General features: G+C 50.7%; 2 protein-coding genes across 4 annotated transcripts; one reads left to right on the forward strand and one right to left on the reverse strand.

The window, feature by feature from the left end:
- Positions 1–212: 212 nt before the first annotated feature.
- Positions 213–11,797, reverse strand: TRIM32 (tripartite motif containing 32). Of its 3 annotated transcripts, XM_032708048.1 has the most exons (3): positions 11,709–11,797; positions 5,803–7,493; positions 213–5,076 (listed from the first exon to the last, which is right to left on the reverse strand). In XM_032708048.1, exon 3 carries the CDS (start codon positions 5,007–5,009, stop codon positions 3,066–3,068), a length of 1,944 nt encoding a protein of 647 aa, XP_032563939.1. In that variant the 5' UTR covers positions 5,010–5,076; positions 5,803–7,493; positions 11,709–11,797; the 3' UTR covers positions 213–3,065. The 3 variants fall into 3 exon arrangements, with proteins under 3 accessions (XP_032563939.1, XP_032563938.1, XP_032563940.1); XM_032708047.1 differs by lacking the exons at positions 5,803–7,493; positions 11,709–11,797 and adding an exon at positions 7,922–7,962; XM_032708049.1 differs by lacking the exon at positions 11,709–11,797 and having other exon boundaries at positions 5,939–6,081.
- Positions 8,348–109,680, forward strand: LOC116796992 (astrotactin-2-like). Its single transcript, XM_032708050.1, has 8 exons — positions 8,348–8,465; positions 15,358–15,623; positions 26,583–26,716; positions 27,913–28,061; positions 79,455–79,596; positions 101,384–101,484; positions 102,712–102,895; positions 108,746–109,680. The coding sequence occupies exons 2-8, from the start codon at positions 15,396–15,398 to the stop codon at positions 108,981–108,983; spliced, it is 1,176 nt and encodes a 391-aa protein (XP_032563941.1). The 5' UTR covers positions 8,348–8,465; positions 15,358–15,395; the 3' UTR covers positions 108,984–109,680.
- Positions 109,681–110,111: the final 431 nt, after the last annotated feature.

Below are 110,111 nucleotides of genomic sequence, written 5' to 3' on the forward strand. Positions count from 1 at the left end.
ACCTGAGCATTTGTTTATGAGGTGGGTAGGGAAGTGTCAGGTAGAGTTCCCTGATCTCCTGCCGAGGAGATCAGATTTATCCTGTGCAACCTGAGAAGAGGGGTCCTGTAGCCATTGTGTTCCCAATCTAATCCCCACTGGCTGTAAAATCCAACCTACCACCAAAGGGAGGAGATGTAGTGTTTTAATAAGAAAATGAGCCGTTTGCAATGCACTTTTAATTGGATCAATTTTTCCTTTATTACACAATCTTTAAAAACCAAACACATACCTATGACCAGACAAGCTCTTTCTCCAGGTACAGGAGCCAACTATTTCAACACAATCCTTAATTACTCCTTGTTTGGCAGACGATCACAACACTGTGTGGGGGGCACGACAGCAAAAAAAACCAGAGCTCTGCAAAATCATCTCACAGTCACTGTTGAGAGTTTTGTCAGGGGACATGCAGACCCTGGGCAGGGACAGCAGGTTGCCTTTTTCCCTCTTCTGCCTGAAAGCCCAGACCAGAAGAGCTGCAGGAGAGACACAGCCCCAGGCACTGATTGCAGTGTCCTGGCCCACCAGTGCATCACAGGGTAGTGTTATTTTCCTTAATTCTCCGAGTGAGAAACAGATGACAGACGTTTTGTTTGAACTTTGTAACCAGGAACAGGCTGGGGTAACCAACTGCTCAGTTTGCTGGACCAGCTTTTTATGTCCCTTCAAGCACTCCAGGAAATGTTATTGCTAGTACAGTGTGCTGTTTATTGCAAAAAAAAATATCCATGGGAACAGAAAATGACAGAGGTACATATTATCACAGATAATATTGCTTCAGTTATTCAGGTCCACGGTAACTTCCTGCTTGGAGCAGTTCTTGGAAGCAGGAGAAATGTTTAAAAGACATCAGAAGGAGAGGAACTGCCATTGCCATAATATTGGAAAAATGCCTCCAGTTACAATGTCATTAACTGCAGCACGGCCCAGTAATGGTCCTCATCTCCCCAAAACACACATGCAAGGTGGGAAAGGCTCCCCAGATTGCTGTCACATGCCCCCTTCCCACCCAAAAAAGAGAAGCAGAGCGTGTAAATAGTGATGTGCAAGTTGGCAGCCTTGGCAAATGTAGGGAGCAGCTCAGGAAGGGAAGGGGGTTCAGTCCCCGGGGCTCCCTCAGCACCATCTACCACCTCCTGTCTCAGCTCCCTTCTCCACAAGCTTCTTCCAGTGCATTACAGCAAGAGGAATCAGAAGTTGCCCTGATTGGAGGGGCAGCTCCATCACACAGCTGTGTTTGTGTGCTGGCCCCTTCAGTGCTCTGGCTGAGCACAACAGGAAGAAGAAAAAAAAAAAACAAAAAATCCCACCAAAATCTGCTCCCAGCGCCTCCTTCTGCAAACCCTGCAACTGCCAAACACCCATCTGGAGCAGCAGCAGCTCAGAAAACCTGTTTCACTTTGCTGTTTCATTAGGGGAGAGTCTATGAGAGCTTAAAAAAAAAATCACCTGTTGCAAACATTGTAGGACAAGTAGCAAACAATTTGCTGGAGCACGGCAGCCACCATAAAATCAGCTTTTATATTGTCTGTCGTGGCCCCAAATTTGCAACTACGTTGTTGATAGCAACAAATAAATGCACTGCAGTGTAACTATTATCTGTGGCAGATTAACATGCTACCACTGTGCCCTATTTAAATGCATCTTTCCTTCAATAAACTATTCTGGGCGAGCAGCACCACACTGAGGTACACATTTATCAGCCAGGAGAGTAGCACTGTGGGGGCCTTGGTTCACACAGCTGCAGTTTTGTGCTTCATTTGGCCCAAAGCCGTGATGAACAGCAACTCTGGTGCCTGCTGGTGCTGTATTAAAAAAAAAAAAATAAAAAAAAAAAAATCTGAGGAATGTAGTGTTTTGCTGTGCAAGGGAAAAAAAAGGCAGTGCATCAATGGATGTGCTTCCAAGTATGAAAAAAATAGAAGTGAAATAGTCCCCCCCCCTCCCCATCCCTATCTCAGCAGTGAGTAACTTGCTCAGAGGAGGTGCAGATGAGTGGAAACCTATTGCTAAATGCAATGGTCTGGAATGCAGAGTAGTGAAGTGCAGGTGAACATACAACATGTTGTATTTAATCTCATTTTCTACAATCTCCCAGGCTCATTCCCCCACCCCTTCCCCTCTCCCCATGAAATTTTAGATACCAGGTACACCTTCCAAAGACAGTTTTGAGGATACATTTAATAATAAAACAGCAGTAAATAGCAACCTTAGGTTTCCCCTCAGGTTTTTTTTTCCTTCAGCCCCCTCCCTTTGTACCCCCTTCTACCTAGCAGGACTCTGAGTAGTAATAAAACCCCTCTTTTCTTACTACTCAGTAATAAAGAGGGCAATTTTCTGCCTCAGCTTGGTCTCCCACGATTGCACAGTACTCACTACACACGGAACAGACTCAGCTCACAAATGGCACGACAGGGTGATCTCCTGAACACCAGAAAAATGGGAGAGAGACAACTGTCCCTTGTCAGGGTGGGAGTAAAGCTCCATCTCCGTGTGGTTGATGAGGGCTGTTTCGTTTTATGCAATCCCAAATTGCTCTCTCTAGGAGTTGCCCAGACAACTGCTACCCAGTTCCTTGCGAGTACCACAGAGAGAGAGGAGGATTGCCTCGCCAGTTCTGTAAGGAAGGGTGATTTAGAGCAGTCACTCAGCTTTTATGGCACAAAGAAAGACACAATGGTTAAAAGTTGGGGGTGCAGGAGATGTGGCGTAAGGAGGTGAGAAGGTTTATGGAGTGACCAGTCACTTAGCAAGGAACCAATTCTCCAAGGGATGGATCCCTTCCCTTGGCGCTCGTTCTTATTCGTATGGATTTTATATAAAAAAGGAAGAAGAAAAAGCAGACCACCACCACCACCACCACAAAAGCTATTTTGTTTCTAAACACAAAACGTGATGGCCTCTATGCCAGATCCCCTTTGGTTATGGCACAGTCTTCCTGAAGGCTTGACACTTGTTCCTGTTGGATTGCAGGGAGGCTGGAAGAATGTCTGCTGCCAGGAGAGGCTTTGCTTACAGCCATGCCTTTAAGGGGTGGAGTATCTTCTCAGGTGGTAACTGTAGATCTTAATGCAATGATCCCAACAGTCCAGCACCAGGAGCTGCCCTTTGGGAGTGATGGCAATACCGACCGGGCAGGTGAGTCCTTCCCGGATCAGGATGTTATAGCCACCTCCCTTAGGGAAATGCAGGATTTCCTTACGGCTGCTGTCAGCAACAATGAGGTCTCCCCTGGCGTCGACACACATCCCAGCAATGCACCTGAAATCCTCGTTCTCCGAGAAGAAGTGGCTGATCTGCCGCCCCAGCTGCCCGTCGGGGCCGACGGAGCCGATGGAGAAGCCTCCTTCTAGATGGTGCTCGTACTGCCGGTTCTCCAGGTTGAGCCCCAGCCCCTGAGTGAAGTAAATGGTCCCTTCGGCGTCGCAGGTGACAAACTTGGGGCGCACCGCGCTACACAAGCAGCTGTACTTCACCACCCCCACGCCACGGTCCACCGTGAAGCACCAGAGCTTCCCCCCTTCCACGTCGGTGACCACGAACTGCCCCGAGGGCAGCGCGGCGATGCCCCAGGGCTTGCTCAGCTGGCTCCGGTGACAGGCCACGCAGTGCCCGTCCATGGTGTACACCTTGACAGAGTTATCATAGCTGTCTGTCACCCCGATCAGGCCGTGGCAGTTCATGGTGACAGAAAGGGGAGTCAAATTGGGCAAGTCTGCTCCGAGGAAACTCAGCACGAAGCTGTCGATCCCGCTGGGGCTCCGGCGGATCTCCTTCAGAAAGCCCTTGCGGGTAAAAACCTGGATTCGGAAGTTGCCCCGGTCTGCCACGAGCACCTCGCCTTGCGTGGTGACGTGCAGGCTGACGGGGAGGTTGAACATCCCTGGCAGGCTGCCCTTGGAGCCCATCTTCTTGATGAAGTGACACTGCTGGATGCTCGTGGCTGCTTCAGGAATCCTTGGCTTGGCTGGCGAGGAATGGGGTGTGCAGCTGGGCTCTTCCTGCACCAGGTCAGGCTCCCTAAATGACACCGACGAGGATGCTGCGGTTTCCGGGAGCGACTCCTCCACGTTAACAGACCGAGGTTTCTTCACCACCTGCCCGATCTGCAGTGGCCCCACGTGGCTCACCTTCAGGAGTTCCACCTCTTGCAGAGTCAGCTCCCTTGGGAGACTGTTTGTCAGTTCTGGTTCCTCCTCGTCTGCCGCCTCCTCCAGGAGAGCTATATCCCCCTGCTTTATCTTGGCAAGGAAATAGTCACAGCGGGACATTATCTGCACCTCTGCTAAGTTCAGCAGGTAGGCTTGCTCCTCCATTACCTGGTTATTTACCTTCTCCACTTCAGACAAAGAGGTGGTGAAGAACTTGCGTGACCTGGCCAGTTCCTCCTGGATCTTGCGCTCTTCTTTGCTGTACTCCTGCAGAACTGCTTTGTACCTGGATTGCAGGTCTCTCGAAACACCCTCCAGAGCAGCTTTTCTTTTCTGGAGATCACCCATGAGCTCCCTTAGCCTGGCAAGCCTCGTCCCAAATTCCCTCCTACGCTCTTCAGCAGCCTCCTTGATAGCAATGACTCTGTGCCCTTGGGGCAGGTGTGAAGCCTCCTTGCAGGGCTCACATAGAACCAAGCTGCAGCTCTTGCAAAAGTGCCTTGGCAACCTTCTCCCGCAGGCCTTGCACATGAGGAGCCCCACCACTTCCCCCAGCCCAGCGGTGTCGATGATCTTGAGCACAGTGAGGTTGTCAGTCAGCTGGGCCAGGCTCGTGATCCGCGTGATCTTGCTGCAGAACGGGCACCGTATCCCGTTGATGCTGTTTGCCAGGAGCTTCTCCAGGCACTGTTTGCAGATGGTGTGCCCGCAGTGCAGGAGCTTGGGCCTCAGGTGCTCCTCAGTGAAGGACTCCATGCAAATGGGGCACTCCAGGACCTCTCGGAGCGCATCCGAGTTGAGATGCGGGGCGGCAGCCATGGTGTTCCCGGGCAGCTTCAGCCGGCGCCGTGTCTTGTGCTCACATCTATTCCAAGGTGCTCCAATTCTGTCCAGAAAGCAAAAAAAAAAAAAAGAAAAGGAAATGTGATTTATGTCAGCACCAGCAGTTGCATATACATGCAATTTATTTCTGACTTTTATCACCCAACCCTGCAGAAAAGAAACCCAGTTAGCTTCTCCGCGTTTGGGAAGGATGGATTAGTCATAGCTAATCTCGGAGTGGGCAAATTTCAAAACTAACTTGCAGCTCCCAGTGCGATGAATTATTCACTTGCAACATTTGTAAGTAGCAACTGAAAGAAGTGTAATGGCAGCAATAAGGAAGCCCAATAGATATTGATGACTGAATCATCTCCTCATGGTGCCCATCTCCTGCTGCCAAGCCTCCGAGTTTACATAATTTACTGAAACCCAGGGAGATTAAACCAAGCATTCAAAATGTTGCGCATCAAAAGAGGAAGCAGATGGTGCGATGCTTTAGGACATTAATAGATCACCTCTGGAGACCTGCATTCAGATGTGACATCAGATACGAACGAAATAAATGTGGTTGGTTCGCTCTGCTTTGCTAGAAAGCCAAAATAAATGCTCAAGGTTTCATGCATTTGCCAGGAAGTGAAACTAGCAGGAATGCTTTGTCAGCTTCCACTCCTTGTGGGGGGTGACTGTGCACACTGAAAATACACAGAGAAGGTTTGATGCCAGTGCATTTCACTGACCTCTGCCATGCTCCACCATGTTTCAACATGCCAATTAAACACTTTGTGTTTACCTTGGACAGATAAGAGCAGTAATGGATTTAAAAGACAACTCCAAACATCTAAACTCCGAATGTACTACCAGTTAGTCCCTGAACTCAGCTTAACTGCATATAATTTCTCCTCATTTCACAGTCTTGCAGCGTTGACCTCATTCCTGTCTCCCGGTTCAGTTTTACACCACTCTGGTTGCTGTTCAGCTTCAATCCAGGTTTCTCCACCCTCCCATCCCTCCCAGCAGGGAGCAGATCCCAGCAGCTCTCCTGCCAAAGCAGCCATCCATTCAAAAGGAACAGAACAGGGCTCACATCATTAAGTTATTATTCAGTAGACTGGGTTTCAATACCTTTGCTATTGCATTGCCTTGCCACTAAAAAATAGGGAAGAAAACCTTTTTTCTAGGGGAGAGGAGGAGAAGGAAGTAGTTAGTCTTTGAAATGAAGAGAGGGTGGCAGAGAGATGTGAACAGACAGCTTTTTCTGAGTAATGGCTCAATGCACACAGCATTCTTGCTTCCCTGCTGGGTTTGCCTCCTTCCTCCTCGAGAAAGCTCCAGTGTATTTCAGTTTACCACTTTCTCACGTGCAAGAAAACAACTGCAACAAACAAAATTTCTTTATGTTCATACAGAGAAGGGAAAAAAAAAAAGTCATTTAAAATTATCAGCTGCATCCCTTCAAAGCCCATATTTCAGGGAGGGACTCAGTGGCGTGGCAGAATCTGCAAGCACCAAGCTGGGATCTGATCCTCAGTGGTGGCAGGATGAGTATCCCTGGCATCTGGGTGCAGGAGGACTCCAGGCACTTCCTGCCACTGGCACCGAGCACGCTTCCCTTTTTGTCTTAACACACATCACAGCTGGGGAGGCAGAAGCCTGGGCACTGCCGCGGAGAACAGAAACCTTCCTTTGAGGGATGAAAAAACCTGTATTTTAAAACGGTTTTTAAAAATGAAACACAGGATACCGGGCTCATTATTCCTACTTTCCTTGGAAACACGTCAAAAGGCTCGCTCAGGGAAGGACGAGGGAGCAGCACAGGCACCAGGTGCTGCGAGTTACATTGAAAGGTACCTTTAAAACAAGTATTTTCATTAAAGAACAATGGCGGAGGGGATTTTAAGTCAGGCTGGGCTTTTCAGACAGATGATTTGTACAATATTCTTCTCATACATAACCCCTTTTGTTGGAATGCCAGCGTGCCCTCGGTAACGTGACATTATTTCTCCCTTTATCTCCCTCTCGCACTCGGCTGTGCCTGCATGGAAGTTTCCTTAACAGCAAGTTGTTCTTGCGTATCGGTCCCTCCCAAGGCAGTTCCTCTGACGCAGAGCAGGGTATTACAGAAAGCCTCAGCTGAGGATCAAGCTATAAAGCTCGGTGAATTATGCCAGTTTGGTTTCCTTACACGCTCAAATGAAATTTCCTGCTGTGGTTTGGTAGTTTTTTAGCGAGCGCGTCTGCGGGCGAGGCAACCGGGCTTCACTCGCAGTTCAGATCCCGTGCCCTTAAACGAGTGAGAATAACGGGGTAACACTGCAAAATCCACGCTGCTGACAGCAGCTGTCACGACAACAACAACAGCAGCAACAACAAACCCCGCAGGACAGAGCCTGGGTGTGGGTTTTGCACAGACAATGCAAAGGTTTGGGTTGGAAGGGGCCGTAAAGATCACCCCGTTCCACCCCCTGCCATGGGCAGGGACACCTTCCCCATAGACCGGGTCGCTCCAAGCCTCGTCCAGCCTGGAACGGGGCACTCCCAGGGATGGCGCATCCATGGGATAACCCGTGCTGGTGTCTGACCACGCCGTCCTCGGGGCGCACGCCCAGGCTCTGTCTGGGCGCGATCCCATGGGATGATCAATGGGGGTCCGCTGCGAGCACCCTCCGGGTGCCCGAGGGGGGCTCGGCGGGGCGGACCCCGCTCTCCTTCCCTCTCTCCCTCTCTCCCTCCCTCCCAGCGCGGCCGGGAGCGCCCACCCGGCGGGGCCCATCCCGTCCCTGCCCTCCCATTCCCGTCCCGTCCATCCCATTCCCGTCCCATTCCCGCCCCGTCCCGTCCCGGGGGTCCCGCCGTGCCCGGCCCCGCCCGCAGGGGGCGCCGCGGCCCCGGGCGCGCGCCCCTGCCCTCACCTGCCGCCGCCCGGGCCGCGCCGCTCCCGGCGTGCCCCGCGCGCACGCGTGAGCGCCGCGCCCGCCGCCGCGGGGGCTGCTGGGAGGTGTAGTCCCGGGGCGGGGGGGAGACCGGGAATGGCGGCGTTTGGGGGGTATCGCGGGATGGGAGCCTGTACTGGGGCTCCTTCTGTCGGGGAAGGTTGACGTTAAAAAGAAGGCGAACGGAAACGTGTTTGCTTCGTTTTTCTCTGTTTAGCGTGTGCTGGTTTGGAACGCGCGGGTTGTGCGCTGCCCTTTGCCTGGTCAGGCAGTGCTGCTGCGGGAGCACTTCCCTTGTTCTTTTTCTTTTAATTTCCTTTCCCTATTCCTTTCTCCTTCTCTTTCCCATTCCCTTTTCGTTTTCCTTCACTTTTCCCTTCTTCTTTCATTCCCTTCCTTTCTTCTTTCTTTTCCCCTTTTCCCCCCTTTTCCCCTTTCTCCCTTTCCTTTTCCTTCCCTTTTCCCTTCCCTTCCCCCAGCAGAGTCTGAGCGTTTGATGCGTTCTGCATCACCTATTGAAAAGGTGTATTTTTCTCATTCCATACCCTGTGCTGGGGCAGCCCTTGGGCTCCAGGACAGAAAGGACTATTTTTGGGTTCAGAACAGCAGCTGTGAGCAGTTGACAAGGTGATGCTCTGGGGTATCCACACCTTGGCTGATTTTAATCATCTTCGTGGAGTCCTCCAGTTCTGCACCAGTTTGTGGAGAACCAGCCAGTTAAGGGGTTCACCCTTGATCACAAAAGAGCTTGTGTTGCCTGGTCATTCCACTCTCCTGCTCCCTCCTCGGAGGTACTAAAGGATTGCAGCTCCATTACACCTGCACAGGGCTCATCACCAGAGTCATTAATCATGGATTAGTCATTTCCCTCCTGCCTCATCTCTCTTTCTCCTCCTCATCCCTCCACCCTTTATTTCTGACCCCTCTGCCTGCATTGCAGGCTGGCAGTGGTAGCCAGAGGCAGGTTTTGGTCACTGGATCATGGCTGTGCTCTGCCTGGTGTTTCATAGAATCCTAAAATATGCTGAGTTGGAAGGGACCCTCCATGTCCTGGAGTCACTAACACCGATCCCATTCCAGCCACATTTTTGCTCAGCCATTGTGACCTGCTTTAGAGATGGCAGAGAGACAGCCCTTTTACTGTGACCCTGTGGGGCTGCACAGCAGGACAGAGAATGTCATGGCTTGGGGCTTCCTCTGTGGGAGCAGGGAGAACCCCAGGCAGGTGCAGGGGCACCGTGTCCTTCACACACCAGCAGCACCAGTGTTCCCAGTGGCATCCAGGCACTGTCCCGTGATCAGCCCAGGGCTGATGTGCAGGTGGAGGCCCCGACTCAGAGGAATTCACTGCCTGGAGAAGGAGGCAAATCCTTGGTTTAACCATTTCCCAAAAACCCTTCGTGTGGCCTCTCTGCCTGCAGCACTTTTCCACTGCTCACCTGCTCCAACCAGCGCTGAAGAAAGCAACTTGCATAATGCACCAAGTCTTGCCACCTTTTGTTCTTGGCAGGTTTTTTTACTTTATTTAGAATAGAATAGTTCAGTCTGAAGGGACCTACATCCCAACAGCAATGAGAAGCAGCAGGGATCAGCAAATGTGGGCAGGGGACATGCTCAGAGGCAGTGGAGCAGATGCAAAGCCTGACCAGGGTTGCAAAAGAAAATGAGTGAGATTTACAGTTCCCCTGTTTCAAGCACCAGTGGATCCCTGGAGGTGTTGCTGTGCCCAGGGAGAGGACACAGGGTTCACTCCTGACTTCTTGCCTCACCAGGAAAATGTTCTTTCAGCCCACAGTGTATTTTCCAGTGGAAAAAAAAAGGATGTAAACATTGAACCAGGGTGGTCTGGCAGATTTTTTGAGGCTACCCACACCTGAAAGTGAGCAGTGTGAGGAAAAAACAGTGGTAGGAATAGGAAGTAATCTTTCAGTGCATCCTGGGGAGAAAACAAAGAGCTCTCTGGACTTGATTAGAGGTGATAATGATGAGTCAGTGATGTTACTCAGCATGTGGGGATGTGGGGACCTTGTGCCATGACACTGAAGGATGGGAAGACCATCCAGCCTGGGACCCTGAGGGGGACCCTGAGGGGCTGCCTCACACCAACAGCCAGCCATCAAGCAGGCAGGCTTGGGAAGATCTCAGCCATCCCATGGGAAAGGGGCATGTGGATGTGTTGGAGCAAGGAGGGAACCAGCTGCCGTGGGGGGTGATTTGGGGGGTCATGGAGCCATCCTTGAGGGACTGTAGTGTCTCAGAGGCAATGGAGTGAGCACTGAGATGCTGCCAGAGGTCAGATGAGCAGGGCAGGGCTTGGGTTGCTCTTCCTGGGAGCCACTGCAGGCAGTGGAGGGGCAGTGGGGAAAGTGCGGGGTCAGCAGAGCCAGTTCCTCTGACAAAGCAATCTCATAGGGAATACCTGCACCACTCCCTTTTAGAGAGGTTTATCAGAGGTCTCTAGAAGCTCTTCTGGCATTTTTTTCTTAATACTTCAGGCTTGCAAGTGTGTAAATGTCTCATCTGAAGCCGAGGTGAGATCCTGCCTATCCAGCCTGTGGGGAGCCAGGATGATCTGCCTCCGGATGCTCCCTGCTGGTACCTTTGGGATCATCCCCAGGGCTGAGGGGCTGCACTGAAAGGCAGGAGGGATCATGGGAGCATTGTGGTGTGGCTCCTTGGCCAGTCCTTGATGTTGGGTGTCGGGGTGCAGCGTTCTGTGTTTAATTGAGTTTGGTTAATTGGCTGTGAGCTGTGGGCACAGCATCAGCAGGGAAAGGGGGTTGTGCAGCAGGGTGGGGGCAGGCTGGCAGTGTGGAGATGAGGGGGCTCTTCCTCAGGAGCTGTAGCGATAGAAAAAGGAGTAATGGGTACAAATTGAAAGAAGGGAAATTTAGGTTAGATATTAGGAAGAAATCCTTCCCTGTGAGGGTGGTGAAGCCCTGGCACAGGTTACCTGGAGAAGCTGTGGCTACCCCATCGCTGGAAGTGTTCAAGGACAGGTTGGATGAGGTTTGGAGCAACCTGGGCTAGTGAAAGGTGTCCCTGCCCATGGCAGGGGCGTTGGGACTTTAAGATGATCCTTAAAGTCCATATCAACCCCTTAACATCCTGTAAGCAGGAGATGAAAAGGGGTCACAAACCCTCACGCTCGGGAGGTTATCAAGTGTTGCGACTCAGGGACGTTACACGATCGGGCTGCCACACTCCTCTTCCCGAGGCGTGGGTGGATGGGATGAGGAGGGAAGGATGAGATCCCGAGGCGTTCCCGGCGGAGCGGCCGCGGGGCACGTGCGGCAGGGAAGCGATGCCGGGATGTGCCGCATCCCGGGATCTCAGCGCGGTCCTGCCGCGGTGCCACGAGAGGGCAGCAGGGCCTCACGGACCGCCACGGCCACAACTGTCCCGCCGTGACCGGGACCCCGCGTCCCCCCCCTCGGCGGAGGGTCCCACGGGCTGCGCATTGTGGGGTCCGCACTCGCAGCCTGCATCCCTCCGGCCACGCTGAACCCGTGCTTTCGCCCAGGGGATGTCATTCCCACGTGGGATGCCGTGCCACGGGATGGCTGCGTGTCCCAGAAGTTGGGTAGTGGTTCCTTGGGGAGCCCTTTCTTGCCCACATGTGAGCCCCGGGATGTGGGTGTTGGTGGCTGCTTGGAGGTCCCAGCAGCAGGGGCTGATGCTGTGCTTCAAGGAATCAGAGAGTGGTTTGGGATGGAAGGGACTTTAAAGCTCATCTCATTCCACTCCTTGTCATGGGCAGGGACACCTCCCACCAGCCCAGGTTGCTCCAAGCCCCATCCAACCTGGCCTTGGATGCTTCCACGGATGGGGCAGCCACAGCTTCTCTGGGCAACCTGTGCCAGGGCCTCCCCACCCTCACAGGGAAGGATTTCTTCCTAACATCTAATCTAAATCTGCCCTCTGTGAGCCATTCTCTCTTGTCCTGTGCTATCCTTCTCACACACGTGGGTACATGTGACAGAGAAGCACTGCTGACTGCCTCCTTTCTCCCAGCAGTGTTTGCCCATCACTAACAATGGGCAGCACTAAATCTGTCCGGGCTCTTCCCAGACCTGGTGGTGACCGCACTGACAATACTTCAGTGCAAGAGAAATTCTCAGGAAAACACATCTATTGATTTTCTTTCCAAGTCCCTTTCGATGGATTTGCCAACAAACATGGTATTATTCCACCAGGTGATAAACAGTGCATGTGTTCTGGCTGTAAGCCCCCACTACCCTGCCCGTGGTGGCACTGGGTCTGTCCAGGGGAGGGTGGGGTACAGGGAAGGTGGACCAGAATTCCCTCTTCCATAAAATGCAAACCCCAAGTCCTAAGTCAGCCTGACTGAGCAGCCCATTGGTATTGGTGGGGTTAACCTGGTGAGCCTGGAGGAACCCCTACCTGGGTCAGTTCCTGATGTTCCTTTTACAGCTTCAGCTGGAGAGTGTTCTCTCCTTGTTCCCAGCATTTCTGCTTTTGAAGAGCTACCACATCCTACCCCTGAGGTGGCTGCATTCTTGTGGGAAGTGGAGTGATTCCCAGTTTTGGAATGACTTGGGAATCTTTTGGAAGAGGTGCTGTATAAAATGCCAGACCACTAGCAAACCCAGTGTCTCCTGGGAGCTCTCAAGACCAAAGAGCACTGCAGTGCAAAGGAATTAGGTATTATGCTGTCGCTGTTGTTATAGCAGTGGTGTTATCATGCTGCCCTCTTGTCCAGGCACCAGGAGGTGCTGCTGGTAATGCTGGAAGTGTTTCCCACGTCAGCAACTGCTGCATCCTAAGCAGGGACCCCTGTGTGCAGTCAGTCACCTCGTGCTGTGGGATTATAAGATCCTGATGAAGCCCAGAGACAGAGCCAGACGCCCCAACGCGCAAATGCTACCTCTGCACACCCTGTGCTGCTCATCCTCCCTTTCTTACGCAAGGCCTGACGCCTGGCACAAGGCTGCTATTTAATATATTTTGTTGTGGTGTTGTTTTTTGGTGTTTTTTTTTTTCTCCCCAAATACATATTTGAGATAAACAAACTAATAACTCCCACAAGTTGCCGTGGTGTGTCTAACCACATCCGCGGCGCTCTGCTCCCAGGCAGATGTTGCCAGTGTTCAGCTGAGTTGCCAGCAGTGTTAGCAAAAGCATGTTCAGATTCAGGGGTTGATAAGGAATGCCTGTATCCTTCCTGCTGCAGCCCCTGCAGCTGAGCCTCCTCCTCCTGCCATAATGGGACCTTTGGAGCGCCCTCGCAGTGATCACCTGCAAAGCCCTTCCCCAGGAGCGAAGCTTTGCAGGAGTAATCAGAGTGCCCTGGGAGGTTATCCTGCTCTGTATAGGCAATAAAAGCCAAGCTGAGCCTCCAGGAACATGTGGTTTCCTCAGTTCACTGTCAGGTTTGCCATGGGGAGAGTGGGCTCCATCCTGAGCGTGCAGGTGGCTGAGGACATAACCAGAACTCATCTCAGAGGTAGGAGAGAGGGAGATAGAGGGACCTTAATCCCTTCTTCCCAGGCTTTAGTTGCAGTGGCAGGTCCAGGAATATGTTTTGGAGGCAAAATACCTCTCAGATCTGAGTAACTCCTCTGTGAGATGCCACGAGTGGTGGATGGTGTGGGTGGGACAAGACAGAAGCACCATCTCTGTTGAGGAAATCTTCAGCTTTCTAGGGATGAAACACCTTGAGCTGATGCTTTCCACCCCTTGAGCAAGGAAATGAGGGATAGTGGTCTTTAATTCTTTGCTATAGAGCCAATAATTCAGAAAAGAAGGCTTGATATCCTAGTGCCAATCATGAGATAACTGATTCCACTGTCTCTTCAGCTCTGTGTTCATGTCCTTCCTTAAAGCATGGCTCTAAAAATTCCTTCCCCATGGAGGGTCTCTGAAATCGCTGCTTCAGCTCTTGTGAAGAAGCTTTGCAGCCCAGAATTGTAATTAATATAGTTCTTTTGTACAGTACTGATGTTAAAAAAAATGTTGCTCTTGTGCAGAAGCGAGAAGAGGCTCGTGGTATCTCCCTGTAATTTCCTTCTTTGTGAGCCACTCAGTTTTTTAAGGTTTCAGGGCTTTCCCTTGTGACACTTGAAGTTGCCTGGAGCTGGTCTTCTAGAAAATAATCTCTCCATAACCAGCTCCAACTCCTATTTTCCATGTCTGTGCACACCAGTGTCTCCCTAGACGTTGAGACATCTCACAGCCTTGTTTTAATTTATCTTAGCAGCTGCCCCCCTTCTATTCCGCTAAAAGATGAGTTGGTTGGAATTTGCTCATTCTTCCTGTGACAGCTTTGATCCTGTGCACAGAAGTGTTCCCTGACAGCCAGACAACAGGGAAGGGCTGTCCCTACCCTGGAGGGCTCTGGGAGTCATGAATGAATATCGTGTTTATTTGTATTTCTAACTGACTAGTGCCTTGCCAGATCAGCTGCATGTCCCTGCAAGCACAGGGTGTTGAGACATCCCTTGTTCCTCTTCAGCTCCTTCTTGGGACTGAGAATTTGTTGTTAGAGGCAACAGCCATCCAGCTCATGGTGTTGGGCATGGGATGAAGAAAGGCTTTTCTTCTGTAGATGTGACACCAGGGTATGGAAGTTGGGCCTTCTTAGATCAACCCATCTGTAGACAAAGCATTTAAATTGTGGAGGGCAGAGATGGGAGTCGTGTCTCCTTCACTCAGGGTGTCACCAGGGGTGATACTTCCCTTGTCCTTAGCAAGTGTTTGGACAGACACAGAGCGAAGCAAAAGCTCTCCAGTTTTGTCTCCCTGTGGTGAAGACCACAGTGGGTGTCAAAGGCCTGATTGTTTCCTTGGGGCAGAGTATTGATAGTTTGGGTTTGGTAACGCCTTCATCTGTGTGGTGAATTTGTTCCCATACCTGCTTATCCCCCCTGCCAAAGGCTTCATCCCTCCATGCTCCCTCTTTGCAGCCTCTTTGGGTCCTTCCCAGCACCATGGATAGTGTGTCACTCGAAAGGGTGACCTAAGGACCACAGAGGCTAGAGGGGGCTGGCATTGGGGTGAGGGTGAAGGCACTCAGCTCTTCGGCCTGGTCCCTTTGGGAAGGTTTCTCTTTGGCAGTGAAGATAATACTGGGGTGGTTTTGTTTCATTTTGGAGCACATAAAGTGAACATGCAAGTTAGAAAAGGGAAGAGTGGGAACACAACTTAGAAGAAGAACACGATCAGTTCTGTCACTCTAGAAGTGTTCTAGAGTGGAAATGCTCACACGTCCAAGCAATGACATGAAAGTCCTGTTTTTCTCCTTCTCTCCTCATCCTTTCTGGTTTCCTGCTCCCACCTGGCCTAAACCTTCAGCAGCTGGATTTATCCTGACTGCAGCAAGGTTTGGGTTTGGGAAGAGGACCGTGCCGAGATCTATTTAATGTTGTTTGGTTTCTTCCCTCTCCCTAAACCAGAAACAACTGAGCTTGGGAACAAGAAGGAGCTGAAATCCATGCCCTTCATCACGTACCTGTCAGGCCTGCTGACGGCACAGATGCTGTCTGATGACCACCTCATCTCTGGTGTGGAGATTCACTGTGAGGAGAAAGGGCGCTGCCCCTCCACCTGCCACCTGTGCCGGCGCCCCGGGAAGGAGCAGCTCAGCCCCACACCGGTTCTGCTGGAGATCAACAGGGTGGTGCCTCTGTACGCCCTGATCCAGGAGAACGACACCAGGGAGGTGAGTGAGCCAGAGAGGGACCAGCCCCACCTCTGGGATCCTCTCAGCCCCCTCTCCAGTCGCTGCAGGAATGTTGGGTTCCCTGGGGTGAGGTGGTGTTTTGGTGTGTGTGTTGGGAGGGGAATGCAGCGGGATGGTGTCAGGGATGGAGCTGGCAGATCCTGCTGCCCACCACTCACAGCCCTCTCAGACCTGCATCTCCCTGCCTTTGCTATAGTGAAGGCAATGCCATAAGCAGCCAAGGCCACAGTCATTCCCAGTGTCCACCAGTGTGCAGGATGTGTCCTGTGGAGGGGTATCAGTCCTTCCCTCCTGGCTCTGAGATCTCGGATGTACCTGTGTGAGGGGTGGCCAAAGCCCTGCAGGGCTCAACCATGGCTTTTCAAAGCACCTGTGCAGAGAGAGGGAACAGCCAGCCCCCTGGGACAGTCCCACAGCCACAGGAGGTCACTGTTACTCCAGGAGAGGCCAGCCAGGCTGGAGGCCACCCTTCCCTGGGGCTGGACTTCTGCAAGAGCTTCAGTGTTAATCCTGGGGAGATTGATTTCCCTCTTTCTCGGTTCACTGCCACCCCCACCCCCCTCCACAGCCCTCTGACCCCAATCTCGAGTCCAAAAATGACAGACCTACTTAAAGTCACTTATTAGCACTGAACCTGCATTTGATTAGGATGCCTGGAGCGAGCCAGTGCTCAGCAGCTGTGGGTGGGATGCAGAGGGCTGCAGGTCAGGAAACAATCCTGGCACATGGAAGTGTGACCACCAGGAATGATGCTTCATCCTCTTCCCAGATCCACAGGCAGAAGAGCCCCCATACTTCTTCTGGCACCCAACTCTCTTATGGGCACTGTCCCTCCTTGTTTACCTCCTGATCTTCTTCCTGCTTTCCCATCCATCAGGCCACCTGGTTCTTCCATGCAACCTTGCCTGACTTCCATGCCTCAGTTCTCTTGTCTTTCTAGCTCTTTTCCCCCAAACTCCCTTTCTCTCACTATTTTTTCTTCCTGCATTCTTTCCCCACCCATGCCTGCTCTTCCCAGTGGGCAATCCTTGTGTAGACATTTGACCTGCTGTTATCAGCATGTCCAGGGCAGTGCTGGGATGAGGCATCACGGGTACAGGGAGAGCAGTGGGAAAGCTGGTTTCCTTCAAACAAGAAAGATGCGCTTCCCAGCAGCAATCTGCAGGAAGACATTCCTTTTGGGATACAAGAGGTAGGTTAGCCAGCGGGGAAGGGGTAACTGTGAAAGCAAGCAGGATCTGGAGGATCTCCATGGACCCTGTTCATCACCAGGTAGCAATGCTGTCCTGTCTCTCTGGTCCTGGCTGCACAAGGTCCCTCCTCCTCCTCCTCGTCTTCTTCACTTGTCCCCTCAGCCCTGCCAATGCTGCCGTGCTCACTTGGGGTACATCCTTGTCCTGGGGAGCTGGAGCCTGTGTTTCACCAGCAGCAGCCTCCCTCCCTCCCTCCCTCCCTGCTCCCCTGGCTCCTGCAGGGGCTGGCCCCTTCAGCTGCAGCTGGAGCACAGCCCGCATTGTGCTCTCTGCTGAGGCGCCGGGAAAACCGGCAAACAAACACGCAAACAAACACAACCCCAACGAGGCAGCAAACCAGAGACACCCCAGACATCTTCCAGGGGGCTGTGCTCCGTGCATCCCTCCTCCTCCTCCTCCTCTGCTTCCACCTGCTCACCCAGGGGTGGAGGGGCCTGTCTGCATAAGGGTGTGTGTGACTCTGCTCTCCCTTCACCCCAGGGAGCTGTTGATCAGCAGTGCTGGGGTTAGAGGTGACAGCACAAGGGCTTTGGGTGGCTGCAGGATGGAGGATGCTACCAGAGGGGATGCCCAGGGGACACTGGGAGCTGGCAGTGAGCAGCACGTGCCAGGTCAGATCACCTTTTCCATCCACAGCAGAGGGTTCTGGGGTGGATGGGTTCACACTGTCTTCTCTGACCACCACCCCCCAGCTGGACTGGGTCTTGTTTTGGCTGTGGGCTTCTCTTGACAGCAGGGCCTCTCATCCTCCTTCTCCCTACAACCCATCCGAGACCATCCAAATCCTTGCTGCAGCAGGACACAGGGAGTGCTTTTTGCCTTCCCTGGCCATTCCCATTCCCTTAGCATGAATCCCTTGTGCTGCATCAATTCCAGAACTTTCGTTTCCCTTCTTGTTCACTTCTCATCCACTGTCCTGCTCCCTCCATCCCTTCCTCCTCAACTTGCTTCTTGCCCTTCTCTCCACCAGCCTCTCTCCTGCAGGACTTTTATTCTCTCCCTCTCCACATGCTACCCTTGTCCCTGTGGGCAGGGATGAGTCCTGATGCCTGGGGGCTGTGTCACACCACTGCTGAGGAACTCACTGCCACCACGGCACAAACCTTGGCTCTTGGCACTGGAGGTTTTGCTGAGCTGGGCAGAACTGTGCCTGCCTCTCTGGAGGACGTGGAGCTGATGGGGGCCATGTCCCTGCCCTAGAGAGGGTGATTTGGTGTGGGGTTAGTGCTACCTGTATGAGAATATGTCCCCATCCTCTTGTGACATTGTGAGCTCAGTGACAAGGGGTTCCCACAGGGGCAGGAATGTGCCTTCCCCTCATCTTCCCCCACAGGTGTGAAGGCAGGGAGGGTGATCATGAAAGGGGAAGGGGTTTGGAGGTGTTGGGGAGCTGCAACCACCACGGGGCCATCACCCTGTCACCAAAACCCAGCAGTGTGTCCTGGTGCCCTGGAAAGCCACCAGTTTAACCATGACCTTGCTCTGCACTCCGGGAGAGGCTCCCTCAGGGTGGGTGCCATCAGGAGCATCTCAGGTACCATCTGGATGATGAAATGTCCTTTTTCAGCACCAAGTAGGAGGCCAGGGCGATCCCGGGCACTGCAGAGTGGTGTTCACCCATGGAATAAACATGATTTGCAGGTGCCTGGGCTAAACCAAGGCATCTCCAAGCACAGCCTCCACAGCAGAGCTGTCCCCTGCCTGCCTTTCACTGCTGGAGTGTTTGATCCTCAATCAATACAGCAAGTGCTGGCTTCCTGGGAACTGCAGGCACATTCCAATTCCCGTGTAGTATTAAAAAATTAATAATTGTAAACAGTGAAGCTCTTCCTCTCTGCATACATGTCCACATAGTTAATGCTGTTTGTGTACAGAGAGAAAGTGAGGTCATTAATGAGGCGGATATTAACTTCTGTAAACTTGGCTGAAAGTTTTTGCTGTATAAGCCCAGCAACAGATATGAGGCAAGACACAGGTAAAGACGTTTTGCCCTCTTCAGTATATGTATTTTTTTTTCAATAGGTTTGTCTTTTCATCTGCCTCAGAGCAGTGAGTTACGCACTTCCTAAAATTTACAGCTACCACCCCGTCCAAGGCCATGTTCTCGGTTGCTGATGACCTTGCCAGACTCTTAAGTGCTGGGGTTTAAGTTTCCACACTGGGTGTCTGCCTTGGGCTGATTTGTGATTTTTCTTTGTGTGCATGTTTGATTTCAGCTAAAACTGACCGTTTCCAAGGGAGAGATTAGGTGAAAATATATTACTTTGCCCACGTGAAATAAGTTGGAAAACTCTTTATTTCCATGTCATTGGGAATTGCTGTTTTCTTCTTGCTTTGAAGCAAGAACTTGAAATTTAAAGGACTTCAGGAGGTTTTTTGCTGCCCAGGGAGCATTTGTCTTGAGGCATTTGTACTGTGAGTTCAAGGAAACTCTCAGCTGTGTGTGATCTCCCAGCCCAGCTCCAGCACCACTCCTGCTCCCAGCAGTGGGGAGGAACAGTGTATCAGGGCCCTCTTTTCCTTCTTGGATGTGATGAAAACTACAGATTGAGCCCCTGCTGGGAATTTCTTTTGTTTCTCCCTGTGGTTTAATGTGTTGGTCAGAGAACTTGCCTGGTCACTGATAGCCTCAGCCTGGCTGGGGACTGTGGCAGTGCTGGGCAAAGAGTTTCCCAGGTTCAAGAAGATGCGTTTGAAGGTCCAAGCATCTTTGAAGGGTTTTGTTGAATGTCTTTTTTTCATAGTTCCTACAAATGATGTGTCTGTGGGTGGAAGGTTTCACAGCAAGGACTGCTTGCTGGAGCAGAGGCAGTGCTGGATTCTTCTCTGCACTGGTCCCCATCAGCTGGTGACATTCAGCTAGTCCAGATAAGTTTATAGCACCATTGCTGTTGTAGCTCTATTGCTCCTCAGTCTTGAATGCTCACACTGTGAGTTTAAAAGGTGTGAAGATCCAGGGAAGCTGTGACCTTGGCTTCACCTTCCAGGGTCTTCTCTGGATGTCTCTGGAACCTGCATCATGTTTTGATCTATGCCAGTGTCCCAACATCTCCCTTCTGCTTCCTTTGTGCTCTGCAGCAGTACAGGCCCTGCAGTGGTCCCTCTATTGCTATGTGCAGGTGAAGCTGGAGGAGATTCTCCACTGCAAGGCTGTGGAAGAAACCTCAACCAGTGTCAGTGGCTGGCCAGGACCAACAGCAAAGAGTTTCTATCTGTGGTGGGGCTTTCTGCTGGCAAAATGCCCCCCAACACCTCAAGGGTGGGATGTTGTTGAGAGAAAAGAGATGTGGTGACCTTGGGTGCTTTCCCTCTAGTGAACATCGTTGAGTCAAAGAAGAGGAGAGCTGCACATCACCCCAGTTAGAGTCCCAGGCTGTGGTGACCTTCCTCCTCTACCTTCAAATACTCCTCCTGCCCTCACCCCATGCCATGGAGTGGGCAACATCCTTCTTACTGCCCAGCACAGCCCTGGAGTCCACCCAGAGGCACAGGCTGAGACAGGGGGATCCCAGGTTTCTGCAAACCTCCTTGACCCTTGGCTGGGCTGCAGGAAGGCAAGAGGCCCTAGGAAGAGCAGGGATGCCCTGTTTCCCCATCCCTCCAAAGAGCACCTTTGACAGGGATGCTCATGTGCATGACTGGAGCCACAGGGCAGCTGTGGCCAGTGGAGGGGAGAAAAGGGAAGGCATGTTGAGCAGTGTGGTCCCTCCTGTTTGTGCTCTGTTTGTTTCCCCCCCCCCCAAAAAAACCCTGAAACAAGCACAAAGCTGCTCCCGTAGAACAGCTCCTCCAGCTGCAGAAGTGCTTAGAGGGTGGTGAGGGGAGTGTGGGGAAGGGAGGCAGGAGAGATCAATCTCACTCCTAGTGGGAAATGGGCTCAAACCCCTGTTGTGTGTATTTAAGGAGACAAATGGATGTGGAGCCTGGGTTTTTGGAAGACCCCTAGGACCTTGATTTAATTCGAAAATTGAGTAATCTCAGCATTTGCTGCAGCCACGGCCTCCTCGCAGCACACACGGCCCGGCCTTGGTGTGGGGGTTTGCTGAAGGGCATGTCCCTGTGCTGCTGGTCCCATTGGCCTTGGCAGGAGCTCAGAGTGTGGCTGGGACTCTGGCAGGGCTCTCAGGCTCCCAGTGAGAGCTTCTTTCCTGCCCGTGCATGGACCACAGTGTGTTTGTGCCAGCAGTGCCAGGGGGTCACTAGCTCAGGTGGCAACTGAGGTTGGAGCAAAATTCCCCGTCGTTCCTTCCCACCTCTTTTCTGTGACCGCCCCAAAGAGCCATCTCCTGCTGAGCAGAGCACGGCCACCACTGTCCTCTTTGGTGTCCCCAGGCTGGCAGGGTGGCCTTGGCCAGGGTGAAAGATGTCCCCAAGGCCATCGACTCACTTTGGTCCCCACGCAGCACCCGGTGGCAGAGCTGCTGGAGGACAACTGTCCTCCCTGTGCACACACAGCTTCCCCAAAGCAGCCCTTGAAGGCGTGGGGAGCCAGTGCCAGGGATTTCTTTTTCCACCACCAAAGCTGACAGGGAGCCCGGGAGAATGGGGACGGCATTTGTGTGGTTGAGGCAATTTTTTTGTTTGTTTGTTTGGTCTGGGGAGTTTTTCTTTTTACTTGTTGTTGCTTTGTTTTAATACCTGCTAATTGGCTCCTATTCTCCTCCTCGATCCCTTGAGCATCCTGCTGCAGCTCCAGCCCACATCCAGCTCGAGTTTCCAGGGGAAGAATGGCCGCATTGTAACGCCCGCACCGGGCCATAATGGGGAGCTTTGTGCCGAGGTGTGAAAGCGGAGCCGGCTCCCCGGGACGGGGCTCGCTGCAGCGTAAGGGCTTTTATTTCCCCTGCTGCCAGGTTTTACAGCGTCCTCTGCTGCTCCCTCGGACCCCATAAATAACAGAAACCAGGATGCTGCCCACCCTGGGTCCCTTCCAGCACCCTGACCTTTCCGGCAGACCGATGATGTGCCTTCCCAGGATGAAGTGCTGCTGATCCTGCTCCCGGGGGAGAGGCAGCGGAGGCAGGGAGGGTGTGAGCAGCACAGGATGAGATCACCTGCCAACAGCAGTGGGGAAACTTCATCCTCCTTTGCTGTGAACCTGGAGCAGACTTTCGGACGCAAACTGCATGATCCTGGAAAGAGTCTCTGGCCTGGGAAATCCTTGGCCTTCCTCCTCCCAGAGATGTCTAGACTAAGGAGCAGCGTTTATTTCCTGTGAACAGCACTGAGCATTGCTGGAAGGGCATGGAAAGCTTTTTCCTCTAGCCGCCATACCATCATGGTAGCATCCTGTTGAGGCTGTGAAATCCTTGCTTGAGCCTAAATCCCCTGTTCTTTCCCTTGATAAACAGCCAGCGTTGGTTTTGCTATCCACAGACTGCTTGGAGTCGAGGGTGTCTGGGAGCTCTGGTCAGTGGCTCTGTGGTGTCAGGTACTGTATGGGGTGACATCATTGTTTGACTGGGCTTGCTGCTAAGCCAGGCAGCCCACTGCCTCCTCCAGTGTTCCCTGCCTGTGCCCAGGGGAAGGTGGTGGTGTGTAGGCATCATCTCCACCCTGCAAACAGGAAGGGACAGGGTGTCTCCATTGGCTGCCATGTCCCTGGACATGAGGCTGTCTGCTGGCATGACCCAGCCTGCTTCACTCTTCCTCTTCTCCTTCTACATTGAAAAGAACAAACAAGCAGACGAAGGCCAAGGAAACCAGTGAAAAACTCCAAATGAATCAAATTTCCATCTTCTAGATCATCTCCAGTATCTGCAGTACATCTCTGTCCAGCCTACGTGCTTACTTGTGGTTGGTTTTTTATCTCCCTCCATTTCCTTTTTAATGTTCCCAGAAAGTGACACGTGCACAGCAACCACAGAGAAACTCAGATTCAATGAGCCAGATTTCCATGTCCCTGTCAGCCATGGAGAAGACCAGATATTCATGGATAAGCACCCAACATGTGCCCTTTCCAGTACCCCGTCTGTGAACACCAACCCCTGTGGTGCGTTCTGAGTCCTGCAAATGCTGATCTGAAAGGTTCCTTCACGTCCTCTAACTTACCTCTCCTGGGATGTCAACAGAAAAACCACGGTCAGAAATAACTTAATGCTTCTCCTTCCATCAGCCAGGTCTAACAGAGGACAAAGGAAATGTTCTTCTCTATTCTGTTGCAGAGAGTCTAAGCTATAAAATGGGGCCAAATGGCCTCCCCCTGAGCACAAATAACAACAGGAGAAAGATCCATATGCAATCGAGTGTAGGATAAATGTGCTTAGCTGATCGTTCGTTTCCCTAATATTTTTTTTATGAATAGGTTTAGCTTATGGTAAGATGGGACTTTATGGTCCTGTAAGTCTTGCTTGTGTCAAAACAAATGAACTAGCCATCCTAGGGGGGAACTATCAATCCAATATATGTGTGTGCATGGGTGTGGGGAGTCAGACCTATTATACCTTTAAGAGCAAATTAGATGCTGTTCCTATGATTCATAAAGCTATATATCTAATGGCATGACTCGTCATCTAGAAAATAAACGTTTCGAGCCAGTTTCTCATCTCATAAATTTCCTCTCTGGCACTGAAGGACGTAAACTAAATGGGCTGACTCACAGGGAAACAATACAATTTGGATACTTTTAAATGAAAGATAAAATTGCCTTAGGGCACAGAGGGGTGTTGAGGTCCTGGGGAGTGGCTGGCGAGCACAGGACAGGACGTTGGGGGCCACTGCCGTTCCCAGCAGATAGGCTGGATAAGGCTGCTCCTGGGAAGCCCTTCATGATTCCAGACCTTCTGGGGTTTTCACAGCTTGGTGACTTGTTGTGACCACCACGATGAAGCATCCAGTATGGAAATGGTCATGTTGGAAATGAACTTCTTGTAGGTGCTGTCTCCTGGAAGGCAGGAGAGCACGTGAAGCTCTCCCAGAGGCTGCAGCTTCCCATGGGATGGATCTCAGCACCCTCTCTGTATCCTTGTCCATTGCTCTTGGTCTTCTTGTGCCGTTGGGCTCCTGGTGGAGGTGGCAGCCTCTGTTCTCCTGCATTTGTGTGAGTGGTTCCATTACCTTCTGGTCTACGCTGTTGGAAAGAGAAAGGGAAGGAGAGGTTTTCACATGGTTGTCACCTTCCCTGGCACAGCTTGAGGCCAGTTCCTCTTGTCCTGTCACTTGTTGCCTGAGAGAAGAGACCGACTCCCACCTGGCTACAACCTCCTTTGAGGGAGTTGTAGAGAGCAAGAAGGTCCCCCCGAGCCTCCTTTTCTCCAGGCTGAGCACCCCCAGCTCCCTCAGCCACTCCTCACATGACTGACTCTCCAGACCCTTCCCCAGCTCTGTTCCCTTTTCGGAACACACTCCAACCCTCAATGTCTTTCTTGCAGTGAGGGGCCTAGAACTGGGCACAGGACTCAAGGTGTGGCCTCACCAGTGCCCAGCACAAAGGGACAAGCCAGGGACAAGCCCTGGTTCCCCCAGGCTGGCCTTGCCATCAGCCAGGACGGAGGCAGGAGCCAGTAACCCGGTTAGAGTGCGTAGGTGTGCTCGCTGTAATGAGCGTGGCCAGAGGACGCATCCATCCACTAACCTCGTTTGTGTGAAGGGTGACACAAGGCAGATGACAGCTGGGTACCTGCAGGATCTAATTAAAACGTATGCAAGGCTAGGCAGGCAAAGCAAAGGGGATTGCTCATCCAGCTTGCACTTAACAGCAGGAAAAAGAAAACCAGAAGGAATTGACTGCTGGATTTGGCTAAAGGACGTGGATGGGGCAGGTGGGGTTTTTTCCCTGCGTTGGGGATGAGCAGGGAGAAGCTGGGTTAGGGGCCAGGGAGGGAGTGTGCAGAGCTGGGGATGGGGGACAGCAGAGTCATCAGTGTGACAGTGCAGCTCTTCCCAGGATCACCCAGCATCTGTCTGTGCCCGCAGCGTGTGTCTGTGCACACACGTACCCTCAGCACAGGGTATTTATCTTGCTTCCTGGGGAGAGCACACGCTTCCCCATCCATCCACACACATCAGGTTCCGTTCCTATCCTGCACGGACCCGTCGCTCCCTGCAGACATGTGTCTGCATCCATTTATCCGCGTGTCAGATAAACTCCTCTCTTCATCCTTCTCTCCAATTATTTGGATACCCTTTGCAGCCCAGCGCTTCAATTACATCCAAAGAACAGGGTAAAATAACATCACATTTTCTTTCTTTCACGCGTTTTTTCCTTCCTTTCTTTTTTCTTTTTTTTTTTTTTCCCCTCCCCATTTTTTTCCACCTGGCACAGTCCCATTTTGTAAATGCCTGGGAGCAGAAAATTTTGAAGGCGTGAGAGGCTTGAGGCGCCTCGTTAAAGGTGTTGGGGGTGTTTGGGGGAGAGCGACAAAACCCCGGACAATGGGAGCCCTGACGTCAGGCTCTATTTATACCTCCTCCTTTCAGAAACCTCCCCGGGATGGCGCTTTTCCTAGAGTTTTCTGCTCAGTGCTGCAGTCTGAGCTGTCCCTGTCCTCCTCACCGGGCACAGTTTTATCTCAAAGGCGTACCCTGGCAGCATGGGCGGTATCGTCGGGGCCAGGCTTCCGCAGGCAGCTTTCCATGGGAGGGATAGTGCTGCTGGAAATGGGGCTGCTCAGCGTGGATGAGGACCAGTGAAGGTGTTTCACCTCCAAAATGTGCCTCGTAAAAGGTCAAAAGCGTTACAGAGCTTTGTTTTAGTGGGTGGTGTTTTGGTGGTCTGATTATTCTAGCTGGGCGTTGTGGCTTTGCAGGGTCGGGTTGAATGTTGGCTCTGTGTGTGTGCAGGGAGAGAGAGAGACCCTGTCTTCCAGGCTGGAGGTTTAATTAAAGGCAAAGGGTAGTGGGAGAAACCACCATAAATCCATGATGTCTGAACTGCAGCAGGGTATGGAGTGAGGGATGTCCTATCCTACACTGTGGGGACTGACACTGAGCACCCCAAGCTGTGGGATGAGCACATGGGAGACCTGGGTGGCTTTGGGAATTCAGACCCCAGCAAATGAACAGCCGTTATTCCAGGGATCCATTGACATCATTAGAAGCAGTCAGGGGGGCTACTGGTCAGGGTGGGGACAGCCTGCAAGTATTTTCCAGTTTGTTTTTTTTTTTGTTCTAGATACTGCTGTTTTGCTTGAGAGTCTTTCTTATGCAAGTGAATAAAGCAGCAGTTTGCTTGCAAGAGGGCAATTTGTATGAATAACAAACTTGTGAGAAGAATGGAAGTGGTCTGTGTTGTTGGGAATGTAGGAATTTAGGGGGACAGAAACAGCTGGGCAGATGGACATGTGGAAGAGTGGAAGAGCTTCATTGTACACAGCAGCAGGGTGCAGGTACCATGTGTATGATGTCCAGTGTCAAAAAGGAACTTCTATTTGTGCTCCTTCAGGCTCTTCCACCACAGGAGATCCCCTCCGTAGGGCTGTGCAGACTCTCCCCATCCCCACTCCAAAAGCAACACTCAGGGATGAACAGGAGTTAAACACAGGGAAGGGAAGTGCCCAGGGCCATGCAGCAGGTCTGTTGCAGAGCTGGGGAGGACAACACACACCCTCCCCATCCCGTATTTCCTGTTCCCAGGGCTCTGCACACACCCCCTCCCCTGTGATGCTCAGCCCCATGCGGCTGAGCCACTGGCCGGATTTCACTGAGTCCTCAGCACACGTGTTCACACTTTTTGTTCTCATGTCAGGCCTTCAAGGGAGCCCTGATGAGCTCATACTGGTGCTCGGGGAAAGGCGATGTTATCGAAGACTGGTGCAGGTGTGACCTCAACGCCTTCGATGAGAACGGACTCCCGAACTGCAGCCCTCTCCCTCCGCCTGTGTACGTATCAGTGCGAGTTCTCCTCTGGGTCACAGCCCCCAGCAACAGCCCCTTTCCCATGGGTTGTGACCCAGCACCAGCCCCTTTCCCACAGGCTCAGCCCATGGGCACCTCCTTCCGCACCTTTGGGCCCGGGGGCCGCAGTCCAGCCCCCCTCTCTGTGTGAGTGATGCCTTTAGGATATCCTGGCTCCGGCTGTGGCCCTGGAAGGTTTCCTTATAGATTTTCATCACCTGATTAGCAGGCCTTGTAGAATGGGATTTCAAATGCTGAAAGAAATGGAATTACAGTGCAATTCATTGTGGCTTGTCAGAGCAAGAGCAAATCAGGAGGAAAGTGATGGGGAATTAGCTGAGAAAGCAGGAAGACTGGCTCCAGCAAGCCACAAGGAGCAGAACACCTTCTTAGTGAGCCAATATCCTCGGAGGGGATTCATTTCCCATCCCGAGTCCAACAAACATACTGTATGTTTGAAGCCAGACTCCCCATATCCCTGTACTTGTGTTGTCATTTACCCCAGTGCAGAGGGAGCAGACGCCCCTGCACTAGCACAGCCAGGAGCACAAAGCTCCTCTGCCTTCATCCCAGCCCACGTTGTTCCTGCTCTGGGCAGGAGCTCCTGCACAGCTGCCCTGCTCTGGCTCTCACTCACACCTGGCAGCAGTTTGCTTGTTTGCAGCTGGGTAAATTCACACCACACCTGCCCCTTCCTTTCCCTCCTTCCACCCTCCCTCGCCTCTGCTGGCTGGCAGTGCAGACCAGACCCTCCCCTCCCATGGACTCAGCCCCACTGTGTTTCCAGAAGCTGGATCCTCTCCTCTTTTTCTCATGGGGTGTTGGTCCTTGGTTCCCCGTGGACTGCTGAAGCTCAGCAGTTTTCCCAGATGATGAAGGCCCCTTTGGATGGGATATTTGGGGTTGCATGGTTGTGGTTGCATGACCTTGGCTTTTCCAGGAGCAAGGGGAGGCAAGGGCACACATTGCAGTAGGCTGAACCCAACTAACCTTCAACTGGAGGTTCTTCCATGCTCACCTGACCGCTCTGCCCTTGTTCCCTCTGTCCCTGAGGGGTCTCTGTGCACATGCCTGTGCATGAGTGTGAGCCCTACCAGGGGTTGGGCTATTTTTGGAGGTGGATTCCTCCCCAGAAAGAGAGCTGATGTCTTATTTGGTTTCTTTCCTGTCTCCTGCCCCAGCCTGCGGCTCTCCCCCAACGTGGAGCCCTCCAGCACCGTGGTCAGTCTGGAGTGGCTGGATGTGCAGCCTGCCATTGGGACAAAGGTGTCTGACTACGTCCTGCAGCACAAGAAGGTGGATGAGTACACGGACACAGACCTCTACACAGGTGGGTGTGAGGGCAAACTCCTCGTGGAGCAGAGGGTTAAAGGTGATGCCTCCTGTGCCCTGCCTGGCTGGGAGCTGCTGCTTTGGTGGAAAACAGTGTACAGAGCCAAGGTGTTACATGAGGTATCAAACCCACTCCATTCTGGAGGCTTCTGCAGACATGGGTATTGGAGGGGAAGGGGAAATCCGAAAATGCAGTAAGGCAGAAGGAAATATTTTGTCCTTTTTGGGCAGGAGAGCTGTGAGTTGGAGTTTCTGAAGTGGCTGTTTGATCTGATCAGTCTGAAATGCTACAGGATTGTGGATGTGGGGAGGGAGAAGGTCATCCCTCAACAGCTCAGGGGCTTTACTGGTCTATTCCAGTGAGTACTGCATTGCATGTCCACCTTTGAAAGGACACTTTCAGTTGCCTTGCACACCTATCAAAGGAACTCAAAGCCTGCAGTATTTAGGGAGATCATTTAAGCTGCACAAAACTTCTCCAGGGGAATCTGAAACCTTCCCTGGGTTGGAATTTAGTTCCCAGGCTTGTACTGAGTGCTCTGTGCCTTGCAAAGGCTTTGTCAGCATTTCAAGCCATGCTCTAGGAGCTACTGGACGAGGCGTAGGGCTGTGAAGGATGGGGCTGGATTTGAGTGAGTCAACGATGGATTTCAAAAAGTAGGACTTGAGACCTTGAGTGATGGTAGTGCTGCATGGAAAGCCAGGCAGAACCTACTGCTTTTTGCCCGAGGATTTTGGATGTAGTTTGTTGGGACTTGTCAGGGGCAGCTGGTCTCAGAGCAGGGAGCCTTGCTGTGCTCATGCAGACTTGCAGGGGCTCCCAGGGAATCCTGGCAAGATGTTTGGCTGTTTCCCTGTTGGGAAAACAGTCTTGGGAAGACGATTCGGGGAAAGATCAGGAGTTGCACACAGGCAGTCCTTAGGTCGGGGTCAGCTTTCTCAGCTTGTGGTGGGGATTTTTCTTCTCCCCAGTGGTGTAAGACCCTCTGAGCTAAGTGTTCAGCTGCCATGAGCTGTCTCAGGGGAGACAGCTTCCACAGGGAAGTTTCCACCCTCTCTGTTCATCCCAGGTCCATCTATTCTGCAACATAGATGCCACCATATCCAAAAATTGTGTGCTATAAGAGCTGGCCTGTTTCTTCTGTAGAGAGCCAGACCCCCACATCCTGGTGGCCCTGGCTGTTTGTGGAGACCCCTGTGAGAGGGAGCTCTGGTTCCTGGCTCATACAGGGCCTTTCTCCTACACCTTTCTAGCATCCAGTTCCAGGGTTGCCCAATGTGACCATGGCCCCTGGGTTATGTTTCTTGTTTCCCGACATGGATGAGGGCTAGTTCTTTATCTTGAAGGGACACCCTCCAGTAATGGAGAAAGAAAACAAGCCACCAAAGGAGGGGCTTTGTTTTGGATGGTGATTCCAGATTGCTCACACATCAGTCAGGTGAGGCCAGACCAGGGAAAAGTGGGGTTTCTCCTTTGAAGTGGCTGGATCTTTGCCTGGCAACCAGAGTAGGAAATACAGATTATTATTATTATTTTGCTTTTATGACTGCCATGTGTTTGACAGGCAATTGAATTCATTGTGGGGAGTTGCCCTCCCCTCTCCCTGCTCTGGGGGACTGTTTGGGACAGAATGACCCTATTAACAATTAAAGAGAAAAGCCAATCCTAAATCTATCCCTTTTTTTTCTATGCTGCTTATAACCAAACAACATTCCTGCCTTCATTCCTTTCTTACCCGACAGACCTCTAATGCCAGATGACTTGATTCCTGCAAATACTTTGCGTAGGTTTGCAGAGGTGCTGACTGCTACAGCTCTCAAAGGCTTTACCCAACCAAAAATCCTGCCCTGGGTGTCCCCTCCCCGCCATCATCCACCCATCCTGCTGCACCACAACTCATCCCATCTGAGCAGCATCCACAAAAACAGTAACTCAACCCCAGAGGGGGAATCTTTGGGAGGTGGCATGTGGGATATGAAATTTTGATGGCTTTTAATGGATGTTGGCACGTCGTCCTTCCCCCTCAGTCTCTCAGCTGCTGGCAGGGAGGAGCAGGTTGCTCCTGGTGCTAGGAGGTTCATCACAGGTATTGGCAGAGTGTGGCAGCTCTAGGCTGGGGGATCCAGCAAGGCTGGAGAGCTCTTGAGGCTGCTGCCATTCATCCCTTGGATCTCTTGAGTTTAAATGAGTGAGTTATTTGTGCTTGGACAGTGGTTTTGTTTGCTTTGTTGCATTTGTAGCCATTTCTTATTGTGATTCCTGGCACTGGCTGAGGCTAGAGCTGTCTCAATCTGTTCATCAGCCCTGTTGCAAAATAGATGGTACCTGACCCCTGCCTCACCTACCTTCCTCCTGCCCCACACAAGCCTCCTCCAGTCTCTCACCCACGCAAAACTCCTTGGCCTCCCCATTGCTCTGCAACTGAAAGATGTAGCTTTTCCCTTGAACCGGAAAATATTTGCTCCTCTTCCTCCTGGAGCAGAGTCAGGAGGGAGTTTTGAGGTTGGTCTAACGTGTGTCCCCTCTGCTCCCTGCTGGGCTCCACACGAGCGGGTGATGCTGCAGGACGGGGCGCAGGGAGCCGGGACCGTGCATGGCTCGGCTGCCCTCGACTGCAGGAGCTTTTTTTTTAAGAGGCTTGTTACTGGTGCTTAGAAAAACACAGCCCTTGGCCCATCTGAGGCTGAGAGGAGGTGAACTTGTGTGCGAAACAAACCACGCTTTCAACACCAGCGCGCGGGGAGCGAGCGGGGCCTGCGCTCGGGAGCCAGCGGAGAACGCGGAGAGCAATTTACATCCCAAAGCTGTTTATTAAAACTTGTGGAAATTACTCATAACTCCATGTGTGCGACGGCTTTGTAGTTGAGTGATGCTCTTTGTTTGAACACGGGGCTCTCGAAGAGGGCGAGAGCGTGGTGTGGTGTGTGTGTGTGTGCGCGCGGCCGAGCCCGCCAGCGCATTATGTCATGGACGAAGCAGGCGCTGCACTTGAGAGAGGGAGAGGGAGAAATGTGTTTTACAGGGTGAGGTACAAACTGAAATGGCTGTGAACATCTGGAACTGATATTAGGCTTGGAAAATGTTTTCTGTCACTCCAACACTCCTCTGGAGGAAGGTTTCTGAAGTTAAGAAGCTCCAAAGGGGATGGGGGGGGTTGTGGAGGGATGGGGGGATAACATGACTGTGGTGCAAAGTGCTTTTTATGTCTCCATTCTCTAAGCCAGGCCGTGTCCCTGCCTGTGCCAGAGCGGGTATCACCACTGCTATTTGTGGTGGCCCTGGCTTAGAAAGTCCCCTGGAGCAGCTGAGCCCCTCTGCCTGAGCTGGTCCTGCATGGGGAGTGCAGCATCCCCCAGCTCATGCTGGGTAGGAGGACAGAAGGAACCTTGCCCTTGTTGTAGGGCTGGGAGCTGAGGAGCCGAGGTGGGAGGCCTTGTCTGAAAGCTGAAGGGTGAAATCCTGGTGTGGGGACAGGCAGAGCTGTGCCTGCTTTAACACCACCTGGACCATCTCTGGGGCCCACTTGGGAGGTTGGACCCGCCTGGGGGTTGGAGCAGGTTGGAGCTGCTGCTGCTGCGAGTGAGCAAAATGCAAGGCTTAGAAATAAAAAAACCCACTTTGTATGTGTTTGTAGCACATTTGTAGGGATGGCTGGGGGAAGATGAGGGGCTGGGCTTTGGCTGTGTGATGGACTGCGGTCCATGGGCTGGGCAGGGGGCTATGTTGCTGCTGTGATGCTTTGTGGCTCTGGGAGCTCCTTGATCCCTTTATCAGTGTTCTTTCCCTGGTGCAGTTTTATTCCCCTCCTGCCCCTCTGTTTGTTGCTGGGTCTCTGAACACACATCTGGGGGGATTTTGTGAGGGCTGCCATGTGCCTGCACAGTGGAACGTGAGGGGGTGGTTTGAGGATTGAGCTGTGAGGGTATCTCCAAGCACTTTGCTGATGATAAGTCAGACCTTGCACATTCTGATGTAGGAATGGGCTCTCCTTTCTCTGCAGACAAAGGGGCAAAAACAAGACACAGAGGTAAAATGCCTGTGCTGAGGTCACGAGAACTGGACAGTGAATTAACCTCAACATGGGACAGTACTCACCTCTGAGAGCGAAGGGGATGCAGGTCCTGGATCCCCCCAGCTTTGTGCCCTGCCCTGTGCTCACTCTGCTGTCAGGACCCCCAGGCTGGCCACTGAACTACTCTGCACCTCCCCGTCATTCCCCACCACCAAGGTGGGCAGCCCTGTACCTGTGCACAGCACTGGCAGTAGCTCTGTCCTTGAGCATGAATCCACCTTCCAGACACCTGCTTGTGCTCCAGCATCAGAGTGGGCAGAACTGGGGAGATGCAGAGAAACGAAGTGTCCCTTGCTGTCACCGTGGTTGAGGGTGACAGCAAGTGTGAACGAAGTGTTGCCACAATGCACTGCTTGCTCTGTGCTGTTGGTGCAGGTCACAGAAGGACTGGGAGGCTCTCCCTCTCTCCCAGCCCTTCATCTTCTGTCCCATGCTTTGTAGGCTCTCACACTGTGGTTTCCTCCCTTTGTCTGTGGTACTTTACAGCTCAGTGTGTGCTGACAGCTGAGTCAGTGTAACTGGGGACATTGCAGGGTATTGGCTGGATAAACTACACAACAAACAGCTCACCTGTTTTTACACAGCAGGTGGTCATGAGATGCCCTGTCCCTGCAGGGCAGGTGAGGTCTGAGCAGAGATTCTTAAAGTTTATGACATCAAGGGATCCTGGCTGCTCTGGGGTCTTTTTGCAGTGATCACGTTCCGAAGAGGTAGCCCTCATCCAGAACAGCTTGTAATCCTCAAAGAAAGGATGAGAACAGAAACACAGCCTGCTGAGTGAGCTTGTTGGAGACCTCAGAGCAGGAGAATGTGGAGTCTGGCAGCCTGCTCAGTCCTCTGGTGTGCTGGGACCCTCGATATACAGGACTGTGGTGTGGAGAAGAGCCAGCAGGTAACCTGGGAGGGTGTCTGGAGAGCAGACTGAGCAGTGATGTGCAGGAGTGGAGGATATGATTATATAAAACCTGTGCACATCACCATACCAGCGTTGCAGACTTCTCTGGAGCAGAACTGCTCTGCAGAGGAGTCTTTGCATATGCATCAGGTCTATAAAAGAAAGTAAAAGAGGTCAAACCAGAAGGCTGAGTGTCTTGTACACTTGCAAGTTGTGCGCTGAATTGAGGCTCAGGAGTATCTTATTTATATCTTCCCTCTGTGGTGTGGAGCACAGCTCTGACGTGTCTGGATGGCCAGGGCTGTATGGATATAGGTATGGCAACCATCACTTCCAGACACCCTCTTGTGTGCAAGCTGTGCTGCTACTGCTGTGTGAAAACCAGGGGTAAGCTGGAAGAGGAGAAAAGAACTCTCCTGCCAGAGCAAATCCTGTGTCGGTAAGGAGTCAGTGCAGCCTTCGTACAACCAGGTTGCACTCCTATTACATGCCATAAAATCATCTTTATAGTCTTGGCTGCCAAACAGGCTGAGCACCAGAGTGAAGTAGCACAGTAGGAGGTGACACTGCCCTTAGTAAGGAGCTTGTGGTCCAGTTATAGCTGGGTAAATATATGAACATTGCCCCTGCCTCTTCTGCAAGCACATGGGTAAAGATGTTTTCAACACCCAGAGTGCCCGTCTTGAGTGCTGAATCCACTTGTTAGCAAAAGGAAAGATGATTCAAAAAGAGGCCTTTGAAGTGAAGGTCAAGTTTTTGGAAGCTGCTTCCTGGGATGTGTTGTGTAATAGCACCAAGCAAGTGCTTAATTTTGGCCATTACCCTCGCTGTGAAGCTCTGATTTCTCTCTCACTGGGACAGTTGTAGTTATTTCCACCTACCAGTGTCATTTTTGTATCCTGGAAAGCAGAAAGGAGGTGGAGGGTTCTCAGCTCTCAATTAGGGTTGAGTCAGTTGCCGAAATATTTCATTAATTCACATTTCCATAGGGTTGTTCCAGGGTTTTTTATTTTTATCTGCCCAGACACCTTTTGGCCAGAACTGGGCATTATCTTCACTTTCTCCCAAAGCACTTTATAGGTGGAGACCTGGGACCGTCTGCCCTTTCCCTGCTGTCTGCAGAGGATGGAGCAGCCTGGCTGGTGCCACGACTGTGTCATGCACTTCAGGAGCACTGTGTTTGCCAAGGGCTTTGTGCTGTCTGCTCAGAGCTACCTCTCCCTCAAGGCTAAGGAGAGCTGTAGATGCTCCCTTCTAGCTAAGAAGGCTCTGAACTTCTTTACATGGTAGTTAAAGAGACCAGCCATGGAGTTTTTTTGCTGGTCTGTAATTGTACCCTGTAGGATTAAGTTTCTCCTGATCTGGAAAAGTCAAGGCCACAAATCCATCTTGTCAGAAAGCATCAAAAGCCAAGGCTGCTAACACAGCCAGATGGATCACGGCATGTGAGTGCAGAGCAGTGGAACTTTTTCATAGGAGCCTTTATTGACTAGACAGGCTTTTCTAATCAATAAATTGTGGCTGGAATTTGGAGGGAAGCTCAGTCTGTGTTTACAAAGCTGGTGCTTGGCACTGTAGCCCTGAGCTATGTGGAAAATACAGGCTATGGGGCATCTGTGGATGCAACACAACCCTGCTCTGGGAGGAAACTTGGGCATTCTCACTGAGCAAACTAGGTGAGTCTTCCCTTTGGATGGGCTCTGAATGATGCCCAGACTGGGATTCCCTGCCAGGGTAGGATCTTCCTGGAGATTCTGCATGTTCCTCTCATTGTAGCCAAAGCCTGGGATGATATCCTGAATGGGATGGGGAATCTGCTTTCCAGTCCTCTGGCTGCTGTTGAGGTTTCCCATGTATTCAGCTTTGTCAAGTGGCTGAAATACAATCCAGAAAGTCAGATAGTGTCCCTCCATGCTTCTCTGGAAGGAAATAAGGATACAAAAGGGTTCCAGGGAGTCACAAAGGCTGACTTGAGACAGCCTATTCTGTCCTGTTTGAAACCTCTCAACCCTGGCACAGGAGGTGCTCTGAGGATGTTGCAATGATCCTGGGCTGTGATCCTGTGAGGTGTGTGCTCTGCCCCGCCAGCATCAAATCTGCTCCAGCCCTCACCCTTCTTCAGGCACATCCACCTTCAGTGGCACATGGTGGTACCAGCCCTCCACCTCTGCATCTCCCAGGCTGAGCTGGGTACACTGTGTGTCCTGAGAACCACCATTCCCTGCTCACCAAATCGATGGGGGCTCCTCTTGCTGGGCAGTGGCTCAAGGTGAGGCCTCTCATCTATTCCCCATGTTGTGTGAGGGGAGATCAGTAAAAATGGAGAGGGATTAAACCTCGAGTCAGGGGATTTGCCAATTAAAATAACTGCTCCTCCTGCAGTTTCATATGATACAACAGAGACCCTCCCAGTCTCCCCTGTGACCCCTTCCCAGTTTGTTCAGCTTGCCAGGGATTGAGATCTGGCTCTTTAGAGCGAGGGGGCAGCTGGGTCTAGGTTACATTTCGTGCTGTTTAGATAGGATAAACCTTTCCTCCCTGTAATTGGGGGATTGGACTTGTGAGCTTTCCCAGATATTAATCTGCAGACCCTAGAGGGGGTTAGATTAGGTTATGGAGACATAATAGGAAATACTGCTCTGGCTAGTTTGGGTTATGGGGGATAGGGTGGATATTCTGCAGCATTCCCATGCTGGGTTCCTGCTGATCAGACCTGTGTGGTGAGGTCAAGGAACGGTCTTCTCTCAGCATCAGGTTGACTTGGTCTTTGCTGCGAGCGACTGTCTCTGAACTCTTGCCACCCCTGTAATCCTGCTTTTCCAAAGAACAGGACTGTGACCTCTCCTTTGCTGGAGGGAGAGGTGGGTGGTGCTGACCTGCTGCTGGGGCTTGTCCTCAGAGGAGAGGACATCTTTTTTTTCAAATGGGTGTCATGTCTCCAGGATCCTCGGGATAGAAAAACCTTCATGTGCTGAATTGTTGGTGCTTGGACCTAGTAAGATCTTCCTCCTTGCTCACCTGTGTGGTGCCAGCTGTGGGGAAGGGGTTGATGCATCCCAGAGGGGATCACTTAGAGCAGTGAGCATTTGAGTACATGTGTTTTCCCTTCTGCCCCGTGTGAGAGATGTATTTGAGGAAGGATGTCACGTTGATCTAGTCAGTGCCAGTGAGATGAGCTTGTCCCTGTGTCCAAATGAGTGTTTTGGAGCTGTGGTGGTGAGGGATCCTGCACTGGAGCAGCACCCTGAGGTGTACTGGAGAAGGGAGTCCCGGCATGTTTGTGCTGCAGAGCTGTTTGTTGTGTGGGTTAATATCTCCTCCTGTTCCTGTGGGCTGTGTCTGGGAGCAGCTCTGCAGTGCTGCTGGACACGAGTTCTGCTGATACAAGTCTGGCTCCAGGCACCAGTCTGAACACTCCTTCCAACCCTCATTTCTTTTTATTAACAGCGAGATGACAGATAGGGGATGGTCATTAATTTAATAAAGGATGTTTCTGATCACGACTACAGAAGCAAGATCCTGAGGTTTTCCATGGTGGTCTGATGACTCACCCTGATGGAATAGGGTGATGCTGGGATAGGAAATACCTCACTGGAGCTCAGAGCATGGCAATGGCTCTTCCTAAAGAGCAGCCAGGCTCCTACAGTCATTCTGCCATCCTTGGCTGGGCTGTCCTTGCGACTGGCCTCCCCAATATGATGATTACCCACACTGAGAGGAGCTGGATTTCAACTCCAGAGAGATCCATTCACCCAGTGGGTCAATTTGCTAGCTTTAATGAGGTTCACTCCCGGTTTCCCTGGTGCCAGCCCTGGACACCTGCCTGCAGTGACAGTGGAGTCAGGGAACATTGAGGTGTGGCTGAGATACCACTCTCCCCATCACACCCTTTGTGGCACACCCATGTGTGTGCATGCTCAAGAGGGCAGGTAGCAGCAGCTCGGCTGTGCTGTGAGAGGAGAGCTTGTACAATATAACAGATAATACTTGGCTCTTCTTTATCCTGTGCTGTCATCCGTGGAAATCAGTAAATCTCACCAACTCCATTGTGTGGACTGGGAAATTGAGGCGTTCAGCAGTAAAAATTGCATGTGGACTCTAAATCCAGAAGAGCCAGTTAAGAGCAAGGGGTCTGAATCTTTGTGCAGTTAACATTTACTGTGCTGGCTGCTCTCAACCCTCAGAAGTTCACACTTGGCTGCAGATTATTTTCGGATCTCTGTTACCGGTTGCTTTGGAAAACCTGGGGGTTGTCATGGTGGGTGGAGAGTGTCAAGCTCAGGTGGATGTGCCCGTCCTGCTGGGACACAGTGAGCAGGAGGAGTAGGTACCCCCAGCATCAAAGAAACCATCGGGTCTGCCCCGTCCTGGTGCCCCAACTCTCACGGATGGGAGATGGTCACCCCATCTGGGTGCTCTGGGGTGTGCCAGACCCTCTGGAGACAATATGCAGTGACTGCAGGGACTACTCTTCCTCAGCATCCTGACTTTACAGGGGGTCTTCCAACAGCTCTGCAGCTGATGGAGCTTCCTCTACTGGATACCCCCAGGATGGTGGGATGGTGTCTGGAAGCACAGCCCCATCTTGGCACCCTGATTTCTGGGGATAAAGGCATGATCACTGTCTCCTTATTTAAGTTAAGGAGTTGTCTTTAAAATCTCCCAGACCTTTTCCAGTCCCCAAGGATGAGCTCAGAGAAGCAGCAATAGCTGCTTAAAATTGGGTGCTGGGGCCCTCAGATTTCAAGAGAGGCTGCGTGTTCCCCTCCCCGGGAAGCTTTTGGGAGGACTTTTGGCCCCTGCTCTGCCTGGCCCCAGCTCCCAGCCTCCCTGCTCCCTCCCAGCCCCAGAGCGGGCGGCTGCAGAGAGACATTGCCAGAGCTCGTTGGGAACGGGGCTGGAGAAAGGAGCGTGTGAGCCAGAGAGATGGTCTGTGATGGGGGGAACATTGGAAAGCTGGAGGTGGGTGGCTGGACAGGCTTTTCTTGCTCGTTCCAGCTGTGCAGGAGGGTTGGCTGCTCGGCATCTGCCTGGATCCTCCAGCCACAGACAGCTGGCGCATCCATGGGAACAGGCCGAGCTGTGCCGGGACCGGGTCAGCCAACAACCTTCAACTCCCAGCTGGGGGCTGATCCTGCACCCTGGGTGCTGCAGGGAGGGTCCTCTCCCCCGGGGTGACCCTGCCCTCCTCTCTGTACGTACGGTGGTAGGCACAGGGTGTGGTGGACACCGAAGCTGGGCCGCGGGGTTGGGGATGGGAAATACCGTCTCCCCTGTGCTTATCCAACGACCTCCTCGAACACGTGATAGCTCATATAGCCATAAAACAATCCAGATCTGTCCATAATCCTGTTAGAGCCTTTGACTCTTGCTCCTGTGACTCCCAGCAGCTCTAATTACGGATACTCATGCTGGTGATTAATGACTGGATTCATCTTCAGTGGCACCACTTTTTGCATGTGCAGCCTGATTTTTCCCCCTTCACAACGGTTTGTGCAAAGGGGAAATAGTCCCTGTTAAAAACCAACAGCACAGAAATGTGGCATTGTTGGCGTTCTGCCTTCATCTGGCCCTTCTGCATCCTGTCCATCCTTTCACTTATCTCCCCCCAGCCTTTCATCTCTGAGAGAACGGCCCTAATTGCTGCGCGCTCTAATTTTGCTGCACTGTATCCCATAAATCACTCGGACGCACGGAGCGTTTCCCTGCTCCTTAACAAAAGGAGCGGGATTTTCTCCTCTGCTGCATGTTTTACAGGTGACTAATTGCATCAAGGCACCTTTGAAGCAATGGCTTCATCAATTGCTCATCCTGCAGACGCATCGCTGGTTATGTATGCCTGATCAGAATCCTGCATTTATTAGGATTAATTTATTCCCCGATCATTTTTCATCCACCACAAGGACAGGAAAGTTGAGTGATGTTACTTGCTCAGCTACGTAAGCACGATTTCTTGCCTCATTACTGAGCCTGAGATATTTTTGTTGCACGCTGAAACTTCTCCAATTGAAAATGAGTAATGTTACGTCTTGGACAGAAGCGCTCCCAGAAAACCAGAGAAATCAAGTTATTTCAGGGCACCTACAAATTGGCTTTAGATCTTCATCATCTTCCTTCCTAATTCTGCCCCACCCCTATTTGTCATGGGGCACATTTCTTGGGGCTTTGTACAAAGGAGGACAGGGATGGGGAAGAGCATGTTTCTCCCAACTGCAGACCATCCAAAATGGGGTTTCTTGTTGTCCTATGGAGACACGTTGAGAGAGAGCTGGGGGTGTCCAGGCTGGAGAAGAGAAGGCTCCAGGGAGACCTTAGAGCCTCTTCCAATCCCTAAAAGTGCTACAAGAGAGCTGGAGAGGGACTTTAGACAAGGGCTTGGAGTGACAGGACAAGGGGGAATGGCTTCCCACTGCCAGAGTACAGGGTTAGATGGGTTATTAGAAAGAAATTCTTCATGATGAGGGTGGTGAGGCCCTGGCACAAGTTGCCCAGAGAAGCTGTGGCTGCCCCATCCCTGGAAGTGTTCAAGGCCAGGTTGGATGGAGCTTGGAGCAACCTGGGATAGTGGAAGGTGTCCCTGCCCATGGCAAGGAAGTTTGAACTTGATAATTTCAAGGTCCTTTCCATCCCAAACCATTCCATGGTTCTGTAATCCTATAAGTTAGCAAATCCTTACAAGGCTGCAGGAAATATGACTGAGCAGGAGGGGTGTGGAAGGGCTGGTGGTATGAAAAAGGATGCGGTGAACACAAGCTGAGCATCTCCAGGGAGGAGGAACTGTAACTGGTGGGGACAGACACCAGTAAACATGGGCAAATTCACACTTTTATTAAAGGCTGTGGTCAGAGTTTTGTGGGAGTAGTGGCTGATAACAACTGCCAGAAGCCCTTGACTCAGCTGCTAACCTCCCACCCCCAGAAAGGCTCCTCTTTTGGGAAGGAGGGAGCTTGTTTACATCCAGGCAGGAATTTTGCTTCTGCTACTTCCAGTCTGGTGTTCATCTGCCCTTAACTCACTGCTGGCCCCAGCAAGTGTCTGAGGGCTGGATATAGTGGCATAACTTATGTACCAAATGGGGTCATTTTGAACCAGAATCTGAGGTTGAGAGTAGTTTGGGGCAGCTGTGGCAATGCTGGAGAGTCTCACCTGGGTGTTGTGCAGTGCTGGGATGAGGAAGTGCAGGAGAGAGGATGCAGGAACAGTGGGGGTGGATGGTTTCCTTCTGTTGTACTGTGAAGGAGTGCACCAAGGCACCAAGGGGCTAGGAAAGTGCTTGTGCAGCACTGAGGAGCTCAGCTTTGGCAAGAGACCAGAGAAAAGTAGGTGACTGCTTTGGAGAGGTTGGAGAGAGGGCAGCTCTCAACCCAGGAGACATATCAAAGCCTGGGGCTGTAGAGAGATATGCTTATTTTATTTTGCTACAGCAAGCTGGCAAGATATCAGCTGTTTTGATGGCAAATCTGCTGTCCTGTGGGATGTCCAGCCTTGGTTCATGTCCTGTGTAATGGGACTGACTATAGAGCCCTGGTCCCTGGCTGGCACCGAGCCCCACAACCCTGCTCTCCCTCTGGCCCCGTGGTGGGTGTTTGGGTTGGGGTGGACAAAAAGGGGTCAGGGTGGACAAAGAGGCAAAAAAAACCCCCATGGCAAGAAGCAGAGGATGCTGGTAGCTGTGGGTCTTTGCCTACAGAGGGGGCTCCTGCACTGCCCAAGGCCATCCGGGCTGGGAAGGCAGGAGAAGGGATGCAGCGGCTGCCAGCTGACCTTTCTCAAACAGTTCATGGGTTTCCAGAGCAGCCGAGGTGTCAGCGGTGTAGAGCAGTCACAGCTTCCCAGTCGCTGGAGGAGGAAGGCAGGGGGCACTCGAAAGGGGAGGAAAAGGCTCCATCCTGGAAGGGTGGAAACCTCCCAACCCGTTAACTGTTTCTCCACGGAGAGCGATGGAAAGCAAACAAGGGGCTGCTTTTCTCCTGTGCCAGCTCGCCTGATCCCATCCCTCCTCTCTTCTGCCCCTGCCTGCCTTTCCCTACTGTCTCTTGTAAAGGCAGGATCTGAGATATTGAGGATTTAGGTGGAAAATCAGCTCTTACCCCACCAAGCCGAGCAGCCCTGCACGGGAAAGCAAAGCCTCCGTACCCGGAGCCTTGGCGTCCCCAGGGCTGTGTCTCCGTGCAAAGCCCTCTGCTTTGACGAACTCTCTGCAATCAGACTTAATTAGTAGGCAGGGACCCACAGAAAAAACCTCTTGCAACCCTTTTTTAACCGGCCTGGTGCTCTGTACTGTCAGATCTTGCTGAAAGCGCGTTTGTCTCAAGCGAGGGAAGGGGCCGGGTTGTTCCGCGACAGCCTAAAAACTGAGACACTTTCCCTCACGGATGACAAAGCTCGGGAGTAAATTAGCAGGCAGAGTCTGTGAAAGGAAATGTTTCCTTAAACGTTTCCATAAAAGCTAATTGGCCTGTAAGAGCAGCATACCTGTGGGCCGCTGCCTCCCGGGGTTCAGGGCTCGGGGAATCTATTCCTGGCTCGACTAATAATTTTCAGCGTGACTTTGAGCAGGTCATTCCAGTTCTTTGTGCCTTGGTTTCCCCCTCTCTGAAATTAGAAGAATACTCCCTTACAGAGCACTGATAAGGTTTAAGTACTAAAATTTTATTACTCCATTGAAGATCCTTGGCAAAGGGATATTATGCAGATAGAAGGTTAATGATGATGATGGGGAGAGAATAAAAGGAGAAATTGCTGTTTTATTTTTATTTTGTTCTTTAAATGATGTTCAATAGCCAGTTTTCGATTGAGGAATAAAACCCAGTCCCCTGTGACCCCCAAATTATCTTGCAAATGCTGTTCTGTGTGCTCTTAAAGCTTGCAGAGAGAATGAGGAGCCATACTCCCTTTCTGTCTTTGTAGGAGAAATCAGCAAAATGCGACAAAAATCATCAAGAGATTTTCTCTTCTCAGTTAGGAAGCTTTTCTGGATTCATGGATAATTGAGAGAACTTCCCAAGAGGCCTCCACCCAGTCTCTGTTAGAGCCTGATGGTCCCTGCTGGGGTGATAATTCCACTGTATCAGGTATGGTGTGTATGGGACAGCTCCTTGCCCAGGGCCTGAGCAGATGGAGGGACTTGCCCAAGGTCAGGTAGGAGGTCTGGCAGGCCAGGCAAGCAGGACTTTAGCACTGCCAGAGGGAATTAAAGGCTGAACTGAGCCATTACCCCCACAAATTAACCCCAGGCCTTTCCAGAAGAATTTCTGGGCAAGCACATCCCAGCATTGTGACAACCCAGAGAGCCAAGGTGCCTGTTCCGGGTGAAGAGCCTGTCAGTGTCCGCAGCAATTCTGAGGGCTGGCAGGGGTGCCCGCAGAGTGGGTGCCCACCAACCCCTCTCTGACCCCAAAACACTGCCCAGGGCACCCTGCCCCAGCAGCACCACTGGCCACCCTGGTTGGTCATCCTCCCCACAGCCTCCGTGGGCTGTAAATGCCAACCACAGCGGAGCCCAGCGCAGTCTGCGGCCGAGCGTCTGCTTATTTATTCCTGTCTTCATTTGTTTTTTTCACAAACATTGACTGTGTCAAGAATGCCTTGTTCGTCACCCCAGACTATTACAAAACTTAAGGTCAAATTCATGGTATAATTGTGGCTGGGGGAAAGGACACTATGGACGTGTTGGTCCCTGGTGGGTGAAGTGGGGGGGGGGGGGGGGCTGGAGGATGCTGTCTCCTCTTTTTCCACCGGTTGTGGGTGAGAGTTTCCCATCCTGGTGGCAATTCCCAGCCATGGAATGGAGGCTGCATCTGTGAAGATGCACTCGTGGTGCCTGTGCTCTCTTTTTTCTCCGCTGAGTTCTACTTTGAAGAAATATTTAGTGAGATGTGGTTTGTTGGGGAGGTAATAGCTCTTGTTAGGCCAACTCATATACCTGGAGAAGTAAACAGGGGAAAAAAGACCACCTTTTGGACACACAGTCCTCTGTTAGTCAGCAACCAATCCCAAGCACCATTCCCCTACCCTCCTTGTGGTCCAATGGCTTGTTTGGGAGATATGAGACCTCTGCCTATTTTTCCTGTCTCCTCACCCTTGTTAATACCCCCCTGGTTGCCCACACAACCCAGTGCCTGTCTCCCTGTGGAGGGTTTCACTGGCAGAGTTCTGGTGCCTGTTCACCATCTACCCATACCAGGAGCTGAGGACTTGGGAAAAAGAGAGCTTGGGGCTTTGCACTGTCTCTTTTCTGGGGGACGAGTTCCACCCCATAGTCTGTATTAGGATCATAGACTAGTTTGAGTTGGAAGGGACCTTTAAAAACCATCTAGTGCAAATCCCCTGCAGTGAGCAGAGACATCTTCAACTAGGTCAAGCCTCTCAGAGCTCCATCATTCAACCCTAAAGTGTTTGTTGATCACTTTTCTCTCTGCTGTTGACCTCTTGAATATCTCTGAGTTTCTTCCCAGCACTTTCAATTTAATTGCCTGTGCAGTAGGCTTCTAGACAAGGATCTTTGCACTGTCCCCATCCCTTCAGCATGTTTTCTCAGAGCTTTCTCCAGAAACTTTCATGTGTACATACTCATGAGTTTTATCCTCATCCTCATTCCTCTCTCATTCCTGTCTGGATTCTCCTGGCTGTGTCTGGGAAGGATTCAGCTCTAGGTGCAGGGTCTGCACCGGGGAAGGGGCCGTGCTCCCTTTAACCCTCCCATCTCTATAAATAGAGTCATGGTGGATTTATTGAAGATGTGGGTTGATTTAGGGGTTTTTTTTTGCCATGTGTGTCTGTATAGAGCCCATGTGGGACTATAATGGTAACAGTATTTCACCATCACAGTGAGGGGACCCATAAGGATCATTGAGACCAACTCCCTGAAGCAGGGGTTGCCTGCTCATATGTATGCATATAAAATCTCTCCCAACAAGACCCTGATCCCTCCTGGGACCTTGAGGTGCTGCTGCAAGATGAAACAATCGATACCACCGCCCAGCGAAAGGTCACGTTTCATCAGTAAAACTCATCTTTGTAAAGAACAGGAGCTCAGTCTGTCTCTCTGTGTAAGAGCCAGGCTGCAAGCTGTTGCCAGATGAGCTGTTTGGGTGTTTGGTTTGTGTAGTGGATGATGGGGAAAGGCTGGGGGGAAGATCCCACAAGGTGTAGGTTTGCCTCCTGCCCCCTCTGCCCATGCTCCACTCTCTCAGTGCTTATTCATATCAGCAATAAGCCCAGCCCTTTTATGACCTTAAGTGATGTTTTAGGATTTCTTTTATTTGTGGACCTTGGCTTGGCCTTCTGTCACTATTTGTCTCTCCAAGAAAAGGATTCTGCTCTTTCAATTTCTGCATCCAGTTTGGAGGGGGGGATATTACCAATTGGGATCAGTAAATAGCTCATCTGACTTCATAACACTTAGCATTTAGACAGTGCTTTCCACTGGCAGAGCCCTCTGCAAACTCCCAGTAATCCTCCCTGCACCCCTCGAGTTAGGTAACTATAACTAATCCCAAACAAATAGCTTCAGTGTGGAACTAATGTAGAGAATGCATAAGAGTAATTTAAGGTTTAAAAGAAAACTAGTGGGTAATCTTGCTGCAAAATTATTAAAAAAAAGGGCAGAGAGAAGGAAAAAAGCCTCAGTTATTGAATGTGAAAGTTAAATCAACTTGGAACACCCTGTTAATTTGCATTTCAAGTAGCCAGGAGAGGCTGTAGATATTACAACTACTTAGTGTAGGCTGTTTAGAGATATGAGACACATCAAAGCTTCAGTAATATGTAAAATAATAAGATGTAAAATGCCCTCAGGTTTAGCCTTTTTGTGTATGTTGGACGTTATCAGGTTTTTCACATAATTTTTTTAAATCTTGCAAACAATACTGAATTCCATATTTTCTGTGTGTTTATATCTAATAAACTGTAGACTTCCCATTTCTGGAAGTGTTCAAGGCCAGGCTGGATGGGGCTCTGAGTAACCTGGTCTAGTGGAAGGTGTCCCTGCCCATAGTAGGGGTTGGAATGAGGTGATCTTAAAGGTCCCTTCCAACCCAAACCATTCTATTTATTTACTTGTATCCAAATTTCACCCTTCCCCTGCCTCTGATCTCTGATGACTGGGAACTCAAGAAGCTTTGCACACCCTCATTAATAGCTTCATCAATCTTGTAATTTGTGTGTCTTGGTTCCCATTGTTCAGTTGAACAGTTGCATTTGGCACCAGCAGAACTCAATCCATATTCTATTTGGGATAAATTTCTGAACGGGCTCAAAATCAGATTTCCTTTGGAAGCTGAGTATCTGATCTTGGTTCTGGATGATGACCTGCCTTCTTATGCATCCTTCCTCACATGCAGGAAACCACATCTAGAGGATTTGTGAGGAATCATAGAATGTTTTGGGTTGGAAGGGTTAGAAATCATCTTGTTCCAACCCCTTGCAATGGACAAGAACACCTTCCACCAGATCAGGCTGCTCAGAGCCCCAGCTGCAATAAGTGGCTGAGATTTCCAGTCTGATGGCTCAACAGGCCACCTCCCATCTGCTTTCCAGTGCCAACCCTGGGTGCTGGACCAGACCCAGGACTCCAGCAGACCAAGTCTTCTGTGAAAATGCACTTGCTTGTACTATTATTTGCTCCCCCAAGAAATCTTCTTGCAGACTGAGAGGCTCTGAGCTGGCAGTTTCCTTGTGTGTATCCTCTGAATGGGTCTTGCATGGACTTTAAAAGATGATCCCTATGTAAAAGCACCTTTTTGGATTTCTTGCACCCTGTGCTGTGTCAGATGTCACATGATCCATCGGGGTTTTGCAGAGACATTTAGCTGCAGATGCTGTTGCAGGTGCAGAAACATCTGTTATTGCAGATGCAAACCCAAGGAGCTATAGAACACCATAAGGACTGTTTTTACTCCCAGGCATTGCCAGTCCCAACTGGGGCATCTCAGAAGTGGAGACTAAGTGTGAGACAAGCTGTAGTCCATGCCAGGCTAAGCTATGTTAGCAGAGATGCAGAGGATACTCTCCATGGACTTTTTTGCCTTATGCTCACATAAATCCACTGCCTCCTGCCTCAGGTATTTCCAAACAATTACAAATTTGCCTCAGACTCCTCTTGCCCTCCATCCTCAGCCCCATGTTTTGAAAGGAGAGTAATGAACCATGCCTGAAGAGGACCAGGCATGACCATTTATTGCAGAGATCAGGTTCAGGAGAGGCAGGAGGGAGCCCACCCCTCCCTCGTGCCCCCCACCCTCCCCTCTGCCCACCGTACCCCTCTGCTGCAAACTTCTAAAGAGGAAAGAATAATAAAGGTTTGGCAGGTCTAGTCACACAGTGTAAAATTGAATTAGTGGAGGTATGTGAGGAACATGGCTCGATTTCCATGGGGATGAGGAGATCTTTATCACCATCCCCCCAGGATTATCCCATGCAGCACAAAGCTGCTGTCGATGCTGGCGGGTGGGTGTCCCCCCTGTGAGTCTCAGTGGGGTAAAATCAAGGTGATGCCTGAGCTGGGCTGGCCTTGCTGGGCTGGGGGCTTAGCCAGGTTGGGGAAGTAAAAGGGCAGAAGCAGCTGGGGTGAATGTCTGCAAAGGTGCAGCCTGGAGATCAGGGAGCAATAGGAGCTGGGAATCCCCAGCTGTTTTCTGCCCTCTCTCCTTTGACAAGGTTTGGCATCTTTTGATGCCCTTTGACAAACCTGTGGGGTTTGAGGAGGTCCTGAGCCATGGCCAGGGCAGGAGGGACTGTGTCTGAGGCAGGGAATTGAGGAGATTAAATCCTAATCCCAAGAATAACAGTACTGCTTTCCCTATCCACTGCTGATGAGCTTCACTTCCCCCTGCATTCAGTGACAGCAAAGAAAATATCCAGGACCCAACCTGTAGAGCTGTTAGCCCTGTTGCAGAGGGATTTTCATCTGTCTGTCCCAGAAAGGTCCCTGCAGCCCATCTTGGGCTCATCCAGCCCAGCACGCCCCTGTCAAACCTCAGGGAAGGGCTGAGCGTGGGTGGCAGTGCCACAGGACAGATGTGACGGTGCTAATGACAGGGGAGTGGTGGGAAAGCAGTCCCAGCCTTCTGGGCTGATGGGCTCCACGTTCACTGCCCTGGACAGTGCAGTACAAAATGGAGAGGAAAAGAGAGAGGGAAGAGCCCCGTCTGCGCACCCGCCCCGGCGCAGACAAGCCAAGCCTGGGGCCAGGCGGCTGGGAGCGAGAGGCCTCTGTGCTTCCTCCCTCTCCACCCTGGAGGGACGTGGCTGGGTGGAGATCTGGCCAAAGCTCCCGTCCTCTCTCTCGCCAGCACAGCTGAACTGGGGCAACTGGTATCCAGCACTGGCGCGGTTCCGGCATCGGCAGCGGGGGGAAGTTCTGTGCATCCTTATAGCGTGATGGGGGCAAGGAAAAGTGCCTTCAGTGGGATGGGAGAGCATGTGGGATGGGGTGCTGTGGCTTTAGGGTGTGCAGGGCAGGGTTTAAAGCAGAGTCCCACTGTGTCAGGTGGGGAGTTGCCTTCTCATTCCATGGACAGCGTGGGAAATGGTGCAGGGCCAAGGGAAGGGGCTGCTCAGGGCACAAAGGCACCCAGAAAGAGAAGAGGGGACCTTGCAGCATCCCCCAGTGTGCACAGGGGCTGGAGAGCAGTGGGGTCCTGCGTGGGCAGCTGGAAGGCTGGAGAAGCCACCCAGCCCTTTGGTCCTCCCTCCTCCATCAGCTGGATCTGCCACTCGCGGTGTCTTTTTCCCACCTTGGGGCAATTTGTCCTTCCTGCTTCCTGGGGAAGGGCAGCAGCCCAGTTCTCATGAGCAGCCCTGCCAGATCTGCTTGCCAGGATCTGCCCATCCCAGGCTGAGAAAACCAGGCCCAAAGTAAGGTAGGATGAGCAGATGTTCCCTCTGGGTCACTGCCCACCCCGGGTGTCGCAGGCTCCATCAGCACAGTCCCATGGGCTGCACACCAACAAGCTTCATCTTTATAATTCAGAAAAGGCTGTTTCTCTTAGGTGTGACTCTTTACCATCTTAAGTATCTTATTTTCGAGAGACTTGGACACAGTCTCTATGGCTGGGACCCTTCTTGAGTGAGCCTGGCCCCTTAGGGCCTCGTTCACACCTCTGTTGTTCCCTGAAATGGCAACCAAGGGCTCTGAACACTAATAACCCTACACTACTCTTTATAGGGCCTGTGTGCAAGGATCATGCAAAACCTGACATCCAAGCATTCTCCAGAATGGATGGGAGGTCTGCAAGGGGCATTTGGGAAGCTGCTGCTGTTCACCCATTGAGCTGTTTCAGCAGGAGAGTTACAGTAACTCAGTTTGGCTGCATGTTGGGGCAAGGCAGAGCAGCATTTTGTCCCACTCTCTGGTTTCTGTAGCACTGTGGCTGCTCAGCAGCAGAGCCAGGAACAAAACCCATCCTTGTCCTTGGGTACCACTGGCTGCTCTCACTCCCCATTCCAGGCAGCTGCCCCACAGCATCTCAGGACCCCTTTCTGATGCCAAAACACTGGCTCAGGTGGTGAAATGTTCGGTTCCCAGACCAGCAAAGGGTTAAAAACAACCCCATTTGTGGGCATGGTGCTACTACCCAGGGGCCCCTTGGTGCTGAGCCCTTGAGTGCTGAACCAGCCAGGATGGAGAGCATGGGGCTGCCTGGCCACAGTGCCAGCTCAAACCCTTGGCATTTACTCACCACACACCTTCCCTCATCCTCAGGCAGTGGAGCCCACAGCCCTTTTGCTTGTTTGGTTTTGTCCTGTAACCAGCCTGTTTATTGTTCTGAAAAGGTTAAATTGGTCAGGGGAAAAAAAAAAGGATAGATTTTTTTTTTTCTTCCCCTTTCTAATGAGAGTCTGGGGACCTTTTCCCTGCTGACGTCAGAGTCATATCCAATAGCCTTTGCAGTGAGGCCTGATTTGCAAAGGACACCCTGGGGAAAAGCAAAAATCTTGGTGAAACCTTTAAAAAGAAAAAAGCACCCTTTGAGACGATTTTCTGCTTCTTTTATGTCCTGATTTCACCTTCTAATTACTAATTCCTTACTCCTTTTTTTTTTTTCTTTTTTTTCCCCCCCAGAGCCGAGGGAAGGCTGGAGGGGGGGGCGGGTGTTTGCAGCCCCCCGTGCACGCACACGCTCCCCGTCTCTCCCCGCGCTTGGCTCTCCCCCCCAGCTGCCATGCAAGGAGAAGCCAAGCCCGAGCAGCTGGGCTGCTCCGTCCTGCCTTGGCCGGGAAGCCGAGGGGGCCCCGTCTGGGTCGCTCTGCACTCAGGCAGCCCCAGCCCTGCCATTCGCCGTGTGCTCCTTGCCTTGCCTTGCCTTGCCTTGCTTTTCCCTGTCCCGCCTTGCCTTGCCTTGCAGGCAGGACAGCAGCGTGCATCCCGAGGGACATGTGGGACCGTTGCCTTCTCCCTCCCTCCCTCGGCAGGTAGGCAGGAGCAGGCATCTTCCAGGTGGAGTTGCAGCTCTGCCTGTGCTCCAGCCTGTCCAGACTTTCTGGGCAAGGGTGGCATCTCCAACACTGTGCCCAGGCTGTGCCCTGCAGGCCCCCCACCCCACAGCCCTGCCCTGTCCCTGCAGCAGGACCAGGGAGGGTACAGGTTGCAGAAATATAATTTTAGCTCATCAAGTACCACTCTGGGGAAGGATGCTGGAACGTTACAGCTGGATGTGCTGTGTCTGCGGTGAGGCTGTGGGAGATGCCCATGCACTCACTGGGCACTGATGGGGGGTCAGGGGGGAGCTCTGGGCCAGAGGTGGCATTTCTGAGATGCTGCTGTGGGCACCGTGGCTCCCTTGGAGCCACAGCCCATGGGCAGCTGTGGCTGTGGTCAGGAATTTGACTCAATGCTCTTAATTCCACCCTGACACAAGCGGTGACTTGTGTTCCCACGTGCCTGGGCTGGCCTGGCACACTACTTGGGGGCAAGGGACTCCTTGTGCACAGCTGAGTCATTTGATACCCTCTGGGCAGAGCTTCTGGTTTAGTAGAAATATTTTACATTCACCATTAAAAGTTCAGCTTCCTCTTCCCCCCCACCTGTGCTGCCCAGGGGTGGAGGATCCCTGTGGTTGCGAGATGGCCTCGAAGTGCTCATCTCCCCTTCTGCCTGAACATGTGAACCTGGGATGTGCAAGAACACCCAGACCTCCCAGACATGATTCTCTGGTGGTTTTCTGGGTAATTGTTTGCTGGGTTTGAGGATGTTCAAAGGAAGATGTGTCTCTTCATTATAGCTGACCTCGGTGAGGGTTGCTGGGCTCAGAGGTTGGTTGTTTGCACAATGCAGAGTAATCCTGGCCACAGGGTGAGGGCATTTGAATACTCTCCTATGTCCTGGGCACCAAGTGTGTTGAAGTGGCTGCATTTTGGGTGGGCTGCAGCGTGGGTGTGGAGGGTACAACCACCCTGGGTTCCCACCTGCCAGCAGCAATGGGTGCTTCCCCAGAGGACAGGTCCCAACAAAAAAACTGAAACTCAAAACAGCACAAACTCACTAGAAGTTTAATGCTGGATCCAAACTTCATGGCCATTCTCTTCCTAAGGTGTTGAATCTTTCCCCATTTGAGTACATCCCAAATGGCTGCAAACATCATTGGATGGACAAACCTGCTTGTTCCTCTGCTGAGTGCATCCAGTGAGGAAATCCTGATGGAAAAAGGTGTCTCCTGGAAAAAGGAATCCCTCTGTACCCTGCTTTCAAAACAGTCTGTATATGGGGTTCTGCATGTGGTGCTTTAGTGGTATCCAGGACTACTGTACTGCAGATACCTCTGCAATAAAGCAGATAGCCATGGGAGTGGAAAAGGCTTCACAAGACACAGAGAACGGGGCTTAATTGTGGTGGGAAAAAACCCAGGATCTCACGTGCCTATCTTAGGGCAGGATTCATGTCATCACTCTTTGGAGTGAATGGAACAAGTGACTGGCTGGAGGTAGACATGTGATGGTGAAGGACCCAAAAGTGATTTCTGCATCTTTCACACTGTGTGCAGTCCTGAGGATGCTCCTTTGGGAGGAAGGAGGTTGGGTAGCCCTGACTCAAGAATGGGACCAGTGGGGAAAGGGCCAGTGAGGAAGGGCAGTGCAGCCCTGCAGTGGTTTTGGTGCACACTGCGATGTTTTTTGCTGTGGCAGCACCTCAGCAACTGGTGACAGGTCTGGGATCAGCCCCATTGGCCCCAAGGGCTGTCAGGAAGCAGAGAGAAGAAGCAGCAAGGCCATGAGCAATGGCACCAGCCCCCTGACACCAAACCACTCCTTGTGGCACCCCCAGCAGCACAGCCTGCCCTGGACAACTGCAGTATCCACCTCCAAGGAAAACATCGGAGCTGCTGCAGTGGTCAGGCAAGAGGCTGGAGGGGGTGAGTGTGGAGACGTGACACGGGTGGTGAGGAGTTCCTGGTGATGGCTCATGCAGCCCTGACTGTCCTCTCACCATGCTCCTCAGTGGAAACCTGCTGTCCAGCCAAGTTTGTCTCAGAACAGCCACAATACATTGGGAAGGCTGGGAGCACCCTCTGTCTGCCCCTCCTCCTTGTTTTCCCTTGTCTCCCTTTTTTTTTCTTCCTCCTCCCCTGCCTCACCGTCAGTTCCTGCTGCTGCTGCTTCTCACTGTTACCTTCAGCAAACCCCGCTCCGTCCTACCCGAGCCAGTGCAAAGGCAGCCCCAGCCCCGTGGCCAAGTGCAGGCTTAGAGGCAGAGCACAGACACAGCTCCATTAAGCCAGGCTGAGCCTTACGGGAATCATTCCTGGCCAGGGCTTGAAAAACAAATATAGCACGTTGGTTTGCTTTGGCTGCGCCAGGAGGGTCACGCAGGGACGCAGGTTTTCTCTTCTGATGGGAGGCAAGGTCCAAAGAGCAGTGTAATAGGCTGGAAAGCCGTGGAAATGGTATGTCATTATTTACATGTCAGGGCCGGAGCCAGCACGGGCTGGGGATGTGCTCCGAGGAACCGCAGGGCTTTGTGCTCGTGCTCGTCACATGCAGGAGGGACACGGGGCGTCGTGGAGGCTGGTGGGGTCTCAGCCACATGCTGAACCAAAGCAGGGCCTGCAGGGCAGGGGTGGGTGACAGCCCGACCCCGTCCTGCAAAGGGAAGGCAGTGTCCCATCCGTCGGTGCTGGCACCCGCTTGGGTGTCCCAAAGTGCGACAGCTCCACGCCAGGTCAAAGCATCCAAAGGTTTGCTGGGCTTTAGCAAAGGTTTGACCACTGTGAACTTGCCCCAGGTGCTTCTCCTGCCTTGGGTCCAGCAAGGGGCAGGTGTGGAGGTGCTGGTTCAGTCCTGGGAGCTTTGCTTGGGCACAGGATTCGCTCTGCCCCTGGCCATACAACCTGGGCAGTGAGGCTTTTCCCCCAGTTTTGCTACACCTGAGCTGTTTAAATTGCCAGTTCTTTGGGGTAGGAATTATTCATCCATAAAGCATCCAGCATGTGTTGGTTATTATTTGGATATGGTATTATGAGTCGAATAGGCAGCAATAATTTATGCTGGAGCTGGAGCTGACCTTTGTACACTGGGGAAACCAACCTGAAGAGGGAAAACAGTGACGACATCCAGTGTGTTTACTGACATTTTGGCTTTTTACTGGCATGTTTTCAAGCACCAAAAAAAAGTCAGTAAGTGAATTCTCTATAAGTGCACATATATATAGTGTATAAACATAATATATAAGCCTGGGGTTTGGTTCTGTATCTTTGTTGTGTGCGTGAATATATATTTATATACACATAAAAATGCAGGGATCATGTTTGCAATAGTGATATCTAAATGATTTTCTGTTTGCGTGCTTTCCGTTTATGACCAAAACATAACTTCCTTTTCTTTCATAACCCGGCATTTAACTGAAAGACAAAAAAGCCATAAATCTATATTATGTATAAAAACTTCTCATATCATTTAAAGCTTAGCAGAGACGAAGAGAAAAAAAAAATAAAAGTTAATTTACCGTTTTTATTGCTGTGTTTGAGGTGAGGGGAGGAGGAATATGGAGTAGTACCAAGTTCAGCCTTTGATTTTATTTCTTTTCTTTACACCTCCTCTGGGTGATTTCAGAGGTGGTTGCTGGCCCCATCCAGGAGGTGGGCATGGACGTGCCTGTGGGCACACACACATGCACACCCAATCTCTCTCCTCTTTTTCATGCTCACATCCAACCCAGCCCATGGATTCGGCTCTTTGGCTGTTCAGTCATCACCTTATAAATAGCTTTTCCTCCACGCACTTGGCCAAGTGCATAATGCAGTGAGTGATACCCAGAGCTCCCTGGATTCTGGTTGCAGGTTTGCCACTGAGCCATTGGGGGAGTTTAAGTTGTTGCTTTGCCCCTTAGATCCTAATTCATCCTTTGGTTTGCTCTTTTGGGATCAGGAATTGTCCAGGTATCAACATGCTCAGCACAACCAGGTATTAATTAATTAAACCTGGCGAGGGCCTGGATATTCAATCTGATGAGAAAAGATGTGTGTGTGGATATATACATGTGTATATATATATACACAACATGCATGCATTTAATTATGACCAAAGGGAACAGTTCCCCTTCTTTCCTTCTAAAATAACTGAAATATTCCATTAAATAAAATCTGCCCTTTACAACCCCTACCTCCCGTCCTTGCCCACTCATAAAACCCACTTAGGGCTTATTTGGAGGCTTTGCTGAGCAAAAGTGAAAAGTTTTTTTCTCTTCCTGACCTTTTAAAAACTTAATATTTTTAAACATCGGTGATTGTCCTTAAAAAAGTCACTTTGAAAGCTAAAATTGCATTGTTCCATTCCAAAAAAAATGCCATAATGGGGCAATTTCAGTGCTATCAGAGGGATTGCCTCACTTTGTTTCTCCCAAGCCAAAATGTCTTTGACTTGTACTTGTGCTTTTAAACCTGTTACTTTTAACCAGTTTAACCAGTTTTGTCTGGCCAGCTGGTTTTGACCTAATATTCCTCACTAGTCTTGGGAGATCCTGGAGTTCCTTGGGGGTGACCCAAGCCTTTTGCTGCAGACGGGACACCAATTTTGGGACTCTCTGAGTTCCCTACTGGAGCTGCAGAGCAGGGGAGGCTCTCAGGCTTGGACGTGGACACATCCCTGCCCGGGTCCCACCACCCACCTCCCCAGGCACTCTGAGCCTCCCTGAGCTGTGCTCTGCCAGCTCCAGGCAGAACTGGGACAAAGACCACCAAGAACTGGCAGCTCCCCAGGCACAAACCGGGAGCCCCCACGCCGTGCCAGGCATGAGCACATGAGTGCAGGTACACACCCACAGCCCTGATTAATTGTAAGATGTTGTTGCAAGCCCTTCCCTGGGTCAGCCAAGAACATGTCCTTCTCCTCCTGTACCACAGCTCCCCGTTGGCTTCCCTCACCGGAGGGTTCTCATGTTTGCTCCTGTGGTCTCTCAAGACAAAAGGGCTGGGAATTCTCCAAGCCTGGGATGTTTTTGTTTTCTTCTGCTGTCATTTTTCCCCTTTTTTTTTTTTTTTTTGTTTTGTTTTGTTTTGTTTTGTATCATCTTTGCAAGGTGAGCTTCTCCAGCTGACATGCCATGCCTTCGGACCTCTCCTCCTCCTCCCACCCATTCCTCATGTGGACACCCCAACATCCCTCCCCGGGTGTCTGGGAGCCTCGGGAGCCTCTCTTGGCTGCCCCCAGCCCTGTGTCCTGAACGTGCTCGGAAATAGCTCCAGCAGCAGCACCTTTCTTAAATCATGTGTATTACATGCAGCCTGGATGTTCGCTGGGAGGCCACTGGAATGGCTGGGAGGGATTTACCAGGTCCAAATTCACTTGACAGAAAAACAAAATTCCAGCGTAATTTTAACCAGCTGTGGTGGGAGAGTGAAAGAGAGAGAGAGGCAAGGGGAAGGAGAGCTTGGAGTGGGGGGAGAGCGGGAAGGGAGGTGGGAGAGAGGTGGTGCTGCCAGTGGGCTGCCCCAGAGGAGCTCTGGGAGGTCACCACGGCGTGGGCTGGTGACAGTGGGGACTCTCTGTGGGCCTTCCCCGTGGTGGCCGTGGCCTCTTTGCTGTCACAGGAGATGATGGCAGTGCCATGAGGCAGCACTGAGGTGGTTTTATCCTGCTGAACCCTCGTGGCATCACAGACATTTTCCTGGCCAGCTGGGCTTCCCCCTCTGGACCGGGCGGATCCACACTGGACTCATGCCATCTTCAGTACCACGGAGGAGAGTGTGTACATCATGTTAGACAGACTGCCCCAAAAGTTCTCTTTAAAAAGAGAAAAAAAACAATTAGAAAAGAGAGCTCCATGACTTCAATAGCAAGCCTTATTTTTATACTCTTTGGTATTACAGGATGAGGATAGCGTGTCCTCCAAATACATATGGCAAACAAATATATTTAGTTTCAGTATTATTTCAATTTTAAATTTAATTTAAATAATATAAATATATATTTTACAGTGTAATAATATATTTTATGCATGTATATGTCCTGTGTACTTTGTAGTTATAATTGGAACAATGCAAATTTGAGTTAAATATGAGCTACTTCTAAGTCTAACTTTGTGAGAATACATGTTCATGATTTCTTAAGTTAGAGAACTTACAAAGAGATTTTTTTTTTTCAATAACCTGAAATGTTTATAGACATTTTTGTTACATTTTATTATGCTTCCCATCCCCTGTTTCCATTTTAGACTGCATGTACCAAGTGAGTCAAACATCTGATGAAGCTGGGGACTCCTGTTTGAACCCTATTGCTATGTAATATTTTTTCCAGATCCATAAAACATAAGCACAGCTTCAACCTCTCCAGCAAGCTGCTGATGAAAAGCTCATTGAAACCAGGGAGATCTCAGGCACAAAGCTGTACCCATGTTGAGATTTTGCAGGATGAGAGCAATGTGTTATGATGCATAAGTGTTGGTAAAAATGAGTTCTTGAAGGACATAAATTGAGGAGAATGTTCACACTGTTTACAAGAAAAATCTGCAGTGTTCATGCTGGTAAAAGAACCCAGCTGAAAGCTTCCCTGGGGGGAGGGACATCCTGCTTAGTTGAGGTGAAATTCCTTGGAGATAAAGGAGCTGAGCATCCCAAGCTTCCCGCTGATAACTTCCATGGAATTATAACAAGTTTTCGTATTTTATCTTGTTTCACTTTTTAAAGAAGAGCAGCAACAGCATGGTATCACCGAGTCTGGCTCTGTGAGGGCTTCTGTGGGCAGCAAACTTGGTGGAAGCAAGAAATGTGGTGTGGTGGGGCAGGGTGGAGCAGCAGGGCCCTGCAGGAGGGCAGAAGGTTGGAGAAATCTGCTTAATCTGTGGTGCAAAAGGTTGGGGGCAGTTGTCCTGGGTATCCTACAGCATGTTGGGGTGGCTGAGAGTCCTTGTTCGTCCTGGTCTCCCCACAGCAGTGGTGTCCTGCTCCCCCAGTGCTGTTTGGAATGGGTGGTTTGAGAAGTTTCGTGTGCCTGTCTGCAGTTGTGGTAGTTGTGTGTGACATTTTGGAGCTTCTGAAAACCCCAGCAAACACTGCTTGTCGGACTGACTGTTAGAACCCTTAGAACCCTCGACTGTGTTCCTGCCCTCCTTTGTCCTCTCACTTCCCTTTCCAATGCATCCCATGGTTTCTGTCAGACCAAATGGCCCAAATAGGCTCCGTACAATCATTTTTACCCCAATAGACATGACTGACTTTGTTTCTATCTGCTCCTTCGTGGCTCGGGAAGTCATGAGAGCACCTGGGGAGCTTTGTTGTACACAGGACTGTGTTTTACCTACAGCAACATCTGTTCTGTTCTCAATCGTGTTCAGTACTGAATAGATTAGGAGCAGGGAGACTGAGAAGTGGCAGCAAGTGAGTTGGGATGCTGATTTCCCATTGTTTTCTGAGGTACTCCTTTCCTCTGGCTGTCCTGGGGATGTTGACATCACCACTTCTGGAGATGCTGCTGACTTCAGTACGATTTAGCGTGAAACAACTGAGCTTAGATGTAACATCTAAAAGGATCTGCCCTCCCCCAGGAGCACGGAGGTGCTGACTCTCTCTGATCACTCAGTCCTGGGCTCTCACCCATGGATAATTACGTTTTTTCCACGGATGATCCTGAAGGCCAAGTTCTGCTGGAGTGGGAGGATGTGCAGGTGGGCAGTGGTTGGCTCTTCTCGTGCTTTGTACAGCTGCTGCTGCAGCCACTCTGGTTTTCTGTCTAGGGAGGGTGAGAGGAGGGAGGAGAAACCTTGATGTAACTGTCCCTCCCTTCCCCGTTCAGTAGCAGCAGTGAAATCCATGATCCACTTCTGATCAAGGGCACTGAGCTACCCTTGATGGCTTCTCACAGAAGCCCTTTGGCTCAGCCCAAAGGGTGATACCGAGAAAAACACTCCGTACCTTGGCCCATAGCGATCCCTGCACTTGGAGCTGGGCTGCTGTGGTGACAGTCTCCCTCGAGATGCTTAAATCAATTAGACAGGGACCCTTCATCTCTAGTCTCTCAACTTTTTCCCCATTGCCCTCCCCCATCCCATGTTGCTGCATGTTCTGTGCGGATACCTACCACTCCCAGCCGGTAATGACTTCCACATGGGGCTGGACCTTGTGGACAAATCCCCTGTAACAATAGGAAATGTTCCTTGGTCTCTCATTGTGTCTGTCTTTGGGAAGGAGGAGAAGGCGTTGACGACAAGCCGAAGAGCTCTAATATTCCTCCCGGACAGCTGATTAATTCCATCCTCTGCATCCGCTCTGGACCATCCCGCCCCGCCCCGCGCCTTCTGCTTTTTATTGTTCTCTCCACCTGGCTCCCTCTGGCAAGGAAACCGATGGGATTTCGTGCCACGTGGAGCTCCAAATGGAAAAGCCGAACAGCCAGAGCCTCTGCTCCCCCCGCGGACCAGGCCCAGTGGCTCTTGCAGGAGGAGGAGAGGCTGCACCTTCCTCGCAGCCAAGACGGAGCGCTGGAACGGAGACGCAGCATTCCTCCCCGGCACGTCTGCTCCCGCCTGGGAGAGACCAGACCCTGCCTTTTCCCACTCCTTCCCCCACCATCAGGGAAGCTCCTCTCTTTGCAGATAGCTGCAGCCTCACCCTCACTCTTGGACCTTCTTCATCCTTAGAAATGGCCCAGGCTCCCCCGGGGATGTGCCCACCCTTGCCAGCTGCAAAGTCCCCCGTGCTCATTCCTTCCCCTGCTCGTGCCATTTGCTCACTCACAAGTAACATGGCAAGTGCTGGGATGGCTCCCACGCCCAGCTGTGCTCTCATGTGCACGTGGGTTTGCACATTCCCTCACACACAGCCGGGTTTCACCTCGAGCTTGCCATTCCCTCACCAGACTCATGCTCCAGCCTCCTTGCTCAGCTGTGATCCACGGAAGAGGAGGGAAAAAAGAGAGACAAGGGCATTTTGATTATGATTATGGAGTTGATTTATTAGAATCATTTTAAAACACAAAGCCATCTGTGTGCCTCTTCCTCATCCAAGATTTATAAAAGACGAAACCATCCATCTGACCCCCAGCTCTCCCTCCCTTCCTCTTCCCCCGCCTCAGCCTCGCCTTCCATTCTCCTTCGTGGCTCTCTTGCCAAAACACTTGCCCATACTTATTTCTCCTCCCAGAGAGACAATGCTTTGCATTCTTGCGTTGGAAGCCAAAAAAAAAAGACAATTCTATTCTGTCTCTGCTCTGCAGCTTGGTCTGCTGAGTTGCTTTCCCGAGAGTCTGTGTTTAAAACAAAAGAAGATAAAGACAAGTTGGTGCTGAAAGTTGCTGGAACATCACCGTGTGGGGGTAATGTTTTCATTCACTCCACATATCAAACAGCCCCTGGCAGGCCGTCCCCAGGCGGAGCGAGTGGGGCTCCAACCTCTTCCAAAGGGCTCACCTTTAGGGCGGAAAGACACTTTTGGACTCTGTCTCCCATCCTTCCTTTTCTCCCTTTTGAGGGCCTTGGCTTAAGCCCCAGTTTTCGAGGGTTTGAGGTGTGCTGACAGATTCTCTGAGCAGGACGAGCCAGTGGCTGAAGTCCAGAGCAGGAGGAGAGGCGAGGTCCGAGTTTCCTGGAATTGCCTTGTGACAAGCAGGAAGAGGCTCTTCCCTCCTTTTCCTCCCTGCTCTGCTTGATGCTGGTCCAGCCTCCCTGGGGCGCTGACATCAGAAGAGCTGTGATGACTTATTCCTCTTGTCCAGGCCCCAGCATGACCAAGTCTTTTCACCTTTTCACACCTCTGTTTGTTCCAGATCTGTGGTACTTTAGGCACTTCTGTGGTCAGCAGAAAAACTCAACCAGCATCACCCACTGGCCATTGAGGACTTTGACATTATGTCATCCTTCTTGAGAGCTTGGAAGGTCATGAGCAGTGCTAGAGCTCTGGAGCTCCTGGAGCTGGAGGGAGTATTAGCAAGCAACTAAAGGAAGTTTGAAATTACCTAATGCATGTTTGGCCTTTTCTTATTTACACATAAGGGAAGCATTTTCCTCAGTTTCAGCAAATTAATTTGCAGCCAGTGTCCAGCATTCAAAATCAGAGTGATGGTGGGAGAAGGTCATGGGCGATGGTGATCTCAGTCCTGAACAGCACTGGTTTGACTTTGATTTTATTTGTGTGTACTTGGGTACAAACAAAACCTTTCTGGGTTTTGTAACTGTTCTTTTGAACTTCATCTTTCCATATAAATCTCATTTTTATGTTGTTAGTGATTCCCATATGAGATCTGACATTTGTTACTTGATACTGGCAGAGGAGAATGAAACCTATTAGTGGAGGCTCATGGGTTCAACAGGATCCTAGGGAATAAGAGCAGGGCTTGTGAAAAGACCTGAGGATTTAGTGTCACTGTCATCTGCTTGAGCTTTTGAATCTCTTTACTGACTCCTCTCTATCCACAGAATTGTCTGTCTTCAGTTTCTCTGGTTCCAGGTGTATGTTCATCGAAGCTGATGACTTCTCCACTTTGCTGTACACTAAATCACCCAAGTGCTGAGTGTCCTCCAGGACCTCTTCATGATTCCCTTATGCCTGCTTAGAAAAAACAGTCATAACCTCATGCATTTCTTTTGGAAACAAGCAAAAAGGAGTTTTAGTTAGAGCACAAAAGCGCTGTGCTTTGTGTGGCACCTCTTTGCCCCTCTCGCTCATCTTCAGGAAAGACATTTTGTAGAGGGAAGACATTGCTCAGCTGGCCTAAAATCTACCAGAAATCCTAGGAAAGGGCTGGAAGTGGTGATCTTCCAGGCCTAGAGCCAAATAACCCTTCTTAGACCAGCCTGGCCGAGGGTCCAACCAGAGCATCCACATCTGCACTGAAATACCCGGACACGAGAAGGCCTTACAGATGATCCTTCAGCTTATGGATCCCAAAATGAGTGAGGACAGTGAACGGCCACATCCCATGGATCTTCTTTTTGGATCAGAGTGCAAAGATCCCTGGCTGCTCCATGAACGCAGACTGAAGAAAGGGAATTTCCAGGCCGTATTCCCGGCGTTGTCAGCGTCTCCCTTTTGGTATCTCTTGAACGCGCTGTTCATCTCCGCATCCTGTCCAGCGCCGCTGTCTCATGGATTAAACAGCTGCCACGTCCCACCCTGGAGGCAGCTGTGCCTCGGGGCTGCCTGGGGAGCACAGGGCTCCTCGCCCTGACGCCGGTCCCACTGCTCCAGTGGGATGCTGCCCTGCCATGGGCACGGGTCTGGCTGGAGGGACGGGACAGGACCGTGCCAGGCCATCGCCTGGTCCTCCTTCACACTTTACAGTCTAGTGCAGAGATGTCTTTTCTCCTCAACTTTTTTCCTTCCCTTTTTCTTCTTTATTTTTCTCTATTTTTCCTTTTTTTTTTTTTTTTTTTCTCTTTCCATTGGTTGTTTGGATTAAGGGGCCTTAAAGGGGCCAGACATTTTTTGTGTTCTCTCATACCCTATAAATAACCGGCACCTCTCCAGTGCTCCAACTCCACCCTTCAGTTGCAGATTCCACTGTCTAGCTGCCACTGCTCTGCATGGCCTTTCACACTCTTACTTTCTATGTAATATGGAAATATTAGTAAAAAACAACCAAAAAACTTGCTGTCACCAATTCTCCAAGAGAAGGAGGGGGGGAAGGGGAGAGAGAGGTGGGAGGTGGGAGGAGAGGACGCAACCAGCCAAAAAGAGTATCCGAAGGAATGTTCTTCTCCCTCCCAGGTTTACAGCAATGCCTTTCCATCCAGAGTCATCTGTTTTGTTTTCCTTCTCCCTCAGCCTGAAAGTGCTGCAGCATTATCATGTAACGTTGCTTAATGTGACCAAAGGCTTCCGAGTCGCCTCACGGACCGCAAGCATAGCCCAAATTCCAAGCCAGCGATGTCTTGATGCCTGCGGTGTCCCGTGAAAGCAGAGGACTTGCAGCCCTCTGTCTGCCCCATGAATGGTTGTTTGGGGTTTTGTTTTTTTTTTCCTTTTCCCCCTCTTTTTTTTTTTTTTTTCCCCCAAGGGCACTCCACCACCCCCATCCAGGCAGGGATTTTGTAACCGCCGCGTATCTGGGAGGTATGTGTGGAATCTTTCAAGTGCTTGGTCAGTCCTCTGTGGTTTCCTTTGAGCAAATGCCCACCCTGCCAGCTCCAGTTACCCCTTCCCAAGCCCCCTGACATGCAACTGGTTGCGCCATTCACGCCGGAGTTTCACATGACAGTTGTCTCCTCCAGATTTCTTTCTGTTCCTTCCTCCTGGCACATTTCCTGATGTTGGTGAAGCATCAGAGGGTAGGAGCCCTGAAGACTGAAGCTGTCTTGAAGACCACAGAGCAGGCAGAGATAAAAGACAAGCTCTTACCTACCAAGTGTCCCAATTTAGGGAGTGAGATGTAAGCCCCACTTGGTGCTAGACGGTGTCAAGAATTTGAGTGAGGGAAGTGGGATACTCCAGCAGATGAAGGTCTGACTTCCTTCTCTGAGATGTTATTCCATCAGTATTTCACGTCTTGTGATTCTTTTTCTCAGCAACCTTCTCTGGGGCAGGGAATTGTTGTGATTCCCATTTGGGGGAGGCAGAGTTGAAGCACACAGCCCTGGAGATAAGAGTTGGCTTGAGCACTGCTGTTTACCTGGGGCTTTCCAGCCCAATTGGTGGCCACTGACCAGGGTGATGGGCTCTTGGCCTGTGGGTGCAAGTTCTTGTGTCCCAGTATGGCTCTGCAGGAGATGTGCTGGTGGGTAGTGGAGACTATGGTGTCTCACAGTCCTTCTTTCTAAAGTTCAGTTCACATCCACCTTTCAGTTGTCTTTCCTTCACTGTGTGCATGGTCTCTGAATACAAGACTGGTTTCCAACTCAGGAGAAGCCAAACAGCCTCTCTGTTGAATGTGTGTGCCTCACTAGCCTCACAATAAGAAATTTCTTCCCAATATCCCATCTAACCCTGCCCTCTATCAGTTTGAAGCCATTCCTCCTTGTCCTGTCACTCCATGCCCTTGTCACAAGTCCCTCTCCAGCCCTTTGGGAGCCCCTTTAGGTACTGAAAGGCCAAATCCTGGTACAAATGCCAAGTCCATGCTCTGAACACTGTGGCTTCATAACAAAAGATGTAAGTTAGGTTTAGTTTTTTACTCTTTTTTTTTTTTCTTTCTTTTTTTTTTTTTTTAACATGAGGAAAAGTATATTTTTTCCCAACTGTCTTGTTGGAATTGGCTTGACTTCTGGACTTTTTTTTCAATCTGAAACTTTCCAAAAAAATTCAGCTGGAGGCAGATACCCAGTGTGGAAAATTTCAACCCAAACACTTAAGTTTGGCAGTGTTGTGGGAGCTGAGTGTGTGGAAAGAGCTCAGGCACTGAGCTGAGGCTGTGCAACCTGCTCTGCTCTGGGGTTGTCCTCATAGGTGTCCTCTTCCCAAATAGCTGAGCATGGATCTAGCCTCATGCACGGGTCCAGTAAGGAATAGAAACATCTTTATTGGATTATGGGAGGCTGACCATAAAACAGTGATTCCATGGTGAGATCCTTCCTGGCCACCTTCACAGAGATGAGCCAGGTGGGCTGGATCACACCTGGGTGCTGTCCAGGTCAGGGATGGTCTGTGGGAAGGATGGGTGACTGGAATGAGGAGAGGAGCCTTCTCTGCCTCTGGTCCCTCTAACAGACTGAGGGCTGGTGCTATTAACCCTTCAGAGCTCGTGTCCCAGATGTCTGCTCACACCCCAGTGGCACCATCTGCTGTACTGGAGAGGTTTTCAGCCTGGGCACCAGTCCACCCAAAAGGTGAGCAGTTGCTTTGTGTTCCCTCCATGGCATCAGCATCAAACAGAGCTGTTTTTTCAGCCTGGTACTCGAGCAGGGTGGGTGCTGGTGAGTGCTGAGGAGCACTTCTGTGCGAGCTCCTTCCCACAGCCCTGTGACCTTCTGCTTCTGTGAGCCCCAAAACTCCTGTCACTCCACTCTCAGGTTCAGAAGGGAGTTTGAGAGCCTAGGGTTGAGCTTTTGTTGTTGTTGTGCTGTTGTGCAACCTTTTTGAGAAAGTGGCTCATCGTGTCAGAGCCCATTTGGATTTCTCAGTGGGGCAGAACATGTTGGGCATTTATTTTCCGCAGGTCATGGGGCAGGAAGAGGATCTGCTCTCCTCCCTGCCTCCTCTCCCAATGCCCCTGTGTCAAAAAAACCAGCCCTAAGCTGGAACCAAGTGCCAAGCCAAGCCTTCAGCTGTTCTTTTCCCTGCCCACCCATATCCTTTCACAGATGCACAGTGTCCCCATCACCTCCCTGGTGCCCTGTCACCCACCCCTGCCAGCTGCATGGGGACAGCCACATGGGCAGGATGATGTGTTACCCACCAGGCAACCTGAGTGATGACTTAGTTCATCTGGCTTTCCTCCCCCCTCTTTGTTATTTCTGTCCCCAAAGTGTGGCAGAAAGCACCAGCCACTGTCTGATGGGTTGGGCAACTTCTTTCCTTTGGGATGGTGCTTTACAGCCATTTTTTTAGGGTCTGTTTTAATTAAAAGTGGCTTTTGAAAATGGTTAAGTAATAATTTGCTAAATCAGGCACTGAACTGTTCAATTTAACAAATTATTGCTGGGTTTTTGTTGGTTTTTTTTGGTTTTTTCTAAAGAATACATGCAAAGGGAAATGCAGTTTAATGAAAAGTGGCCATGTTGGAGCAGGCTGGATGTTAATTCCAGTTCAGTGTCACCACCATGTTCGTTGTCATGGTTTAGTCATGTCCTCCTTTACATGTTAATTAAACTGATGTGTCAGTAAGTTTTGTAAGTACAGACTTGGGCAGTGTTTGTTTTTTTGCTTTTTGCAGTGTTACTTTTGCAACATTTGTTTGGTTTTCATTCAATGCATAAAATATGAAGGGAACAAAAAGCTCATGCACATTGTATCGTGTAATTAGACGAGTAACCAGATGTTAATTAATATATGAATATCGTTTTTATTTCCAATCGTCTGGCTGTGGTTTGAGCAAACCTATGTCCCCCAGCTGTTGCTACATGAGACACAGCCAGAGCAAAAACAGAGCTCGAGTTCAGCTGCTCTGTTCCCAGAGCACAGACTATTACCCCAGCTGAAAGAGGAGATGCCTCTGGGATGTGCTGTCCCCAGACATGACACAGCAGTGTGACATTCTCCTGCTATCCAGTGGAGGGCAACAGGGGACACGCTCCCAGCTGTCTCTCTGGGGCTCAAAGCCCTGCAGAAATACATCCAGGTCTTTCCACCTGGACACCACAGTCCGGTGGGATTTCAGCTCCCAAGCAGTGATGGTTTATACACCAGATATGTGGCTTATGGAGGAGTCCCTGGAGCTTTCCCAAATTCTCCTGGATCAAGCCCCAGGGAGCCGTGCCCTGTCCCCACAGTTGGTCCCACTTTGAACAGGTTGGGCTGGAGGTAGTGGGCCACCACATTCAGCCTTTTGCTATCAAAGGTTTGATTCTTCCTTACTTCAGTTGGAAGACCCTTTCTAAGCTGATCCAAGAATTTCCTTTCCTTTTCTCAAGCTCTCATCCATCAGTACCATGTGGTTGTGCTGTAACCAGCCAGTGCATCCAGGCATTCCTCCTTCTCCTGCTTTGTTTCTGCCTGCAGAGGTTCCTGCTAACAAAAGAACTACTTTAATGTCCATCTTAAGTTGATTTGCATTTTTAAATATTAAAATCCATTCCATTTCATTGCTGTAGCCCTCAAGTTACTTTAATTTCTTTTGACTGATCCTCTGATCTTCTGTTCACTAATAATGCAGCACTTCATTGGTGCTAAAATCACTGCTGTATTTCCTGTGAGAAATAGGAGTGATTACAAGGCTGATTGTTGAGGATCCCTGCTAGTGATAACTCAGTTCCCAGCACTTTCTTTTCAACACAGCCTCTTTCATCTGTCCATACTCAGTCCCTTACCTGATGTATAATTTGTCTGCTAATTTCCATCTTTTCAAGCTTACCTAGTCGTGTCATGGTGCCTCTGGATACTCGGATAAATTAGATTTTACCGCAGTCCTTACATCTGGGGAATGAACTGTCTCATTGAAGACATACATCAGGTTCATCTCACACAATTTACTAAGCCTGGGGTTGCAGTTTATTCTCTTTGTCTCCATGGCATTAACAATTCCTCCCTTTAAAAGATAAAAAAAAAATAAATAAAAAGGCTCTATAATGAGATAATTTTCTCTCTCAAAGCTACACCTGTGCCTTGAATATCAGCAAGAAGGGCCAAGCTATCCAACCTCTTTGCCCAACCATAGATACATTGACTTTCTCAAGGCATCCCATCTTCTGCTAAGCCAAGAAGAAAGCCTGTGACTTTCTCTAAATTGCCTGTGAACTCCCTGACACTCTTGCTTTGTTTTTGTTTTTGCTTCTGTCCTCCCTCCCTCCCTCTCTCTCTCCTTCCTTCCTTCTCAGTCGCTGGCTTGAGGAGAATAACAGTGGAATCACCCACATTGCTGTGGTCTGAGCAGGTTTCTCTCACATTATGTCTAAATAAATATTAATATGAAAAATTGAATAAGAGCTCATTGACAAATTCAGCAAATATTTGCCCCTGCCTTCCCTTCCCAGCCACCTGGCTCCAGCAGGAAAGTTTTGACCTTTCTCAGACCAGAGCATTCAGGAAATAAACACTCGGTTTATTTTCTTGGAGGAGGAGGAAAATGAAAATACCATTATGGGGCCTGGAGCCCACATCTCAAATTTTGGGTGGCTGGAAGCAACTTCAGGCTGCTGCCATGAGTGATGGCTTTTGCCTGTGCCTTCCAGTGACAAGTTATCACAGAACTGGCCAGGATGGGCTGGAGTGGCACCCGTGGTCCCACCTTGATGACCTGGAGGGCTTTTCCATGCCCTGGGAGGGACTGTGTTTCTAAAAAGCTCCCAGACAAAAGAGACTGAGTCTACAAGCCAATCTTTGCACTTGAAAAATTGAAACATTAGTCTGAGCGGCAGCAATGGGCAGAAGGAATGAAGAGAAGGAAAAACTAGGATGTGACAGTGCCTGCTCACATGGGGGTGTGGTTCAGGCAGCCACAGCTGTGACTGTTGCTAGTGGAGACCTGGAGCATGGACTGTGGAAGCAAACTCCCACCTGAAAGAAAGGTGTCTCTTGTGCAAGGCTGCTTAAGGACCTGAAGGCTGCAGGGTCACCCTGACTTCCAAAAAGGACTTCGAGGGTCAACTCCTTTTTGCTTGCTGACAGCTTGGGCAGAGGCTGTGATGGAAGACAAGAAGACAAAGCTGAGGAGAGGAGGCTCAGGCAGTTGTGTTGGGGCAGTGCAGGATCCAGTGGGCTTTGGCTTTTTGATGGGGCTTGTGTTTGTTCCTGCTTTTGGTTTGTGAATAGAAGAGGGGCTGAGGTAAACAAGCAGGGATGAGGCAAAACAAGATGATAGGAGGTGTGACAGTGACTCAGGAAATGAAAATAAGTTGTCGCTCTGAGTTCTGTGCTGGTTAATTGGATGCCTTCTGGGAGAGGAAAGTCTATCAGGGGAATAAATCAAGCAAATGCTGCAAAAAGGCTTTTCTGGAGAACCACAGAATCCAGTGTCTGGGACATTCTCTGGGTGTTTCTGTTGTCTTCTGGTCTTCTTGCTCAGAGGAGCTGCATGGTTTAGTGCCAGGCTCTCAGCTGGCACAAATCACTCCATTCCCACTCGTGTCAGCAGAGCTGCCCAGGCTTCTCTCAGCCTCTGGCAGGAGCTTCACCAACAGTTTTCTCTCTGTCTCTGTTTCTCTCTCCTCTGAGGAAATGATCTCTTGGTGTGCTGTTACGGAGGTGTAGGAGAAACAATAATACAGAAGTACAGGACTGGGTTCAATATGGTAGCAAGTTGCTGGGGAAAACAATCAGAAAAACCTGAAACACAACAGCTCAAGAGAAGCCACCCTGTTCAGAGCAATTGGAGAGGCAATTCCTTTGTCAGTAGTCATAAAGATCTCCTGCCCCTTCAGGTTATAGCCAAATCCAAAGCCACTAACAGGCAGCTCAAAATGTTTATAAAGTTTCCCTTGTGGAACCTCCTAAAGGTTCAGGCAGGTCTTTGGCCCAGCCCAGCCTCAGTTGCTCCCTACCTTTGCCTTTGCTCCAGGTGGGCAGAAAGTGGGCAAAAATTGTTCCTGGGATACCACATGGTGGCATTCCTTAGTCCTCCAAGGATGGAGCGGTGGATCCCGCTGTACCTTTATCAAGACTGACTAATTATATATTACAAAGGAGTTTGCAGGAATCTGGAGTGGAAACTACCCCCCCAGGCCAGCTAACTCACACCTAAGCACCCCAGGCTGCTTTCAAGGCACAGCCCATGCCAGAGCAATCAGATCTGCTGCTGGGAGGCTCCAGGAGTGGGACCAAAGCTGGTTTATCCCTCTCTGTGTGTGATTGTGTGTGTATATGTATATGTGTGTGTGTGTGTGTGTGTGTGTGTGTGTGTGTGTGTGTGTAAAAAGTGCATGTGTGTGTGTGTGTATTTTACTATGTTAAGCTATAAACTGTATGGGTTAGGTATGAATTAGAACCTTATAAAATGTGTTTACTCATTCAGTGTAACTCAAAGCAGGGATTAAACAGTAGGAAAAATTGACCGGGAGAATTTTCCAAGCAGAAAAAGTTTTACAGCTCTCATTGTGAAGTGCAGAGGGAGGATTTTTTTTCTTTTTTTCTTTTTTTTTTCTTTTTTTTTTTTTTTGTGCTCAGGATTTTTTTCAGGGCAAGTATTTCATGTTTGAATTTTTATGGTTAGTAGATGAAAGGAGGGAGGGGGGACAGCTGAAGAGGAAGGATGAATGGTGGAATAGCAGGAGAGCATTCTGGCAGGCAGGATTCGCCCCAGGCACCTGAGCCCCATTCTCCTCTCCATCTCTTATGACAATGTCCTTTTTGTGCCAGTGGCATCCAGGAGGGCCTCCCCATGGCATGCTGTGCTCCTAAACAGTCCCTGCTTTTCTCATCTTCTTGAAGGCATCTTTTATAGGGAAAACAGAGTCCCACAATGCTGCCGAATTTCAAGGGAATGGCTGTGGGAAAGGAGCAGTGGAAGCAGAGGGAGCAGGGAGATGAGGCTCTGCTGAATATCTCAGGCAAGGGAAGAAGAGAGAGAGGAGCAGGGAATGGGGGTGGATGGAGGGTTTACAGACTGCCCTTCTTCTCATAAAGAAAGTCTGGACAAAGCACACAGGGAATAATCTCCCCACTATCAGGTGAATCATCCTGTGTCAGTTCCAGTTGAGTGATGTTTGATCAAGAGCAAGGTGCACACAACATGGAACCATTTAATTTCTTATTTCTTCCCCTTCTTTGATGCAACTTTGTTTCTGCACCCTCTGTTTGGTCACTTCTACCTTCTAGTTCTTGGTGCCTTGGTGAATCATCCCTGTCTCCAGGTCTGGTGACCCTTGCACAGTTAACAGAGCCTGACTCACTCTCCTCTATGTGTTATTTCCACAGCCTTAGGAAGATTGGGTTTGGGTTGTTGGGGTTTGAGTTGGTTTTTTTTTTTTTAATTTTCCACTTCACTTTATGAACATTTTCCAGGGGACCAGGGAAAGGGAGGGGAGAAGAGAGACCTGAGAGGGTTCATTGTTTGGGTAATTTTCCCTACTGCTAAATGTCAACATCCTCCTACGCTTGATGCTTAGGATGGGGAGTAGTGGGGCTTCTATTTCAGGCTTTGCAAGGGATGGGAGAGATTCATCTTATCTCTCTAACATGGCCCAAGTGATGTTTGGGTTCTATTTACGGATCTGAAGAAAAGAGGGAAGTGATAACCTCACTGTGTGAGCTCTGGATTGGCCACCTGGCATTGGCTTCCCTCATCAGCACAGATCCTGGAACAGCCCTGGAATCCATTTACCACTTGGCTTAATCCCTCTCTGCCCATTCTGGGAATCTGTCTTTTGTCATCTGAGGGGTCAGATGTTGCACAGTTGCTGGCGATGACACGTCTCCAGTGAACCGTCCTACAGCAATGGGCGATCCTGGGCGTGGGGAGTGTGCCCAGGTACCTCGCTTTGCCAAGGACATCTGGGAGTCAAACAGCTGTTCCCATCACAGAGGGCCTTTGGTGAGATGGGCTTCCAGGGCACGTTGTCCATCACAGCTGTCCTAGCCATTCACATCTCCCCTTTCCTGTGGATGCCAGGATTGATTTGTCGTGGTTACTGGGAAACATGACTTTAAATTCTCAGCAGAAGGCATTCGATTCATGCCAGCGTCCTGCACACTTACAAGAAAGGGTTAATAATCCTTTAGAGATGAAACTCAGCTATTAGTGGTGGGAGAGCTGCATTGGGACTCTGGGTTATAGCCTTGAATTTGCCTTTTCCCTGCTACCTTGGAAAAGTAATTTCCTTTCTTTGCACCCCTGCTCCTTTGCCTGATGTCTGTCTCTGCAGTGCAGGTGTGTGTCACAGCAGAGCTCATGTCTTGGCTGAGGGATGTAAATGTTGCCACATTGTCAGAGGTATTACTGACCTTTGGGGAGTGCACTGAAGTGTCTGCATGTCAGACACCTTGTTGACACGAGTTTGGTCCTCAAGGAAACAAGGTCACCTCAGCTTAAGAAATTAGAGGTTGTATTCTGTCCTAGTGAACAGCAGGATAGTCCAGTGGAGTGAGAGATCCTTCTCACCTTGTAGTCCTAGTGCTGAAGGTAGAATGATTGCTGAGATGGATGCTGAAATCAGCTCCTCACTGCCCAGAGATTCTCAGCTCTTTTTCCTCTTCTTGTGTCTTCTAATGGATCAAAACTGTGAAGAAAAAATGTCAGCTTCGTTATGGGGAAATCACAAAGTGAATGATTCATAAGCTGTGTTAAGAAAGCTGTGGTGAATGTGCTCATAGTAATTCAGGTAATTCCTTGTTCAAGAACTGATGTCAGCTCTTACATGTGTTAGTCCTGACCAACTGGGTCTTTTCTAGCTTCTGAGTTGGGTCAGATAATTGCTTATTTTTAGAGTTTTATCCCAGTATCATCTTTGGCTTCTGTTGTGATACCTGCTTGCATAATTTGAGAGTTATGGAAAGAGGCACAACCAAATGACAGGTTTTGTCATCTGAGTTTTGAGGTAACTGAACGTATCTACAAAAATATTTAGAACTTGCTGTGTTTGCACAAGTTTTAACCTCAGTCCTTCAAGCTTGTACATTAGTTTATCTGGCACATGAGTGTAATGGAACAACTCACATGAGTAAAGCTAAACATGTGTAAATGTTTGCAAGATACGGGTCAATAATTCTTTGGAAATCATAGCAAACCAACCCTCTATTTTCTTACACAGTGGTATTCTCCAATCCATCTTAGGCAAGTGATCTGGAATATCTGTAATAATCATTATGGTGTAGTTGTTCCAAATAGCTCACAGCCAGGATGCAGAAACTCCACTAGTGTAAATTGTTATTGTTCCATTGACTTCAAGGGAGCTACAGGAGATTTTATGAACTGAGGATCTGCCTCCCCCCCCCATTCTCAAATGTCCAAAACTGCATAATAGGCCAAATAAGATGTCTGCTTTCATGCAGGATCCTCCATGAGGACCAATTTGTTAAGTCTTCACTGGCTAACAGTTTGCAGATTTGGCTGCAGTTGGGTTTGCTGAGCACTTTGGAACATACTGGTCCAAAGTCTTATCTCTAATTCATCAGCATCTATCCTTATTACCTCTATTTAGAATAAATGGGACCAAAAATATTTCAATATTTAAAATATTTGAAGAATATTTTCTTTAAATTGGTTGCCATTACACGTAGTGGTTTTGTCCACTTTCCAGGACTGAGTTGTGAAGTGTAAGAAGGGACTGGGAACAAGATCAGGAAACACTGGCAATATAGAAGTCCAAAAATTCCCAATAAGTGCAAGAAGAAGTGAAGCACAGACCAGCCAATGACTTTTCAGCATAGGTTTACATGAATTTGATTTGACAAATTACCCAAGATAATTATGTTTTAGCAATTAATTGCACACTGAGGTTCTTTCTAGGAAATGTTCCTCTCCCCCCCCCCCTCCTGCTAGTCTGGTATTTCAATATTTGTGTAAGGTTTGATCTCCAGTGGTTGCACATCAGCCAGTGGGGTTCTGTGCAGCATTAAACTACTGGTCATAAAGAGATGAAAATTAAGGTAAGAGACTTCTCAGTAGAGCTGGAAATGAAGGACCCAACCCCGATGTTTGGCAGGTCTCCCCTGCTTTCTTCATAGACCATCAGGTCCTAGGCAGGTGAGGAAGTTTGTGTGTGCACATGTGGAGTAGTTGTATCACCAGAGTCAGTTTGGACTGGCCAGAATCACCTTGACACTGGTCTTTTTTTTAGGGAGCTTATGTTGCAGGTTTTGGTGCCATCTCTGAAGTATCAAACACATCAGTTTATGCTCTGGGTGGCTCTGGGGCTGCAGCAGGGCTGGTGAGATTCTTGGTGAACTTAAGGATCCAAGCAGTCCCTGGATCTGCTGACTACAAGCCCTGGGGACCACCAGGTGGTCTGGACTATTGGTCTATTGTTTAGAAATCCATGGTTTAAAAGAAGCTAAAAATTAAAGGAAAGCAAGAATGAGGGTGGGAACTAAATCTGTGGTGATGAGAGAGAGAACTTGTTCTGTGGTGATGGACAAAATCTTCTGCCAGACAAGAAGTATCTGAGGACAGGGCTCGTGCCTTTGCTTCGTGCCTGCACAACTCCCAGCACAAATGGGTTCCTACTTTGCCTTGAAATCAAGAAACTATTTTAACATGCTGCAGAGCCGAAAACAAACTCCAAGGGAATAGATGAATTCACTTGGACTCTCCACCATGCTAATGTGAATACGTGGCTTTGAGATGGGAACTGGCTCATGCCTGGATATCTCCAAGCGTAGCAGAGTCAGCTTGTGTCTGGCTGTGGTTGACCCTTAGCAACCCAGTGAACCTTGAGAAATACTGGAGGGCTCACACTGCAGAATGAAATGCTTTAATTCTCACTCTCCTCCATCATCATGCTGCCTTGGGGAGGCATTTTTACATGAGCTGAAGCATTTTTTCTGAGCCCTTAGATATTGACTGTGAAAGACCTGTGATATGCAGTCTGTGGAGAGCTCAGGTGGAGGAGCAGTGAGTCCTGCTGATGACTCTGAAAGAAGAATGCACTCGTGATTAACCTTGTGCATCACGTGTTTAGAACATTGCAGCTCATCCAAAGTAAGACCATTTCCTTTTGCTTGACTGGCTGCTCCTGATAAGAACAGTGCAAGGCAGCCCCATCCCTCTGTTCCACATGGTCACTCCATACAGTTCTAGCCCTGGAAAGCACCAGCAAAAGCCTTTGAGTGACTTGTGTGAATGCAACTTTTGCTCTTACCTCAGCTAAAACCTTGATCCTTAAATTTAGCCATTCTCAAATGCCTTCTTCCATCAACAGAGGAAATGGTGATGGGAAGCCAGAGGAAATGAAAGTCCAGAGGAGAGCTCTTCATCATTATTAAAATGTCTAGTAGCATACTGACATAGGAAACAAATTCCCCCAAAATTCACAGCTTGGGCAAGGTGAAGTTGTTCAGAGAGCTGTGATTGGAACTTTTGTACGAGTTGGCAAGTGAGGCAAAGTCTGTGCCCGAAATTGCACAACGTAATCACTGGCTTCTTTGCCACAGCCTAACAACCTGTGCCCAGCCAGAGGGATTCCTGATGGATGCATCTTTGAGAAAAGCCATGAAAGGAAATTATTTCTGAGGTTACAGGGTTTTGGGGTACAGGGCCTGGGCTTCCATCTAGCGCAAGGCTAGAATGCGTGGATGCTCCCAGAGCGCGGGCAGAAGATTTTTAGTAACAACTAGGCCTTTTTATTTCTTTTATAATCTGGCAAGTCATGTAGGGAAGGAGGTTTTGACATCATTCCACCAGGATCAGTAGGGATGGTTTGCTTTTAATGATCTAGGCAGCGAGACAGACCATCTGCTGATGTAAATCGGAACAGCTCCGTTGCCTGAAGTTATGTTACACTAATTTAAATCAGCCCATCATCCCCAATACAAACCAACCACCTTTCATTGCCTTCCCCCACCAAGTGCCACATCCAAAGTGCATTAAACCCAGGTACAACCTCATTGTGGAGGAACCACCCTGCAAACCTGTGCTCTCCATATACTCGTCCAAAAACCGGGTCCAAGCTTTCTGCTCGCAGCCCTCATCTGAACCTCCCCTCCTTGGCTGCAGAGCCCTGGAGGAACAGGAGGGTGGGACGAGGACCCCCAAAAGGTGACACACTTGGAGAGCTGAGAATGCCATTTTTCTCCTCACTTCAGGAACCAAAACCTGGCAAGAGAGAGTGGAGTAAGGTCTCTTTTTCCATCTGCTTCGCTGGCATTGCTCTGGAGGTCACCACCGGGGATGGAGGTCCTCGCTGGGCCCCATCTGCCTTCCCCGGGCTCCCTCATTTATGCCCACTTGGGCCTCTGACATTCTACTCTGTTTTTCTTTCCTTGAAAATGGATCGGGAATTGGGAGCCGCTGCGCAGGAACGCGCCTGTTCCCCATTACAGCTCCACCGGGGCTGTAACACGATCGTGCCTGCTCCATACCCACACAGATATTTATTTATCCATACAGCCTTTCTCCTTGTTTTCATTAAGTTAGGCAGAAAAGGTTAATCTTTCTTCTGCTAAAGCTTCAAAACCAACCAAACTAAATAAAATATGATTTCTTTCATTTCTTTTTTTAAAGGACACTCTCTCTCTTTTTTTTTTTTTTTTTTTTGGTTTTTTTCCCCCTTAAGTACCAGAATGAGGTCACAGTCAGAGATGCCACAAGAGTAAATTGAAAACAGGTTGAAAAAAAGCAAAAGGGAGAAAGACAGGGAGAGAAAACCACAATCAGAAGAAAGTGCCTGGTAACGTTGCAGTTTCATTCAGCCCAGTAAAGAAGCTGTCAAGGCAGAGACATTGGTGCCTTCCTACTTTCCCCTTTGTGCTCTTTCTAGGAATCTTGAAGGTGAATGGCAGCAGGGAGGTCTCCTCTCGTCTTAATTTCCACCTTGGTTTGCAGCGCCTGGGTTTTCTCCTTGCTGCTCTTGGCACGGGGACATGGGCTGAAGGTGTGGGAACGCCTGTGAGGGTCCCAGAGCTTCCTTTTGCTCCTCGAGCCTCCTGGAGGCTCCTTGGCCTCGCTCTCTTGTTTAGTCTGGTTGAACTCAGCGCCGTAACTCGTGTTGTCTTCGGTGGGATGGTTGATAGGTGATTCATCCAGGCTGCCGTCCGCAACTGCTGGGCGCTGGCACGGGACACAGTGGAAGGACTGAGGCAGACTGAGGCTGTTGGATGCTGAGAGCGAGTGGTCTGAGCCTGCTCCCATCCATTTCCATTCCTCAGTCCCCGTTCCTGCCCGTCTGAGCCTCCTGCCACGAGAAATGTGCCTCGCTCGAGAGCAGGTTGCCAGCTCAGCCTTGCAGACAGGCAGCTGAGCCAGGGGTGTCCTCCTCCTCCTCCTCCTCTGGAGTTGAGATCCTAGGTGGCTATCCCAGAGTGTCACCGGTGGGTTGACCCCTGGCCAGAGCTGGTGTGGCCAGGAGAAGTTTGCAAAGCTTCCCAAAATGGGGCTGACCCCTCTGCAGGCTCCAAGCATGCTGTTATTTCCCTCTGTTTTAGGGAGAGCCACACCACCAGAGTCAGCGTGTGAGACATTTAGGAAACCAAAAAGAGAAGATTTTTCCAAACTCCACAGCTGTGTCTGTGGATTAGGACGAGGCAGTAGCAAGGGGTTGCACTAGAGAGAGAAGGAAAATGCCACCTGGAGGGAGCTGCATCTTCCCAGCAGCCATTAGTAGAGGAGAGACTGATTTTCAAAAGCTGCCTGGGGAATTGGGTGGTTTGGGGCAGACCAGTCTTGGGAAGGCAGGAGCGTGGAAATGAGGGGGAAGAGAGTCCTGCAGGGATGTTAACTCCTTGCAGTTGGGAGTGTCAGCATCCCATTGCTGAGCACAACTGCCCCATAACCTGTAATCGGTGTGCAGCAAAGAGCATCTTTTGCTCTGTGCACAGCACTTTCCATAGTGATGTTGAGATCTGCTCTGTTTTTTTTACTGCTGAGAAGTGAACACAGGTGAGGCATCCTGAGAGGAGCCAGTCATTTGTCCTTGATATCTGTAACAGCTTATTGCTTTATTTAGCGTGACATCAATTATTTATTACTATTAATGAAGGACACAGATGGCTGTCTGGTCAATAAAATATCTCCTACTCCACAGAGATGATCTACTTAGCTATCATTTACTCTGCAGAGAACCTTTGGATTCTTTCTGAAATTTAATAACGTGAGCAGAGATACTATGGCAATCTAGAAGGTTTGTGCTTCAGGGCTGCTCTGGGAGGCTGAAATCCTTCTTTATATTTGCTGGCGGGGTGTGTGAGAACACAAGTCCAGACGGGAAAGAGAAGCCCCTTTGCTTTCCATCACAAGCTATTTATCCATATAATCCCTTTTATAAAGTGATCAAGCTCCTTCTTAAAAGATAGTTGGGTTATTTGCCCTTCTCAGGAGTAGACTGTTTATTCATATCAAATTTGCTTCCTCTTGCCATTACTGCCCATTAGCCTAACTGTTTCTTTTCCATCTGATTGCCTGCCCTTTTGATGTATTCACAGATGTGTGTCTCTGTTTGGCCTTTTTTGTCCTGCTTGTGTGGTAGATTTGAGCTTTTTGTTCTCTCCCTGGGAAGATTTCTCTCCTGCTTTCCCTGTGCCTTGGTCTTAAGCACAATGGAGCAACACTGCACTGATCTCTCACTATGGCCTTGGCAGGGCCATGTTAGTGGTCAGTCACGTGGGCCAAGTGGTCCAAGTGTTCAAGGCCAGGTTGGATGGGGCTTGGAGCAACCTGGTCTAGTGGAAGATGTCCCTGCCCATGGCAGAGGGGGTGAAATGTGATGAGCTTTAAGGTCTCTTCCTACTCAACCATTCTATGATCATCCTCTCACCATTCCAGCAAAAGCAGCTGTTGCCTTAGTTCCATTCCACTGACAAGGTCCCAGTCTAAATCTAGAGAACAGCTTGTTTTCTGCTCCTAAGAAAGGTTTAGGAAATCTCATTCCAGCTGCTCTCAGTGCACTGTGCACTGAATAGACTGAGTTGTCTTGTGTGAGATGAACAAATACAGTCACTGTCTGCTCTGCTTTGCCCTGGGGAGAGCTCAGGATGGCAGTTCCCTGCATTGGCTGCAGATTGACAGCTCTGGGTAGTTGGCTTGTCCCTGGGGTGTCCCTTCCCCATCTTTGCTCTGTGGTCTGTGCAGTCTGGCACCACCAACAATCTCACTGCTTCTTATACAGGTGCAGAAAAACTCCCAGACTTGAGGCTGAGGTTTCAGCACCTTTGTATCTAGTTTACTGTTTTCATAACAACCCCCTTGCTTTTGTTTTATTATAGCAGGACCAACGAGAGGGGAGAGTTTCCCAGAGGCTCAGGACTGAGCACAAAGCACCCTCTTGCTTTTCTTGGGTTTTCTTGGAAGGGTTTGGCCCAACCCAAGTTGAGACACTGCTGGCAGACCCTGAGAGCTTCATTTCCTCTCATGCAGAGGGACAGAAATGCAGCCCACACCTGGGCAGGTCTGATCCCTGGCAAACCAGACCATCATGGGAGGCAGCTGCTGCTGTGTGTCAGGGCAGTGCTCACAGACAGCCTGTTCCCTCAAAACTACCCCGACAGACCATGGGAGATGAGCACTCAGAGCACTTAGAGCCTACCTTAAAGAGAGTTATCTGTGCAATTTTAGTCATAGAATGGTTTGTGTTGGAAGGGACCTTAAAGATCATATTGTTCTAACTCCCCTGACATGGGCAGGGACACCTCCCACTAATCCAGGTTGCTCCAAGCCCAGTCCAACCTGGCCTTAATGCACACTTTGATTCAGTGGTTGCACATGACATTTTCCATCTCATTTCCAGTCTCCTGCAAGTCTGGTTCCACCCTCAGCCCATCCCATCTCTTGTGCTCCCTGGCACAGATGTCCTGGCTGATGCTCCTACCTGGGGACTGCCCAGTCCAAATCTCCCCTCGGTCTTGCCCAGCTCTCATCACAGTCTCTCTGCCCAGCTCTTTTCTTTCCTACCCCTTACCAGCTGCTTCCTGACTCAGAATGCTCTGGAGGAAGGCGTGAGATCCCAGAGCAGGATGATCTGTCCCCCTGTGAAGGTTCTTCCTGGTCAGAAGGGAGGTTGCTTGAAGTCTGAAAAGCCTTAAAACCTTTTGCTCTACTTCAACAACACATTCTATTCCTCCTTCTTTGTTAAGTGTTTGTGATTCATCAGGTTTGTAAGTCATGGCAGTGTCTGTTCTCAATGACTCCTGGTGACAGGGAGTTCCCCAATCCAGCCCAGCGCCATAGGAAAAGGGATGGAAATGAAAGTTGGAAATGAGCAACAGGGCTTTGCTTGTTTGCTTAAACCATAAACCCAGAGCTGAGGGACTTGCTCAAGGCCGGGCAGCACTCATGACTTCCAAGCAGTGATTTTACTGCTGCCAACCCAACCTGCCCGTTGAGTTGACTTGGGATTTGCTGCGGACCTGGGACCGGGAGCTGGGTTGAGCTGCAGAGACCAGTGACAGAGCTGCCTGAAAAAGTTTGGAAAGAACAAGTCGTGCTGGGAGCATTAAAATGAATAATTAAGGCTTGGATTCCTTCGGGGAGGAAAAGAATTTATTGCTGCTCTTTTCTCTAGCCAAGGGGGACATTTGTTACCGAGTTGTGTATTTTGAGACAAGACGCAAATGCGGTTTGGGGGGCTGGGGACACAGGGATTTTTTATTCTACCTGGCTAATCCAGCCTCACAGTGGAACATTCTGAGCTGGTTATACCACTGGGTTGTTCTTTACGGTCTATACCGAGAACCTGGACTCTTGCTATGTTTCAGAAGTCCTCAGTCACTTTTGCTTTTAGTAAAATAAAGTGCTGAGAAGGAAATTCTCCTCCTCCCTCTGCTGCGATGTCTTGACATTTACACACGCACCAGGTACCCAGCACAGCAATCTGGGCCCAGGTTTGCTTACAGCAGCACAACTCTATCAGCTGCAGCAGCTTCTCTGATTCCCATCATTGGGAATGGGGGCACAACCAGGGCAGCTGCTCTGTCTTTTTTCACTCCATGGTACCTTGGGCTTTCAGTTACACCGGTGTGAAATGGGAATTAAAGGCAGTGAGCTCTAACCAATAGACAGCCTACCCACTGCGAGGAGACAGGTTGCACAGCAGTGGATGGTCATGCCCAAAAAGCTTAATAAATGGAGCGTTTTCAGTTTCAGCTGTGTCATGATCTAAGTGTTTAATAAGCTTTATAAACCAGAAGACCAAAAAGAGAAAGGGTTTTTTCAGTATTTTTAATTAGTAGGTTTCTTCGAATGCTTATAAAGAACGAAGTGTTCTTCAGCACAGCTGAAGGGGCTCCAGTCAGAGCTCCAGGAGCTGGCAGAGTGCACAAGAAAGGGAGTGCAAAGCTACTGACTGTCATTGAATTAAAAAAAATAAAATCCAGGACATCGAGAACAATTCCATCTCAGCTCTAAAAATGTCTCTTTTCCTGCTAATCTGAGATAGCAGAAACACATTTTGCTGAGACAGGTGATTTTTGGAAAAGGCTATGCTCCGTTTAAGAGCTGAACATGCAGCAAGGGCAGGACCCTCTTCTGGGTCCCTGAAGCTCATCCTTGAATGATGGTCCTGCCTGCAGTGTCTGCAGCGAGTCCACGGGTTCTCTCTGTGTGCTGTGAGTGCAACCACTGCTGTCCAAGCACTGACTTGGCCCTGGCCCTGGTTCCTGCAGTGGGTCCCTGCTACAGCTCATGGCCCAAACATGTCTCCTTCTTGCTTTATCCCTAGGTGGCATTGTCCTTGTAGACTTGGGGCATTCCATGGCCACAGCCAGCTAGGGTCTGTTGGCTGCCTGTGCTGTGTAGAGAGATATTCCTACAGTGATTTTTAAATGGTCAGCAGTAATTTTGCACCTGTAACTGATGTTTTGGTCTTGCTCATCTCTTTGCCCTCCAGGAGAATCCTTGAGCTTTGCGGATGATTTGCTTTCTGGCCTCGCAACGTCCTGCGTGGCAGCGGGTCGGAGCCACGGAGATGTCCCTGAAACCAGCATCTATTCAGTCATTTTCAAGTGCCTGGAACCAGATGGTCTGTACAAGTAAGGAGAGGCATGTGGGGAGGTGCTGGGGGCAAGGAGGGATCTCCAGTGCTGTTATTTAATTTTTATTGACCTTTTTGGTCAGCACTGAGTCCAATTTGTGTGCACCAGACACTGGGAAAATGCTGAGACTCTTCCTGTTGCTTTGGGTGTTACACTCAGCTAGTGAAATGGAAAACCAGTGTCTGCCAACATGGAGCTGGAGGCACTGGGAGTCAGTGGGAGACTCCAGCATAACTCCCAGTATCAGTATTCTGGGCTTCCAGGTCCATACCTCGTGGGCAGGCTTGTCTCTCATGGATGAACTGAGCTGATGAGGTCAGATTGGAGCAAGTTGCTGAGTGCCTGGTGGGCTGAAATAGATGTCAAAAGTGTGATAGGTGCTTGTATAAGTTGCTGTTCCTATTAGTATGGTGCATACAGCAGACCAGAGACCAAATCCCTTTACCCACCACCCAGTTATTTTGGCAGGGATGGCTGGTCATGCCCATGCTGATGCTCTTGTACACTTGACTCTTCTGAGATATTCTTTGAGCACATGGGATTGGATTTTCTGTTTCAATCCTGTGGAGTAATTAGTTTCCAAAGCAAAGGGAAAATGTCAGGATCTGAATTTTAATTTCTTCTTCAGTGTTGTTTGGAAGGGATTTGGGCTTTCCATCCTGGCTCGTTAGCCAGGGCATCCTCTTTCTTGAGAAAGACATCAGGAGTCAGACCAGTAAGAGAGGAAAAATAGAGAAAAAAAGGCAAGGAGACAGAGGAGAGACAGAGTAAGCAAGAGAGAAACACCCAGGGCTTAATGTCAGAGTGACTGTAATAATTAAAACACATTTTGTAGTGAGTAATGAAACTTTTTATGGGACCACAAAAGCATTTAAAGCGAGAGCTGGCAAATAGTCTGTCAGCGAGAACTTTTTAAGACCTTGATTAATACTTTCCCTTTGCCTCCCCCTCCACCACCCCCAGTTAAGTATGTTGACAGCCTCCGAAGCCTTTATTGCGCATCCCTGGAGCAGGGCTGTCTCCAGGAGCACCCTCCAAGTGATACCTCTTGCCATTTAACAATTTCAAACGTTCTCTTGTTAAATATCTATAATGCATAAATATAATTATTAATATCTCTGGCTGCTCTGAAAAGGTGCCAGGGAGAGGCTGGAGAGACCACAGAGCTCGTTAATAACCCGACACCCATAAAACCGGCCGGTTGTGAGCTCTCAGCCGGTCTGCTCCCGGCTGCCAGGGGCACTGGGAGAGGGAAGAGCCACTGGGTTTGATGGAAGCTGCTGCCACAGTGAACACACTGAGCTGGGAGCCAGCAGGTCTGGCTCTTTGGGCAGCCTGGGCTGCCAAATCATCTTCCCCATCTGCCAGGCGGGGATAATTGCGCTCACCCGTCGCTTGAGGGGCTCTGTGATCTAATTCCTGATGTCTGCAAAGGGCTGGGAGAGCCTTGGGTGGAAGGCAGAGGGCTTTGTCCAGGGTTTTGTCATCCCTGTGGTCAAAGCCAGGCTTCTGCTTCCCAGTGGTGAGGCGCATTGCCATGGAGGGGGTCAGCAGAGCCGGCAATGCCCCGTGTCCTGGGGGTGGCTGTGGGCAGCTGCTGCTCTGTGGGTGCCCCTGGGCAAGGGACAGTAGCTTTTGTGGGGAGCTGTGGCTGCAGGCAGGCAGCAGGCAGCCAGCAGGCAGCAGTCCCCTGGCACCAGGAAGCTTTGGACCCCGTCCTCTATGGGTACAGGCCCTGGGGTGATGCACAGTGTTGGTTCTGTCCCACAGCTAATGCTCAGCAGGGCTTGTCACGCCGTTCCCAGGGCTGTGTGCACGTGGGTGGACACATGTCTGTGTTGGCACCTCTGGTGCTTGGACCCACACTCCTGGGCATCCAAAGTAAGTGCATGTAGGCACACTACAGCCCACCCTGCTCAGTGCCTGCTGCTGCCCCAGCACAGCAGCGTGGACAGATAACCCCCTGCCCCACATGTTTGCATGTGTGCCGTGGGTGCTCCATATCCAACACACACGTTTGCTCCCACCTGGGACCCAACCAGCACATGTTTACTGAGCATTCTCAGATACACAGGCACCCACATTAAATATTCCTCTGCTCAGATGTCCACACAGTTGCAACACAGCGTGAAGAAAGCCAGAGCAGTGAAATGTGAGGCTGATGCTGCTCCGCGCCCGCACAGACGGAACAACAACACAAACACGGGCACGGGGTCATTTCTTAAATTGAATTTCTTCTGCTTGTTTCATTTGTTTCTGTGGAAAAAGAGCTATCTTGGAAGGCTCCGGGCTGGGTATAATCCTGATTATAGCCACTCATAGGGCCCTGTGCTGTTCTCTAAGCTGTGAGGTGAGCACACAGCCTGCAGCATCAGAGCTCTTCAAAAACAAGTGATTTGCTTGTGAAGTAGTCTGAGGGTATCATGTAAACCAAGCATGTGAGATCACAGAAGTCTCTTCTGCTCTGTAAATGTGTCGGACATCCCATCCCTTTTCTTCTGTGGTACCTACAACAATTACATTCTGCTGTGGACCATTTGTTTGGAGTATTCCCAGCCTGAGATCAAAGCTGGGCTGCAGTATGAAAACAATCCCCCAAAAATGCTCTACAAGCAAACAAATAAACAGAGTTTGATTGATTCCTCTGCTTTTGAGACTTCTGTAATTCCAAAACATAAACGAATAAAAGGAGAACTAATTTCTTTGTCCTTTGTAATTTCAGTCTGACGAAAATATGTTGCCTGTCAGCCCTTTTCTTCCCCTTGCCTGTAGCACACTGGGGTTGAGATGCTCTGAGGGTTTTCCAAGGAAAAGTAGGTTGTGTCAACAAAGACACATGTGCTCCACAGGCTTGTGTACACGTATGGACACTCCTGACAGTCTGTCACACATGGATGCTCATCCATGGGGATCCATGCTGCAGTCATGGGAATGAACTCGTGCACACACACAGGGATAATGAGGATGGTCCTTGAAGGCTGTCAAGTTTGGTTGAAGTTCTTAAAAAGTAAAAGTCTTATATTCCTGCAAAATGCATCACAGGAGAAGGGACTGCTCTCCCCTGAGGGCAGCTAGACCAGAGCAGTCTGTCAAGCTTCCTCCCAGGTGGATCTGGGAGAGGATTGGGGTGAAGAGGGCAGAGGTAGAGATGTCTGTGTGTCTCTTTAGTGCTCACCTGGCATGGGCCAGCCAGCCCAGCCAGCAGCCAATGCCACTCAGACTGATGCTTTGGGAGCCTGGGAGCACCATGCTGTGACAGGCTCTTGTGATGCACCAAGCACCAAACACCAGTCAAGAAAAAGGGCACTGGCTTTTCTCAAAGGTCAGACTCAGCCTGGAGGACTGAGCATCCTACAAACCCATCTGATCTCTTCACTGAGGAGACAGGAGCTTCCCTTGTGCATCAACAGCCTCTGTGAGGCTTCAGCCCAGCCCATCCATCCCAGCCCCTCACCCCGTCGCTTGAGGAGTGCCTGGGGATGCCTCATCCCTGAGCTGTACCTGCTCAGCTGCTGAAAGCAGCTCTGCCAGCCCAGCACGTTCATTTCAGATGCTTGGGGAGGCACCAAGTATACCTCAGCCAAAGAGGGAAATTTTGGAAAGGGAAGTGAAAACCCCCTCCAGCTCCTCAATGGAGCTGCAGTGCAAACACACCAACCTCTTCCCTGCGCCACAGATACTATAATTATAGATTAGATTAAATCCCAGTGTTTCACTTTATTTACATTCCTGACCTAGCCTATTCATTTCCAGTGTTTGTGCCAAGAATCAGCACAAAATTTACTGGAAATAATATGGAAGTCATCAGGATTCCTTCCAGAGCCTTTCCTTGGAGTGTGTTCATGTGCTGAGAAGGAGCTTCGACTTTATATTCCCTTTGCTGGCTCAGATGGGGTTTTCCCAGGGTGATCCTGAACCAGCCCAAAGGCTCTGGGAGAGCACGTTTTCAGGGATGTTGGAAAAGTGGAAACCCTTTCCTAGGGGATGGAGATCCGGGACTGCTGTAGGATGGAAGGGAATTCAGTCAGACCTGAGAATGACCACACAAGGGCTCCTGTCTGCAGCCAAGACCAACCATGTCCTGCTCAGCCAGAGTCATCCTCTGTAGGGTCTGGAGGCCACTACCAGTGTGACCAGGCTCAGCCTCTGTCATTGTATGTTGGATAACACCAAACGTCCTTTTTTTGGTGAGCTTAAAGAAAGAGGAAAAGGTGTGGAGTAGGGAGAACTCATGATAGCACAGAGAGGCAGTGACTACAATTCCATGAGCTGAATGTGCTGGAGGAGCTGGCCCAGAGCAAGGCTGATTAATGCTGAGTGACCTCTGCCTTGTCACTCAGCTGGGATAAAAAGTGGAATGGAAACCCTTGGTGCTCAAGAGTGTGTTAATGCTGGCAGCAGTCTGCTGCTCCTTATATGATACTAATTGTTATTGTTGGTCTCTTGTCAGGAAGACGTGAATGAGCGCTGGAGCAATTGGAGGCAGATCTCAAATAGCTCAGTGGCATGGGTTAAAACACATCTGTTCCAGCCCTTGGCCGAGTCCCCTGTGTGCACAGGAGCTGTGCTGCTTCATTGAATCCACCTCTCCTATTCCTCATGCTCTCCAGCTTCCCAAAGCCGAGCAGTGTAGGGCTGGAGTTTCTCCTCAGGCATTCCTGGCTTGCGGAAGCTCAAACACGGCAAGTCAGGAGTTGAACAAGTGTTTGTTAAATCCCAGGCCTGTGCTCCAATCGCAGGCTCGTCCTTCCTCAGCAGTTCAGGGCTGTGTCAGAACCAGGCTGCTCAAGTGCTGGCTTGGGTGTGTGGTTGTTTTTGCTGAAGTGAGTCCAGCAAGGAGCTGTCTGGGCTCATCTGGGCTGTGTGTGGATCACTGCCGTGGAGGGGGATTGGTCCCATGAAAGATGGTCTGTACAGGGAGGTCAGGGGCTCAGCAGGAGATAACCTCTTTCTCTGCACTGATATTAATGAAGCCTCACCCATGGAGGCAGGCTGGACTCCTGCTGAAGTTCACAACATTAGGAGGATGCACATCTAAAGGCCATAGAGAAGACATCCATGCTTTTTTTGTGGCTGGTCAAATCTGGGGGCTCTTCCCAACTTTGCCATTTGCTCTGCTCTGGATGGGACCCCATGTTCCAAATGCTGGAGATATTTGGCAGCGATGCTTATACAAATAAAAGGATAAGTCACAAGCTAATCCTAACTGTCCATCCTTTCAGTCACTCTCTAGAGCAAAGTTAGGATACCATGACCTAAAGATCTGCCCCAGCTCAGCCCAGCAAGGTGCATTTCTCTCACGTATGGCTGCAAGTCCATAAAACTAGTTAAACTTCTTTTGGTTTCATTTTTCCAAAGGACACCTGCAGCACATCCCAATCCATCCTTTTCTTGTAACAACAACAGTACACAGAGTCCTTCACCAGCCTTGTCTCCTGGAGAACACTTTGTTATTTTTTTTTGTGTGTGTGTGTGTGTGTGTGTGTGTATTTAAAAAAAATAAATCTCTTTTAATCTCTGAGTTGCGCAGAACATTACATCAGTAAGCACCAACCTCCTGGTCGTGCCAAACTGGAGTTTATCAGCACACAGTGACCTCTCCAGCTCTGCTACCCCTTCTCCCCCTCAGGGCCACGGGCCATGGCTGTTTCCCAGGGAAACAGGGAGTTTCTGCAGGGAGTTTGTCACAAGGGAGCTGTACAGGCAGTGGAGCCCCTGCCCTGGTGGTTGCTGAACTCGGCTGCTTTCTAGTAGTTCTCAAATGGCCTTTAATTTATTCCTTGGGTTAAACGGTCTTTAATTTATTCCTTTGGCTTTGGGATTGCTTCCCCCCTGCAAAAGCAGTTTGCTTGTATTTTCTTAGTTGGAGGATACTTGGTGCATCTGGTCTTTTCTCTCCTGATCCTGTCTCTGATTATGGGGTCTGGCCCAGACCCCATCCAGTTGATGGGAGTTGTTGTTCCCTGAGACCTGAACTTCATAGGGTCACAGAGACATTGCATGTCTCAAGTTATGTTTGTGCTTAGATAGTCTCTGCTGCAAGACCCACATTCGCAAAAGCAGCCAGTGAATTCAGAAGCCTCCATTTTGGAAGCATCATCCTCAAGCCCCACTGGCAGAGTCACTGCTCCCGTTGGCTTCAGCTGAATTTGCACCAGAGTAAAACAGAGACCTCAAAAAAGTAACCTCAAAGTAGCTGATTCTTTCCGAGTTTTCCCACCTGTAGAAAACTGAGCTACACCCTTTGCTGAGTTTCCAGTACAGTAAGGAGATCCATAATAAAATGGGAGAGAAACCTGCTGGGTTGCAGAGATGGCATCCATGTGGCAAGGTGAGAATTGCCTTGGGTGATGTTCCCTGCTGAGCTATGGCCCACTTGATCTCTGCTTGGCCACCCCAATCTCATGCCACCTCGTTCTACCAAGGATATTTCCTTGGAGTACCTTCAGAGCAACTGCTCCCAGCACACGTGCCCTCGTTGCTCCTGCTCACCTCACACACACACACACACACACACACACACACACACACACACTCACTTCCCTTGTCAGGAATGAGATAAATTTGATTATACAGCAATATGGTTTCTGTTATGAGAAGGGGAAAGAAAATACCCTGGCTTTCACTGAAAACCCTCGGAGCCAAAGCTTATGTCATGATTTAAATGTTTCTGGAAAAAAAAAAAAAGAGAAGTAGGGTCTGAGGGTTGCTGCTTGTTCAGGGGGTGGTGGGTGGAGGGATCGGTGGGATCCTGTTTTCGCAGGATGAGCTGATGGAGCTGGGTGTGGAGACTTTCCGCCCTGGCAGGAAGGGGTGTGAAGGGAGCCCCAACGTCTGTGAAGGGAGCTCAAGACTAGGTCACTGGGACCTGCTTTTACAAGCACCTGGACAGCCAGCCAGCTCAATGAGGTGGGCTTGGATGCACCTTGTCACAGCTCTGGGCTGTCATACCCCTGAATCGGGGTCTGTTGCTTGTCTTCCATATATTTTCCTCCTGTTTTCTGCCAGGGAAACCGCAGGGCAGCTCATGGCAGCAGCAACCTGAGCTAGGTCTGGAGCATTTTCTCCTTCAGTCTGAGCATCTCCAACCACCCTGCAGCTGTGGGAATGGCATTAGATCTTAATCTCATTGCACAACCTCTAACAGAAGGCCCTGCCACCAGGCTGGGATACTTTCATGTTTTCTTTCTCTCTGGTTTGCGTCATTGCAACATCCCAGTCTTCCAGCCTGCCTGTGACAGGGAGTGGGGGGATGTGTCCTGCACACAGGAGGCTCTGCACACCCCAGTGCTGGGGCCAGGGGATGCTGGGGAGACCCCCCCCCGGCTGCTGGGGGAACCTCTCAGACAAAGCACCTCAGATCAAAACACTTCCTCAGTGCCCCTTGACGTGTCACCACTAATGCAAGGGAGGGGATTTCAAGCCATTTTGGTTTCCACAGATTGTATTCTTGGTCCTACACTGCACCCCCCTTCTTGCAGGAGGATCCGTCTTGCACAGGCAAGGATCCCTGGCTTGGGCAGCCTGTTCTCCAGTGGAAGCTGCTCTCTTGATAACAGTGTCCTCTTCCTTAATTGTGAGCCTGGATGTCCCAGAACAAGGCTGGGATAATGGGTCGCACTAATGAGACTCTCCCTACTTTATGCTCAGAAAGTAGACCTAGACAGAAACAAGGGCTCTGCCTCGTGCCCACCCTCTGTCCTGCCTGCCCAACAGTCCTTGTTCCCTGCCATCAAGGCAATATGGAGGGCACTGGAGGAAACCTGGGCAATCCTATAAATCCAAACTTTGCAGCACTGCCACAGGCCGTGATGTTTTTACCTGAGCAACAGGCTGCCTCTGGGGAGCATCAGCACTGCCAGGCTCACCCTCTCTGTCCTCTCTACCTCTAGAGCTTCTCCTCTCTGGTTTTGGGGCTTTGTAAATTTGTGTGTGTTTCGTGGTGCTGCATCCCTGTGGGTGCTACCCTCCTGAATGCATGGAGATGTATGGATGGGGATTGGCATAAATTCCTGTCAGTGCTGTTTATGGCTTTGGATCTGGGGGCTGGGACATCTCACTTTGCTCAAGGTCTGTCCCATACCACAGCTGCTACCTTAGAGCTACCCAATAGCCCCATAACCCACCAACCATCCCATAACCCTTACTCCATGGCCCATAGGTAAAATCATGGCCAGATCCTGCTCTCAGTAGCCTCTGGGTGTGTGGGTGTATTTGGAGATGTTTGGTGAGGACACCTATAGCTGTGCCTGCGTGGAGCAGCGTGGGATCATGTGGCTGCTTAGTCCCACCCTGGCAAGTCAGCCAAACCCTTTACTCTGGGCTTTCCACATCGTCATAACCCAGAGAACAGACATACAGGATATCCTGAATACTCCTGAAGCCCAGCAAAGTGCTACTCCTCGAGTCTCCCTTGGCAGTGCCCGATACCAGGCTCCCCAAGCAGCAGCTTGCAGTGACACCCCTGTGGCTCTTCCACTGCCTGTCCAAACCCACCTGATTGCTGCTCCAGCAGAGGTGCCCCAGTGAAGCCCACCCCATGGAATGAAGCCCACCCCATGGAATGAAGCCCACCCCATGGAATGAAACCCACCTGCATCACCCCACACACAGCTCCCGAGCCCTTGCTCTGTCCCTGGCTCGTACCTGCTGCCCTGCCATACACTGAGTTGTTTTCCAAGTGAAAACATGAGTTGAAGTATTAACTCCACAAGGGCCTTTCCGTGCAATGCACCGGGATTAAATATTTATGTTGGCAAAAAGCATGTAATAGGCAGCTCCAGATCAGAGATAATGAAATTGAGGTGTGTGGAGAAAGCGGGGGGAGAGGCAGGGGGCTTGCAGGAGCAGGCGGGAGTGGGACCCAAGTGGGTTGTAGTATGTGCCTGGGAGATTACTTTTGGTTTTATTAATACCCCACCTGTTTGTGGGGGAACCCCAGCCCCATTGCTGGGAGCAAAGAGTGCATAAGGGAATGCAGGAATCAGCCATCACCGTTCCTTGTGTCAGGCAGGGGAAATTGTCACCTGGGTGACTTTAACTTGAAGTTAAGTAGGGGCAGGGACTGTCCTGGAGAAGGTGGCTGGGTGGGGAGTAGGGAGGGATGAAACCCTCTCTGTGTCATCTGTGAACAATGTAGGATCCTAAATCATTAATAGGGGTGATATAGGATCCCTGGCTCTTCCAGACCACTGCAGTCAAGGTTATTTACCGGTGACTGTATCCGATCAGGCAGCAATGTGGTTTGGATTATACGGAGGGTTCCTGATCGGGTCAGGAGGATGCTCACGGCAGCACGTCGAGCGGGAAGGTCCGTGTGAGCCTCCCTGGAGGGTGTTAGTGAAGAGCCCTGCCAGGATGGGCAGCAGACAAGGTGCTGGGAGGGCGCTGGGTGATGAATCTGCTCCTTCGCCGCAGGAGGAAAACAAGAGCGCATGCAATGGCAAAGGCTGCCGCTCTTTCCCAATTCATTATTTTTATGAGACAACAACATCTCCCTCTTTCCACCCAACAACAAATATCGCGGAAGGCGGCGGCGGTGTGAGTCCCGCACGGTGCTCTGGGACCTTGGCCAGTCATGGAGCCTCCAGGGAGGTATGAAACGAGGCATGAATGGAGTGTTAGGAGAGAATGGAAACTCTCCACTGGCTCCCAGGCCGGCTCTCTTGCGGGGGGTCCCTTGCTCACGATGACAGCGCTGCCTCTCATAAACACGCATTTCCTCATCCCCGTTTTGTTTCTCTCTCTTGTGCAATCTCTTGTACCAGACGGGAATGGGAGTGAGTCCCACTGGTACGTGAATGTGTTACAAAAAACCTTCCCACCCTGCCACCAACGAAGTACTGAGAAATAACAACAGGGTTTAAAAGGAAAAAAAAAAAAAAAAGAGAAAGAAAAGAAAGATGGGGGGAGCTGGATGGATTTGCTACTGGCCATGAGTTATTGTTCTGAGTGTAAACTCAAGGGCATGGCTATGCTGGTAGTTTGCAGCATCAAGCAGCACTCAGGAGCCCCGCTGCGCTCGGTGCTCTGCATCCCCCTGGGAAGTGGATGCTCCTTCCTCAAATGATTTTCCAGGGTGAAAAACATGGGACAAAAATAGGGGCAAAGTAACTTGGCTGAGATCACATAGTGCTTAAATCAGGAGATATCCCAGATCCAGCCTACCCAACAGCACTCCCTGTGATGGGTTGTTTCATCTGGGGTGTGTGAGCAGCGCTGCTGCTGCCAGTCCCTGGGCATGGGCCAGGCTGCCCTTCCCAATCCACACTGCTGGGATAGAGCACAGCCAGGAGGAGATGTGATGCTAAGGTGTGAGAGTAAGGGCAAGTTCCACCATCAGGCACATTTCCTAGACTGGTGGTGGAAGTTAAAAGGTCTCCTGGATCTGGGCTGGTGGAGCAGGGATGGTGAATCCATATGTTAGCTGTAGCTGCAGAGGAAGAAAAGCTGCTGGGAGTTGCAGTCCTTCCCCGCAGAGGGAAAAACAAGGGAAGAAACCTGTAGGGAACAATGCCTCTGGAGCAGTGTTTGCAGGAGGGCAGGGCTGGCTTCACACCTCTGGAAGCTCGCAGGAACAGTCACTGCAATGTTGAGGGTCTCTCCCATAGTGCAGGATAGCAGGTCTCCAGTCCTGGCTTCTGGGGGTAGCAGTGCTCTGGCTCTGGTCTGGTTGGCTGTGTAGCCATCATTTCAATAAAGAAATGATTAAAAGAGGATGGGGAGGGGGGAAAGAAAACCCCAAAACATCTGTTTTACTTCAAATCAGGGAAGATTCCTTTGCTTGCAAGGAATGTGTAAATCACGCCGGGCTGGGAGATGTACATAACCCTGCCTGAAAGCTCCTCTGCACTTCAAACGAATTCTAACGTGCTTACTGGGATTTTGTTTTTATTATTTGTTTCGGGTGGCCCCCCCCTCGTCCTACCCTTCGCCCTCCCTGTCTGCCTGATGGAGCTGTGAGAATCTCCTGTCCCTCGGGGGCCTCGGGGCACAGGAGCAGTGGGAAATGGGCACCACAGACCTGGCTGGCCCCCTTCTGCCAGGGCTGGCTGGCAAACAGCATCCCTACCTGCCACCATCCCTGTGCTGACATTGTGAGGCCGTTGCAGGGCCCTGTTGGCTGCCCTTGAGCTCCCCCAGGGCACAGGGCACAGATGCCTCTTGCTCAGAGTCTGACACATTGGGATTGTGCCTGGGATGCTGCGAGAGCAGGAGCAGAGGGTCCCCCTCCTCCCAGCCATTCCCCTTCATGCCTTATTGTTGTGGGGCTTTGTTTTGCACAGTTTCCTGTGGAGGGTGAAGCCAGGGCTGGCCAGCGGTGCTGGGGACAAACACAACAGAGACAGATCAAGAGCTCTGCTTGCAGGAGTGCCACCTTCCTGTGCCAGTTTACGAAGGTGACTCTCCCCACACCAGCGGGACCACCCTCTGGCCAAGGACAGGCTCCACTCCCTGTGGCCAGTGCATCCCTTTGCCTTTCTTCTGAGGCTGTCGAGCAGGAGGCCCTATTGTGGTGGCTTATATAAGAACAGTCAGCCATTGACTTGCTTGCCATGGACCACCCACTACTCCTCAGATGACACTGTCTTTTGAAGTCACTACCAGCCTGGGCTGGATTTCAACCAGCAGCCCAGATGGAAGCCAAGCCCCCAGGAGAATGAGAACAAGCCCTACCAAGGGGATCTCCAGGGGTAGCAAGCTGTGGAGTGTCTGGTTCTTGTTTAGAGGGACTATGAGGTTGGGAGGGGCAAGCATTTCCCAATTTGCTGAGGGTCACAACCTTCCTCTCCCCCCTCTCCCCAGGGCTGGCGATGGCCAAGCTCTGCAGAGCGTTGGTAGGTTGAGTGGCGGGGATGGTTAGCTGTGAACATTCCCATTGTGGAGCTCTCTGCAGGGGTCCAGGGCTTTGCTCGTCTCTCCTTTCTCCTTGGCACAACTCGAGGAAGAGTTTGATTTATTCCCTCTGTCCTGAGCAGAGCCTGCTCATCTCCCACAGCTGCAGCCATCCCGAGCACTGCTGTCTCTTCATGGAGGAGGGCAGCAGCCATCCCATGAGCCATCCCATGAATTGCCCAAGGAAGGGGCTAAAGGGATGTGTCACTTTTGGGATACCCACCTGGCACACAGGACTAACACTGTTAGATGAGGCTGAAATCCACCCACCCACAGATCAGGGCAAAGACAAACAAAACCTCAGAGTAATTACTTACCCCTAAACTCACAAACTTAGCAGAGCTGGACCTGGGTATTTATTATGCCTGTGATTCCTGATGGCCCTTCCCAAAGGATGCAAGGGGTGTCCGTGGCTGAGGGTGTCCCTGGGGTGTCCCAGACCTGTGGGGAGAGCAGTAGGTGTTGCAGAGGAGGGAGAGAGGATGTGGTTGCTGCCGGGGGATACCCTGCCCTGGGGAGCTGGAGGGATTGATGGGCATTGCAGTGCCTGTGTGAAGGCTGCGGGAGGACCTGAGGGACATGTGGGACGCAGAGCCTGAGGAAAGCCCTGCTCGTGCTGTGTCCAGGACAGCCTGATCCGTCACCAGCTCTCGCTGACGCTCTGCAGCTGGAGAGGGACCGGCCCTGCAGTTGGAAGCCTCGGGCGTCAACCCGAGCTGTGGCGTGGGGGAATTGTTCCAGCAGCACAGGGAGTCAGAGGCAACTCATCTGACCTTTGTCCAGGGGCTCTGTTGGGGATCTCCTGGTGAGTCCCTGCAGAAGGGGACTCTGGCACTCCACAGACTGTAACGAGCTGCTGTTGCTTCACTGGAGACAAAAGCACCAGCCTGCAGTGGCTTATTACCACCTCCTTCTGGTTCTTTACTCCACCAAAGGATGTTAGAATTCACATCTTGGGTAACGTGGGACCTTCTCTGGCCTCCCCAAGCAGTGGGGGGAATACCTTGCCGTGAGCCCTGAGACAGACGGTGAAGACTGTGAAAAGCTGAGCCAGTTCTTGATGCATTGCCTTTATAAGCACATCTGCAAATCTTCATCCTCACAGCCAGCAGGACGAAAGCAAGGACATGACTGCCAAGAAATATGGACCTCAAACATCCTCTATTCATCCTCTCCAAAGCTGGTAATTCCATGCTGATCCTGCTTTTTCTGCCATCGTTCTGTCTTCACGGTTTGGGAACCATCCCTGTGGGACACCCTGGAGTCCTGCTGGGGCATCTCCAAGCTAATAAAAGCCTTCTTACTCCTTGGAGCGTGCCTAGGAGCTAAAGCCCCAGGGTTGCAACATGGACTGTATTAATGTTATCACGTGTCAGGGCGGCTGTTTTGGGTGTGCTGTCCTGCTGCCACGCCAAGGAGCTGCTCTCTCATCCACATCCCATCTCTGTCAGAAGCTCCATGCAGTGCACCAGCCCCTCTCCAGAGAAGCCTGCTCTGCCCTTCCCTCATGAGTGGGGTAAAGCTTATCCTGAAAGGATGGGCGGGATGAAGGAGTCATTAACGGACCCTGCAACTGCTGGCAAGGAGCTGAGGGGACAAAGGAGGGGAATCATAAGGCAGGTAAAAAGGTAAAGGGGGGACAGGGGCACTGCTGGTGCTCTCAGCCCCGGAGTGGTGATGAAGACACCCTGGGGATGCAGTAGCCAGGGGGACTGCAATGACCTTCCTGCACCTTGTGGATGAAACCGTGGCCCGGCTGGCATTTTCCCCTCACTTTCAGTGAAACACATTTTCTCCTAAGGCAGTCTTGGCACTGCTGCTTGCAAGGTGTCCGGCTGGCAGAGGGGCTCCCAGTGGAATCTTGGCCGTCCAACACAGGTATCATTCAGGAGCAAGGCTCTAGGGCCTGTGTATCAAGGCCTTCTTTCACAGCCATGGCAGTACTGGGAATTGCTACTCTGGTGGGTTATTGACAGGGTTTCGAGGGAAATCTTGGGAAATTGAGATGTCACAGCTGAGGCTGGAAAGGTGTATGTCCTGCCAGGGATTTCTCTGTTAGGGATGCAATGGATCCAGGCAGTAGCAAGAAATGTTCAGGATTTTCAATTAATTTCTTTCTTACTTTCCCTTTAATCCTTTGTTTGGATCTCGTTTGACAGGGTTCTGAAAGAAAAAGAGGTTGATGAAGTGCTTTAAGGAGCGAGAGCTGGGTGAACCTGCACTGTAGCTCAGCTCAGGCGTGCAGTGTCTGCCCCATGTGCCGAGGGGACTGGGGGACCAGTGCTCACACCCTGTCCACTCTGGGTGTTTGCTCCCCATGGCCTCAGAGCTCAGAGGGCAAGCCCAGGAGACCTGGAGAAGCACGGTGTGCTGACCCAGCACTGTGTGGAGACACCTCTGTGAGCACAGTGGTGGGATGCTGTGACACCAGAGTGGCACTGTCCCACACTGCACCCTGTCATGCAGCAGCAGTAAGTGACCCTGCCCTCCTCCCTGGCAACCCCTGCGAGAAGTCCCACGCTGTCCAATCAGTGGTTTTAAGCATGGACAGCAATTCAGGTAACCTTGCAGTGTGGATAACCCTGAGCGACTTTCCCAGGGTTGCCAGCAAGCAAAGATGGACCCATAGCTGTGCAAGCCTGTCCCCAGCCCCACAGCAGCTCCACCTGCCCTCACTGTCTCCAAAACTGAGTCTCCTCTGCCCTTCTCCTTGATCAGCTTCTTACTGTGCAGAGCAGCCTGTGCCTTCCTCCTGCCTCCCTCCTCCAGTATTTGATGGGCACTGTTTTATCCACTTCCAAAAGGCATCAGACACCTGAGGCATGTCGTGGCAGGTACATTTATTTCCCTCCATCTGACAACTGTGTTCTGGTATTGTTGGGAGGCTTCTGCTGAAGGATAACGATTAGTCTCACAGCATTTGCTGGCCTGGAAAAAAAAAAAGGTGTGAATTGTTAGAACAGTTTACTGACAGCCTCATGTATTGGTGTAATGGCAAAGCTTTAATACTTCAGCGTGGCACCAGTTGCTGCTAACCTGTTCCTCCACCACGCTGATGGGAGCAGGTCAGTTGTCACTGATGGTTAAAAGAAGCCCAGTTATAAAAGATGCTTTTCTTGGATGGTAGAACTGTGAAGGAGAGCTTTCTGAAAAATGTTTTTTTCAAGATTTCACAGTTCACTGTTTCCTTACTGTGGAAAGGCAGAGCCAAAACCAAAGGCAATGCAGAGCAGAAGACACTGGTCCTCTTGCACCAGAGGTACAGTAGATGAGCAGCAATTTGCTAGGTGGTGGCAGCGGGTTGGTGTCACCTCCCTCAGTGCCTCTCCCCAGAGTGCAGCAGTCACTGAGCTGCTCAGAAGCATCTCTTCCCCCATGAGCTGCCCACTCTGCACTGGCACAGCCAGAGGTCACAGCACAGCCCTTGTCCCCAGCCCTGCCTGCATTCCTACCAGGCTTCAAACGCCCCACCGGGAGCGTCTGATTGCTGTGGTGCTTGTGACACTGCCAACCCCAGGAAGACAGCAGAGGGTGTCCACTGCCCTGTAAAGCTTTGCCCAAATCCCAAGCCTCCAGCAGGGCCTTTGGCAGGGAAGCAGTGTGGTCAGTCCCCTGCCAGGGCACCAGCCTTCCTCACTCTCTGGCACCATGGACATAGGCATGGAATGAGCAAGCAGCCTGAAGCCAGGGCCCAACAAATAGACCAAGAAATCCTCTCCTTCCCAAAACCACTCCCTGCTCATTGTCTGCTCAGTATTTGTGGCAGAGACTGGGGAGGTTGCTCTCATTTACCTTTCTTAATTAATGCAAATCACAGAGTTGTCAATAAGCTCAGCTGCATTCCTGTGGCTTGTGTGGACGGGCTGCTTTTTATTTGATTTGATTTCTTTTTAAACTGTAATGGTTTCTGAATTGGGAATGCTTGCACTAAACACACACACCCCTTTCTGTGCTTGCCCAGCCGGCTGCTGGCAGGCGAGCCCTGCTGCTGCTCCGTGGCCATCAATGGAAGTGTCTGGGAGGCTTGGCAGGAGATGTACAGTGGGGGGACAGGGGTGGGTGGGTGCCCAGTGGCTCCTGGACCATGCACAGCCCAAGGCATGTGGCTGGGGTGAAACTCTTACGACTCTGCTCCACCCCACAGCACCCCCGGGCTCCCCCACTGCTCAGGAAGAGTCTTTTAGGGGAACTGTGTGTGTAATTTATTGATGTTTTTAGCTGCCAGGAGATGCTGAGGTGAAGGTCTGATGCTGCTCATGCGTGAGTATCAGGACAAGGGAACACACACACCCTCGCAGCCTCCCTGTGTCCGGGCTGCCTCCAGTGAGCCCTTCACTGTGATGTCTGGAAGCTGAAGACTCTCCCAGACTGAAGGAATGGGAGAGAACAGTGTTTGCTCATGGGTCCCACGAGCACGTGGACGTGCACAGTGCTGGGTCCAGTGAGTGTGTTTGTGGCACTATCCCTGGCAGCTCTGCTCTGCACGTGCCTGACGCACGGGCCCCAGCCTGGCCCCGCATCCCTCGTGCCCAGTCTTCACACTGAGATCACTGGGCAGCGGGGAGGCAGGGATTGCCAAGAGCTGGTCCACTGAGGGCTTTTAAAGGGAGGCCTCTGCATTGTTTTTCAGCTGGAACAGGAAGCGAGAAGGGCTGGCAAGGCAGGGTGTGATGTGTGTGTGTCAGCAGGCTGGAGCAGCCTCAGCGGCGCAGCGCTGGGTGCGTGCGAGCCCGGAGAGCCTGGGCTGTGAGCAAGGCACGGATGAGCTGTGACCAACCGGGGAGTGATGGCAGGACGTGCATGTAACACCAAGGTGGTGTGAGCTCAGCCAAGTCAGGATTTGTGTTTTCGTGCTTGGCATCACGGGTGGTGGCCACACTGCCAGGGGAGGGAGAATCCGCCGCGCCGCGTGTGGGACGCCGGCCAGGTCTGCCCTCGCTGAGCTGCTGGAGTTTGCAGCAAGAGTGTCTCGTGGCTGCAGGAGCAAGGTGCCAAGCCCAGGCGTACTAGCCAAGGTGCCAAGCCCAAGCCAAGCCCTACTGGCAAGAGCATCTTGTGGTTGCACCACTTCGGAAAGCTTGAGACCGTGTTTCTGTGTGACACCGGGCTCCGGAGCAGCGTCTCTGCCCTGCTCCCCAGTTACACGGCACAGCCCAGGTTTGCCCCACACACATTGCTTCTGGATGCAGCCAGCTACTCATAGGCACCCAGTTAATTAGCATGGGGGTTTGGCATCTGTGGGAGTGCTAATTGAACTCCTTATCAGACCCTTTCTCTGCAGCCCAGGCAGCCCGTTTGTGGTTCAGCATCTCACTGAGCAACTGCACAAGCCCAAAGGCTTCAGAAAGAGCAAAAGGCAGACCAGAAAGGCCTGTGGTATCTCTGTAGGATATAAAGAAATCAGCTGCCTGGCTAAGGAAGGTCAGAGGCAGAAGTCCTTATCTCCCTTCCCACAAATAAGGATCATGAGTAAAGCACTCAACCATCACGAGCATCATGAGAGGGAGTTAAAAAAACGTGAGCTGACGTTATTGTCTATAAATAAATAACATGTTCTGAGCTTTCATTCTCAGCCTTACGGTTTCATGCCTTTATAAATTTGTATTTTGGGTTATTTTCTCTTCATTAAGAAAGGATAGAAACATATTTTTTTCTATTTTTTATATTTGTTGAAACGCAATTGACAATCTCCACAATCATTCGGTTCCAGGAACCAAAGTTTTAACTCCCCCTTCTGCTTTCTCTTCCTCCCCCAGAAAGCATCTTGAGCCTAGTGATAAAATTCAGGCTTCAGCCAACATTGGGTGGGGGATCTACAAGGAAGGTGTTGACATTTCATGAGGCCACATGTTAATTGGTTTCTGTCTCTCTCTGAAAGTTCCTTCGGGTCTCAATAGGTTTGAATTTAGCAGTAAACATTTAAGCAGCATTACTCTATAGTACTTTGTATTTGCTGCAGAGGTGGCAGAGTTTCCAGGCATGGAGGGTTGATCTCTACCAAGAGCATATGTGTTTGGACCTCTTTGGAACCTCTTTGGGTAAAATATATCTTTTTATTTCTGGAAATACAACTCTTTGTGACGAAGGCATGGGTGAAACAGAGGATCAGCTGCGAGACAGTAGCAGGGAGCCCCCAAGCTCCTTTGGAAAGCACAGGGAGAAGATGAGAATATGTCGTGAGGAAAGTTTATTGCTAAACAAATCGCCTCCAGGTTATGCAGGAGGCTCTGCCAGATCGTAGCTACCATATGGCATTCCAGGTTGTCTGTCGTGGGTTTGTGCACTGAGTGTAGGTCTGGGACCTTTTGGTTTCTGGCTTTGACTTCACCCCAGAGATCTCTGCCTTGGGCAAAGCGCTCAGAACCACTCTTTGGCCTCATTTTTTCACAGATCATCAGGGTAGGCCTATTCAAGTGCAGCTCCATCCTCATCAGTGGGGTTGCTGCCTGGTTTGGTCCTTGGCCCACAACACTGTAATAGATATAAGGGTGGCAGGAGGATCTCCACGGAGACCTGCAGAGCTGAACTCCAGCCCCCCATGTTCTCAGTGCAGCTCCCTCCCTCAGTGTGCTCACTTAGGTTTTCCCTTGGTTTGTCCTGCAGACATAGAATCACAGAATCACAGGATGGTTTGGGTTGGAAAGGACCTTAAAGATCATCTCATTCCAACCCCCCTGCCATGGGCAGGGATGCCACTTACTAGACCAGGTTGCTCCAAGCCTCATCCAACCTAGTCTTGAGCACTTCCAGAGATGGGGAGTCCACAACCTCTCTGGGCAACCTGTGCCAGGGCCTTACCACTCTCACAGTAAAGAATTTCTTCTTAATACACAATCTAAATCTGCCCTCCTTCAGTTTAAGGCATCCCCACCTCTCCAGTGTGGTGGTGGTCCCTCCTCCCACCACCCACCCTCTTCATGCCCTGTTGGGTCCCAGGTTGATCCTGTCCCTGCTGGCAGCTCCTTGCCTGCATCTGCCAGAGGTTTCCAGCAAGATGTGAATGCTGGGTTTGCACTGAGACACAGGTCTTTGCACTCTCTTCTCTTAATTGTCTGTTTCCGGGAATAAAAGGACAAAACTAAACCCCAGCACTCTGCACAGTGCCATTAACTGGCCATAAAAGTGTTTTGCAGCAGAGGCTGGGTGGTCAAGTGGCTCGAGAACAAGATTGGAAACCATCATCTCCCGAGTTTCCAAACTATTCATGTCACTGAGCCTCTCCGGGGCACGATGCTTCACCCCGTATGTCTCTGTTTACCATCGATAAAACAGAGCTATTAATACTGCTGTGCTTCTGGGTGACTTTTTGGACTGTAATTAATGTTAAAACCCTCTGAGATCACTGACTGGAAGGAGCTGGAGAGGTACAGAGGCTGCGTACTGCCAGGCTGCCAGCCTCCACCACAGCTGGGTTGTTGGTGCTGAGTCCAAAACATCTCATTCAGAGTGAATGGAGATGAAAAACTTTCCTCTAAGGTTCTTGAAAGAGGACTGGTTTCAGGTGAGGGAAAGCAATTGGTTTTGTTCTCAAAAAGAATTTGTGACCAGATCAAAATCACTTTGGTTCTGACTCCGTTTACATTTTGGGGGTTTGTTTCGTATATCATCTGTAAAAACAATGAAATGAAGGGCTTGTTTGTGGATATGTGGTTTTTTAACCCAGGCCTGACCAGTAGAGATGCTCTTCCTCTTGGCAGCTGACTTTGTTTCTGTGTGAGCCGTGCAGAGGGGAAGAGTGCAGTCAAAGGGCTCACACAGGCCTTCAGCATCGCCCAGAGGGGTGGATGTGCTTTAACACCCAACCAATCCTCCTGACCCCACTGGCGATGGAATAGGTGAAGTGGGCACTAATTGCTGAATATTACAATTGTGTTTTGATAAAAGTCTGCTGTTTTTCAAGGAAAGTGCTCTGGCACTGATTGCCTCGGAGCTAATGGAGCCAGCCTTGCTGTCTGAGCTAATGTGTAACCTCTGCTCACCCTTTCACGAAAGAAAACACAACAACACAGGCGCTGTGGCTCGGCAGGTGACCCCAGGATGGGGATGGAGAGCAGCTCGCAGCAGTACCCTGAGGTTAAGTCCTCTTACTGCTTGTTGTGCTTATGCTGATGAGCAAGAAGAGCCTTGTCTGCTGCTGAACACTGGATGGGCAGCAGGACTCCTGGATCTCAGCCCAATTCCTCATCTTACTGTGGCTGGGGGCCCCCACCCAACACGGGGTGTCCCCATTCCTGTTCCTTTGTGGACCTGAAAACAGGGGGATTCGTGGACCTTACCTGCTCACAGCAGGACACTCCTCAGTCCCCTTGAACATCTCCTCTGCTGAAGGGAGGAGGAGGGATGGTGGCACCTCCAGGGTGGGATGCAAAGCCCTGAAGTCAGACTCCTGCCTGGCATTCAGTATTACCCTATTGCTCTGTCTGTCCCTTAATTATAGCGGGAGAACAGCCTGTGTGTGGTACTTGTGAAGTCTCACAGAGCAGACGTCCTTCCTGAGGTACTCCCACTCTGAGCGACGCTCCTGGTAAATTAAGGAAAATGATGTCATGCCAAGGAATTAAATAGCATCTCCTTGGGTGAGCTCAGCGTGTGCGTCCCCTGCCTGCCCCAGCTTTGTGAGAATGGGAGTTGTCCCTGCACACAAGTGGGTTCCTTGGCAGTCTGCTGGCATCCTTTCAGACAGCGAGCATTGTTAAGGAGCTAATGCTAATTGCTTGAGGGAATATGTCCTGTGCTGGGAATTGCTACTGTGCAAATGTCAGCCCTTATCAGCCACGTGTGGGGTGTGCAGGGTCTGCAGGGAGGAGAGAGGGGGGCTGGCAGTGCTCGTGTGTGGGGTGAGGAAAAGGGAGGCATTGCTTCTGTCCCTCCCAAGGATGCTAAAGACTTAAGGACCATTCCTTAAATAAACATACCTGAGAGTCTCAATCCCATTTAAGCTTCAGCTGCTTTTGTGCTACTCCTTGCACTCAGTTGCAAAAGCTGCTCGGTTTTACCTTAGGATAAGGAGTGGTGCTCTGCTGTTTCTCAGGAGCTGGGTACCCCACCACTCAGACCTCCGAGGGGTTCAAACTGGCTCCTGCACTTTGTCAAAGCCAGCTTGAGTTTCCATGCCTGTCGCAGAGTGAATAAATATGAACCAATGCCTTTAGGAGAGTGGACAGAAGATTGTCACCCCTGCTGCGAAGAAGCATTCTCATTTTGGAGCTTTGATGCTCTGACCAGGACTCCGAGCTCAGCATCCCAGGATGTCCCATGCAGCCACAGCCTGTTTGTTCAATGTTCCATCCGGCACAAAAGCTGTATTTTACTGTCAGATGCTCTCCATTAGCTTCAAGTGTGAAATTATCATTCCCACCCTTTTACCAACTCCACCCTGGTGAGGAAACGAGGGAGCAAACAACTCAAGCGCCGTTCACAGGACGAGTACGAGCTGTCACTTGTCAGCACACAGCCCACTTACAGCAAGAATTACTGCCCTGCTCTCAGGAGGGCCGGAGAGGAGCCCGACTCACAGACACCACCATGTTATAATGTTCACATTGGTGCATGGCAAAGCAGCCCTGAGATGTTTGCATCCCTCCCCAGTCAGGAGGATGCAAGTGCAGCCCCACGGGGCTCCCCAGGATGGGGGGAAGGGAAACAGCCCCACAGATGCTGTGAGGGGGTGTAGTGGTCTGTGCCCCCACCCCTGGCACCTGTCCCTCCCTGGGTACTCTCCTGTTCTAAGCCTCAGATCGTCTCACATCCTCCTTGAGATGCCAAAACTGACTGATAGTGCCTGGACCATATTTTTCCTTTCTCTTCTGAAGGCCAGTTCCCATAACAACCTGGAGGTGTGGGACTGAGGGATAAAGACATTATTTTCCTTTTCCTTCCTGCCTTCCAGATTTACCCTCTACGCGGTGGATACGCGAGGGAGACACTCAGAGCTGAGCACGGTCACCCTGAGGACAGCCTGCCCACTGGTAGACGACAGCAAGGCAGAAGGTCAGTGTTCAGGCACCTCATTTTCCATGACTGAAGGCATTTCCTACTAATTTTGATTTTCCTCTCTTCATTGTACTCCCTCAAACCTGTCCAGTCCCCCCTCTCCCAGTGTGAAGGCTCCTGTAAATTCACCCACGGGCACAGGGATGTTCATCTGCAGGAGTGTCCAGGAGCAGAGTTTCCTCGGCTGGACAGCTGGTGGCTCCATGGTCCTGTGCCACACAGTGCCACGGCATCCTTCCCACATACAGCTGTGGGAGCTGGTACCATGTGCTTGCCACACTTTTCCTGGAAAAACTGTGATCCCTTCTTATGAATGTGAGAGAGCAGCCCTGGCTGGGCTGCAAGGAGCCATGCAGTGCACCATCAGCTCCAGGTGTTTGAAGGGATGCTGGTGGCAGATGGATCAGTTCTGAAACAGAAACACCAAAAAAAACCCCAGCCACTTTTGCACATTTGCATTGTTCAGTTCTGAAACGGATCCCATTTGTTTGTTCTTATGCCCAGAGCACTTGGCTGCTTTCAGATTTAAAAAGATTTCTTAGTTGATCAGCAGGTTACCTGTTCTCTTCCTTGCTTGCTTTCCATTTGGAAAAGCACACAGAAGAAAGTTTTGGTTCATGCCTTGTTCCACATTCAATAAGATAAGCATTCCCAGGAAAAATGAGCAAATGGGAGGCTAAGGAAAAGGAAGGAGATGTATTTTTGTGCGTTTTTGATCTCTGGAAAGAGAATGTTTCTACAGCAGGGAGTGCACCCTCTCATTCAATACATCTGAGCTGCTCCAGCCGATGCCCATGATGATGGGGTGCTGCATTTCTGGCTGAAAGACCATCTTGGTATCAACAGTGTTGTTTTCTTCCTGCCCTTTAGCACCATAGCTGTGCAATGGCTTTTGGTTTGGTGGATTTGGGAAGAGCTTGCCTGCCCTACCTGGGAGGATAAGGCTGTGCCTGCATGTGCTGGCAGCTTTCTGCCTCTCCTTCTCCTGCTCCTTCATGGATTGTTGCTGGAGTCTTTGGGGCTGCTCTGCTCGTGCAGGGCACCCACTGCAGGATTACCCTGAGGAATTGCTAAATGCTCTCCAGGTCACTAAACCCTGCTGCAGGCAGCCCCAAGGGACTGGCAGTCATCCCAGCTGCCAGCCGTGCCAAGGGTGTCACTCCTCCTCTTACCATGTTAGCACCTTCAGGCTGCTCATTAATCCCATCCCCTGATCCTTTCCAGAGATAGCTGACAAAATCTACAACCTCTACAATGGCTACACCAGTGGGAAGGAGCAGCAGACAGCCTATAACACACTGATGGAGGTCTCTGCTTCCATGCTCTTCCGAGTCCAGCACCACTACAACTCCCACTACGAGAAGTTTGGAGACTTCGTCTGGCGCAGTGAGGACGAGCTGGGGCCCAGGTACCTGTCCCTTCCCTGCATCCTCCCCTGCCCCACGCCCAGAGCACCCCTCTGCTTGGCCATTGTGGATGTGACACCCCTGCCTCCTCCTTGGAGATGAGAGAAGTCCCCTTTTGGTGTTCACCAAGCTGTCCTGGATCTCCTCAGACCACCAGTTCCTGCTCGGTCTTTGGATGAATGCTGGTGGGACACCTGGCAGCTGGGTGGTCTTGGGATGAATGTTTGTATCACCCAGTCTGAACCAGGCTGGTGATGCTGTGGATGAACTGGGTGCTTGGAAACACTGGGGAGTGGGTGGCAAAGGGTGTAATTTAGGCCTGGAAAAGTTTTTCCTTCTCTCCCCCTTGCCTGTAGGATGTGGCTGAGGATCTGTGTGTAATACCAGGATAACAACTCCTCACAACAGTTTACAGCCCTCTTGGACATAAATCCAAGCTGGTCTGGGGCTTGTCCTCTGCCAGAGATGACCTTGGTCATAGTTTCTTTGGTGGTTCATTAGCCTCTGGCACAGAGCCATTCTCATCCTTCCCGTTGCCTTCCTCCTCCTTTGATGACACTGCAGGCTCGTTTGTCCTTTGCAATTGTTCCTCTCCTTCTAAATCCCTGGGAACCATCAGACTCTTCTTACACATCCTTATTTCCCCTGTTACTTGAGATCCAACCCCCTGAAGGTTGCTGTCTAACCCGATACCTACATCAGGCCATGGGACTTGCAAGGTGACATTTAAATTGCCTGTACTGCCCGACTCGGAACCAGCTACATCTGGAGTCAGTGGTTGATTCAGCTGCTGTCTGTTGTCCTCACTGAGCCACAGGAGCCCCTCTCAGCACTCCTATGCCCCTGCTCTGCACTTGAGAAATATGGGACTTGCAGCCAAGGAGAAGCATCTATAAATGCCACAGCAGCCAGTGCCAGGCTCGTGACAAGAGCAAAGCTCTGCCACCCAGCCTGGCTTCTCAGGGAGCTTGCACAGAAACAGAGGCACTGACATAGCAGGAGGCAGCCAGGATTCTTTTTGTGCCGAGAGGGGCCACGTCGTAACATGATTTTAATTGACAGGCTGTTCTCCTTCCCAGGGGGACACTCATTTTCGTACCTTGAAATGTTTATCAGATGAGCCCCAGCTTCACAGTAAACGTTCTCTCGTAAAACGGAGCGACAAGAGGGAAGTTGATTTGCCTCCGTGTAATAAATACATCACACTGGAGTCCTCGTGAGCCCAGTTTCCATGAAAGCCACAGGTTACTGCAAACAGCTGCTGGCAAGAAGACACACTGACAGCCAGATGTCCCAACCAGACCGTTTACATTAAGGAGACATTAAAAACTTAGCTCATAGGTGGCCCTAAACCAGGACTTTCTGTGGTCAGCAGCATCTCAGCACCTGGCTTACCTCATCCTGCTCGTCTCCTTTAGCAACAACAGCCCCTTTCCTGCTCCCCCTATTCCTCTCACAAACACTGAGTGAATCTCAGAGAGTTAATTTGCTCCGGCAAGACAGAAGAATCTGTCTAAACCAGTGAAGGCTTAATGCTACTGTGCATCCAGGCCTTTGGATCTGTGCAGCCAACGTGCTTCCTGACACAGCCACGGGCAGATTGCACTATTATTTTCCCTTACTGTGTTTTCAGCATGATTCTTATGACCACTGCAAGCAGCCTCTGTTTTTTAGGAGGAGGCAGGATAAATAATTAAGTTAAAAATCTTGTTTCCATGCCCCTGCTTGTGGCTACGAGCAACAACGGGGTCAGGACTTGACATCAGCCCGGGGCTCACAAACCCTCCTCTGCCCCAACCAGTGGCCCAGACAGGCAGCCACAGGACAAAGGAGATGTAGTGCATCTCCAGAGCAGCTGCCTTCTGCTACATGGGGGAATGCAATGTTCTGATGGGAGGCTGTGATAAAAGGCCATCAAGTCCTGGACTCACTGTCCTCCCACACGAGGGTCTGGCAGACCCGGGTCAGTTCTCAGTGGAGTGGAAAAAGCCGAATGTATGACAAAATCATCCCATATGGGAACACAGCAGCCAGGGAGCCACCCTATTCCTGCAGCAATCCCAGGAATCTCATCCTTCCCTCCAGCCCAGGTATCATTTCTTTGTTTCTTAATGCTGGCTGGTGCTCTTTTAGTACCTTCCTCCTAGGTGAGATAGGACTGGGTTTGGCTGGTTCTGGATGTGTTTTCATCCCACACCAGCCATCAAGGTGAGAGATAGCTGTCCCCTGTGCAGCTGGAGGACAAACATCCCATCAGGAGCATCCCTGGCACTGGGCAGAGCAGAAGGCAACGTGTCTCAGGGATCTCAGTGCCCTGTCCCCTGTGCAATCACTGCACTGCACTTCCTTAAAGTGGGGTCACTGGTTCATGCACGAGCCCTTGGGAAGTGCCTCAGCAGCAGATGCCCATCCCCTCCCTTTTCCTCTCCCCCACCATGCCATGAGGCACCACAGAGGACAGTAGCTGCAAAGAACCATCACTATTTTTAAATCCCCCCCTTCATCATCTGTGACTGTGTTTTGACCTCCTATATCCACTAAGTGGAGGCCAGAATCAGTCCCTGGCTGTCACCAAACCAGTGGGTACCTGGCAGGTGGGAGGGCACTGCTGATCTGTCCCCTGGGCTGTGGGATGAGAGGTAAGGGGTCACTTCATCCCTCTGGGGACTGAGAGATTGGGGTCTGGCCACAGGCAGCCATGGGAGTGACTCCCCCTCACTCACTCCCCTGCCATCCCCTCCCAATTCCTGCCCCTTAATAAGGCAATAAATTGCCATTTCTGGCAGGGATGAGGTTGGTCAGCATTTAGGAAGATTTCATTTCCAGTATTTGAAAAGGTGGTCGTTCTGACCCGACAGCCCTCCGTAGGGAGCACTTGGGTAATACCCAGGGCTTGATTTATGGTGTTAAATTGGCAGCCCAAAAACTGCTCCTGTAATTTATTAGCCAGTCTTCCCCAGAAAACCTCTCTCTCTTTCTCACCCTTCCCCTCACCCGCTCTGTCTCTCTTTCTCCTTGTTTTTTTTTTTGAGAGGGAACAGCTGACAGCCGAAAGCTAGATCTAACATTTGCACATGACTTCATTACCCCGCTAAAATAAATTACTCAAAGCAGTGAATCCCATCAAAATTGGGGCTTTGGCACTGGAATTCAAAAGCGAGGGGCCTGATTCCCTCTCCCCCATCGCTCTGTCTCCTCCATGACCACGATTCCCTGTTTTTTCAACATCCTCATGGGGCCAACCCATCGTGTACTACATCCCTTAAACATGGGTTCTTTCCTGGGATGAACTACACCAAGCATAGCTGCGGATGCAGCAGGTGTGACCAGCTCCATGAGGAGCCCAGCCTCTGGCACAGGAGACATCAGCAGGTTGGGGTGGTTTGACCCTGAACTTCTTGCCATCCTTGAGCTGCTTGTCATACCTAATAATACTTTCTTGGATAAAGAGATCTGAGTATGTATCAGGCAGCAAGGACAACGTGGTGAGTTTTAGCAAAATTCAGAAGATCATGGAAGTATGATGGAGCAAATCATGAAAATGGGAAGGTAGAGAAGGCCAAGGGAAACGGAGGCAAAGGCAGGTTGTGTGGGAGAAAGGGGAGAGATGGGTGAGGAAAGCTGTGCATGGTAGATAAGGAGAAGTAGTGAGAAGGGAGGAGAAGAGCAGGGTGTGGCCTGTAGACCTGCAGGTGTGTACTGGGACATCCCTTCCTTGTGTCCTTGGGGCGAGTCATGGTTAACCCACCATGGGGGGTTTGGCTCAAGGGTTGGTCATGGGCTCTCATCGTCGCTCCCCTCTTGCTGTGGCTGGGAAAGGCCTTGTGGTGAGCTGGAATAGCAACCAGTCTGGGGGGAAAATCCATGGGTTTCTTGCTTGGCCTTTGGATGGACAACTTCCCCATGTAGGCACAGCATTCAGGTCTGTGGACACTGGCACGAGCACAATCAAATGGGCTGGGGAAGGGTCAATATCCAGTTTTGGCAGTAGAGGTATTTAAGGGTAAATCAGGGTGACCGTGGAGCTGTGGCCTTAGAGAGATGAGATTTTTCTTTTGTGAGGAAAAGGGTATTCTGGCAAAATGTTCTCCTGGGCACAGTTAGCTTACATAAAAGTCCATCCTGTGAGGTGACTGGGTTCTATGCTTGCTCAGCCTTCCCTGAAAAAAAGGGAGAATCAGTGCAAATTTTAAGAAATGATTTCTCGGCATTAGGAAGGGCAAACACTAGAAGGAACTCCAGCTCTTGGCTCTAGGATCAGGTCAGACAGAAAATCATCAAGGCAGGTTGATCCCAGCAGGAAGTGGCACAGGTGATGAATTTTGGTCCCTTTCAGCCACAGTCACTGTGATTTCTTGAAGTTTGGTAACTGTAGTGACAATCACTACAGACTTTGCTTTGCTGCTGAGCTGAGCTTTAATCAATCTTCACTAAAATCATCTAATGCCACCGTGGAATTTAACAGCACATGTCCAGCAGTAAAGGACCTGTTCATGGCAGTGTGTCAAGTCTTGACATGTAGTGGGAGCACCAGATGCTGCAGAAGGTCAGGTGGCTGCTATGGAGAGTAGCGTGAGTAGAGGTATTATTGTGTCAGAGCTGGACACAGCTCAGCCCATGACATCATTATTACAGATGTGTGTAACTAATGAGGCTTGCATTGCCTAGTCTGGCTTGTCTTTACAGATTAAATCCATACATGGACATCAGGGAGTGTTGTCCAAGAAGGGCCAACTCCCTTTGCTCTTGCCTTCTCAAAGCTGACCCGGAGCACATCACCCCAGGGAGGAGCAGGACTGTTTTCCCCGTGAAGCCCTGGAGGAGCAGTGGTTTCCTACAGCCTTTCATCCAGTCTTGCCACTCTGGAGGGAGAGGCCCACAGCTGGCTGGGGATGCTGGGATGCCCTGTCACCTCCTACCACCGTCTGCCCTCTGCTCTGGCGCTGGGGTGACCCTGACCAGCCCTTCCCTGGCATCCCATCCCTGGACACTGGGCTCCTGACACTCCCCCCACAACTGGGAGCTCACAGCCCAAACTGCAACACCACTCAGCTTTCATAATCAAATAATCCCCATGTTTATGCCTCACCGACTGACAGTGCTGCCCCTGACATGTCATTATCGGGAATTTACATTCCTGCAGGAACTGTGAAATCCCTGGCCCTGGATCCAGAGCTTTCCTGTGACACCAGAGGGAGAGGAAATATTCTGTGATCTTGAGACTTTCAGACCACTGAAGTAAACCCTCTTCCCTCCCTTTGTTTGATTTAGCACTTTGCAGACTCCCACAAGGGGATTCTTGGTTTCTTACGGGTTTATTTTGTTTTGTCTTAATGTGTTGTGCTTTTTTTTTTTTTCCTCACTCTTCTAAGTGTCAATCCTGTTTGCCTCCTGGAGAGTTGGGAAAACAGGAAAGGGAGCACTGGGCTCATCAGTCAGGAGCAGTAGAGTGCTGGGGATCTCACCAGGACTCATCAGTCAGGAGCAGTAAAGTGCTGGGGGTCTCACCAGGGTTCTTGGGGCCAGCACATGCACTGGGGCCCACCAGGAGCACATGGTGGTGGCAACCATCAAGCCAGGGGTAGGCTGTCTCCAGGCACACAGACTGCTCCAGTGGGTAAGACCTCAGGTCCCTCCAGCCCCAGGGCTGTGAAATGGTAGACATATGCAGAACTTTGGGAAAAACAGAGCTTCTCTCCACTTGAAACAGGAAAGGCAGTGTCAGGCAATGGGTCTTGTCCATTCTTGTCATGTGACAGAGCTGGTGGTGGAATTTAGAAGTCCCAGTTCCTGGTCTCCCTTGTGCATTGCCCACACACTGCTCTGTCTCCATCTCTGCCTGTCCCCTCCAGGAAGGCTCACCTGATCCTGAGGAGGCTGGAGAAGGTCAGCAGCCACTGCTCGACGCTGCTACGCAGTGCCTACATCCAGAGCCGCACCGAGACCATGCCCTACCTGTTCTGCCGCAGCGAAGAGGTCCGGCCGCCCGGCATGGTCTGGTACAGCATCCTAAAGGACACCAAAGTCACCTGCGAGGAGAAGATGGTCTCCATGCTGCGCAACACGTACGGGGAGTCCAAGGGGCGGTGAGGGAAGGTGCGGGCCTGGAGCTGTGGGAGGCAAAGGGACTCCGAGGAGTCGAGGACTCAATGTGCTGAGTGGCTGGTGGGGTTTGGGGTCGGGTGATGTTCGGAGGGGGAGGAAGGGGACAGCGAGGCCAAACAGGACTTTTCTCACACAGACGGCAGAGAAACAAGAAATCAGCAAAGTTGGATTTTATTTTATTTTTTTTTTTTTTTTTTTTAAAGAGGAAAGGAAAGAAAAAAAAAAAGAAATTACCTAATTTGACTCAGCATAAAAGCCTCTCCTTTTTAATCTTTTCTTACTGAATTTCCTGGACTACACATGCTCCAAAACCCTGGGAGGAGGAGATACCCACTCGAGGCCAGGGCCAGGCAGAGGGGAGCTGCTGGGTGCAGGGTGACCCCCTCCCTGCCTGCCCTGCCTGCCTTGCCTGCCCTGCCTGCCCTGCCACCGGGCAGGAGCTGTGGGGCGAGGGGCCCCGGTGCTGTGGTGGCCGAGGACGCCAGGAGGAGGTGGCGTGGGTGGCCAGTGACACTGCGCTGCCAGAGAGGGTCCCAGAAGGGATGCCAGGCAGGTGCCAGGACGCTGCAGGCAAGCTGGGCTTTTGTAGCACTCCGAGTCGGCGGAGCGGCTCCGAGCGCAGCCTTCGTTCGCAAGGCTCCCGGCAGCCTGTTCTGTGCATTAAAGATTCATATTAAGTCCATCTTCGCTGCCTCCTTGGTGTTTTTTCCTCGCGTGGTCTCCCCGGGGAGGGCATCACCGACAGCAGTCCCTGTGCTGGGATGTGGGACCCCAAGAGCTGGATGCCTGGAAAGGAGGGAAGAGGGCAGCCTTTCACACGGGGTCCTCTCCCACCCCAACACCCAGCTCAGCCACTGGTCCCAGTGGGAGCTGGAGGCGTGTGGGAAAGCCCAAGAAGAAAGCCAGGGGCTAAAACGATGTGGAGAATCTGGTTTCTTTTACTGTCAGATGTGGGTTAGGCTGGCCCAGGCTCCCTGTGGGTAATGGATTTCTCAGCCTGGTAGCCAAACCAAAAAGTGCAGGAGGGTGAGAGAGGAAAAAACCAAAAATCAGATCAGCTCAAAGCTATTGCTTTTTCCTTTTTAAAGCAAAACAACGAACCTGGAGGGGGAA

This window comes from Chiroxiphia lanceolata, chromosome 21 (genome assembly GCF_009829145.1).
Source record: "Chiroxiphia lanceolata isolate bChiLan1 chromosome 21, bChiLan1.pri, whole genome shotgun sequence".
Lineage (NCBI taxonomy): Eukaryota > Metazoa > Chordata > Aves > Passeriformes > Pipridae > Chiroxiphia > Chiroxiphia lanceolata.

Excerpts from the sequence above, each read along its gene's own strand:
- LOC116796992 (XM_032708050.1), top strand. The coding sequence starts at position 15,396 with ATGCCCTTCATCACGTACCTGTCAGGCCTGCTGACGGCACAGATGCTG. Across the intron at positions 101,485-102,711 it reads AGACGACAGCAAGGCAGAAG|AGATAGCTGACAAAATCTAC; the intron begins GTCAGTGTTCAG and ends GATCCTTTCCAG. Across the intron at positions 102,896-108,745 it reads GAGGACGAGCTGGGGCCCAG|GAAGGCTCACCTGATCCTGA; the intron begins GTACCTGTCCCT and ends TGTCCCCTCCAG.